This window comes from Amphiprion ocellaris, chromosome 11 (assembly GCF_022539595.1).
Source record: "Amphiprion ocellaris isolate individual 3 ecotype Okinawa chromosome 11, ASM2253959v1, whole genome shotgun sequence".
Lineage (NCBI taxonomy): Eukaryota > Metazoa > Chordata > Actinopteri > Pomacentridae > Amphiprion > Amphiprion ocellaris.
Genome location: NC_072776.1, coordinates 8,731,169 through 8,853,668, shown reverse-complemented (window position 1 = coordinate 8,853,668; position 122,500 = coordinate 8,731,169). Strand labels below are relative to the sequence as shown.

Genomic DNA, 122,500 nt, shown 5'->3' with positions numbered 1-122,500 from the left:
ACAAGGCTGACCACTACTAAATTAGGATAATGTCAATAGCAGGCAACAACTGATGAAAATTAAACTATAAGACAAACCCAACTAAAAAAAACGACAACTTAAAAATAAGCCTGTTGCACAACAGAAGGATTATTAAAATGAACACTTCATTGTCACATTAAACTGAATGACATCAGTATTGCCCACATATTTACAACAGGTTTCCAAGTGGTGTTATGGTCAGGGAAACATCTGGGGTTTTCACTATATCATCAGTCTTCTCAAGCATCCATTCAAATATTAAATATTTGCAAAACTTCTCTTATGCACAGAATCCAACAGGTCTTCAAATTGTTGTCAGATTCAAGTAGAGCTGTTGGAAAAAGTCATTTTGAATTATCGTATTTCTAGCATAGTATAGTATTCCCTATAACTTCTGATAAAAATTCACTCATCCAGTGTATGGTACGGAGCTTAATACAACATGCTGGCTGCTTGTGCTCATCTATACTACGACTCACAATGTTTTTCAGTAAGTTTCTCTAAGGAAAAAAAGGGCATTGGCAGGAGGTTTTGATGTTGCACTTCTGTGAAATCCTGAAATCATCAAACAATTAGCAGAAGGTATTAGAGCAAAAGAAAGTTTTTAAGTAAGAACAGTGACTGCCATGATTTTGTGAAAACTCCATTCATTTCATTCACCACTCAGAATTAAATCAACTAACATTAACTGACATTCGATATTTATATTTGAGCGACACTGATTTTGTCTTTGACAATGGAACTTGTGCGGTCTACAGCAGAAAAAAAAAAGTTCCTGCAGAGCACAAATAAATCAGAAAGAAACAAGCACATGCCTTATGAAATATGAGCCGACCAAGACAAAACTGCACAAAAAATGATTTTGGAAAAAAAAAAAGGATGACTTAATAAAACTAGGATTTTTAAAAAATGGACACATTGAGTTACTTACACTATAGGCCTATTAGTAGATGGGACTTGGGTAATAACAGAGCTAGATGTTGGCGATGGGAGAGCTTGCTGTATTACAACATTAGCCTCTGAGGTTGCTAGAAGTACATTGGGAACTTGGAGGGATGCAGGATGGACTATAGTGGATGTTGGCAGTGAGGCTGGCTGCAAAGATAAGTCCTGGAAACATCATACAAGACCTTAGCTGTAATAAGTGTTTAACAAAGACCAGATTACTTGATTATTGCTATTTAATTCTATCCAGAAAATTAGGAATAGGAGTATATATGCGAAATATAATAATCAAAGTAGATTAAAATGACTAAAAACTCCAAATAATTCAAAGATGACTATTCATACCAGTGGATCTTCAAATTCTAGAGCACATTACTGACCACAGAAACAGGAGAACAATCGTCTTCACAGCCTTGTAATCGTTCAGTGATTAGCAAAGGCAGCTTTTTAAAAAATGTTTACCTTGTCATCATTTGTAGTAGACTCGGGGTGAGGCAGAGGACTATCTCGATGTGCCTCTATAGTTGTGGGCTCCTCAATTTTGTTGCGTATGATTGGTGTCGCAAGAGGTGACAAATCCAGGGGTAACTATCGAACGGCAAGAAACAGATCAGCAAAGAACCGAACATAAACATGTCAGATGATCTACTGATGGGTTTAACGGTGACAACAACCTTTTTAATGTCATCTTCAGTCGCTTTTTTGAAGTCATGGTCGAACGGACTCGCAAGTTCATTGAAGAGCCCGACCTCCTCGCAGTTCTTCAAAAAGCGGGTGGGTGTGGGGGTTTGGTCTGAGACGGAGGAAAAAGTCAGTACAGTGAACATCAATCACATCTACACATCCAAACCTGAGCAACACTCACCAGCAATGATAACACTGTCATTCCTTGCTGGGCCAAACTTCAACGTCATCTCATGTTTGTGTTTGTGGACGGCCAAGTGGTCTTCATTTGTGAATCTCTATGTAAGACCAAACACATAATACATGAATGAGATATGATCTAGAGGGATGGAATCTAAAAAAAAATCATTATTTTTAAAGTATTTAATAAGGTACAGCAACTAGACTTCTACTTATTCCATTCAAATTCTATTCAAATATCTTTAGTCACTGACTCAACTCTGCTAAAGACATGTTGCCTGTTGAAATGGTACTTCCTGAACCTTATTAAAAACTTTAACAGCGCAAAGTGTTTCTTAAACTGTGTCTACCACAGACGTTTTAGTAAGAGTAGACTAAATCACAGAAACAACTATAATGACACATAACTCAGCAAAACCACAAACAATAGACTTAATAACTGTGAAGGTGAGTAAACATCAGTATAAATGAGTTTCACCAAAGACTAAACACTGAACTTCTTGAAGGTAAGATTTAACTGTTGTATGACAATTCATTTGCTAAATTTGCATTTACCTGGAAACTAAGTGTACACAAAGAAGACTAAAACTAATGACAAAATGGTCTTGTCCTCAACATTTTGGGGATCTGAATAACAGTCTCTATATTGTAAGTTAAGTCATATACAGTGAGTTTTTAGACTAATACTTTTTTGAACTGAGAGCATGTAACTTTTATGTGTTTTAGCTCATAAAAACAAACCAAAAAAATGTATTAAATATACAAGAATTGTTGTACAAAATCTACACCATTTGAGGACCACAATGTAGGGGGAACCCTACCATGAACAAAAATGTCAACATGATTAAAATATTACAACAAAAAATACAACAAGTGAATTTGTCGATCTTGGCAGAACCTCAGCATGACCAACTTGGCATAGTAAGACATTATCTTAGGGCCCTATTATTAATACATCTTGTTGTGCTGTCTTCTATACTTGTTATAAAACTAACTGTAACACCAAACCATATATTTAAATTTTTATTCAGCTCATATGGAGCATTTTTCAGGTTCTCTACAAAATCGAATGCGTGCATTGAAGTTAATAGATCACGTAGTATTTTTTTGGTCAATCAAGTTCTATCTATAGGCACAAAAATAAAACGTTTTATAACAAAATTACATATATGATAACAGAGAGGACTTACCTGTCCACATCCAGGAGCAGTACATTGGAAAGGTTTATCATCACTCATATTAAGGAATTCCTGTTACCTCACCCTGAAATAAAACAAAGTTAAATATCAGAAGTATAAATGTGCATCACTGTGTGTGTCAGGGTTGTTTATACAACTGACTGCTGGTCCATCAAGGTGCACAGTAACCGTTATGACTATAGCAAAAAATTTATTTCAGCACATGTAAGAGGCTGATAATAATGTCGAAGTAGCAGCTGGTTGGAGTAGCACAATAAAAGTGAACGTCCTGAGAAAAGACAGCCGGAAATTTAGACAAAGCCTATCGATGCAGGGCGGCTGCTGTGGTTGTTTACACCTCAGTGTCATCACACAAGACGGTCCTCGGTTCATTTATTTTGGTGGAAACACGCGACTGAGCCGGACATCCACAGCCATTCTCTGCTAGCTCTTTTAGCTCCCAGCTTCTGAGCTGTAAATACAACTACTGCTTCACGAAAAGGCTTCAAAAACAAACACCTACGACGTTACTACACAGAGTTAACGATCATCTGTTTCCAGTCGCTTCCATGGAATAGCCTGAGCCCTGCGTTAACATACAACCGTCGCCATATTAGCACCTAAATATCACTGTAAACAGAGGACATGTCAACGTTTATTTCGAGGCCGCTTCTTTGTAACGGACCACCATTACCTAATGGTCCCAGAAATTATGTCGTTTACCACAGGTTTGTAGCCATTCGCTTTCAGTTTATGCGGTCACTTACCCCTCAGCCACAACCCTTGATGTCCAAAATCCCACGGCTGAACCAAAGTATCGCGAGAAAAGCATAGGCCACTTCCGTAAACGTCACACTCAGGCAGCACCATCGGTAGAGTGAATGACGGAGCCAGCCAGATCCTTGTTTTTTAAAAATCATTTCCCCTCAAAAATTAGTTTTAGAACCTTTATGTGCGGATAGATTTATACTATACCTGTTTTAATGGATATAAAAATACACATCTTTCTACATTATATAGGTTTCTGCTCTGCTTGTTTAAAAAAAAATCACTTGTAAATACTTCCACTTACTGAAAGTCTCCTTTACTGAAATGTGTTTCAAGTGTATATTCAGGAGGTAAAAACAAGACCTTGTGTAAGTTGCAAATTATGGTCACACTGCACCTTAAATCTTTTGAATAATTTAAATATCTGTATTTCATTTGAATACTGCTTTAGCTGTCTAACATTTTAATATTAGCTTCCCTTATTAGTTATAGAACAATATAATCCATTTTGTTTTTATCTTCTGTATTTGTACCCGGAATTTCTATTTGAATATTAAAAATTTACCAGTAATACATTTGCGTTAATATTCTACCCAGTGTCTTCAACTAACTCAGCTATAAAAGGTTACTTTTACCTAGCAATCAGTCTTTCATCACCAAGTTTAGGGATGCAACACCCTACTGATATCTTTCAAGGATTTTCAGGGAAGTAAACCATCCACTCATAAAAGTTCAAGTGCCTATCAGCAGTTCTCTAAACTTAAGGTAGTATAATTGAATGTTAATTTTTTTTTCCTGCCAAGCCAAAGTCTAAAAATATGCAATTAGACAAAAAGATGATCCTCACTGCAACTACTGGACCTCATTGTTTAACAAGTGTCTAAAGTAATTATTACAAGTGAAACTTTTTGAATTAATTTGCTGCTTCAGCTTCAACCTAGCTCAGCTAACAAAGGCAGCTTGGATCACAAATATCCAGTGAGTAGATTTTTCAGCTTTTGAAAGCTTGTAGGGACTTTCGCAATGCAACAAAGTCAAAACCCATCATTTAGCTTAATTAAATCATCTATATTTATTCAGTGGCATTTACAAAAGCAAGCACTCACTTGCTGCCTAATTACAGTACTATTTAATCGCCGCTGAACCAAAAACCCATTGAGGTGGACCCTATAAAGCTTGTATGTTATGCTCTGAAAAAAAACAAGGCTGAGTCATGTCACGTCTAAGCAGCAGTTTCACAGAAAAGATGACATTCATGAAAGCCAACTGCTTCCTGTTGTGTTAGCATGACATTCCAGACATAAAAGTTGCTGCCATTGGTAAATAGTCAAATACATGTATTTTAATTACGTAATTTCTTACATTTGTACAATACATGTTTTGCTTATTTCGACAGTGTCTGAAAGACTTGAAAATGTACATGTCCATGACACCAACACGGAACAATTTTGGTAGCCACAATAAAATATGTAGTCACATCTGTAATGAAAGAGTTGTTTGACAGCAGAGTTTTACATAGCAAACAGGATAAGGAAAGCAACCATCAAACAGAACAGTCCCATGGCTTCAGACAGGGCAAATCCCAGGATGGCATATGAGAACAGCTGCTGCTTCAGAGATGGGTTCCTGCAAACAAGAAGAAGCTGTCAGTGCATCTAGAGAATGCAAAAAAAAATCTATCAATTATGTAAAATTATGTATGTTGAAAGACAAAAACAAACCTAGCATAGCCGATGATGAGACTTCCGAACACTGTGCCAATTCCAGCACCGGATCCAGCTACTCCGACTGTGGCGGCTCCAGCGCCGATGAACTTGGCGGCGGTGTCGATGTCCCTGCTGACAGCACTGGTCTGGATGCCTCTCAGTGTGACCTGGCTGAGGGGGCTCTGTGGCATAAGAGCAACACTGCTCTGTAGCAAGAAAAGACAAAGAGAGGTAAATGTCCACCTCTAAAAAAAAATGTAACATCCAAAGACGCCGTCAGCTGACATCCAAAATAGTGAGGCAAAAACCAGTATGAGTGACAGTTTGGCTTTTCATGGCAATCCCACCGTATTCAAATGATGTATCTGAAAAGCGAATAAACTGATAAGGAGTTAAAATCTTTAAAATCTAAATACTTTAGATCCAAGTCCTTATGGTTGTGGATTACCAAGCGCTAACAGAAAATGGAATGTTAGCGTCAAAACATTTGTGACAGTGTTGACTTTCAACAACTTGTAAAGATAACTGCACAAATCATTTGGTCCAAATTAGCTTAAAAGAAAAAAAATGCTGCAGTCCTTGTAGAGAGGTTGCAGGTTGTCTTCTTACCTCTGTTTTGACATCAGGCCTGGACAGCACAGAGGCAGACAGGGGTCTGTAAAGAGCCCGGGAACCAGCACGGACCTGTAGCAGCACAGACACCATAGGAGGACAAATTTAATCACGACATGCTTAAGACATAAAACACACTGTATTATTAGTAACTATTCCCAGTCTGCAGGCACACACATTAGTAGAAGGCACCTTGGTCAATCACAGTCATTCACTGTAGTGTACACTGTGGCATTAAGTAAAGACTGCAAGTACAGTTTGTGCTGTCAAAGACACCTGTGGTTAGTTTGAAGTTTGTGCTAACCTTCAGTGTCGACAAACTACTATAAAACACGCATTTCCAGGCTTACTATCATAGTCCTACTGTAGTGTAAGCTGGTTAGCCTGTTGGAGCCTCTAAAACCAATAATATGACCTTGGGAAATAAGTAGCACCCCAGGCTACATGGATTTAGAAGGTAACAATGCATAAATGTCCAAAATGATCATTTGTGTATCACTTGCACATGCCGGAGTGTGAGTTTGGTCTGCACTGGGCGCTAAATTCGGCTAACAGAGGGTGTAGATGACCTTAGCTAAAGGCCACCATTGAAAATGTCCGCTGTAAGCTAAAGCAATGCCCCAGCTGCATATATTTGACGCTACCTAGCATGCAGCTTCTCTGTAAACATAAAGGATACACAGCCTCCACATGAGATGTCTGACATTCAGTATTTTACCATTAGCTGGCTAACCTGCCGGCCTACTCCGCAGATACCCTTGTCAATCGGCTGCAGTCAAGTTCAACCAGAGGCCCACCGGAGATATTTGTGATATTTCAAGAAGCAAGAGTCAAACTCATAGGTAAGAAACACACTGAAGAATACAAACTCACCAGAGCCGGCGTGGAGACGAACTTTGCACAGGCGTACATTTTCTATTTTAGGTAGTTTTAACCGGTCGGTCAAATCTGGTTGAAGCCCGGGTCTCTCTGAGGAGGGAAGACCGGAGAGAAGTAAGGTCAAACGGGTGTAAAAATTCTCCACAGACGAAATAAAGACATTCATATGTGCATTCACATCCATTCTGCATGCTGTCCTCACTTGTGCGCTGCAATGTGAAGCTGGGAGAGAGGATGAAAAGGGATTTAGAAAGATTCGCTTCTCATTCAAACTACCATTACACACTTACCGACTGCAGAGGTCGAACCACAGTGGAAGAGTGCGCCTGCGCGGTGTGACGTATGTAGAGGCCCGGATGATGACAGTGGAAGGTCATTTCACAGAAACTTTATTTAAAACGAACACAGGAGCAATGTTCATTCACAAATTACTGGTTTGGTTCACACGTATATTTAATTAATGTAAGCACCTTCATTTTGTGAATACAGTTAAGAAAATAAATTGAATGTTAGCCAAAGATGTTTTTATTGAAAGAGAAAAATGACGGAGACACTAAGGATAAAACAGGTAGGCTCATGAGCAGTTTTACTTTGGTTATTGTTAGTTTTTAAAAAGTCCATCAAGAATATTTGCAATGTAGAGTTTGACACAGGTGAAAAAAACAGGTAGCAATACAGGACGTGGCTTAAATTATTAGTGTGGTGTTTCTTTTTCTTTTTTTCTAGTTCATAAAGATCAAAACATAGATAGATAGATAGATAGATAGATAGATAGATAGATAGATAGATAGATAGATAGATAGATAGATAGATAGATAGATAGATAGATAGATAGATAGATAGATAGATAGATAGATAGATAGATAGATATTTTATTCATCCTCTTGGGGAAATTCAAGGATGGAATAGGAATTCCGTTTGTATTGTCACTGCATAGTGTGCAAATAAAATAAGCTGCAATTCATTCACATAATCAGACATTTCTAAAAAAAAGTGCAATAAGAAAAGTGCAAATACAAAATATAATGTTCAGTAGTAGTTCTTTTAAAGATAACTTATTTGGTATATTAGGAATCATAGAAATTGTTGTGTAACTGATGTTGCACTTCTGGATATTACACATTGCTGAACATGTATGAGAAAGTAAGGCTTCAGTGGTGTAAAAAATACATACAATTAGCAATAATCTGTAGACATATGCATGTATAATGCCAGTAAAATAAATAAATAAACATAGAAGTAAGTAAATCGTACTGTGTAGTTCCTTGCCTCAACACTAAAGCCTAGTCCTAGTGCTGACTATTCCTCTGAATTTTGGTTCAGAAAAACAATATAAAATGGATAAGTGAACATGTGTGCTGAAGTGTATTTTAAGTTATTGCCACATAGATTGTCCTGCTCCTAAAAATACTCAGTAAAGCAATCAAGACATGGCTGAAAATCAACCAAAACAAACACACTTTTGCTACAAACTACACCACCCTGCAGCAGCACATTGTTAGTTTTAGTCTGTTCACAGAATTTGCTGACAATAACAAAAGTACAGAATTTTACTTTAGTTTTTATGGGCATAATCACAATATATCTGACATCCAGGACTGCTGAGGCTTGTGAGTGTTTGTCTTTGTGGAGCTGATAACCCAGACTGAGGCAGGTTTAGTTTTGGATTTATGTGGATTATCAACTGAAATAGCTCTACAGAAATGACAGTATAGTGTTTGGTTTGTGATCTTGGCCCCAAGGATGAGCAAAATGTCACTCTTAGGATTGTTTTCTCCAAAAAATAGAACATTATAGTGGAAATTCCAATGTCTGAAGACACCAAATGTGCCAGGTAAAATTTTGGGGGTAAAGCATCTAAAATGATACACAAAAAAGCAATTCTGTTTTCCTAGCGTAAACCTACATGAGGGAAAACTAGCTTTTAAGGGTTTATTTGCTTTCCTTAAAGCTGCATTCACCATAACAAGTAAATATGCCCAACCGCTGAGTTTTAGGTAATTTGTAATATTTAATATTTTGCAAGATATATGTATGACATTACTGATCTCTGTAAACTCAAGTCATTAATTCAATTAACTGCTCCAATAAAGTTAATTGATAAAGTTCAACACATTTCTGGTGGCGCTATCAACAGTTTAGGAGCATCTGTTTCTGCATGCTTTGATGGGAGTTAACGATAACTCATGTAACCTACGTAGAAGATCCATATTTGTGTGAAATCTAATTATTATATGTATCAAAATCATTTTTGCGAATGAATGATGTGGAAATACCTGCTGATCACTAATCCAATCACTCATAAATACTCCTCAGCCACAATCGTCCTCAGCTCAGGTGGAAATGAAAGTCTGTTCCAAAACCCAAAATTGTCAGCTGTGGAAGAAATAATGACATTTTCGATTTAATTAGTGTGATCCTGAACAGTTTTTGAAACTAGATTTTTAGATTCAGCACATAGCACGTACTGTACAGCATCTTCCCCAGACCCTATTTGTTGTCAGACGGACTACATCGTGTGGACCATTTGCAGGTAGAGGCAGAATTCAACCCGCATTTCAGCATTAGTTTTTCTCACATAACAAAACCTGCCTGCCGCTGTCCACTACTATCACCTGTTGTGGTGCGAATTTAACACTCTGTCCGGAGGGACTGATGGCTCGGGGCCCTATCTGCGCGTCTCACAGGCTGATGGTGGAGCTGTAGGCTACCAAGACCAGGCGGATTTGTAATCGTGATGAATGACTCCACAGCAGCTGGTCTGTGATGGAAAGGTAATGAGCACAGGGAGCCTGCCTTTGCTGCACGCTGGCTTAAAGGGAGGAAAGTCCCAGTGGCTCTTCAGGTATGATCTTTTCAGTTTTACAACGAACACGAAACCACAGATTCCTGACCTCATAAGCATCGAGTAGAACCAGTCAGTAGATCGTACATCTACCAGAAGGAGACAGTGACAGATCTGATGTATTAAGAAAGGACAGGGAAGCTCTATTCTATTCTATTCTATTCTATTCTATTCTATTCTATTCTATTCTATTCTATTCTATAATTTTACTATACTACCCGTCTATTCTATTTTATTCTATTATGTTCTATATTTTATTATACTACCCCTGTCTGTTCTAGTCTATTGTATTCTAGTCTATTTTCTATATTTTTACTATACTACCCCGTCTATTCTATTCTATTCTATTCTATTCTATTCTATAATTTTACTATACTACCTGTCTATTCTATTATGTTCTATATTTTATTATACTACCCCTGTCTGTTCTATTTTATTGTATTCTAGTCTATTTTCTATATTTTTACTATATTAACCTTGTCTATTCTATTCTATTCTATTCTATTCTATTCTATTCTATTCTATTCTATATTTTTACTATATTAACCTTGTCTATTCTAGTCTATTCTTTTCTACATTTTTACTATACTACCCCTGTCTATTCTATTCTATTCTATTCTATTCTATTCTGGTCTATATTTTTACTGTACTACCTTGTCAATTCTATTATTTTTATTTTACTTGACTTGTCTGTTCTATTTTATTCTATTCTATTGTATTCTAGTCTATATTTTACTATATTAACCCTGTCTATTCTATTCTATTCTATAGTTTACTATACTACCCCTGTCTGTTCTGCTCCACTGTATTCTGTTTTGTTCTATGCTATTGTTTTCCCTAGTGTTCCATTTGATTCTGTGTTATTCCTTTCTGCTCTACCAGAATCTGTTCCACATGCTTATTTTGAGCATGTTCGCATCACAGGATTGCAAAAATTGTCTTTTTCAATTTACTACATCTATCATAATGTGTTAAAAAAAAAAAAAAAAAGAACAAACTACAACCGAACTTTGGTATCATTACAGCAGAAAAAAATGTATAATTTGGCAAAACTGCGTCTAATGAACAGTAATTAATATTATCACAATCTACCTACTTGTTATTGCACCACTCTGTGATTGGCCTGTGCAGCCTGAGACATGAGTATCTTTGTAGTGATAACAAGGTCATTCTCATGAAGGTCCAGCAGAGGGTGCAATAGGGTCTGATGTGATCACAGCCTTTGTTGCTGGGGTCATGCTAGCTGCACAAAAGAGAAGAGAAACATACACTTTCCACAACATTCTTATAAAATTCATAGTGATTTAATCAGGACAAAATATGTGCTGTTCTTGATATCTGCCTACACAGTAAACCTGTAGATAAAGTGCTGAAATCCCATTTTAGTTATACTGTACCTGGCCTGGTCTAAACCTCTTAATCGCCCTGTTAATTATTTATGTGCAGAAAGAGCGAGCTTTCAAAGTAAAATTACCATATGTCAGATGTTTAATTTCTCACTACTGGTGTGGAATTTCTGTTAATGTAGAATGTAAAATGAAAGAGTACACCGTAGGCCCAAGTGTAAAGCATCAACAGAGCTAACCCAATGATAAAACATGAAGATTTACAATATATTAATTGCAAGACAGCGCATATCAAAGTGGCCGTTAACTACCTGAGGTCAATGTCATACTGTCTAATTAACCGGGCAGCGGCTGTGTGGTCCTACATGGCTGTGGAAGGTGGAGAGCAGCCGATCTCACCCCCCCCACCACCCTTTACCCACCTTTTACTTCCTCCCATTCAGAGACACGCACGCACTCGCTGTCTGAGTTCTTGCATAGAACACTCTGAGACATTCCATTTGCATGCCCGCCCCATCAAGCTGGATGCACTCAGACTGGTAATAAAAGGCATTGACCCCCTTAACCTTTATGAATTACAATTTGTGCCTGCAGCACGTCCTGTCAGAGGCCTCAGAAAAGCAGGCACCTCAGCCGGGGTGTGTGCGTGTTGTTTTGCAGTTGTTAAGGAGAGGGGAAAAGGTTTTTACAGCTCCTCGTCGGAGCTTCTGACAAGCAGGGAGGAGGCGGTCTGACAGCAGAAGCAGGGTAGGGAGGGACTGCAGCGCTGCTGATGGCTCCATGCTAATCTCTATCCCTGGATGCTGCACGAAACTACTGAGGCTCCTTTCTTTGTCAAGACCAGGGATACACAGCCTGTAGGGCTCCAGTTCATCTGTGTTCTGTGATTCCTTCCTCCTCCATAGTGAAGTAAACCTTTCTAAATCTGCTTGTGTGGACTGAGAGAGAAACCAGGAAATTAGGTCCAACTACAAAAAGAGAACACTTGTTGATTAAATAAGGAAAAATAACCGACACAGACTGACCTAAGTCAGTCTGTAGATAAGTGGTGAAAAAACATATATTTACAGTTTGTCTGACAATGATTTTCTGAGTTCATCATTTCTGCTTTAAGTTAATTAAATAGAACATTTTAGATAACAAATATAGATGTTTTCTGAACTGTTGGTTGGATAAAACAAGGAATCTTAAGACGTCTCTGACAAATTGTAAAGAATGTTTCTGCAGTGTTTTCAGACATTTTGTAGATGGAGAATGTTTGGCTTTTCTGCTTGAAAAGGGGCTAAAACAATCACTCTATTATTGATTGCAGATTGTCTGCGAGTTGACTAATGAATTAATAAAGTAGTTGTTGCAGCTTCAGTCAGTTTTCATTTTGCTGCTTGGATTTAAGACACCTAAGTACACAAACTATGTGCTCATAACATGCTCCTCTGATAAGCCTGCTTTACACTCTAGTTTACTTCACAGTTAGTTCAGACATATTTTTTTCAAAAAGTCTTATAAAGATTTTAATTGCAGAAGACTTGAAGACAAATATAGACAACTATATAACGATATAAATCCAGTCACATATGGTAGGTGCTACACACGCTTAGATTACAACTAATTAACATTCAGAAACGTTAATAAAATATGAAAAATCAGAAATCTAAAGTGTTCAAACGAACACGTTTCTAACTTAGGTGTCTATCCTAGACGTTTCGTGATTAGTTCCATTTAGAAACATACTAATTAGATAAAACTTGGTATACACACAGTTCTCTGTAACTCCAGTGGTTGTAGTTGTGTTTTGCTTTTCAAATGAACAAAGTAAGAGTAAGACAGAACATTTCCTTACTAAAAAAAAACTCCTATCTGTTAAAATAGTGGTAGTTCAGATACCTGGGCTTCTGACAGGAGTTAAATACCACAGGTCACAATAAACGGTAAGGTCTCTTGTCTCATCAGTGTAGTTAAATGGAAAGTCAGTGACTGTAATCCAACATATCTTTTATTAGATTTAGTGAATATCTGCCTCTCTGAATAAGCCCGCTAGCTGTCGGTTCTGTGTGTGCACTGAAAAAAGAAAAAAACACAGCAGAGAGGAACACTGAATATGACACCTACATACTACCTAAATATGCTAACTGATGAAATACTAGCAAGTTTTTGTCCAGAATCACAGACTCATTCTTTATCTAGTCTTCTTTTGAAGTACTTACAGCTTAGGTTTTCCATGTCTAATATATTGTGGAGGCTGAAACACACAAAAGTGATAAAAGCTCAGTTTCCAAACAGTAAATTAACTTGTTTTCTTTCTTTGTTGATATATAACAAGTCATAATATTAATTCAAATATTATTTATGATAATTTTGATACTATATCATCAGATTACTTCAAGATTTTTCAAGACACAGCAGTACCATGGAGGAGTCTCAGTTTAGACAACAACGACAGGATAAGAAGAAAGAAATATGTTCTGGACAGCCAGTGAAGCTCTAAAATGCGACTGTGTCATTTCTCCTGGGTGGCTCAGTTGATAATTACTGCAGCGATGATCATGCACCATGATAATACTTGCAGTTGTATTCCCAGAGCAAACTGGAGAACAGGTGGAAAATCAGGTGGAGACTGAATCCAGGTCACAGCTCTGCAAAGCCTCTGCTTGTGATTTTTTTTTTTTTTCTAAAAGAAAGATGGGTTTCTTTCACCTGTGTGGGCCATACGGAGCGTCTGAGAACGCTCTTCACTGAGAGTGTAGACAGCCTTCAAGCAGCTGCTCCAATAATCCACAGTAGGAGAGCACAGGCGGCTTCTTGATACCGCTGGAAATCATCCCACAGAAATGCACCAGGCGTTCTTTATCTCTGAAAGATTTAAAGGACATTAGCATTCACAAAATTGATTTTTCAGCGAATCCATAATAACACTGATGTCTGTGCTGCTGCTGAGCAGAGCAGTTGGAAGTGGTCTAAGAAATGCTGAAGCCTGCAGTATCATTAGTCTTTATCCTGACTTTTTAGCTAAGTCTGTAACACCTCTATATCCACTGCATGCTCTCTGCTTAGGGGTATTCAACTGAACACAGCAATTTTATTAAATAATTCCTTAGCAGAAGTACTATAATACCAATATTGGCCTGATTTTAAATAAAGTTTAAAACTGACATTGTGTTCCCACAAACACTGGCTCCGAACTGAGCTTTAATCCTCTTTCCTTTCTCTGTTTAACATCAGGAAATTCAGTCAGTGACTGTGTGAACAGGAGCGTGGCTGACAGGGGCAGCCGTGCGATGATTGGTTTACGGATCTCTGCTTTCTGTAGTGACTTCAAGGTCACTGAGATTTACAATCAAATGGCTTATGACACTTTAGTAAAAGCCACCCAAAACTGATGACAGGAAAAGAGAAGGAGCCGGCCACTTTAGAGGAATCTGCTTGACCTCGCGCTGTGGTCCATGACTACAATGTGCTGTTGTCTGTTTTTATTACCACACCCAACACAGATATGCACGTTAGTTTTAGCAGACAGAAGGTTGTTAAGGACGGCATATGGAGAATGGATTTGATAGACAGACACTATATGGTGCATACAGTATAGTGGATTAAAAGAACGGTGCATTTCAAGCTCCAGTCAAACTGCTGTTTCAGTCTACTACACAAAAGAGCAATTAAATATGATTTAAAGGCCAATCTGTAATGGCAGTGTGCTGCCCCCTATTGAAATATTATTGCCCTACTACTTACTGTTTTAGATGGTGATTTAGTGTGGAGTTCTGTCGACTTTAGTTTATTCCAGTCGTCGCTCTGAAATTTAACAGCTGACTTTTGATTTAAAGGGCATTTAACTGCTAAACGTGTTTACCTGAGTATGGAGGTGCTTTGACAAAACTCTGTTTTTTGTTAAGCAAAAACAAATCTGCATTTCAAAATAATGATGTTTTCATAATATTTAACCACAAAGCATATAAGCAGCTCTTTAACTAAAGCGAATCCGCCCAAATCACTATACAAGCAAAGAAATAAATGCAGGTTTTATTTCGATCATTAACAAAATCACCTTAACCAACAGTGGATATGAGACTTGTTACACATAAGCTGATATTCCAGGCGTGTTTACTTAGCACTCAAATGGAACGCTGTTGATTTTTATGGGACGCATATGGCTGCGTTTTATTGTGCTCAATTAAATCGCTTTAAACTAGGATTAACTTTTTGGAGTGGCAATCCATTATATAACGTCGCCTTGCTTAGAGGCGTTCAGTGCGCGGCTGCTGCAAACGTCGCCTACACACTGCTCACACACTGGGGTGTCAAAAATGAGGCTGTCACAACAATATTTAGTGAAAGAGCCCTTCCTGCTTTTAATGGCCTGACCTACATCCCAGTTCAGAGAGCTAATAAAGGCAGTCTGGTGTAGGTCCTGGAGCTGCACAATGTCACTCACAGATGCCCAACTCAGCAAGATCCGGAATGCTCAATTAGTTGCTTTTATAGGCCCCATTAATATGCATTAACTCTCTTTCCAGAGTACGAGCACAGACAAACAGTTGCTGCTGGCAACATATCAGCCAGGTAACACATTTTTTTTAAGCCCTTTCGGAAACATAATAGATTTTGGCACCATGAAAGCCCATTATAGAAAGAAATAAGGAGCAGAACCGAAAATAGAAAGTGGTGGAATGTAACTGAACACATCTACTAAAGTATTCTGAGGTGTATTTACTTGAGTGCCTCCATTTCCTACTATTTGTGTGTGTATTCCTTTGTATTTTATAGGGGAATATTGGAGAGCTGAAATAATTGTTTTTTAATCAAGAAAAACACTTTGACAATCATTTTTTTCCACTTCCAGCAGAAATACCAAAACTCAAATGTGACTCTGAGCTGCTTCTACATGCCACATTGCTAATATATATGATCTAGTAAAAGAAAAATATATAAAAACAGCACAAAAACACCACATAAAATGCTGCAAAACAGTCATAGGGAGCCAGATCTTTACATTTCCACTGAATCCCTGCTCCAGCCTCAGCTCCTCTCCTGAACCAAGACAACAGATAGCTCATCACAGAAACCTACACAATCTGGTACCACTCCTCCCACACAATAAACCGATCTGGCACACAGCAAGCTGAATCAATCATGGCACTTTATTATCCTGTCACTAGTCTGCTTCCTGCAAGTGTGTTTACCCTGTCCATGGCCCTGCGATTGTGGCTGTTCAGTGTACATTAAGACAGACATAATTGAGATTGTGGGCGGCCGAAAGTACAGGGCTCAACCTGTTGTCGTTAATCTGTCATATCGTCGAGAGTCACAGCAGTGGTGACCTATAGGAGGCTCCACCTTGGAGGCACTGCTGATGGCGCTTTGTTGTTCATGGCAGAGGGCCTCACCTATTTTAAGTTTATTGGTTTGCCACCAACGGAGAACCCAAAGAAAGCGTGATCTATAGCCCAACCTCTGGCTTCAATTTCTCTGCTCTAGTCCTAATCCATGTCAGGCGCTGCATGTTGAGCAGTGACTCTTAAAACTCATCACCTCTACATTACCTAAAGGTATTCATGATCTGAGTTATTAAGGTCCAGACCTATTTGAAGGTGTTATGATGAAAAATAAGTTGGAAACCCTCAAAGGAGGAGCAGTCACGCCCCATATAATGAAAGCTTAATACTGCTCTTTGTAATGTACTAAATGATGCAGGCAATCAATTTGAATTAATTCATACCCCTTCAGATAGCAGCAGTCTCTCTTTAAATTAGATTACTGATGGTTGTGCTGAAAATATGCCTTCACTTTGTATAAATTAAAGCTCTGGAAAAGCATTTACAAAATAACAAGATATAAATGAATGCAATCGTACTGTTGGAAAAGGTGCTTTTTACAATCACGCAGCATATTAGAAATAATAGCTAAATCGTGCCTCAGCGGTTTGTTATTAATTACCTGACAAATAGGACCTGTCTGTTTTCAAACTGAGTTATATTTGTGGCGAGAGATCACCAAAGAAAATTAAACAGAAATCAAAGTACATTTCTATCATCATAATTCTGATTGTCAGGATCACCTTTCCCGAGATTCCTCGCAGCAGCATAACAAATCCTAGTTTTTATTAAGTGGCTCAATTTGCTGCCGTTCATATTTCACATTTATGTTGCATTTGCAACAGAGTCATACATGTATCCTGTGTTCTTGTAATTTCTGGTATGCCAGGTGATTTATTAGACACGGAAACAGAGAATGCTGCCTTGAAACTGGATCTAATTGATATTTAGAGATGACTCTGCTTCTAACGAGTAATCTGTGGCGTCTTCTGTGCCAAACAGCATGTTATGTTTACACCACACTAACACGGAAACGGCAGCGGTAACAGGAAGGTTTTTATCACATCGTGCATTCCTTTTAACCAGACTTGACAAAAATTCACAAAGCAATTGGTTAAAACCTCAAAGAGGATGTAAGTATCTGGCTCTTCAGAATGTGGCTTCTTTTATAGCGGGGGCTTATATCAGCCTGGAGACCCATAAGTTATGAAATGTCAGGATCCTATGCATTCTAATTGAGTGTGGAACAGTTAATGGCTGTGGAAATTCAGCCGCTTGACGTCTTATTCCCCAGTGTGCCGTTTCGCAGCCAAGCCCATGAGCCTCAATTAAATGACAAAACGGGCCCCATTCTTGAAAATAACAACAATAAAAACACAAGCCTATAAGGCAATAATATCAGGTCTCACCTTGAATCAACAATGGTCACAGGCTGCAGACGGCTAAATGGAGACACTGCTAAGAGGCGGGACAGGGGGTCTGTGGAAGATCATTCTAGACAGGAATATATAGCACTGGAGCTCTTTATTTATCACTTAATCTGCTGATTATTTCTCAATCAATCAATGAACTGTTTGGGCCATAAATTTTGAGAACTAAACATCACCAGAAATTCCTGTATGATCAACATGACCTGCAGTGTAAAAATATTTATTAAATATCACAAAAGACAACAAAAATCTGCAATAGTTTACATTTACACCCTTTGAATACTAGATTAATCATCTCATATTTTAGCTCCATACTGTACATGTAGTACATATAAAACAGAACTAATGTGAAAACGATTTAATTAATTAAACTTCAAACTGACATGCAGCAGGTAAATCTCGGCCTGTCTCTCTGCACCCACAGGACTATTTTTTCAAGTCATTCTCAGACTCAGGCCTACTTTCACCACCAAACTAGATCATGTCCTAAAATATATCCCTCCTCAAAACTTAAAGTTACCTATGTGTTACTGAGTAAAACTTTTAAAATCCAGAATCAATACTGCCTAAGCCCCCATTTTCAGCCCGATGTCTGCAATCTATAAATACACATGGAGCATGTCCTATTAAATCCAGTGATATGGTGAGGGGCTAAATATTGACCCAGTCCTGATTGGAGCAGATTTTTTTCACACCCTTGCTTATTGTTTTTATAATTCTATGACTTTAACCCCTTTCCTGCTTCACTGATTTCATGCAACAAACAATAGCTTTTCAATAATTCAATTTATAGCTCACCATAAATGGAATTCAAAGGACAATGCTGTTGAACCTGAACACAGACGACGCTTTTGACTCCAGCAACACCCTGGTTGCCAGAGGAAAAGAGAGAATATTTATTTTACGGTTGCCTCACATTCCCATTAAAACGAGGAAGCTACATTTCCAAGCATGTGGTGTAAATGTAATATACAGAGTTGAAAGAGACAGATGGTAGAGTGAAAATCTCTTGTGGCAACACTGTGCAATGGTACCACTGCAGCCAGTGCCAATGAAGAAATCCTCCCAAAACCATCCAAGGCCAGATTAGATCTATTAATACATGTTCATGTGCATCTATCATGTTTCCTGTTCACACACGTCCGTCCCGATCCTTGTTCATCATTTATTGTTAATGCCAAAACACAGAGAAGTGATGTGTGGGAATGGATCTAAGACACAAGCACAGAAATGAATTACCATCCTATTTATTTATCCAGGCCTTTCTGTCAATCACTGCAATAATCAGAACTAACTCATTCAGATTTTGAGAAAATGAAGGATGCATTCCCTCCAATTTTCAATTTGGAAGTGGCAACTATGGCCATGATGAATGTCTGAATAGTCCATCTTCCTGCTCTCATTTCTCCTAACCTTTCCTGACAGCTTAGATATTGCCTACCTGGTAATTTGCTCTACAATAATTGTTACTGTGAGATTTCCCCCAGCTTTTAACAAGGATTCTTAACACCCTCTGTAGGTGACAAAATGCAATTACAAACACAAGTACCCCATCGTGACTGGTCATCAGCAGCTGCCACCTCCATTCCCCAGCCCCAACTGGTTCCATTAATGAAGGAAAAAAAACTAAACAAAAGTCATGCAGACAGATTCTGCAAACATTTGCTGCGAATAAAAGTTTAATTAAAAGATATGAAGCTGCTTTATTGATTAACAACATCGGTGATTAAAGCGTACGCCTGACATTTTTTTTCCCAGCCTTTGCTATTTTGTTCCCTCTCAGAGATCGTTTATTGTTGTGCGGCCCTGTTTATTGATAAGTGTGTTTGATGAATGCAGATGCGGCGTGTTTGGAAAGCGGCGCTTGCTGATGGAGCGATCATATTGTGCGAAACACCAGGCTCAGGCAAGAACAGCTGTTGCGGCTCCATCCACTGGGACGCCATGTTTCACCACCACCCCGAGTGCACATGCAGGCATGCTGCTGTAAAGCTGCAAACCAACGTATTCACAACGCCCTAACAACTCTATGAATTTTATGACACATCACCAGAGCTCTCTCATCTCTGTCCGGCACTAAAGCCTTAATTATTGGACTAATTGCTATGGCTATATTCATCTCTCTGTAATCCTTTGGTGATTACATTTTGTGTTCAATACCAGGCTTATCCTTTAATTAAAGGGATTATTAACCTTTAAAACAGAGCCACGTGGGATTAAACCCCCGAATGCTAGTGTCAAAAGCATTTTTTCCCCCTTTTTTTTTACAAAACAAGCTGACAACGGGGCGCATCATTTCCATCATAATCTAGAAATAGTGGGGTTGGTCAGATAGCTCATGGCTGCGCTACATGTTAGCCTTTTCAAGGAGCTGACTTACTGCAGCAATAAGCCATCATCCACATCTCCCTCCAATTAAAGTCCACAAAATGCTGACACATTAAGACCAGTGAGCTAACAATCAGTGCAAATAGATGGATAATGATATAGTTGTGACCAGAGAGCATCTAAACATGGTGAGAACAAGGTGAAAGTGTGAACGAGTCAATGGAAAAAAAAGAAAATCATTTTATTACAGACAGCCATATCTTTCAAGGCCTTTCACCTCCAGAGTAAGTGAGTTCAAAGTTCAAAGTCAGCCTAAGTGGGGCGTGATTGAAAATCATTGGGAATCTTGGACAAATAAGAGTGTGTTTTGGACATAGAAGGTAGTAGATCGGTCTGATGACACCTCATTGATCAACACACGGCTCTTTATGTTCACCTGTGTGAGAAACTCTAAAGAGGAACACATGCTCTGATTAGTTTATGAATACATGAATATAAAGGATGTTCTGTTGACAACATCGGTGTCATCGCTGCTGCTTTGGTCGCCCGATGCAGCATCATTTTGTCTGATCAATACCCGCGCTCATCAATAACGCAGCAGAACTATTTGGCACCAATGAGGCGAACATGAACCATGAGCAAGAGACCATGATGCTGAACCTCCCCTCAGCTGAGTCAAGTAGTTAGAATCAAGAGCTGTTTGCCCATGCCAAAGCCACGCTGCATTATCCAGAGCAAGTCTTCATTTGAATGTCCTAATTAGTTAATTAGTTGGTGGTTAAGGATGATATGAGCATCTCATCAATCTCTCTATCTCTAAAAATAAACACCGTGGGATGGCAGTGGTGAGTCATTAGACTACTGATGACTGTGGGAAGTGTCTGTGAGGAGGAGAGGTCTGCTTGTGACACTCCATATTTCCACAAACCACCCGGCGCCATAAAGAAGACTGAGGAGCTGTTGCTGTGAGCATTGTATGGATGATAAGCCAAGCATGACATAATGAGTTTACAGAAACTCTGAGGAGCTCAATTAATGTTTCTTCATGCGTAACTTTGGGGATCCATTTACTTGTTTATCATTGATGGAGGGAAATGAGAATTAGATATGAGAATGAAAGCTGTGTTTGTATTCACAAATTATTAAAATGAGTTTATTTTAAGGGAGCATTGTTTATGGCTTTAATTTCAGAGAGGTTACTGTTGAAGCGGCTGTATATTCCTTCGTGAGGACTTTTAACATTTACTTTTGGCAAAGCAACAGTAGTGTGGACAGAGACTTAGTTTGTTCTTCATTTCTACAGCAGAGTGTATGAAAGAAAGAGGGTAGAAGAGGAGGAAAGAAGTTAAAAATAGTTAGCATATGGCAGCATATGATTGAGTTTCCAGGGCTTTGAAAATTCACTCTAATTATTCAACGGTATCCCTCTGTCATCCTTCCCTATATACATTCCTTTGCGTGGAAGTACAAGTGACTCCAACTAATATACATAATTCTGCTACTTAATTGGCACGGATCGGGTGAAAGTGGGCTAGGAAAAATCCTCAGAGACTAATAGGGGCACATATCATTGGCTCCATCAGAACAGTAGTCCCATAGGTGATAGAAGTCAGCAAATATTTCATGAGCTGCACTATCAGAGTACCTCACCTCTGGAGTCTGGTGCACTATCCTGCAAGAAACACTCCGGAAACAGTCGAGCTGTCAGGTGTATTTATAGCAGGCGGGCCGATGACTGATGCTAATGCCATGGAAATTATGCAGTGCACTATTGCTGTCATAACAATATGTTAGGCTTAAACAGGAAGGTTAACTAAACTAGTCATTTAAGTTATAAGTGGGCCACTGGCATGTGTCTGCGTACAAAGATATGGATTAAGCCGAGTGCTGCAGTAACTCAGTGGTTTTCATAGGAATGGTCCTAGATTTAACCTTCAGGTGATTTTAATAGGTTACTGTTAGATGGGAAAATGTGCAATAGGTTAAAGAGAGGTTTCAATTAAATCACCACTGTAGGAGAGGCAAGAGGATGGACAAAATACTAGAATTTGCCCATAATTTAGATAGCAAGGGTGACTGTCTCAGAAATAATGATGACATTTTTTTTAAAGACCGACTTCAGCCAGGAGGAAATGAGCCCACTGACAGGAATGTATAACCGATTTAAATGGCATTTCAGGATAAAACATCAAAAACAAACACAAATCAAAGTTGCTGTGTCAGTATTGCAACACAATCTGTGTAAGTTGGTATATCCGATTCAGCTGCTACTCTAAAACAAAACTGTATGTATATATGTGACAGAAGATACATTATATTGCGGCGGCAAGCTCAAAATATTGTTCAATAACTGTCTCTACATGTAGTCAGGTTAACAGAGAAAACCAAAACATGCAAACACCTAATTGGAGTGTTGGATCTGGTGAGAGCAGCCATTCGCAGGAGTCATTAGCACTGATAATTAGCTCTGTAGGATTTCTTAATAGACAGGGAATATGAGGATATTTTGCAGGACTGGATGCACCCTAGGGTGTCAGCACTGTTCAGTCAAGATGCTTCGGTATGTAATTACAAGATGAAAACGCCACAACTGCATAAATGATATGAATTCGAGAATGATTGCAAAACAGTCCAGTAGTTCACTGCACAGTTCAGATCGTACATGATGACACGCAACAACAACTTTGACGTTTACATTATATATCTGTTGTGATGTTGACATAAGCAAAATAAGCATAGCATGATTTTAGATTTTACTAACTGTTACTGCTGTACATAACTGCAGAGAAATCCAGTCCAGTTATTAACCTCTGAGTTAATATTTTGTAACTTTTCTTTAGAGATACCAATTTGGAAATACAGCCTAAATATGGGTTGGGTTGAATGTATTCAGTATTTTACCTGTTAATAATTTATTACACCATAGCAAACTTTTCACTTGACTCTGACTGAATAAAAAGTAGTTTAATATTTAAAAGGTTGTTGTTGTTTTAAGTTTTGTGGCCAGAATATTTAGATTTTTAAAGTGAAACTTAAAGTCAAGAATTCTAATATGCATATTTTTGGCAAATGTATCCAGTAATTTTCAGCTGTAGATACTGTTTCGTACAAATAGCTAACAATGCTCGTGTGGAAAATGAGCAGCAGGCTTCTGGAGGGGAAAAAATAAAACCAACACTCAGTGCCAAGTAATTGCAGTTTCTTGCATGGCCACTTGAGGCTGGCTCCAAAAGTGAGTCAATCCCCATAGACCCATGATCAACTTTACTGAAGAAATAAACCTATTTACAGTTTAGTGCAAGACACTGTTTCGGTCTCGATAGCTACTTTCCCCATTCACAACAACTGTATGGGGGAAAAAATTTATATAACTCTCTTGTTGAAGTTGTATTTAAACTTAAATTTCTGCACAATTAAGAAATTTGCTTTGAGTGACAAGTGGTTGCAGTTACAGGAAAGTCTAGGGCCTGCTTCAGCTCCACTCACATGCTACCTCTGCTAATTTAAAAAAAAAAAAAAAAACAGGAGTTGAGTGTGGTGAGGCACTGCCAAAATGGTGACAGTCAGAGACAAAACACTAAACAAACCGATGAGTAACGTCATGGAGGGTTTTATCCATCTTTATACGCAGTCAGTGGTGGAATATGAAACAAACCAGGCCTAGTTCAGAAAAATATATTACTTTATTTATTGTGCACTCATGGCAAAAATCCTCTATGTTGACAAGTCAATTAGTCCGTAACTACCTGTATTTCACTTGTTATAAAAGCGTGCCTCATAAATTCACTGGAACCCTGTATCATTTCTGATTTATTAAAGAAGTTAATTTGTATTGGAAATAAGCAGATTTTTTGTACAAAAATTAAATTGGTTAGAATGCAATAACAGCAAAAGTATTTGCTTAGGTGGGGATTTCAGCTGCCAAATTTGTACAAGTCTTAAGTAGCAACAACATTTGAGCATTGGAATTTAACTTTACAGGCATATTTAAAAGATATTTCCAGTCAGTATCAATTGCTATGACAAGGATACACGAACGGACCAACCAACCTTCCAACAACTCTTTTTATTCCTACAGGACAAGTCCCTGTAACCTTTCTAAAATGAACGTAGACTTTCACAAAATCAAAATGACTGCTCTTTTAGTCCTCTGACTGTACTTGGTAATCTGCGCAGTGATCAGCATTTTGGTTGAAACCTGAAGAAACACCACACTAAATAGAACAACAGCCGCACAATAAAAGGTTCGCACTATATCAAAACAAATTGTGGCCACTAAAGGAATCAATTTTTGACATTTCACCTCTATCTATAAAGAGTTCACTGACCCTGGCTTTTAAATTTACAGCTCTGCACAGCCTCTATCAAAGTGTTTGTCAGCAACGCATTTTGTTGAAAGTTTTAGTGTAACACATTGCAGATCATGACATGTATGGATTTAATGGGCCCTTGAGCTCCCCTTATATATCTCATGTCGTTCCAATAGGATAAATATCTTAGCTCTCGGTGTAATAACACAGGAGGAGATTTGTGGATGAGACCCCCATTTCTAATCTTAGATCTATTAAAGTGCTTCTGAATGAATCATCAAAGCTGTTGATGTCACTGTGGGCTTGTTAGCTGGATCCTGGAGTCAATAACAATTTCTGATGGGGTTTGCAGAAGTGGTCACAAACAATATCTTTTTATGAACAACTGTAATATTTTCTAATGAAAAATATATACAAACATATGCTATTTGTATTTACATTTTGCTTCACAAAGATTAGGAAATACAAGATGATACAAGAAAGCAAAAGGTTCAGTTCAGTGTGTTGTTGTAGAGTCGAGAACTTTGCAGCTCAAGGTTTAGATGAGATGTCAGCAGTCAGGTAAGTGATAGGATGCCAGCAAAAGAGGAAAACAGCAAATATAATCCCAAATTTATCTCTTCCAGGGGCAAACACAAGCCACTGGCCGGGCATCTTTAGAGAATCAGAGAGAAGAGAACTACTCAAGCTGAGGATTCCCTCTAAAGCAGCAGAGATGACTTTTTCCATCGAGGTGACAGGCTGTTCAGTTAGCCCAGGGAGAGGGATCATGAGTACAATATTGACTTTAAATTACAGCAATAGCTGCTGCTCATGCTGTCTCAGGACCACGCTGCGGATCAAACACAAAGATCAGGCTGGGATTAGGAGAAAGCCACTGACAAGCACAGAGCCGCCTCTCTGCTGCTGCAGCACACACACTCACACAGCACCGCCCAAAGCCCACGCTAAGCTCTCCCCCGCCTCCAAACATGTAACACACAGACCTTACAGTGGGCTCATTTGGAATTTCAAAGCCAAAATTGATTACAAACGAAATTAGCTAAACACCTCTCGTGTTCAGGGCGGCTTGTGAGTAGACTGCCAGCGCAGATCTATTCCGAGGACAAGAGGATGGCAGCATTTCCTCCCTGACTCTCACGTTTGCTTACAGGATACAGCCGTGTTCTTGCAACGCCTTCTAACTGGGCTTTTATTTTCCTTTTCCTGGCAGTTAAACACAAATAACAGCATGGATGATGTGCTGGGATTCATTGTCTGTGCTCAGGGAGGAGTGCAGGATATGACTGGTGTGATAAATGATCATACCTTGTGCTTGGCGTGACAAAGGAACTGCAGCACAATCTGCATGTGCTCCGTCCTTTCGCCATCATTAGGTGTAATTGGGACTCATGGTGAGGCATGTTCTTTTTTTCTGCTGTGGAATTATTGGGAATGAAGCTGCTAGTCCCTAATAGAACAAACTACAGAAGGGAGATGCATCCAGGCCACTTTTACAGCAATAACACTGCGTCCTAATATCACACCTGCCTTAAATGGAGACTCAACAGATATGTGTATGTGTCAAGTCCCCTTAGCTCTAATGTCAAACCAAGTCTATTGTCATGTCAGACTCCCCTTTTTGATGTTGACCTTCAAGGGTGTGCACGCTGGGGCCGTTATTGGCATCTGTCTGAGGAAGCCGGAGCATATTCCTTCAGTATAAACACAGCTCTGATTCCAGTGCAGCTCATTAGCTATACGGGGAATTTACAGAATTGTGTAACAAGGTTAAAACACACTCATGAATCCCAGTATTTTTTTTCCTGCAGCACTATTATTCATCATTAGGACAAGAATATATAGAGTCTATACAGTAAGTTGGGACTAAACTGCAATAGTGATAATAAATGTGGAGGAGGAAATGTGTGTCCACATTGCCCCTGTTGCTCAGTGAAATATTCCAAAGTCCCATATGTGCTTTTGAAATGCGGCAGAGTAAGTTCTGGCAGCAGCAGAAACACAAAGTCTTTGTTTCATGACCTCAGTCTGTATATCCTTTCCCCTCCTTCGAATCAAAGCCCCCACACCATCTTTAGCATTTAGAATTAATTGCACAGTTATCCTCAAATTAATTCCTAACTGTTTTACAACACACAGAGAGAAAAGGGCAAACCAATTATTATTCTGTTTTCACCTTACAGAGGGGGATATTATGCAAATGATCTTCTCTACATGAGAAGGAAGAGGGGCTTTATTTTCCTCAGCAGATGCTGCCTAGACAGTCTAGCGTTCAGTGGGGGACAGGAAGTAGGGATGCTGTGAAGATCTGATCGCTCCACCTGGCTTCCTACTGACTCCATATCCAAGCAATAATAGAAAACACACTGATTAATTATTTATTTAAAAGAATCATTTTTTTTCTGTATCTCATGCCGGACAACTAAGGTTAAAAGGAATGTTCCAAGAGCTGTCTGGAAGTATTTTACAACTTCTGCGCTTACGAGCTAGAGGTGTTTCTTGATGGAAGACAAAGTCCCTTGGCTAGGCAGACCTGCAAAATGTTTTATTTGCTACTTTCCCATGAAGTGAATACATACTAAGACTGAGCAGCGAGCCTGTGAGCCAAAACATCAAAATGTGTCTGACAGGGAAGCGGCGAGCAATGCTGGGTTTCAGAGAGGACAGGGGGCATCTCACCTCCCCGGGCCGCTCCGCACTTCTGACCACAGCGAGTGTTTATTAATCTGAGACCTTGAGACCTCGGAGAAGTTGCTAAATAAAAACTAAAACAGAGAGCATTTCCAAGTTCTTAACAGTCAAGGGCCATAATGCTTTGTGAGCTGATTTAAAAAACCAGCTTCTTCTTCCAAGGTGGAACAAACAAAAGCTTTAATGAGCTGTAATGATGAGTTAAGGTCAAAGCGCTTATCATCTTTACAAATCAGGAGAAGATGTGCTCATGGAAATAAGCTCCCATGAGTATCCATCATCACCTCAAAAAACTGCATGCAGTGGCACAGCTCCAGGTGCTCGAGCAAATTGGGCTTTCGATGTGGAATGGATCAAACGCCGGCTCAATATTCATTACTCTCTCTGACTGTGATCTGCTGCGGTTCTGTGAGTGGAAGAGGGTAATTGTGTACCTCATTGTGCACGTGTTTGGACCAAACTTAATCATGATGTCAGGCTGTTAATAAAAGGTTATTAAAGGAACAAAGATCCAGGTTTTACATATGTTCGGCAGTGGAGGTCTCGGGAACTCCTGTCTCTGAGGTAAACATGGGCCCTCATGACAAATGATGCTCATGCTGAGATCAGATAGTTAACAAGAGATCCCCTTATTAACCAGGTCTGCATAGATAATTGGCACTTGAGCCTCACATTTTGAATCTGGCCTGAGCAGTGTCATTTATCAAGAACCCGAGCATGCTGTCAGGGCTCCATAATAAGCTGCGGTAACTGATGAATCAAGATTAAGCAGATAGATTGAGAATGAAGCAGGAGAAAATGGGCCACAGCCGTGTTGTGAGAGGCTTAGCCTGATATTCATAACATTAAAGTGCTATTATTCCTTATAGGGACGGATCCATCCAGCATTAGAACGTATGGTTGCAAAATAGCTGCAGCCTGACAGCATCATGATGAAGAGTCGCACCACCTTTGCAGTAATCTGCAACACTTTGTAAGCAATCTTCAGATATTTTCTCTAAAAAAAATCTTTTTAGATGTACGAAACTGTGTGTGAATATCTTCCATTAATCAACTGCTCTATCATCAGGAAAATAATCAGCAAACAAATTTGATTTAAATTGATTCCAGCAAAACATCTGTGGTTGTAGCTTTTGAAGGGTTTTCAAAGATTTGCTTCTTTTTTGTGTCATCTGTGATAGTAAACAGAATATTCTGAACTTTTTCTCCACAAGTATGAACAATTTAAAGATGTCACCCCTGGCTTTGGGTATTTTTTTATTACTATTTCCAGACAAATTTTTGAACAATTATTTGTCAAAAAAATTGGAATTAATTTGCAACCTCACTGTTCTTGAAAATGATCACAGACCAAAGTCAAGACAGTAATAGATCTCATTGTTGCCTTGGGTTCACTAATAACTATTGTTCTCAGATTTGGTAAATTGTTGTTATTCCACAATATAATTGGCATTAGCTAAACAATGCAGAGACTCATTATGCCTATTACAGCTGTTAGAGTCTATCAAGAAAAATAATAATAGAAGAAGACAGAACTTCTCATCAGAGCAGCATAATTAGCAGCACTTATTCCACTGTTTCCAGTTTCCACTGGTGGGTCACTGGTGTGTTTTCACAGCCTTTTTAATGCGTGTGTGTGTTCACCGTCCTTCCGTTTCTCACTGGTATATAAGTGCAGATAATTACAGATGATGGGCTGGTGATCAGCTGCAGGTATGGGAGCCACCTCGGGCCTCGCCCAGCCTTGCACCTCCAGCACTCCCCTGCTCTGTCAGGCATGTTTGGCAAGCGTCTCCTTTCCCTAAGTCTCCAGCTGTCCAGTGGGGTGCGCCAAGTCACAGCAGGAGTGCGTGCCTCTCCATCTATGGCCCATCTCTTTCTAGGAGTGTGAGATGTGTGCGTGTGTGTGTGTGTGTGTGTGTTTGGGGTCGGGGGGAGGCGGTGGTGGAGGGGGTCCTTCTCTGTACTTGCATTACTCACTAGCAGACGGAGCATGCTGCCAGCACCCAGCATGTCCACCCACGCGCCCCTGCCCTGCCGGTTAGACCTCACGGTTGGAGGAGATGATGGAGAGAATCTGGGATCCAGGAGGGGGGTGGATCCAGAGGAATCTGAGAGACAGAGAAAGGCAGACAGAAGCCCAGAAGCTTACCTCCATCCCACAGGCCGATCCTCGGACAGCCCGACCTGATATGGTAGTCTCAATCTCCTTGTTGGGTTTCTTTCTGGGGGAAGACAGGAGGGGTGTTACTGCAATGACAGCTGAATGATTTGCTTTGGTTTTGTATTATCACTTCCCCTTATTACTGTGCTATGAATTCTATCTGTCTTAGCACGGATTTTGATGTTGAAAAGGACTTAGTGTTTGGCAGCTTCACTTACTGTACAAGATTAATTAATGGAACGTATTTACAAAACCAACAAACATTTGGCCCTTAAATAGGAAATAATGATAGAGTTTCATTGCAAAAAGTTTAAAAAGCACCACTTTGCACATCATGTCTGTTGAGACTATTTGAAGCATTAGAGCAGGAGCAGAATGATTGAGTCCAAGCATACAAAGAATTGAATTTATATCTACTTTCTAATATAAGATGTTATATTAAAGGAGCTGACTGATGCTGGACTGTAGCTGAATATTTGTAACAACTGCTCAGAAACAATAAAATACAGCAATCAAATAATGTTAATCATCAGCATTGGGACAAATCCTTCAACAATAAATTCTCATCCAAATAGAAATAACTAGGGCTCATTACTAGCGGCCGGTATTACTTTCATGTGCCCACAGGGGGCTCTAGTGTACCACAGATTTTACTGCCCAAGAATCTGTTAACTGCAGCTCAGAGACCAAGGCACTGATTGTGTTGAGGGTAGACCTTTTGAACTGCTGTGCTATACGATTGATACAAACATTAACCAAGCTTATGCACAAATCAGAACATAAGCATGCTGTAATAGTGCAAATTAAATGCAAAAAGAGGGTAAAAAAAATAGTTAAAACTTAACAGAACTGTGCTCACAATGCAATGTAGCACTGCATCAAAAAGACACAAAAAACTGAGTGAACCTTATCTAGATACTTATTATATATATATTTATGTGTGTGTGTGTGTGTGTGTGTGTGTGTGTGTGTGTGTGTGTGCATGTCTGTATGAAATTCCAAGGTGGTGAACAGTACTTGATGAGCTAGCTCTGGAGACCTCTGAATTTTAATGATGTTGGAGATGATATTGTGTGTCCTTCAGCTTGTTATACTGACACCAGCACTCCATAAATCATCATACCTAGCTATCGTAAAATCAATACCAAACTGCTACCTCAGCGCTAACCCGTAATAAGTTTTTCAGCCATCTAACAGCTTAAACTTTGCTGTAATGCCGTTCGACCTATAGGTTAAGATCAGAGCATGCTTAATTTGTTTTGTAATAGAGACTTTCTAATCCTTAATGAAGCGCCTATTAGGGAGGCTTTTGTTGGCACATTGGTGATCAGTTGGTGGAACAGCCATTGCAATTAAGTTTGAATCTTTGTCCTGGAGCAAAAAAAGGAAAAAGGAAAAGAAAAAAAAAGGGAAGCTTGAACGGTCAATAAATGTTAATCCAGTCAGAACTCGTCTGTGCCTTTGAACAGGACTCACGCTGGGTTTTTTTCACATGCACTTGTTTCATCCTTCCCTAAGAGAGGCCATCCCTTAAGGATACTGCCACTGATCCTGAGACCAGACTACCACTCACTAATAAGAGCCCATGTGTAAGCAATATTGTCCACATTAAACACATTATTAGTGAGCTTTGTGTAAAACATAAGCCATAAATGCAGTCACAGAAATAAATGGAGCACCGCAGTTTTTCCATAAGAAAGGAGAAATAATGGGACAGCCATTGTGTTAATAGGAATAAAGTGAAAAATAAACATTGTATGGCTCCAGTGAAGGATTCACTGCTGCTTTAAATTTCCTCTACTTCTTCTTGCGCCTAAATTCTCCCTGCATGCTTTATCCAAATCACAAACTAGATGCAAATAACAAAAGAAAACACAAAATGACAAGCCTCATGTAACCTTGTGGGGTTGTGTTTTCTTTTTTTTCAGAATGATAGCTATAACTGGGGCCGCATTTCTGAGACACACAACATATGTAAAAGCCTTTGCACAAGAGAGAAGCCATTGCCACAATTTCTGAAGCGTAAACAGCTTATGAAAGTCAAATGGATATGTGGCATAATCTGACACGGTGAGTCGCTGCTTCAAAAACATCCCTAACAAACCACGATGCCAGACAACAGTGACAATAGTTGCATGTTTTTAAATGCTCCACAGGTGATCGAGCCATGATTTTAGCCATTTGTGAGTCAACAAAGTAAAATGAATCAGGTATTTAACACGGGGGCGCGATAATGAAAGAGGATTAGCCCAAGAACAGTGTACTTCCTGACTGGCAGCTCCCTGTTAACACTCCAGTGAATGTAGTATTAAAAAGACTAACACGGGTCACCACCCCAAAATTTCCCGTCCGAAAGATTAAGCGTTCAAGTGACCTGGCACCGCTATCAGCTCGTTATTCATGTTTTTTGGCAAGGGGAACACCCACATAGCCATGGTTTTTGGGGACGCTGATTTTGGCTGTGATTTACACGCAATAAGAGGTGGTAACCAATTGTCAGAGGTCTTGCTGGCTGACCCTGAAACATCTGTGTTTAGGGTCTGTTGCTGATTACACAGCAGACAAGGCAGCAAGGGGATGATACAACCCTGCCAGCGGACTGGCCTGAACAATATTTGACTCAAATGGCAGCACCAAATAATGTCATTTTTAATTAAATCCTCAGCAAAGTGGACACAGTGGGTCGAAAAATACTAAACAAATGCACAAAAAAGACTGTTTGCTGTCTACTTTCTCATGCTGGACCTGTGTCATGTCAAACCCCGTATTTCAAAGATGAATAATTACTGATAAATCTTTACGCCTTGAACTTCGGTGTTCTTCTGATGTTAGCACTTTTTCGGATACTGATGTAGATATAAATCACTCAGCCAGCATTGTCACAGCTAGTTTCCCGACTCAAGGGGGAAATTCACCTCAGAACAGAACTAGATGTAACATTTTGTTTTTGTTGGTTACAGGGGGATTTGTGGACAAGTATTTCCCAGAGTTTACAGTGATGGGTTTGAAGGGGAAAAAAAGGAAGGAAGACGGTATTTAATAGTTAATATTTTGTTTTTAAACACAGATTATTTTAATGGAAAGAATTTGTAAAATCCTTTCCCCAAATTTTCTGAAATTTATTAGTACAAATATATTCATTGATGATATAAAAATCATCTAGTTGAAATTTTAAGTATGTAAATATAAAGCTGTAGTTTACAAGTAAATATATATACTGCAATGCTCTCAGCTACTGTGTAATTTGGTGTGTTTGCAGACCTTTTCTTTTTTGGATTTGAACTAATGCAGTTTGTTCATTAACCCAATTTCCCTGCAATTTTCTTTTCTACATTGAGCTTTAACATCTTCTTGGTCACTAGAACTAATACAAAAAACATTATATTTCCATCATATGTTCTTAAAAAGAAGTTTCAGTTAATTATTTCTGAAAAAAAACAAAAAACAAAAAATAATTCTTCTAGTTAGTGTCATTGTGACGAAGCTTGACTTTTGATTGTTTCTTTTTTATGTCAAAAGACAAAGAAAACTCAACCAAGGTGTTCATATTCACCAACACAAAGAATAATCGAGTCTTTTCCAAAATTGTAGTTGTTTGCTTTAGTTAAATTATGATAGAATTATTTGAATTTCCACAACATGTTTTTATACTGGTGATGGCATTTGTTCACATCCACCAAAATAGCATCACTAGTGAAAGAGCAGAGGAAAGAGATTGTACATAATTTAATCCACTTTTTTTAAAAAAAAAGGAGAGTCTGTCTGGTCTTGAGATGTCAGCTTTAGTTCAATTATAAAACATATGTCCCTATGTTGCACTGATGCACCCCTCGATATTGTTTTTTAGGAAGGAATGAACACTCCAGTCGCACCATACACGTCTGTCGGTGCAATTTAAGCTTAGCAGCACGTCTAGCGTTCAGTTTGCTGCTGGAGATGGACCAACAGTCATGAACTTAGGAAAGATATTGACATGGCAACTTTGCAGAAAATATTGGGGTAAATTGAAGCAGCCTGGTATCTTGCATGTCTGTCAGAGGCCTCCCATGTGGCTCTGATGGGGCTGTTAGGGACTGGCAAGGCCAAACCAGGGCATGGAGCGAGGGGGAGGGGAGGGTTTACACTTAAGGCCGGAGCTGGGATCCGTCAATGTGGGCGGATCGGGTCATCTTCAGCGTGACCTGCCACCTCTGATCTGAAAAGCACAATCTGACCCCAGTGCTGAGCAGTCGTCGCTCACTGTCACAAGTCTGCGTCATCTGAACGGAGATCTCCTACTGTAGTCATAATCCTCCATTTTTCTCTCTGTGTGTGTAATTTGCAAATTATGATCTTGATAAGGAGTTTCATTTAAATTTTAAATAATGATGCAAACAAAGATAAAACTGGATGATTCTACGAAGATAAGTTTAACTATATAGTGCAACAAAATAGCACAACATAGCAGCGCCTTTTAATTAAACCCACACAGCAGCAGCCGACCGCTTTAGAAAACATACACGTAGTTTTTCACAATTGTATGATCTGCCAAAAAGTCCAGTCTCGCCCTTTGTTGAGGACCTACAGAGGAAGAAACACGGATAATAAAGGTCTCTTTATGATGAGGCTCCTGCACACTGAGCCACAGAAAACTTAAGAAAAAATATCTATCAAGAGGTGGGAATTACATTGCCCTGTGCTAGGGTGGGAAAAATGAAGCAGGCATTTCTGAGCTTGCTGGCAACATAACCTTCAGAAACATCCTATTTTTCATTAGAGTTGTGTCAGACAGCTATGCCTTTAATAACATTCATCCCCGTACCAAGGAGAGGATAACTCAAGCTTTAGGCACATAATGAATGGGAGAATAGGGCCTGGCGCTGCTGAGAACAGGAGGGCTTGCCAAACAGGCAGAGCTGCACTGCTGCACTCGTGGCAAGCCTTTCACAGCACGGCATCCTCCTGTATTAACGCCATGCAAATGAACAGTCAGATGCTTCCTGAGGTGGCTCTCTAATGTGGCCCTGTTAATTACTGTCATTAGAGCCAGAGCTGGGAGAAAGAACTAACAAGCCACCGTCCTCATGATCTCTGCATTTGAAAGTCATCTTCGGCGATAAAAACACGTCACAACCCCAGTTAGAAAATTGCAAATTGCTAAATTTGCTGACAGAGTGCAAAAAAATTCTGCTGACTCCGAGCCGCCTGCCGGTGATGGATGCATTCTTGACACAGTCTTGGTGTTTAGACTTAAGAAATAATGAGTATCAATGTCCCAGCCGTGGAAAATGCAAAGATGAAAGAGCGCTGTGTGGGTTTAATTAAGGGAAGCAGAGGCAGGAGCTGCTTTCAAACAGAGTGACCCAACATGATCAGGTTCTTATTGCTGTCACTTTTGTGCTGAAATATGGCCAGTACGGTACAGGCTGTGCTTTAATAGCTCCAATGTAGTGTCATAGCAAGTCAGTCCGAGACTGTTAATGCATTGTAAATGCGGCCCAGAGATATTTTTGTGCAGCTTGTCTTGGTTTCAGAAACACAGGTTAATGTGTACAACATAACATCTGAATAAGGCGCTTGGATTAAGGGCAGTTTTGTTTTAAGAACAGTTGAATTGGTTTTCACTGCATCATTACAACCATGGGGGGTATGGGCACTCATTGTTTCCACAGTCAAGTAAAGTATTTTGTTTTACAAATGCCCTCCGGCAATTCACACTCCCTACATCGGGGGGAGAAAAAAAATGTTTCTCATACTTCAGAGAGCAAACCAAAATATCCCCTATTATGTCTGTGATGCATCAAATCCCTGGTGTGGCCTTGAATTTAGTTTCTCCCCAAAAACTGGAGGGTGACACGGTCAATATATTCAACACACAAGGCCACTTCCAGGCTAATATAGAGGACTTTTCTCTCTTTTTCCTCTTCCCTTTCTTTATTTCACTGTCTCGCTCTCATTCGCTTCTCTGTTTTTCAAACGTCTGTGCTGTTGAGGACAAATCAAAGGCTCTATTTTACTAATGTAACACTGAGCAGACTGTGAGGTGGCTGTGGGGATAATGGGACTGCAGAGATGTGAAACAGACAGGCTGAAATGGATAATTAGGACAGAAAGTTTCTGCGATGCCAATGACACTCTACAGGAAATAGGATCATTAAGTTCTATATCAAATTGCTGTAGAGTGTATGTATATAAAATGGCTCGTCCCATTCATTCTTTTCATTACAACTTTTCATTTCATTACAACCAAGCTCTGTTTAACTTAAGGTGCAGCCCTTACCTCTGTTTCAGAGAAATGTCAGAATGTAGGCATTTTAACTATCTTTATAACTACCTGTGAATATATTTAGCATAATTACTGCTTTGACCTGCCGGAGAAATACACGACTACTTCTCATCCTCTTGCATGACGGCCCATTAGTAGTTACTCTGCAAACCCATCTTTGTTGTAAAAGATGTAGGTATCAGAGATGAAAGTTGCCATGTTTGAATTTTGGGACACGTGAATGAAAAGGGCATCCTCGCAGATCTGTGCTGCTCAGGAGTATTTGATACCACACCGAAGAGTTCGGTGCAGGCAAACTGGATAATAAGCTGCAATAGCTGTTAAAAGGCATTTGAGGGAGATATCATGCTACGTTGCTCTATTATGATTAGATTTCTCCTTGACAATATGAAAAGATCAAATCAATATCTACTGAGATTTTGATGATCCACAAGCCACCCCCATCCAGTTCCCCTTTCCCCCAGGCTCTATTGAGAGAACATGATCTGACATCACCACGGTAACGTCAGGCTTCTCTCGGCTACTGTGGAAATATGTAACTTCGATTAGCGAAACGCTTAACAAAATGACCTGTGTTTTGGATGTGCTCCCAAATGTTGCTGTTTGGGTACTGATGACGGGACCTATTGTGTTCCACTTTAAAGCAATTCAATTAGGAGTCATTAGTCCTCTGAGTGATTACCAGTGGCCTATCGATAGAGATGAAGGACACTCTAATTAAAGGGCATTTAAATGTTTCTCGGCTAAGAGTAATGGGGAGAAACACAGCATTTAAAACGCAGTTTGGAGGAAAATATCCTTGCACAGCAAATGACCGACATAACATGTTCACTTTGCTCTCTGCAAATTCCCTTTATAGACACATATACGGTGATGGATCCCACAGGAATACTAAAATGTGGCCATACAACAGTCACCAAGAAGCTACCAGCCCTGCTAAAAAGCAGGTAAACATTCAGATGGTATGCTTATCTGCTTCAGAAAAAAATGAAAAAAGACAGATAAATGGCAAAACTGATGTAAAATCATGGCAGGTATTTATAGTACATATGTGAAAATGAATATTCCACTAAAGGGATAGGGTGGATTATCTTTCATTTTTAATTGACTGTCAGTGTTGAGCATCTTTGAATTCATTGCATCAAAGATGGATAGGTACTTTCACTGCCTATCATGGAGTTAATTCCGTTCTTAGATGAATTGCAGTGATTATATCGGAGGAAGGTGACTTACTTTAAATCTGCTTCCTTTTTCTGTAAAATGTTTCTGCTATTTCTTATGCAATCACGCTATGTGCAGAGGAAATCATCGGAAACCAAACTGAGACGTTCGTATATCACAAGATAAATACATGAAATCTTCGAGCTCATGTTAATCTGAAGTTATTGCACTAAAATGAAATAATTTTGCATTTACACAGGTGAGAGAGTCATATTTAATTTCCACAAGTACTTCCAGAGACTCATCAGCCACGGCACAAGGACACTACACCTCCACAGTGTTGAGAGGACTGCTTTGTGTTAACATAGTGAGAGAGATATTGATTAAAGTATGATAAGAAAAAGCTCCAGTCCCAGGGCAGAGGCTCCACAGTTATGATTAAATACACTGCACAGAGGTAGGACCTATATCTCAGACACAAGCTAACCTTGTGCATCTATATACAGCAAATTAGTTTTTTCTCTAATGTAGAGTCAGAAAGGATGAAAGGGCCAAAAATTCTAATAATAACTCTTTATGTATTAAAATAAATGTAGAAAGTTACCACATTTTATTTTGCGAATAACTCTGGGTGACTCATAACAGTCATGACATGATGCAGCTTTTTATTTTTTGAACAACACAATGCAGAAATGATGAAAAACTAAATATAGATAACATATAATGCTAAAGAATTAACCTAAAATTGGGGACTGTATCCAAAATATTATTATCCTGGCTGTCATGTGTAATTTAAGTGACTTAAAATAAACTAGTACTAAATTACAGGTGGGGAATCTCTTTGTCATGACCTTTATTATCATTGCATTTTATAGACAGTGCTGCACCAAAGAGACCAAGAACTTCAGGTTAGGCAAAATTCAATCTACATAAACGTTGCTGTCTAAATCTTAAAAATTTGCATTTCCTATTATTGTGAAAAATACAAACATGGTCTATACTTTGCCATTATAAACAAAGCTTAACATTAAAATACTATTTAGTTGCCCCAAGGTTTCAGACTTACACGAATTAATTTATCTCAAACTCTTATGTCAACAAAGTTAGAAAGATTAAAGGTGTATTTCAATAGGGGGCACCACATTCATCAATGGAGCCTTTAATTTTTTAAAGTTTGCATATTATATGTGCATGTGAATAAGGTGTCAGGATTTAAAATACTAGCATCTTGTTTGTTGTTTTTGTGCTCAGATTTACTGTGTTTTATTGTATGCAACCTTAAAATAAAAATCTTGGAATAAATAAAAGCCATTACAGCAACAGGAACAGGGTTCTGTTAAGGTTAAGTTACAGTCAGCTGTTAAACGTATGTGATGATTCTCCAAAAACGGCTTCATAGTCAAAGAATAAACTCTTAAAATGTAAGATACTGGATCTTGGTAATAAAGCCCTGTTGTGACAAACAGTAAAATACCAGTATTTTAATCCAATACAATTATTTGACTTTTTCCCCCCTAATTTTAATAAACTGCATCACACATAAATACATCTGATATAAATTTGCGGTGAGTAGAGATATGTGAAGCTCACAGCAGTGTTATAATACTGAATCTCATGCAGAGTATAATGCAGAGGATTGGAATGTATAAAATTCACTCATATAACCAAGTTTTGGTAGCATTGTCAGATATGTTGCAAGGACCATTTCCAGTTGCAGATTAAAAATAGTTGAAACATTGGGTCCAAACATGGTAGGATTGGGTTGAACATGCACGTGGATGAGAGTCCACCACTGTATGACGCAAAAAGAGGAGACTAATGTATAAGTCCTGGCCTGTTATGTTGATCAGTACCTCTTATCTTTCCAGCTGTTTTACTGTAATCACAGTGAGATGTTTGTCACTGAAATAAAACTTGTTTTCTGCTGTCAGTGTGAATGTGAAAGAGAGCAGGAAGCAGTTTGCAAATTTCTGATATTGACAGGAAACCTTGTTGTATTTTCATTAGTTACACAAAAAAAAACTATAATACATACTAAAAAGTAGATGATCCAATTTTGCATGCCAGCTGCATTCTTCGGTTTTACCTACACAGCCGAAATAACTGTGAAAAATGTCCCCTTGGTCGGACTTTTATTCCTCACCTTATTCCCAATGTCATTCATTTGCCACTGAAGGTAACAAGCCTTTTCCACTCGGTGCTCTGTAACGGCAGACCTTTAATAGCCATTTCCCGGTGTGGCGAGGGGAGAGAGGGGGAACATGTTTATTTGTGTGTCTGCACATGCTTCTCCAGCGATTCTCTCTGCTCCACTCACCCAGCTGCTGGCTGGAGGAGTGATTCATGGGCCTGACAGATGCCTGGTGCAGCTGGATCTGTCCTTGATCATCCCAAAAGCCTGGACAGCACTGTCATTCACCATTGCCCAAATTATCTCTGTATTGACTGCAGAACCCTCTGTGACAGCGCCGTAATGGCTAATTACCCAGGATGCTTTGGGTACTTTTAAACCCCAGAGTGTTCTCTTGCTGTCTTGCCATGCGGCTGCTGCTGCTACCGTGTCGTGTCGTTCTGAGGGCCACTGTTTTCTCTGGCCCCACCTGAGCTCCACAGTCAGAGCATCCCGGAGCAAAACATCAAGAGGAACAAAGGCATAATGTTCTCTTTTCCCTGAATTATACAACAAAGTAACCGAGCTCTTTTTTTTTTGTAGTGTCAGTGAGAGAGACACAGAATTTCACAGAGGGAAACATGAACATAAACTACTGTTTACGGTTTGTCTGTTTCTCTATCCTTCTCTGCATGTCAGGGGAATTGCCTTGTGGAACACACACAGTTAATTATCAAAATCTGTCTAATGATGTTAGAAAAACTGGCTAGTTGAAATCTTTCTCAGTATGTAAATATGTATTTTTTTTTCTTATTATGAAAACATCTTTTGAGGATCAACAAAAATAATTGCCCAAAAGTTTCTGATGCAAAAAAAAAGCTTGCTAATCTACAATTCTAAAACCTGCAATGTTGCTTTCGTCTTTGAGGTGCATTTCAGGTAGGAAGGTGACAGAGAGAAGTGAAAGGAAATGAACAGAGAGACAGAAAGAGGGAAGGAGAAGGTGAGGGAATAGAGGGTACAAAATCCCATCCTGACTGTTAGAGAAGATGATGAGGTCCCCTGAGAATGGACAGAGTAGAGAGGGAGCAGCTTTTCCTCACAAAGATTCTAGTAATTTGCCACATCCTGTCCGCACACCAGGCATAGAAGCCACTCTGTCCTTAATTACCAGGATAACAAACCCCATCCCCTCCCTGCTCCCTCATTGTCCTGCTCTCCTCACGTTACTTTCACCCCCTCAGCCGACGCCGCCACCTCCCAGGCTTCCTTCGCTTCCCCATCAGCGTTGGAGGGAGGTGGGGGGAGAAATGAATGGCCTTAGCCGCTGTCTGCACACATTGGAAGGATGGACACCAAATAAAGTGATAAAAGCTGAGAGAATGACCCTGTCTCAGTTAGCAGCTCTGATCTTGATGGACAGGGGCATTATAATGACACCAAGGCCTCACCTGGATAAACTAGCAGCTCTGACAGCCCTGTTAGCAACACACACAGGGGAAACCCTTCAAGTAATGATACATTTACCATCAAAATATGCTGAAAAAAACCTATTCAGAATTAAACTCTTGCAATTCTTTTTGTCAAATCTTCAAATTCCATTCAGTTTCCAGGAATTGGATTCAGTGATCATTAAAATCTACACTGTAAGACGCTGCAAACGCTGTGGCTCGTAGCAACATCACTGTCAGGAAACAAGCAGAGTTTAGGGGCCGTGGCCTTTTCGTCTGGCCATCGTCTGTCATCTCCAAGATGGCGCCGCGTCTGCCTCGGCTTTATTTGCATTGGCTTTTGCATACGTTGCTGCATACATCCTGACTCCACAGAATCAAAACAAAGAGGGGGGAGAGAGCCGGGAGTGACACTACAGTCCTGCCTTTGCCACAAGCGGCAGATACATTGAGCCGAGAGGGAATGACGAGGCTGTATTAGCACCGTGTTTGTACGCCTTTTCAGCGAACAGGCAGTGGGAGGGTCTACTATTCCTGGGGGTGAAGGGGTTAGAGGGGTGTGTGTGTCTGTGTTACCAGTCACCTGCTGCTAAATCCTATTAGCAAGGCCTGGGGGTTAAACCAACCATCACCATTAAAGGCCTGTCAGGGGAAAGCCCACAAATAATAGGGCTGATCGTTACAACTCACAAATAATTAGGTGCTTTGATAGAGGATAATCAATTAGTGATAATAGGAAGAGGCTTGACATTCTGAGATGTACCAGAAAGGAAAAAAAATAGTAACAAAAACAGTAAAAAAAAAATGCTACAGAGAAATGAGAATTTAGGATTTTATTAATAGCCTAAACCTTATTTTTAAGCAATACATATATATATATATATATATATATATATATATATATATATATATATATACAAAAGAGCTACAACTAGTGTATTTTTCTTGATCACTAAAATTAAAATAAATATTATTACTTTGTCTCTATAATGCCACAAGACAATGACAGTTGGCTCCAAAGGTTAAGGAAAAGTCATGAAATTTCCTATTTAGTCCCACCAACAGTCGTAAATAACAAATAAAAAAAACAGTAATAATACTGAAGTTAGTATTACATAAGAATGAAAAAACAGCAAATCTTTCCAAATGACAGGCTGGGGAATGTTTGATGTTTATATTTTAAAAGTGACTTAACTAGTGAATAGATTATCGAAGCAGTAGCTGATTATTTTTTTAGTAATTGAATGATCAATTAATCAACTAAGTGATCATTCTGAAAATTATTTTATTTTCATTTGTTATTCTTACACTGTTGCTGGAGCTGTAATTAATACCAGTAAACGTAATGTTTTCATATGATGCCACGATGCAGAAAATAGTACCATTAGCTCTTCAGCTGATTGTGCACTAAAGGGCTAGAATTCATATCTTGAGCTCATTTGATATTCAACCTTAACCTCGGTGCCAATACTTCCCTCACTTTGTTCTGTTAAAAGCAACAATTTTGTGCATTTAATTTATTCATCACAGCTGTATTCATGCTGCATGTCTCTGAACAGACGGTTTAAGGATTTTTCTTGACTTGACTAAACCAAGGACAAAAGAGTCTTCAGTTCTGAGGCCTTATCACCTGCAGGAATGAACTACAAGTGAAAGTCTTATAGCAGATATTGTTGTTGAAGGATTAGAGCGTCAGCCTAAACATTTCCATATGATTGCCAACATGAGGAAAACGAGGTGCGAAAAAATTGGCAATGCAAGTGTTAAATGAGATGAGAAGTGACAGTTTACATCTCCAGCCACAATTAACACGTTGATGGCGTTTTTCGCCGGGCCCCTCACAGTGATAATGCCTGTTGTCAAATCTGTTTAGCACGCCAAATCTCCTGGAGCCTTCAGCTAGGCAGCAAGCTTTTGACAGATTGAAGGTTCAGAGATAGGCTATCATGACAGATGGAAGCTGGCATCGATGTTCAGCTCTCGCCAATCACAGGGGACCTGCCCCCCTTATTCTGCGGGGCGCAGCTCCGCAACCTTCCCCCCTCTGATGGGAGCAGGGGATGGCATTGTTAAGCAGTGCATCTGTGAGACTCAGTCTCCTCTGATGGAAGCATAAGGCAAAGAGCTCTCAAGCAAAAGACGGCCACTGCTGTAAGCGCATTTCAGATATGATGGGAGGCTAGCTCCAGGGAATTGTGGAGGAGGAAAAAGTTTGAAACATTTTGAGGAGCAGAGGAGGACCCAGGAGAGAAAAGAGCGACTGCAGCAAGCCTCAGCTATTCAGTAATGCCATCATTAAATTTGATTATTACCTAAATGCTGGCAAATGCTCTGTATAGTCACAGTACAGTGGAGTTTGACAGAAGCATTTACTTGATCGCTGTTTATATCTGATTAGCAGAATGACAGCTTTTTTTTCCTCATGACCAACAGAATCTCACCTGTTAAATACTCAATACTGAGAGAGAAAATCAATTTAGGTAGCCTTGGCTTGTGTATAGAGTCCTCCTTAGAACTCATACTACAGTATGATTACCCTTAATGAGATCCATCTGAAACAGTGGCACAGGAGAAACTCATTAAACTGAGCTTGTTCTAATCAGACAGGCTTATATGGATTTTGCAGACATCAGAAATTGTTCTGAAAAAGAAAAATACACCAGGGCCTCTGAAACAGAAGAAGGGATCCGATAATTAAGTATCTGCCATGCGCTGATGATATCACGAGTGTTAATGATCACTGTAATGACAGTTCACGCAGCACCCAGTTGATTTACAATACACCTACTGTGAGGCACCACTGCGACAACCACTGCAGCAAACACGCCCAAGTGAAAACAGCTTAGTATAGATTAAAAACACATAAGTTAGACCCAATAGGCACTTTTAGGGAAAGGAATTAAATGCTTACTTGCACTAAAAGATTTCCGTAGGTAGATAAGTTTGAGATGCGGCGTTGTTGGTTTACTTGCTGGCAGGCAGCCCTCTAAGTTGTTTGGTCTCTCCCTCCCTGTTTAGGCGAACACATTGTTGATTCAGACCCATCATGTTGAGGCTTGAGGTCACCCTGTCTCAGGCTTGGCTAGTTAGCAGCAGCCCACCTGATGGCCCAGAGGAAATCACAGCAGCCGCACTCACAGGAGAGGGCCTGACAGCCAGGCCCCGCACCAGAGAGAGGGGTCCAGCCAGGGGGGTGGAGAGAGGAGGGTCAGTATGGGGGGAGGGAGCAAAAAAAAAGGGGGGAGAGGGAGGAAGGGAGGGAGAGAGGGAGAAAGGAGGGGGGTCCTTCAAAAGCAGGGAGGGATGAGACTTAGCTAAAGAGGGCGCAGTGGTGAGCGGTGTTGTGATCACGGCTGTGTTAAGTGGCGAACGTGGAGGATGTTAAAAAAAAAAGGAAAGCAGGTGATGCCAACTTACTGGGAGGCAGAAGAAAAAGAAAGATGAGAAATGAGGAAGACGGTTCCTGGGTTAAGTCGTACAAAAAGAGGGAGAAGAGGAAGGTCCAGTCGGTGTAAGAGAGTGATGAGGATCCTCATTCATAAAGATGGATGGTTCAAATTTTGGGGGAGGGGGAGGAACTTCTCCTCAGTGGTGTGTGTGTGTGTGTGTGTGTGTGTATATATATATGTGGATCTATACAGGGGGCTGGTCTAGTGGTCTAGTTGTCTAGTTTTTCCAACACCTAACAGCAGTTTCTGTTCAAGCAGAAGCAAAACTGCACTGTGTAAATGAAGTGAGGCATCAGTGTAAGCTATCCTGGGGCAGTGATGCTGCTCTTGCAGAGAAAACGTTGGCTGTAAAAAAAAAAATGCTGTGATGAACAGCAGACATTTCCAGTTCACAAGACTCCCAGTCTCTCCTGAGAGTCTGCTTCATCCCTATTATAGCCAATAATAGCCCATTGTAGTCAAATGCTCTTTCTCTTCACTGTGACTGAATGAGGACACATTATTTACTGAGAGGAGACAACACTAATACACGGTTGCAGAAAACTGCTGACAGGAAGAGGGCAAAAAATCATAGGTTTTCTCTCCTAGAGGACGTTACACTTCTTTATATTTATAGTTATGTTTAATAACATCACGCAGTCTGCCAATACACCTCCAGACAACCTCCAGAGTCGCTCTCACTGCAGGCTCCGATACAAGGCGTTGGATTTGAGGAGATCAATGTTTTATTTCCGCTTTCTACACTGACACTGATGAGGTCATTCAGTGATGTAAGAAAAGAACTTCTTCAAAATAGTAAAAACCTACATGCTGTTTATGATCATCTGCTCAGATTAAAGCGAGGATGCAATATTTATGGTTTAAAATCTCCCATTTCACAATAAATATGGGGATGTATTTTTAATTTATGATTGCAGCTTGCACAGATCATAAGCACTGCACAAAATAAAGCATAAAAACAAAGTAATTAAATGAGTCCTTTAATACTCATTAAAATGTAATCTTGATGGATAAAGGCCCTCTTTTCCGAAGCATTTCAACAGTGCAAAAACTGCAAAAACGCAGATCAAAACCTCACTGTATTCATGTGCCACTGAACACAGTTCCTTTAGGTTTCCATTTTGTGCTTATGTCCAAAGGCATCCCGAGACAAATGCCTCACCACAAAGTCATACACCATTAATGCAGTCAGTGGTGCTGCAGCCTCAGAATCTTATTATCTTAGTTGGTTCAGCCTCATTAGCTGTTCTATGCATATTAATGGGTGGGAAATGGAAAACTATACCCCATTTAAGAACAAAACATGCTCAAAGTACTCGCTGCTTCTAGGTTATAGGACATAACTCACTCTGCAAATTGCTATCATCGGGCTTCTGGCAGAACCCTGCTGTTTTCTTTACCCAAAAGCCCCTGGTTCCCTCGCGGAGACAGAGTTTCATTAACCTGCACTGCATTCAGATGCCATTATGGCTCTAATTATGGCACATGCTCTTATGAGGAACTGCCTGGGTTCTCAGAGACTTTTATGTCCAGCTGTCCTGTCGCCAAGGCCGGGGTCGTCCCCACTGCTGCCCATGTTCCAGGCAGAGAAGATGTGCTAATCTCAGATGCATTGAAGCTGGCTTTGTAGACTTATGCGGGCTTATCTATCATGGTCACGACTGCATTAGACATAAGACCTTAAGTTTGCAGCCACTGAAGTAGAAAGGAGAGCAAATTAAATTCTTCTCATCTATCTCCTCAGCTGTGTCTAGATTGCATCAGTCAAAAAAAAAAGAAAAAACTTGAGGATCTCTTGAGGATAAAGCGAGCACCTCACAGTGCAAAGGTAAGTCTTTCTGTGCTGTTTGTTCTCCGCAGTGAAAAGACAATGTTGTTATGTAGTTTGCCGATCTGCATTTAATTATTAGAGCCACACGATAATGACAGGGTGTTTGCCATTCTAGACTCAGCACATCTGCCAACAGGCCAATGGAGACCTAGCTTGGGAAACAAATAAAACCTCTGTCCAGTGTCTCATTATCCATGAAAGTATCTCCTCGGCTTCCTCTGTCTAATCAAAGAGAAAGGAAACACAGGAACAAGCTGAAAAATTCCAACATGAGGGCGATTGAAACAGTTCCCTCAGCGTTGAGCATTGCTCACTCACGGCAGATAGTGAAGGTAAGAAGATCCTTTGGCAGGTGCTGTGGGCTGTCAGAGCTGTAGATGAGCTCTGCTGCTGGATAACATCTTGCCAAATGCTCGAAGCTTGTCAGTTAACAGTCTGCCAGAAAAAGGTGGACAGCTACTAACCTCTCAGAGAAAAGACAAAGACCAACACTAAGTTCCAAGCCATAAAAAGAAAGTTCAGAGTTGCCTGAGTGAAATTACCAGCATTGTCGCTATGATGAACTTAGAAATGGAATGTTTTAAGGCACTTAATGCAAAAAAGTTTCTGAGCAATGATGGTCATAAGATTCACTCAACTAATAGCAATTAAAATGTCTTAATTTCATCAAGTTCCATAGAAAAATGTGGCCATGTTTGAGTTTACATGTTCATGTACATGCATGTGAAGTTCCTCTCGTCATCTGCGAAGATATTTAAGCATAGATGTTGATCGTTAGTGGTTTTTTGTCATGACTGATATAATAATGGTAGTTTGGAGCTAAAGAAAGCCGATAGTCAATGAATCGCCCAATATTCCTCTGACTTGCTCGCAAAACAATTCTTTCTGTATACTTCTCTCTGCATTCCTTGAGCAGGGCAGCAGTTATCTTTAGTATGATGCATTAACAAAGCAATTCTATAACCATCAACATTATTGTGGTCATAATTTACAAATAGAACCATCTTATTGTCTTGTTCTGTTCTGATTAATCTGACAAAATGCTTAATTGGTCGACCACTAAGCATGTCAACTTTAGTTTCCGTTGTTTTAACTTGTTCTTTCTGTGTGTCAGACAGAAGTAGTTTGGTTCCCACAGCCAAGATAAAGTCACTTAATCAAGATCAATACCAGCTCTTTGGCTAATCAACATACTATTACAAAGCACTGTAAGTTCAACACACTGGTGCATATATGGACTTATTGTGCACAAAAAGAATCTGATCTGATGAGTAAAGTAAAGGTATCTGCTGCCTGTCTCACTCTTTCTCTACAAAATTCCTGCAGTGCCACAACACTGAGAGCTGCTGGGTGCTCATCAGTTCTTGAAAGTCTAATAATTACAAAAACATGTCTGGTAAATTGAGCTGCATTGAGTCATATTATTTGTATTAAAGACATGTCTGCAATCTGAATGTAAAGATAAGTGAAGCACTACCACCAGCAGTTAAAACAGCTGCTATCGCTGACAAATAGACAGTCAAGTCTTTAATAAAATGGAACACTACACAGCACCTCCTCATGAGTCTTTAAAGTTTTCTGATGTTGCTAAAGATCTGTTTACACCACCAATGTTTATACTATACTAATACATCAGTCTTTCTTCTGCGTTATGATAAGAGAAATGTACAAAAAGCGGCGTTTAGCAGTGTATAGCAACCTTTCAAAAAAATATATAAATGTATACAAATGAAATACCAAACAGAGTATGTTGGTTTATGATTTGCGGGCTCTGTCTTGTAAGCTAATTTTATAATTACAAGAAAAATAAATATTTTTATATATGCAAATCAATTTACTCCACAGACTTTGTATATTATAATCCAACACCTTAATGTGATTAAATCTTATATTACTATGCAATGTAGAAGTAATCAGACTAATGTAATTTATTTAAAAGTTTCTAACTGTATAATTCAAAGCTCCACTTGGATTTTGACCATAAAATTACAAGTGTGTTGATGTATAACATTATGACTTAGAAACTGATTGAAATTGATGTTTTGTTTCTCCCAAATGTTCTTTAAAATCAATTAGCTGATGTTCAAGTGAGACATTAAAGAGTTTAGTTTTGATCTATATCATGATGCAACACAGTGAATAAAGTTAAATAAATTTCATTACCATTGTAAAATGATTAAACCATGGGGGTGATCCAATAACGGAGTTTTTATGAATCCTAGCTGGCCCTGACCTTTCTTGCATGTCTTTTCCCAGCTCCCTAATCTCATATTTATTCTCTCTCTCCATTATCACTTTTGAATAAAGGCAATAATGCTCCCCATTAAAACATATTTTTTTAAATTAGTAAACCATCATTTTTTCTGTCACCTTCACCTTCTAATTAGCTAAACAACAATAAAATGAGCTTATTTAAAAATTGTTTTGATTGTGCTCTTTTCATTAAGTTGAGATAATCATGACAGATATTGTTTTGGCAATATATCACATTTTATATGGAAAGTAACAAATTGTGTAATCTGTATCTGAGAAATCGCTTTCAACTAAGTTACCCATTACATAAACACCTCTCCAGGAAGTGTGTTAATTTCAGATCACATGACCTGCTCCACATGTTGTCATTTCCTCCTGAAGAAAAGACTGGCAAGACTCCAAGGCTTTCTGAGTTATTTACTATAAAGTAGTGTTTGAGTAAAGTGTGGATTTATGGCATGTCAACAGGTTTACTACAATATCTTTAGAAATAACTTTCAATTTTACTCAATTGTATTCATAATATTTAGAAGAATCCTCAAAATGCCATGTGGTGTTTGGTTATAGGTGGCCATGTTGATTTTAGGCCTGAAAACAGCAAAAAATGTCAACTATGATACCTGTCAACTATGGTACAAAAAGTCCCGCATTTATACAGTGGCCCACTACATGATTACTTCAGTATTCAGCACTGGTGAGTCAGATCATATCTATCACCAAATTCAGTTTTCATTTTGATTTCAACTACAGATGTGAAACATTTTATGACTGTATCTTGCATGGTTGCGAAGTTATCTGTCTGCAAACATCTAGACAGACTGTCAGACAAACACCTGCCAAAGTATTCAGAACTGCCTTTGTGGAGGTTTCTGCTACAGTGGGACACAACCATATTTTGTCATGTTGACACACACACACACACACACACACACACACACAACCATACAGACAGATTCACAATTCACAAAACAATACCATCCACGCTGTTGCAGCTGGTAATAAACACACTCATATGGGCAAGAATGTACAGCTAAAGGTAGTTTCATCGGAGTTTTGGATGATGAGTGGACCTAATCAGCCTGTTTTTTTTTTTTTGCCAAGGAGACAAGCATATTTACTTTGCCAGGATTTAGCAGGGAGTGTTGCGGGTACTCCCTGCTGTGATGAACATTCGTTCAGATGCTTCACTTCAGGCACAGATGCAAAGGAATTTGCAGGACACAGTAGACAATAACGTCTGGTAGCATGTTGTGCAAAAAAACTCAGCAATATATTAAAAATAATTCCATTAATTAGGAGTTTCGTTACTGCACAGTGTGAAAATTGCATAAATTGCAAAGACAAGACATGTGCTGCCCCTTTCTGTCTCTTAGACGGTGCTAGCAGTGAGACAGTTCTCTGGAGTCACCACAGTAACATAAGGTTTCATCAATGATGCAGCAGCTGACAGTTGAAAATGAGATGAAATGAAAATCAAATTTACCAAACAATGTACAGTGACACAGTTGCAAGTGGTGCTATTTTGTTGTGTATTTGTTATTCTTGTCTTTTTTCTTTGCGGTGGTAACAACGTGTAAAAGTGCAACAACTGTCCTAGTGATGCTTTTTTTGTAGTTTTTGCACATATCGCACTGGTTACTACTATGGAAAAAACCATACAGGCTGCATTTGTATCCATTTTCTCTTGATTTTATGTAGAAAGAAACCATAGACTGAAATCATGACACACCCACAAATCTGAAAAAATTCTGATTTAACTTCCCAGCCATATCGCCCAGTTGTAGTTGGGCACAGTGCACAACAACAATGTGGATCTTTGTGTCAAATTGCAGAAAAGATGTGTATATTGATATATATTATTAAATGACAATTTTATCAAACACAAAATGTTCATCTCTGTTAAATCCAGACGAAAGATGTAATGTTAATATGTCACTTTAAGCTCATTTAACTTGACTGCTGTTATTTTGTTCTATTATAAAAAACAAGCAATACATAAAGGAATAATGGAAATGATCTTTTTCGATCCAAACTTAGAGTACTTCTTGCCACACAAAATTGTGTGCAACTAATTCACTAACATTCCATTGAGTAAAGCAGTGAATGTGACTTATTTAGCTACTTCAATCTCATGGTGTGAGTGTTAATGATACTTGAACATGAGCATGTAGAGACATCTGTAAATCACTCCAGCTTTTTATCTGTAAAGACAAATTTCATGAAGACTAAAGCAGAGTGTATAGAGCAAGCTTTCTGTTGTCTTTCTGTTCAATTGCTTTGCTAATAGAACAAACTATCTGAATTAATGTGACCTCATGATTGAAAACACAGTTGAAGTGTACACACTTAAAATGTGCAACACTAATTCCAATAAGCCCTTTTCCTATCTAAATAATTTTGCTTTAATTATAACCGCCATAACAATGAGCCACAGTGAGATAAATAAATAACTTCACTGTCCTCCCTGGAATTGTGCTGATGCGGAGGCCTGCCTAGGCATTATAAACCTAATTAGCAGAAGATTACTATGCAGTGTGCAAGGCTGTGGTCCAGAAAGACATCATTAGGTCTTCTGATGGGGATATGCCTTTAGCACATTGATTGTTTTTCGCTCCAAGAACAATGCAGATTGCAGACTTTATAATTGGGCTTTCAGCTCACTTGTGACTTCACTTCCACTATGTGTGGCTGGTGATCTCCATTCAAACAAAAGAAGCCGATAACAAAAAGACATTGCCGCTGAGCTCATGGAATGAAGAGGATGTTCATGGATTATGAGACACACCAAAGAGACTGAGATAAATAAGAATCATACTGTAGGACTACATAACTATTCTACAGAAGAAGAGGATAAAGCTTCAGATCCCATCAGATTTTCTGGAGAAAATAACAGCAGCCCTGTTTGACTTGATTTGAGGATTGATCTTAGAATACTAGTCACACTCTTATGACTGCTACGTGTCAGTAATGATCTTAATGAGAAATGCCAACAATAAATATGCATTTTATATTTAATGCTACCAATAAAACTGATCATTATTTGTCCAAATCTACATTTTGAATTGGACAATGAACTTGTCTCTCACAGTGTTTATTGCTCTGCTATGTTTTTCTCTCTCTCCTTCACCCTCACCCCAAACAGGTGAGGCAGAGGGCCACCCTCCCTGAGTCTGGTTCTGCCAGAGGCTTTTTCCTGTTAAAAGGGAGTTTTTTTCTTCCTGTTGTTGCCAATGTGCTGCTCACAGGGAATCACTGGATTTGTTGGGTTTCTGTCTTTAATATAACATTGTACGATCTTAACCTCACAATGTGAAAAGTCCTGAAATGACTTATGTTTTTGGTAGTATATAAATAAAACTGCACTGAACTGAAATGTGGATCAACGAAAACAGTACTCCTGTTTTCAGTTAAAGTATATAAGTAATATATTTGTGATCTGTTATTAACAATGTTATGTTTTCCAGCAGGTTCAGCAGGTATCACACAAGAGGCTAATCCACTGTTTTGTTTTGGTCTTTGCATAGGATTTGTTGACAGATATACAATATCAGAGGTTGGGCATCTTCAAGCAGCCTTTTCTTCAGCAGCTAGATTTTGTGTTATTCATTTTTCCTTAGGTTTTCTCACACCATCTCTCTTTCTCACACACTTCAACTTGAAATTTAAATAAGCAATAAATCACCACTAAAACGAAGTTGTGCTTTAATCCCACTATTTTTGTACACTCATGCGCTAAGCACTGGACAGTGGACATGAAGGGATAACACCCTAAATATTGCCATGAGGGATAGTGGATGTTGCTGTATCTCCTCCATAAGGAAATAGGGTGAGAGATATTATTCTATTTTTACTTCTGGGTTTTCCATTTTTTTGTGAGATGACTGAAGAAAGCATAGCTTTCTTGTGTGGTGGTATGAATACATTATTTACACTACAATAGTACCCAAATATCAACATTCATATAGCACCACTTTTCAGCTCAAAGTTACTTCTCACAAGCTATGTCCTTGTGTTGCTTTTGAGGATCCTGAGGTGTTTCCAGATCAGATAGAATATGTAGTCTCTGTAGTGTTCTCCGTCTGTCCTAGACATCAAAAGTCCCTTTCCTCCCTTTTTTCCTCTCTCCTTTTACCCACTTTCCCAACTACCAAGACCTTTTGACCAGCTAGAATATAGCCTGAGTGGCAAACGAGAAGCTATACCTTAAAGCTAAGCCTTTTTTTTTTTTTACAACGACTGTCAACTACAATGCCTGAATCACTGCCAGTACTGCACTACCTGTCAAACCCAATTTACCTTTTACTTTACATTTTTTACTCTCAGTCCAAGTAGGGACGATACACCATTTAATAGGAGAATATCAGGGCTTCAAATATGGCAGTGGTGGATTGCAGTATGAAGCAGTTCAATGGCACCAAAACAACATCATCTGTGAAAAGTTTAAATCTAATTCTGAGGTTAACAAACTGGATGTTATATAACCCCTTAAAAGCCAGAGGGATGGTTACAGAGGGACATATACCCAACAATGGCAAAATGCAGCAAAATACATGTTTGGTCAAAATTGAGTTTCAGACTGTATCTGACTTTCTGACATCTGTTTTACTGTATTAAAATATTACTCCACAAATATGCGTAAATATGACAACAGGTTTTTAAACCCAAAAAACAACTTACAGTATCTCTTTCATTGTCTGTGCTTACCACACTCTCTACCACAGAAATTCACCTAACTATACAACTATCACTCTACACTATGTAATACAACAGAGGCTTGTCAGTCAAGATAGCACTACAATATCATTCCGCTTCTCTGGATAGATCTCATCCTTATATGGTGCCCAGTGTGTTTGAGTTCAGGAGTTTCTTCACCATATAACTATGTGCAACTGAGGTAAGTAGTGCTTACTGAGAGTAGCTTGGCCCGAACCCATTCTACCTTCAATGATGATTTACCACAAGTCCTTTCCTATGACTTCCCCTAATTTGTCCTAAAGTTTTTGCTAAACAAAACCTATAAGGCCCTTTGCTTTGGCTTGAGAGCTCTTTTGTCTTGCAGTGCTCCTATGACAGGCAACGACAGCCTTCTGTCCACAACTTAAAGCAGCTGACTGTAGGTTGAAAGCATTAAAGGGTCATTTAACTTCATGGTTGCTAGCTCCATCCAGGTTGCAGCACAAAATCCTACACAGGTAGGAAATCACTGCCAGTTTGAGCTTAGCATGTTTGTGATGATGACAGCTCTACTCCTCTCTTCACCAAGGGTGATATGGCAACAGGTACAGCAACAACTTCAACCATTAACCTGTGGCCTAAGGTAAACTCCAACACATAGTACACTCAAACATATTGTTCATTATGAAAAATCCATCACAAACACCAATACAATAACCAAAGTCAAGTATTTCTTTGTCGCATACTTATATATCTAAATAGGATTGGTGAAATATTAGCAGATCCTGAGATGCAAGTAACACCACAATGCTTTTAGTGGATGGATCCATCCCTAAATGGTTTCTGGTTTAGAAATACCTGTATCATCACCAAAGGGATGATGTTGTTGGCTACTAGGTTTCAGCCCAAGCAGACCACTCCTCACAATCACATCCTTATAGGTTAGTCGTCATAACCCATATGAGTACAGAAGCCAATCAGCAGCACAATGTGGTCTCCATGTGGAGTCTGTGACACCAGACCTATAAGCTACAGTAAGATACCAACTCGGTTTTCCTCCTGCTTTCTGTAAAAGATCAACAAGGAATGAATTACTTTAATAAAACAGCTTGTGCAGCGAAGAGGAGTTTTACAGTGTTAAAGGAGAGACGGAAGTTACCTAAAGAGCTCGAGCTGTGTGGGGCACTTGGCAAAGAGGCAGGGAATATGTAGATCAGATGGAGTTATATCTAAGATATTTTAAAGAGGAAAATATTGTTTTCATGGCAAAAAAAATCTTCAAAATATGCAACTTGATGTCACTTGATGCAAAGAGGTTAGTCTTTCCGGGTTCAGTCAACAACACGAGAGGGACCTTAAGGCCATAAAAATAAAAAACTAATAACGATAAATATTCTAAAGCTCTCATCCATCTCCTGCTTGGGTTGCGTTTTGTTTGCTTACTTTGCATTCCTCTATGTGTGTTCATAAGAGAGCTTGTTTAATCAGCTTTGCTCGCCGCTTTCCTATCTGGACTCACCCATCGTATGCCTGTCTCCTGCACCTCGTTCTCTCTGGCTAGCGTTTGTAACAGAGCTCTACAGCCCCATTTGAGGTATGATAATCAGCTGATTAGCCAGCGAAGTCCTTTTCCCAGAGGCTCCTTTGTGTGCAAAATCCTCACACTCAATTGACATGTGGACATCATCAAGCTGATGAAATGCAATTGTAATGAACAAGTGAGGCAGAGCATCTGCAGTGGGACCCTGAACGAAAAGGACCCTTCCCTCCTGACATGCTAATGCTGAAAGCTGCTCTCTGCCTGTACTTCCCGTGGGTCCCTCATGGAAATGTGAAGAGATGCATATTCAAACCAGCACCTTCTGAGGGGGCTAGATGTATGAAGAGAGAGAGATGGGAGAGAAAACCCTGTGTGGACTTGGCCAAATGCTAATTCTGAGACAGATTATATTGCATCACACGCAGTAATGATCTGACAGTTCATTTGTGAGGAGAGTTCAGGATCTGAGGTTTAATGCTTGGGTGGACGCAGGTGCTGAGCCCCAGCTCCTCAGAGCTGTCAGAGGAAGGCAGGGGGCTGCTGTCAAATTATCCCAGTTAAAAAGGCTGAGGCGCCTGCAAATATGAAAGACATTTAAGAAATTAATGCATTCGTATTCAACACATATTGCAACAGTGTTTCATTAGAGGTGCTCTAGTCATATTAAAACTGACATCTGACCTTTCACATTTCTCTGAGGCACTCGAGAACATTCTTATTACATACATGCCTAAGTCAAAGAGAAGGTAATTGTGATAACTAGCAATAATTAAACAAACTGACATTTTAGTACCATCACTTTCCCCGTTATTTCTGTTCTTTTTGCATTGCACTGAGCAATGATTATAAAAGCCATATTTGTGCAAGCGAGTTTATTTTAGAGAAAAACTGAGAAAATGGACATTATGTGACTATCTCATACTGCCTAAGTATACCATCATTTCATCTCTTAGTTGTTTTGTGTTATCAAGGAGATTTATTGTATTACCATTGCTGCTTTGTTACTGCATAATCTTGCCGTGATTATGATAAGCATGCATAATGGAGACAAATTCCATACAATTTCCCTGATCAACATTTTCTGCTTTCATGCATAAAACATTCATCATGAACAGATACAGGGAGGAAAGTCATGGGGACTATCAAAGTCAGGATTTCATAAATTAAAGTAAGAGAATTTCTCAATCCCATCATCCCAGCTGTGGTGTCGCACAACAGCTTGGAAAGTTTATGTGGGTAAATCAAATGTATTACAAACAGTTTAAATCTTTCAGGATGTGATATGAGATGCAAGTACAGTTGGTAGAGGTCAAGTCAAATAAACAGAGCGATGATGCCATACATATTGTTCTATATGGATGGATGTAGGTCAGTACACCTATGGCCTCCAACTGAGCCGTTTTGTGATGACAGGACCTCTGGGCTTGGACCTCAGAGACAGAGCAAATGGGCAGTCAGCAGGCCCCCTGCTTTCTGGGCCTTTTGGGTCGCTGAGGTGTCAGAAGAAGAGAGGGTCATAGACCCTGAAATCTAGCCTCACACACTTCAACGCCATACCTAACCCGGTGTAAGCACAACTAGACCCTAGGCTCTGAGGTGGGCTCCCTCCCACCAGGTGTTCAGGATGGCATACATGTCTTCAGGGTATGGAGTGCTGCTGGCTGCCCAGGACTACACATGGTGCTGGGGGTCAAACATGGAGCCATGCTGGACCAGCTGTCGCTTTGCTGTTTGCCCCAGCTCTAAGCCCGGCCCACTGGAGGGGGCCAGATGCGCATACTCAGTCACTCTTCTACAGCTCACTGCAACATGGGTCCCACTATCTGACCTCAGCGCTTTGGTATTATTTTGCAAAGTATCACTGCGGCAAGTAAGTCGACGCATTATGATCATGGACAACTTTGGTTTTCTGCAGAACAGCACAGAGTGTGAACTCACTTTCTTCATATTCCCCAGTAATTGACACAGTCACTGTTCTGTGTTCCCAATCAGCATACAAGGGCATCCATTAATTTGAAAAGGCTAAGCTACCATGCTCACACATGTGCGTGCCTAGATCACAGACTCGGCTCTGCTTTGGAAGCAGCAGCACTCCATCTTCTGTCTAACTGCAGCTAAAAGCATGAAAGCAGCAGTGAGATTTCATTTGGCTAACTGACTGAAGGCACTGAGGGAGTAAAGCTCGCTGGAGAGATTTATACACCCAGTCTGATGCCTCCTGCTCCCTATAATAGAACAAAAGCTTGTTGTCTCTTCCAATTACAGATGTCAAAACGCTTATTTTGAGGGTTGTGATCTTTTCCCTTTTAATCTGCAAAGATAAAAGGTCTCAGCTTCATTAGCATGTGTTCGCTCCCCCCAGACCCAGATTCCCTGCAAGCAGCCAGCCCAGTCTTACAGCCTATTACCCACTCTTGGGGCCATTAAGGTCTAACATTAATGATGTGTAATTAGCATATGATGACAAATAATAACAATGCAGACCCATTCAATGTAATGGGGGGTAGGATAATAACATGGAATCCCACTGTTTCAACCCTACATAAAGCTCACAATATCTATGTTTTATTGCCCACGCTGTTGTTCATAGGTATAATGGAGTGGGATGTAGTACATGTGCATAAATTATTCAAATTAATATGTTTATCGAGAAATATCACAATTACAATTCATCAAAGTGCTTAATCTGCACAAAGCCTGGCTGTAGTTTAATTATGGCCAGTGACAAAAGGGGTAAATTTTGATCTAATTTTGAGAGCTGCAGGTTCTATGTGTTGGCGTGAAGAATTCTGTGAACTGCCACTATTATGTTGTAACTTCTAAGCCTAGAATGCACAGAGATGTTTTTATCTCCTCAATTAACTAAATGGGCCAAATGTGCGAATAATGGCTCTCTTTTCACACCTTACCTATATCCCTAATTTATAAATTATCAATTAAAGATAATGAAGGCAAGAGCTGGAGTTAAATAGAGGGGTATTAGTAGACAAGTGATCAATTATACTGTAGAACAGAGGCAAAGCAATCAGAAGTGACAGACCGTCTTCAAACGGCTCTTCTCATCCATTAAACAGGCTGCCTGTTTGTGTCAGCTGTGGGTCTGGAAGAAACCCATACAATTAAAGAGACCCCGCATGTTTACGCACACACATTCATATGCAGCTCCAACATGGAGCATCTTGTATTGTGTTCTGTGTAATGCAGCACACACTACACTTTTCCCTTTTTTTTTTTTTTTTTTTTTTTTTTTAGTTTTCACATCTGTCACAAAACAACCCATCACCAATTATACTGAAGCACAAACACGGCCGTTTTCAAATTTGTTGGTTACCTCCTGTAAAGAAGATGGTGGGGCATCTCAGAATCAAACTAATCAAAGCACCTCAAAAGTGCAAACTGAATGAATATATTGACAAACCCAAAAGTGAGGTGTTGTTGAAATAAACAAGTGTGAGATGTTGTGAGACATCCTACTGTCTTTGTGCTTTGAACGTGAGTTGTAAAATTGGGGTTTAAAAAGAAAATCTCTCAACTCTTTAAAAATTCAACACTGAAGGGGCTTTCTGTAAATGTTACCGTTGTTTTACTGGTCTCCTCTAGATAACTGAGAAATCACAATAAGGGTAAGAACAATAAGTATTCGTAATAAAATGTATTATCTATCTGAACAGTATCAAAAAATTTCCCAGATAAGGACAAAAAATAAAAAATGTAAGAGTGTGAACAGTAAAACATACATCTCAGCTGTTTCAGATGGAATTTGCTGTCTGGAAACACAGACATTCTCTTTTTTCAAGCAAGCAAAGCAGGGCTATTCGAAGCCCTGTTTACAGCACCCAGATCTCAAATTGACTTGCTAATGTTAACTTTTATTCCGTTGCCATGGGTTACCATGTCGTGTGATTTGACACCGAGCTACAGGCACTGCTGATTAGTAGCATCCAGTTCTGTCCATCTCTGTGCATCACTGAACCATCTGGTCATTTATTCACTAATAAGCCCCTAATGGCCCAAATATTCAGCAGCCTGTCATTGTGACATGGCAGAAAATGCCTACATCTTTCAACTCGCCTTGACATGTTGCTTGTTTCACATCAAAACTCGTCATTTACAGGAGAGAAACTCAGAGGGGTAAAAACTTGACCTAATCTGCAGTGTTAACACAGAGGCAAGAAGCTTTGTTATCTGCTAGACTGACTGAACGGATGTTAATGCATTCATCCTTCCCCACTTCAAGATCTTCTTTTCTGCCACAGGGAGAAGGATATGAGTGCTGTCAATAGGAGTTTGATTATGCACACATTGATTCGACGCTCAGAAAAGGGGAAGATTGTGCACAGCCCCGACCGTAAGAGGCTGTGAGAGAATGCAACATGCGGCTCGTGGTTCTGCAATGTGTTCACGTCCGGCCTGTCATTTGTCACCAAAACATTGACTTTTCGCCATAAATATTTCCAGACGAACACAGCCAGCTGGGATTGTAATTAGTGACATGCAACCATAAATTTAACCTTTCCTGGGACACTGGTGGCAACCAATTAACTAGCCATTGAATAAAAAATACCCTCAATTATGTGTCTCATTATGGCTACGTTGGCCTGCATGTACAAAGAGCAGATACGATGAGACACAAAACACATGATTGTTATTTTTTGTTGCTGGCTTTTTATATGTACGTTTAAGAGCTTGAAATGAATAGAAATAAATGTTAATTTTTATGGAGTTACAGGGTGATATATGAATATGTGATAATTTATTTTGTGTATGAGACAATCTCAGTTGTAATAAAGAAAGGATTTAATACAGAATTCCAAATGAAAGCCCAAAACTGCCCTTTTTCTCTATCATTGGTCTGATTGGAGTGTGAATGAGCTTCATGTTGACCGACTGGTTGCAGAACCTCTCTGTCAACTTAACTAGCAGCCCAGGATGGTGTGAATGTATACTTAACTCCCTGTCACTTAGCAAGGCATGCACCCTGAGTCTCCATCAAGACGAGCTAAGTAAGATGGAAGACGAGCAGGCTATGGCTGGAAAGGAGACGGGAAATGCCACCTTTGGTGAACTCGCCTGGGACCAAAATCTCTCAGACTTATTTGAATGTTGTGCGAGGGGTGAGAGGATACAGAGCGTGTGTCTTTCACACAGTTAATATAATTTCTATTGTAGAAATGTTAGGGTATGGCTGTTTGAGGGATTTACTTCATACTTGAAGCATTCACAGGAAAATCCCTATTCTGGCTCATCTTTTCCCCGTTTAAATCTCCTACCATGCATTGGCATTACAAACTACACCACAAGCAGAGGAAATCAAATCATGTATGTCTTAAACCATCAGGCTTCATACAAAAATAAAGTTGAAACCAAAGGCATTTGATACAGGAAAGTGAGGGTAAAATGTTTTATGTATGCAGTGCAGATTCAGAACAGAATATGAAGCAGAGTATATGTTTTGAGTCCACTTTTTTTTTTAGCACTTCTAATTAACCAAAGTATTCAAATACAAACAGTCTAGCCTGATGCCACTGAAGCTCTGTGGTCTAATTTATGTAAACTTGTTCCATTATATAGGCTGCTGAGAGCATCATTAAGGTTTGGCTTGGTTTTGGGACTCCTCTAAAGCAAACCTACAATAAAGTCCAGCCAGCTCATCTCATTTGCTCCGTGTGTTAGATGTGTATTCTAATGAACGGCTTACAACAATGTGACCTGCCAGTGCAAATAATTAACCTTAAGTGAAACCAATTACATACTTTTCTGCCATCGCCAAAGCCTCCAAAAGCAATCATGTATGGCCCTCTCCAGGAATGTTTTGCTGATAAAGAAACTAAATAGAGGATTCGGGGCTATTCTGTAGCAACAAATGGACACTGAGAAGTCTCTTTATGCTCAGAGAGATATCTAAAGAGGAAGGAGATAAACAACAATTATACTGCTCTCCCTGTCAGCACAGCATGCCTCGGGTCAGTCCATTAGAGATCACTGTTTGGTGCACGCTTGTGCTGGAATAAGAAGTGCACCCGTTTGCGGCCAGGCTTTTGACTGGCAGTTGGGACCTGGAGACTGTGTGTGTGTGTTGTGAGCTGCCTGCGAATGCAGACGGGGGGATATCCAGACATAAACTTCCGCTGTCAGCATGGGCAATCATGGCACTTCATTGTCCAGCAGCATCATTACAATATGGTTATCATCTGAGCTTGAGTCTGACACCTTCTCCAGGACCTCTCCAATCACCCCCATAGTAGGCTTCAGTACCAGGCAGTCAGGGCAAATCTCTGCTTTGTGCTTGTCTGCCTTAATAGACTGGATGTCACTTCTGCCTGTGGAATGTGCCCGGTCTTCAGCTGTCAGTCAGAGGCGCGGGTGTCAGGCCGGAGCGTGGCTGGAGCCGTCTGGATTAGAGGGTAGTTACCATAGCTGTCAGATTACTGACAGCCTGACACCCCCTCTCCCAACTTCCTTTTATTGTTTCTTTGTTTCTCTCAAACATCCTCCAGATGGGAGAATTACCAACCAGAAGAGAGAGAGAAAGGAGAGAAAGATGGGGAGTGTGTGTGTGTGTGTGTGTGTGTGTGTGTGTGTGTGTGTGTGTGTGTGTGTGTGTGTGTGTGTGTGTGTGTGTGTGTGTGTGTGTGTGGGGTGGGGGGTACAAAAGCCGAGGCAGGTTTTAAAAGTTCTATGCCACGTTAGTTTTGTGATGAAGTAAAGCATGCTTGCTAGATTCCCATAGAGAGAGAGGGAAAGGGAGAGCGGATGAAAGAAAGCATTACACCTATTCCCACCTCTCCTTGTTATCTTTGGTATTCATGTCAAGATAGGTGATTGTGTTGGTCATTAGTGTTCCTATACCCAACAGAGTGTCTTAGTTAGTACCTTTGAGGAAAGCTTCATCTTCACCGAATATTCACCTCTATGACTGCACCTGCCTCATTCATCTGGAGATATGTTGGAAATGTTCTTTAATTCCTCTTTCTTTTTAAGACAAATGAACTGGCTTAATGTGGAGATGTAGACAGGCATGATAAAAAATCACTTAGACACTATAACCTATAATGAATTATGGAATCATCCATGGTTTCTGGAAGTATTTTAATGATTGAAGAAACTGTGGGTAGGCTACGGGTCAGCACTTGTCTTTACATTTTTTCATCCCGCTCATTTCAGTGACCTCGTATGTGTGACACTGTCATTCTGCCGTTTCTAAATGAGTGCTGGACTAACGGCAGACTGTGCATTAGCAAGAGAGATGAAGACTACATCCTATTATCTGGTCAGCTTTCCATTTAAAAGGACAGCATGAAAAGAAGGGATTTTTTTAAACGTCAAGTAGCGTTTCATTTGATCGAAGCAAAAAAAAAAAAAACAATCTTGATTTTGAAATAATAGATTCAAACCCGCTCCAACTTCCAACAGCCACGAGCAGTGAACTTCAGAAACAATTACACGAATGTAAAATGAAAGGAAATGAGGTCTTATGTTTGTAAAATACACTGATACACCACTTCAGCCCCTGGCCGTCGAATTCTACCATAAAAATAACCGAAGGCAGATTACAGTTTGCCCTGACCTCCAATCTCCTCTAACAAGCCCGGCTACTAAAATCAGCTGCGCCGTCATGTACGGGTAAAGATAATGAGGGCGGCTGCCTGAGGAGAGACTGAATGCAAAACAATTATAGTTAGTTACAGGAGCACAGGTTAATATTCTCTCATGTCCCTCTTCTCACACATTCCCTTTTGTCTTACATCAATCTTAATGAAAGTTATGAGACCTGTCCGCAATGATAAGCAGCCACTCAGGCGTACTCGGTGTCAAGGCTCCTACATTATGCCTCCCCTTCAGCCTATGTTTTGCATAGCCTAAAGCATCTATTAAAATCCCCTTGTAAAATTCATAAAACAAAAATGTGGTGGGTCAAGTCTAGAGGGAGCCAAAGTAAGCTGCTTATTAGCAGGGAGTCGAAAACACAGATCCAATTACAGATCCTGAACAAGGAGCACTAAGAATCAGCATTGGGGAATAAGTATTTTCCTTTTCTCTCCCCTTCAATTGGCCTAGGTGCAGAGGAGAGAGAGAGAGGTATCAGGGAGCAAGATCCACGAATGGTAATTACAGTGGGAGTGTTTAGTGCATGAAGCTAGAGTTGGAGCCATTCAAGTACAAACTCATGTAAATCTTCACTTTGCTTCAGATAGTAAATTGGTTGGGTTTAAGAGGAATCCCAGAAGGAGAGGAAGAGAGGGGCTGCGCCGAGAGGAGCCATGAGCTCCAGAGATATGTAAAGAATCTCTGTCTGGAATTTAAAGGGCTACAAATTAGACCTGACATTAGCCTTTTTCTTTTACAGAGCCAGCAGAATGTGAATGAAACAGAATAAATAACTATAAGACGGCTTTTCCCCCCTTCTTATAAGATGACATTAATCCTTTCATGTGCAATGACAGCTTACAGGGTTTGACCCTCTCCCCAGACAGCCATATAAAGCCAGGAGATTTCTTAAGATCCCACCAAGAACAAGCTTCTGTTAATAAGAGGTCCTGATAGAGGTCTCCACCCCACATTTAATACTCCAGTTTACACCAACTTACCCTGCTCAACATGCTCAACAGATGGTTCTTAAACCAATCAAGAATATTGCGAATCTGAATTTCCATTTAGACTTTTATTTTTTAATTTGAATCGTTCTGTATCTGTAACAAGCGGACAGCGCTTTTACATTTTTTTCCCCTTCCTGGGTAGTGAAGGCTGAAGTGTCTCTGAAGCGTACAATAGCGTGAGCATTTGAGCCCTTTGAAAGAAAAAAGATCAAAGGCGGCAAGTCCTCCTGCTGCTGCTGGGTTTAAGCTGTAACCAGCACCGACCCTGCTCTCCACATCTCGGATAGCGCATAGTGGTGGGTGGCGAGCTGACTGATTGCCAGGAGTGTACTGTCAGCGTCGCTGCCTCCACAGAGGACCATGATGGGGGACAGTGTGTGGGCAGTCCATGTGGACCCCCACACCAATACCATCAGCTCTGCAGAGAGACGGTGGCAGCCTGCGTCTCCCATAATGACCTCAGTAGGTAATGTGCTACACTAATATTTCGACAGGGTAATTCATTTGCACAAATGGACAATCCATCACATTTTTGCAGACAATAAATTCTGCCCCAAGCCGAATGAATGCCGCATTTTGTTTTCAATACGTTCCTGAAAACTAATTGGGTATATTCAAAAGAAATCAATAGGACCACAGTGTAATATCTATAAGTGATATTTAGCAAGATGCCATGCTAAAGCATATAATAGCTCCACTTGACGCTAAAAAAGGTTTCAAGGTAAGTGCAAAGTACACTATAAATGAATATAAATGGGAAAGACTGAGCTCTATTCATTTCTAAAACTAACATGTCATTAACTGGAAACACAAGTGCAAAGTTCTAAATGCATGAATGATCTGTTTATGGTTTATTATGGCGACAAAATGCTGTGTGTGACCGCAGGAGTTGCAAGAGATGGCAGAGGTTGGGATGCCGAAAGTAAAATTATTTTAAAAAATATTAGCATGGCTCAGTGGAGAATAAGGTGACGCACAATGTGCTTTATAATGTTGCGGTTTCAGGTCAGGCTTGTGGCCCATGTTGCGTTTCATTCTTCCTGTTTTCTCTTCATCCTGTGCACCTTTTCTATCTCAGTTTTTATCCTCTATTATATACAGACATACATTAAATTGCATTACATTTGGACACACCGCAGTTATGTCAGGGGCTAAGCTGAAAGTGCAGGGGTCTCACATCCTTAAATAAATGTTAACACAGTGATACGAGTTCATAGGCACTCCTGTACAATTACCAGCCAATGTTACACCGCTGACATTATCAGGAGGAAATCTACATTACAGACAGTCCTCCTTTTGAAAACAGCAGCAAAGTGGCCACTTTATATTCCATCACCTTAGATTTTTTTCCCCAGCCGCCCCTTATTTCCCCCCCTTCCCAATCAATTTCATCTGCTGCCAATGGACTGATACAAATACAATTTCTATTTACGCAACAGGATCAGACACAAAGCAAATAAAAGCCGCAAGATATGGAGTCCAAAACAACATCTGCTAGTCAGACTATGCAGATTAATTGGAAGTCTTTGTGTTGTGATTTCAGTTGAGTGCAGTTTGACTAACATCTTAACCTACTTAGTGCAATTAGTGCTTCATTAGAGAGGCTAACTAACTATTGCTTCTCTCCATAATGATGTGCAAGAGTGTAGACATAAAAGTACATAATCAATGGTTTCCAATTACTCCACAAGTGCAACCACTATTTCAAATAAACTGGATAATAATATAGAGCCATTACAAAGTCTAAGGTAGCAGAACCATTTAATTGCAGTGCAGTTCTTCTCAGCTCCAAGATTTTTTCACACTAATGAAGTGTCATACAAAAAAGGCTGTATTGATTTTTTCACCACACAGCCTCCACCACAAATATGTAATTATCCTTTTTATATCTGGCAGGGGATTAAAGTAATCTATAGTATCTAGCCTTTGCGCTTCCCTGACAGGGGTGTGTGTGTGGGCTTTTACCCTTTTCAAAATATGCAGCTTTTTGATGAATGAACTTTAGACAAAATGATGTTCTGTTCTATATTGTTTTGTCTAAAAACCTGTATTCTGAAGACATCATGCAGCATGTACAGCTGCCTGAGCTTTCAGTACACAATCATGGCATTTCAAGCCCTGTCATCTATGAGCCAGGCTGTTAGAGCTAACCATCAGCTAACACACACACATACAAACACAGACAGATAGGCTCCACAATCAAACACAAGCACACAAAAAACAGAAACAGCTGCACACTTTTTGCACACACACAGCTTCTTTGGAGATCCGCGTGAAGCAGTGAGCTCAATAGTATTCATCACAGCTGGTTAATAAGGTTAATTTAATCCAATAATGTGTCCATGAAAATCCCTATTTCCTCCGGAGCCGCACACAAAAGCTCCCTGCTGTTCACTGTCAAACACACAACGCATCCACACTCATCCTCAGGCTTCACATAATAACAGCCCCGTCCATTTAAACTTTAGGCCAGCTACTCCTCTCCTCTCTCTCCCCTCTCTCCCTCTCTGTCTGTCTTTGCGTCTCCAGACCTGAGATGGACGAGCAACCTTAAGACTACCCCACGCTGGGCTGCCCTTCACGATAATAAAAAGCCATTACCTTGACCGCTGACACGAGGCCAAGTGTGAGGGTCAGAGTGATATTTATTGATGAAACTCTGAGCTCCCAATCTGCTGCACTCAGTGCGCATCATACAGCTGTCAGCACAGACAGGGATCAGGCAGCATGATGGCCCTCGACATGGCCCATCTATAATTTATGAACTACACAGAAAACAACCAGGAGACAACAGAGAAGCCCCGGCTGCCCAGGGATTACCCTCCAGCCCAGCTAAAGAGATCTGAACGAGAACCACCTAAGGGCCACTGTGGGCCACGCTGATATGGGGCAGCAGGTAAGCACAATAGCTGGTGTTCCATATTCAGAGGGCCCTCACCGGGATCCATCTCTCTGGAGGACAGTGTTGTGAATAATATAATAGACAGTGTTTACAGTGGGGATGTAAAGTGAGTGCGCTGGTGCATCACACACCCCAGCACACTTCAGCTGAGCCCTGTAAATGAGCTAACAGAGGGGCAGAAGATGCAAAGTTTCACACTTTATTCTACAAGAAGCTTTGGGATAGCCCAGTGGCAAAGACAGTCAGAGATGGCCATCATAGGGCGAAAACATTAGGCATTTTTGTTAGTGTTATTATTGTGTGTTGCTGTTATTATTACTAAAATAAGTAGTACTTTTTTTTTCATTAAATCCTGACATCAAATGGTCAAAATGTAATTACATTTGATGTATGAAATGTCTGAAAATGGTGAGTCAAATTTACCTAAAGCCTGAAGTTTTCAAATTGCTTGTTTTTTCAGATCAATAGTCCAAAATCAAAGAAGAGGGAAAAGCAACAACAACAAAAAACATCTGAGACACTGAAACCTGAAAATTAAATTTACACCGTTAATTAATTATCAAAATAATTGTCAATTAATTTTCTGTTGACTGACTAATCAATTAATCAGTTAATTGTTTCTGGTCAGTCACATATTCATTCAGTGTACCATCACTAGTTTTAATCAATTAACTCAAAGTGGGAAATTAAACTACTGCCACATCAATGTAAATAATAAGATCCAGCTAACTTTACTATTTCTGCTTCAGTTAGATAAAAATGATGTGTTGTTGCCTATTACTTGTAGAATTAACTACACTTGGGTTACAGTAAACAGTGAAGACTTTTTTTTTTCTTTTTCAGAATCTCATTTTTTCCCTCCACTGGTTTATTTTGGTATTGTTATAGTTTTTTCCTTCTTATTTTAAATCCCACTTGACAGTTCTTTGTTGAAAACTTTAATTGCAAATACACTTCTTGCCCATTTTTAACACTAGGGTATTCTGTCTCCATTCTTGAATTCCCACCCAGATCAAATGCAATCCTTCATCGGCCAATTTCACTGACACTTTCTTTTTATCCTCTGAATTCATCTTTACACACCACAGACAGACATATATTGTTTCTGATCAATAAATAACCATATAATTGAATACTGCTGCATCTCAAATGAAGCCCTCATTTACCAAGCTTCAGTAAACAGGCTGGATTCTTTGCCTATCTAACGCTGACATTTCAGAATTCAAACACATTCAGGGCAGTGTCAGTGCACAGAGCTTCTGTATCCCACTTAGGCGCTCTTTTCAATATGGAACTATCTCCACCCAATAAATTATTCTGGGCATCTCCAAAGTCATTACACATTTATTTTGATCTCGCATCATAATTCACAGCTTGGCGCACAATGCATTTTCTCAAAATGCATGGTAATTCCTTGGTGCAGAGCAAAGTTATGATTCATTTATACTGGAGTGACAGCATAATGCAGAGACGTCAAAATCCATTAAACTGTTCAATGTCTTGGGGTTTATTTTTAGATTCAATTGAGATTTAACTGATGGTGAAAAATATACAGTCAGGTGTGTTTACCTCACCTTTAGAGAGAATGTGTTATGGTTCCAATTAATTTGTTATTCCTGTCACTAAAGGCATTGTCTATGTCAAAACTGTCACAGCGCTTTGGGCTTTGTTTTCTGGAGAATGGCATTTAATTTCGCTGCATACTTTCATAACTATGCTCATTTAAGAGGTGTGCATTTTATTTAGAGACACTTAAACTTAATACATGCTGATTTGATTGCTCATCACAATGGCAGATTGCAAAATTGCTAGCAGCTACCTTGACCACTGAGCTAGTTAAATGATCATCCGCAGTTTAAAAGACATTCAATTATTTTATGCGTGTCTCCCGAGATGAGTGTTGAGAGGGGGATTCTGCAGTCTGAGTGGATGCTAAATTGCATGACTGTGGACATAATGCTACCATTTAACACTGTTACCTTTGTTAATACTTCGCAATGTAAAGCGGTGTAAAGGCCTATACCGTGCTTTTGTAGCGTACGCTTATACTTTTAGGCGCAAATTAGGAAACACCACGACTATAGAAATTCTTGCGCAGTAAAATGCTGCTAAATATCAACTAAAACTTCATATTAAGTATTAGCACAATTGTTTTAATATAGGAAGTATTTCACTCAATTAACTCAACAGCTCAACATATTATTTTGAGTGAATTAAACCAGTATATTAATAAGAAATATTTAGTTTAAAGCGATTAAATGTAATTTTGTTGCCTACCTTCCTGTATGAATTACATTCAGCAGTGATTGTATAACCCACACTGCTATGGTTCTTTGTATGAAAGCCCTGAAGCGCACTATGGCTAACTGCTCTCTGTCTGAGATAGGGAAAGGCAGGCAGGAGGGATTTTTTTTTCCTTTCTTCTACAAGGATTTTTTTGTGTGCAGTTATGGTCCATCATTATTAAATGTCTCTTGTTGGATGGGAGAGGCGCTTTATCAAAAACAGCCATTCATCAGGCGCTGTGCAAGACAGCTCACATCTGACCTCTGCGGCAATAATGCCGCATCAAGTAGGCCAACTACCTAGTTTAGCGGCAGAGCAGGGAGCAGGGGCCGGCTCCAAGATTAAGTGCGCTGTTTCAGGTTTTCATTCCCAGGGGCTCTGCTGGCTGATGTTGTATTGATTGCAAAAGTTTACCAGTAAGTATCACAAACAACAATAGCCAGGTCAACGATCGGTGATGCCTGAACTGCTATTCCCCGGCGGAGGGCTACACGTTCAGGGCTAAAGCACTGCCATCATCATGGCTGTGTGCAGGGTGCAGAGAGGGCTCTCCTGAGTTGGGGGAAGAGAAGTGCACTAGCTGTTCCTACTGACATTTAGGAAAGCGATATGTCAGTGTGAAATGAGCGAGCGTGAGATAATTATAAGCCTTTGCATTATAAAAGGCTGCATCGACAAACTGTCGGATTGGCCTTCCAAGAGAGGCACCTGGCCCTTTTAGGTACTCCCACATAGGTTACTCCATATCCCGTTTAATGGTTTGGTAATTCATTTTAACATCCACTGTAAAGACTCTTACCTTTTTGCACACATATGTGACAGATCCAAGCAAATGATTCACAGTATAGCCTGTTTCCAAACAACTCACTTCCCATATTTATGGCAGCATGTCCAAGAGAAGAACTGTTAGCGCTGAACAATATTTTCTAGAAGGAAACTGCAGTGCTACACTCTAACATAAGTGAAAGGGCTGAGCAGTAAAGAAGACGATTCACCCTGAGGCCATCTCCAGCAGGCTGAATGATGGTGCATCCTTGGCCCTGCATGGGGGACAGCACACAGCCCTCCATCACAGTGCCACCGGACCATTACCCAGGGACTGTAACGGCCAGCCGCACCAGCCAGGCCTCCTCCACTGCCCCATGAAGCTAATCATGTGATTTGATGCAATGACAGAGTAATGACACAGATTGGTGGTGTGTTCAGCTTCCCCCTGCTGGAGGCAACAGAGGAGATGGTAAACACACGAGACTGCCTGAGCCAGAACCAGAGATACCACATTAGAGAGCAAGTTACAGAAGATATCCACGTACTCTCACAAGTGAAATCAAGATTAATGGCACTGCTGAGGGATTCTTTTATGTCCTTGAGTAACTATATTTCACTTAATGAGGGACATTAGCCGTAATAAAACTACTCAGAAGTACAAGCCGTTAATTAATGCCTCCACATTACCACTGAATGAAAATAACTCAGTTGTAGTACCCATTGGACCAAATATTAAAGGTGCAATCTGTGGGCTCATAATTTCCACTGCTCTGTGCCAATTCATCATTTCGGCCTTTAAGACATATCCCCATGCTAAATTTCTAAACCAGTATTGTAAAACTTTCATTTCTGTAATGCACATCATTCCTTATTAGGCTGTCTTTAGCAAGGTTTTAAATTGCTCTCTTTGTTTATCTCTTATTATTATGCATACTAGCCATGAATATAATCACTCCAAGACTGCTTTGAAGAAACCAAGGACTGTGTAAATTAAATACCACTTCCATATGATTCTAGTCTAACGTTAGGGTACATCAACACTATAAGTTTCATTTTAACACCTTGACACCTATTGTCGCGAATTCGCAACATACCGCTTTCATTCAGACTGCAGCCGAGATAGCGTATCCATTCCCCCAATGCCGGTTTGTGCATATTCAATACATACCTTGGAACCTTTTGCAAGCACTAGTTTCTCATAGGACCAGTCAGAGTGAGACCTAATTATTATATACCTGTTATTATTAATATATATCTGTTTTATGTGTAATATATAAACAACCTCCACTTATTTTAGCATCAGATGGAAAGCAAAAACACACAAAAAATGTTTTTCATTCAATTGTAAATAAATTCAGGCATCAAGGGGTTAAAACACATAACTCCTGTTACATTTACACTTGGAGTCGACACCACCCCTAAAACAGAACATTATGGAAATGCATCTGAACTGGTTTTAGTTGGTTTTAAGCTGGATGGGCAGAAATAGGGAGTTTTGGAACTACTGATACACGCACCCATGTTCACTTCCTGGTTGGGTTTTAGCTGTTGTTACACGTCCTTCCTCAATGGCCTTGCTGCCATTTTATGACCTGTTTCCGGACGACAACAAGAAGTTTGACTACCAGTAGTGAATTCAACATGGATAATGACTTACAGGCATAGCCGACCTTGTTGTCTGTGCTAGCGGTTGTTGTGTAGTTAAGAAAATCCTGCTTTCCACCTTTGTTCTTCTTCATCTATGGTATTTTCACAACTAAGCAACCAACCCCCTGCTTCATGTTTACACCCACATGTTCAGTGTACGCGAATGAGATATGTGCGTTAATACGCAAGGATATGTGCGTTGGTTGTAGCCTTAGTGGAGCTCTTTCTGCATCAGGCATTCAAAAAATTACTTCCAGATCTTCACTTACCTCAACACCACAGAAATACATCTCACTAACCTCCCTCTAAGAGCAACTTTATCTGTGCTATAATCCTGGCTGTAATGTGCCCTCGTTAGGAAAGCACTGCTGGCCCACACCAGTAGTAACACGGGGAAGGCCTCAGGCACCACTGGAATTAATTACAGACAAAAGCGATGGTGTTTGCAATTGTCATGCCAAATTTATCACTAGCCACTTAATGTGCCTCATCTGAACTGATCCACACTAGCTGAATTGCCCCAGGGCATCTATTCTTCGTCTTGCAGGGGTGAGGTGGTAGTACTAGGAGACCGTGTTGGTGTGTGTCTGTGTGTGTGTTTGCAGGGCAGTCTGCATCTGCTGGGGGGCTGCCTAAATCCTGGGCTGGAGGCGGTGTGTGCTAACAATGCCCCCAGCAAATACAACATGTAGAAGTGTATAACAAATGTCAGCACCCCTCCCCGCCCCCTCGCTCTCTACCCACCCAGCAACGTCTCCGGAGAGAGGTTCAAAGCCAATCTTGACATCTTTAATTCTGTCATTTTTGTGATGATAATCCTTGATGTGCTCGGATGTGGTGTCAGTAGTCATTTGCTCCACACCAAAGTACATCTCTACACTGGCTTGTGGTGCACAAAAATCCTTACTGTAGATCAATGAAACATCAAAGAAATCTTACTACACTTTGTCGATAAGGATATAAGGAAAGAAAATTCACAGAAATAAGGCTGCACCTGAAAAATGTTTTCACTAGCATTTTAATTGAGCATTTAGTCTGTAAAATGTCAGTAATTAGTAAATAGCATCCACTGTAACTTTGCTTGAGGTGTTTAAATTGCTTGTGTTGGACCAACAGTCCAGAAGGCAAAAATGGCATTTTTACTCCATAAATACTTTATTGCAAATTAATTTTCTCTAAACAAGTTCTTGAAAAAACATTTTAGTTAGGGGTTGACCAATGTTTTTCATGTTTTTTTGTTTTTTTTCTGGGCCGGGACAACACCAATAAAACAAAACAGATATCTGGAACCGATATGCGTGTATTTTAAAAATGAAAATCTTCATATCAAAATTTAGAAAAGACAAACTCCAACACAAAACTTAATTGGAATTCCTTCATGTATATTTTAGATACGTTTGATTAAAAGAGATTTTTCAGTATTTATCCTTCTGTGTTGAATGGCTGTTATTTGTGACTTGTAACCAATCAGATAGCGCTGTTTGCAGGATGTTGCTTGTAACCTAAGAATCGTGACAATAAATAAAGCGAGGAAGTTCTATCAGAGCCAAAGAAGCCCATTTTTTTATTATTTAATTTATCAAGTGGGGAAAAAACACATACACAATACAGATAATTGGAATAATGCTGAATATCAGATCTTGTATCAGCTATTCCGATGACTGTTGGACGTTTTAGGTTCATATGAGCCTTTTTTAAAATAATGTCAGCCATTTAGGCTTATTATCAAAGTGACTTGCAACACTTTTGCCACTCTATGAAATGGTGCTCATTGGAGTTTATAACATTTTCTATTAAATATCGCAGTGCAATACAGTTAGCATTATTTCGCTGCGATCTTTAATCCTGTCATTTATATGGTTGTTTATATCAAAAGGACAAAGGCTGTCCCAAATGCACACTTACACATAAGCCACTATTATCTTTCTGCTTGTGCAGCTGAAAACCTAACACCTTAGTTCAATAATAATGCAGAGGGGACAGCTCATTGGTAGCCCAGTGGTACAACAGAATAATAGCTCCAAAGGAGACCTGCCTCTCTAAAACAAATATGCAGGTGCTTCAGTTCAACTTAGGAAAAATGCAGCAAAATATTGTATCCACAAGTGCATAATGCCTCATCAACACCGATCGGTTATCAATTAAAGCAAAGCCATCTCATTATATTAATGAATGGCCTCAGCTCGTAATAGCCTGTCTTATTGATGTTTGAACAAGGTAAGCACAAACCCCCTTACACAGCACCGAGATCCACAGCATCAGCAGCTGAGAACAGATTTGCAAGGATGAAGAAAACAAAAAAAAGGGAAAAGCAAAGAGAAATTGAAGGACACAACAGGGTACTCTCAGGGGGACTGCATTTATTTCAGCAATTGTCATGCAAGCCTTGTTGTAAGTAATAATGTGGCCTTTAATGACGGAATGATGGACCTGCCAAACACTGCCTCTGCCATATACTGTCTGCATGTCCCCACCGTCCGCTTCTCACATACCCATCTGGGACATATTAGCATATCCTCGTCAATTCACAGCCCACTTTAACATAATCCATATTTGTTGGGTAAAGTCCAACAGCAAGGCTCCCATACAGCGGTCATAGGATGCTATGACACACTTCAGGAGCTCGGCCCACATAAAGCATGCTTGGGCAGCTAAGCAATTCAGAAATGCAAAATAGCAGGGCATACCATCCCCTACCTTGTACCTAGAGGGACAAATCCCTTTTGGCCAGACATCTCCAGACTGTTACCTTGGTATTCCTCCACAACAGTACTTGTGATTTTTATTCTAAGTGTTCAGGAAAGAGGAGAAAAAGAACAAAAAGCAGCCTTCTGTCATGGCTGGCAGTGAGTGTGTAGAATACATTGGGTTGCTGAGGCATGTCAAAGTATGTATGCTTCACCTATCAGAGAATAATGCCATATTTTGATACACATTTGCTTGGTAAATATTCTTACTCTTAGTCTTTAAGAAATGGGCAGACTACAGAAACACAAAGCTTCATATGATACTAAATTAATGTTCCATAAAACTAAAAAAGCGTTTTTTCTATATTGGCACTGGCCTGCTGTGTCCCTATAATAAGGCCATTTATTATAATGTATAAAATATACACGTACACATGTTTTTCCATAACATAAATTATAACATAAATAGTGTGAGATAAATGCTGTAACAGTAAATTAGGTCACAGTAATATCCTTTACTCTGGAAAGCACAGGGATAACAATTTACTTTGTGAGTGATCCCTGAAGAGCATTACAATCATTATTTCAGAGGAGAAATTCATCTAGATAGTCCTGACATTTATTGATACTGTAATGCGACTGCAGATTTTATCGAGTACAGTCAGAAAACAGTTTAGGCAAAAATAAACCTCAATTTGAATCGATGTGTGAATCCAATCAGACGGTGCTGAAATAAAATGCAGCTAATAACGAAGTGAATGATATAAATTCTCCATATTTGTTTGTTTCCGAGATGCAGTTCTTTGAAGTTCTCTGCAGTACAGACATTCAGCAGAATTCCTTCACCCACTTCAAAGCAATACCTGTCATGAACCATCATCACAGAAGCCTTCTGAGATATAATCTCAGAGAACTTTTAACCCAGGAATTTCAAACCTTCCTGTCAAAGAGAAAGCAGAGATCTTGGGATCATGACACTCAGTCAGCAGCAGTCACACAGCTCTGGGCCGGGTGCTTCTCAAGTGCTGGACTCTCTGGCAGCCAGCAGGGTCAGAGACTGAATTTCACAAGCCTTAGTTAAATATCAGTCCAGTGGAATCCACTTAATGCAGCATACATGAAACTATGTACAAATGCATCAAGGCTCGCTGTGTGCTATTCTTCATCAGATACAAAAAAATATCTACCATCACTGCTGGGAGGTAAACAGAGTGGAGCAAATTGTAAACATCAAGAAGGCTATAAATATTTCAGCCGTGTCAGTTGTCAGACCCACCTAGTGTTCAGGCCAGAGACATCTAGTTATAGCTGAATTCTAACTGAGTTTGACTTATGATAATGAGATTCATTCACAGCACGATCTACTGTATGTATACAGGACACTCCCTTCATTTCACTAAGTTGAGGAAGTTTCTCATTTATTTCCCTCCTGCCCTCTCCAGCTGAGCATTTAAAGAAGGGTATCTGCTACGCATGGCTTCAATATCATACAAAAAATTACACTAAAAGCAAACACGCTTCTCTTGAATCGCAGACCAATTTGATTTGTGCTTCACAGAGGTCAGCAAGGGATCCGGAGGTTCATGCACCCCCTCTGACAAAACCCCCAATGAGGGTGCAAGTGGGACGCTTCTCTAAGGGATGTCATGCTGCATGTCATCAGCCTGGTTAAATTGCACTGCCAGTGGGTAAGCAGCAGGGGTCACATGAGGCTCAGTGTGGACTGCAACATGAAACGCATGGCAGACCACAGTCTGAAGGCTGGCCAGTAATGACTCCAAAACATCCCGATAAAGATTGAGGGGCAGCTGGACAACCCGTCTCAGACACACACATGCACACACAATGAGGAAAAGGCCATGTAAAGCTCTGCAGTAAAACCTTAAAAAGGGCTATAAGGTTTTGCTTGTTTGCACTACAGGAATCAATATATCAATACTGTGTCAATAGGATCCATCTATAATAGGGCAGTTGTTTGGGGGGAGGTCTTCAAGTGTAGATGATGCTCATTTTAGGAATGATTAAACAATCCAGTGTGTAAGTTAAAGGAAAATGTTTGTTTTCAGGAGCGAGTCCAAGCATTTGCCCTTGTAAACACAAAGCCCACATGTGACTGGGAGAGGCCTCAGTTGGGCAGACAGCAGAGGGAGTTAACAAAGCTAATTAGGAGAGGCTGACATGTTAAAGTGAGCTGCGGCTCGGGAGTCAGCTCTATCACATATGTTTCCTTTGTGGCGGGTGAAGTGGCTCCTTTGTTTGTGAATTGATGGCGTTTCGCTCTGCCGTCCCTTTGGGTAGAGGCACTGACCTGCGGAGGCCCCGACAGTGAGAAGAGGCTCTTTCTCTGTCTCCCCAATGCCTGCTGCTCCAGCTGTCCCACTCCCTCCCAAATCTAAACCTTCCCAGAACTGTGGATGCACAGTGAGATGGGCAACACCTGTAAAAGACCGAGTACCCCCTCCGCCCAGGCACCTCAAAGCAGCCTGCCCACCTGCTACTGAGCTCTCTGGGCCCTGCAGCTTAAACGCTCATTTTGTGCCTCTCAGCACGGGACTTATTGATATAAATAGCTGTGCACAAAGTGCACACTCTGTTTTCTCTTGGTCTGATGCAGTAGGTGTGTATGTGATTATACTCAATGGCAGCCTCTTTCAGGTGGGGATGAAATATGAGCAGTTTGGACACTGGGTAAATGACAATCTCTGCTGGATTCACTGAAAATGATTATAGCACAATTGACATATATCGAAATGGACAACATGATTCTGCCACCCGTCTTAAACAAGGATTCAATATCTAATATGTAGACACAATATACTGTGTATTAAACATTACAGATACTACGATAGATTTAATGATGACCTTACCATTTGTCTTTATAAAGCCTGTCCTTTCGCACTGGCGAATCGTAAGGTTTGTCCTTGAACAAGATACATTACAGTTAGAAGGAAAAAGACGCTATTAAGTCCATACAGAGCAGGCCTTCCACTTATAATTAGATCCTGATTGTAGTTTAACATGCACATGTGTATTTATTATTAACCCCTTAAGGTTTACTTGTATTTGGATGAGATAGAAATAAAAAAAAGCAGAATAAATCTCACAGTACAGCATCTCTGAGGCTGGGTATTAAAGCGTTAACTTGCCCGGTGGGGCCACGAAGAAAGTTTGAAAAAAGTCAATCTCTTTCATTCACCTAAGCCTGCATGGCAACAGATTAATCCTCAGCCATTAAGATGACAAGACAATTTGTGGAGTAGTTGAGTGTAAATAAATACGTTGAGGAGGAGATAATACATTAGGCTGCTGACCGGGCTATTCCATTACGGCAGCGCATTTGTTTCCATACAGGGAGGAAGCCATTCAGCGGATGGCGTCTTTCCTTCATGAGGTGAAAGTGGAATCTTGCCTCCGAGAGGAAAATAAGGACATCAGGACTCCCCAGCATTAACTTTCATCACAAAAGTCATCTCACCCACCAGAAACAGAGGCTCTCTCAGGCTCGCTCATAAAAAGGAAAAGATATAATACACAGCCTTCAGTTTAAGAGGTAACAATAGTTTTGTCTCCATTAGGTGCCATGAAACAATACCAAAGAGAAGGGCATCACTATTTCAGAAACATGACTGTAAAACGCCGGCCCCCCAATGATTCTCAAGCTCCGCAAAGCAATACTAAAAACTTTTTAAAGATGTTTTATATGCATCTTTAAATTTACAAGCTTCTTTACCATTCTGCCTGGTAGTTCTGCCTGAAGACGAGAGGCAGTACGAGCCAAATGGCTGCATTGATTTTGCAGTAATTGATCTGATGGTTCCTTGTGATAATTGACAATTATCCCTGATTACCAGACAGGGGCTTAAAATCAGTCTAAGAAAATGACCGGCATTATGGGATGTTGTACAATGGCTGAACAAAGATAAATCAATACACCTCAGAAACTGCTTAGAAAACAAGACAAAAGGGTGTCACACAGGAACACATGCTGCTCCGTCTCTAACAATCGCTGACATACAATATACTCCTACATATATGGTGCTAATGCCACAAGGGGCTGAAATGAACACCGTAGTCATTTAGGAGCGTGTAATAAGCTCTTAATAAGATCGGCCTATAATTGTTTCCACACGTGCTGCAAACCTGCACACGTCTGCATGTTTGCGTGCCCATATTAAGCGTGTGTTGGTGTGTAGCTACATGTCTATATTTCTCCGTTACTATGTGTCTGACCTCAGCTGATTGGTCCTCTTGATTCAAGCAGACAGATGCAACTCATTGTAGCTTAATAAATATAGGGGCCCAGGGGATCTGCGCTAAACAGTTCTATTAAGTTGGAAACATGTCAGCCAATATAAAAGCAGCCTGACCCCGGGAAAGGTCAACTGTGACACGCATGTTTACTCAGGAAAACAACCCGAGGCTGGAAGGTCTTGTTTTATCGGATGTCTTCAAAAGAGAGAGAGTGTGTGTGTGTGTGTGTGTCTGGCTGCCCAATTGTGGGTTTTACGTGATTTTTTTGGATCTTTGAACCCACAGAGGAAAAGGCTGTGTTGTCACTGAGCTTCCCTCTACACAAGTAAAACAGCTTGTACACTGGGGTACTGTGTATATTTCTCAAGCAGATAGATAGATAGATAGATAGATAGATAGATAGATAGATAGATAGATAGATAGATAGATAGATAGATAGATAGATAGATAGATAGATAGATAGATAGATAGATAGATAGATAGATAGATAGATAGATAGATAGATAGATAGATAGATAGATAGATAGATAGATAGATAGATAGCAGAGGTAAGAGGGCCCTACTTTCTGCCTTCAATAATCTGCCTCCACAATGTTTAATCAGCGCATCAAAACATTGAGGGAGAGGAATTTCCGTGCTTGGTGAGCATATTAGGGATGCAGTCGCAGCGTTAACTAGCATTGATGAACTGTTTGCTTATGCAGTAATAATTAACTTCCATTACATTACTTTGTGTGATTACTTTCTTAATTGCCTGAATTATGCATCAATTTAATATCTAATAACCAGTCCTAGACATTAGACACTCTTCAGACACATTGCATATAGTTCCCCAGCTTTAATTAAACACACCAGAATAAATGAAACGATGTAGGATGGATGTCTTGCAGTGATTTCCTGGGTGCTTAAAGATGCTATTTATTATAAAAGCATATAAAAATTCACTTTCTCCTCAGGAAAGCAAACCACAAGATGCCAATTATAGAATGCAAGTTGCTTTGCCATGGCTTTTTCAGAATCTCGACTAATAAATTTGTTGAGTGGGACTCATTGTGTATTATGCAAATATAATACGGTGCCATTTTTTAAGTTTCAAATTTGCAGAGCAAAACATGTCCCCAAAGATGATTTTAATTATATAGCAGAATGGGCTCTTGTTTTGCATTGTTATTGTCCTCCAGTAAGGAACATATCTCGCACATAGTCTCTGCATGAAATATGGCCATGTGCTTACTTGTTGAACCTACAAATGAATGACCTAATCTGAAATATAAAAACACTATAAAGGTATTACAGCCATAGAGCAATTGCAGGAATGTTATTTTCTACATGTCACAGGTCAGTGCATCAATGTGAAGAAAAGCCTTCTGCCCAAATGAAATGACTTTGCTCATCTCTTTCAATGCAATGCAAAAATAAACATTTTAGAATTAGGCCCATCTTTCTCAATTGTAACCTTCATGGTACCTGATTTAAATTTGATTTACAGGTGGTAAAGCAACTGTATGTCATATAAACAGAATATAATTAAAAAGCCAGCCCATGGAAGCACCGGGTCATTCAATGAATTGATATTAACTTTTAGTCCTCTTGTATCATCATTTTACCCTCACTCAAAAAGTGACATACCCACTTAAAGAGAAAAATGAACCCTATTTTCCTCATCAACAGTAGTTTGGCAAATACACATGTAACAGAAGAGCAACAACCTTACACACTCCTTTATAAGAGCAAAAGAAACCCCTTTAAAATTATGCGATTAAAAATTATATTTTACATGAATTATAAGTGAATTCAAATGATAGCTAATCAACACAAAAGTCACTAGATAGAGGGAAAAATCACCTATGGTTGAAATAAAAATCTATTTAGCTGATCTAGACTCATGCAAATCCATGTGACTGGTGTTAGGTCTGGCAGCATCGTTAGTCTGCCTTTTAAATGATTTCCAGAGCTGGTGAGCTGCTGGCAATGCAAGGTTAGACAGAAAATGATGGCAGCACGCGGATGCTTCACAGACCTCATGATAGTTTCCGTCTGTCATTATTTACGTCTGACTAGTCGCGTCATGTCAGCTACCTAGAGAGACACTTTTAATGTGAACCCCCCTCCGTTCTCCTATTGCTCTTCACAAGCAGTGTAGTATACCATTATTTCTTTGCTTCAGTACCTTTAGGTGAAGCTCGCCCTCCCATCAGCCAGAATCAAAGACAGATCCCCTGCTTGATATTGTACATGCCTGTGTTTCTACAGAGTGGGCACAGAAGCTACATACCACAATGAGGGAGGCAGTTCTGTATCTCATTTGACTAATTAAATAAAATGGGGAGGGAAAAAAATATCGGGTGATGTGGTGTTCGGGGATTTAAAATCTGGATCTGAAAAGATTTTTGGAAGGCACAGCTGCAGCAGGAGCTCAATAACGAATATCTCAAATGTTTCATAGCTACTGTTATTCTGTGTACTTCTGCATAATCTGCAGCTATTAGTGAACGCAATATGTTTTCCTGAGCAGGAGAGTGTACTAAAGGATGCTCTGAGTTATTAAGACCGATCAACGAATGCAACACTGAAAGCAAAGCCAAAAGTACTACCTTATGAGTTCTCCCTCACAACATACAAATTTATTTCACAACAGTTACCCTCAAGCTCGATAAGACGGCCATTTATCACAGCACTACCCATGAATCAAGTCACGTTGTAAAATCGATCATTGATTCACCTTATTCCCTTGTTTTTCCATCTGAGCCACATAATGATCATTAAACTGACCACAGCATGTCCAAAAAATGGATTTATAATACACGGAGCACAGCCTGAAACATCACAAGAGTGGTATCCCGAGGAAAAGTTGACACAGATATAGCATACAAAAAAAGGACATTCATTTACAGTATCTTACCGCTGTAACGCTTCCTTCTACAACTTTAAGTGTGGGACGCTTTTGACGGAGAAGTACAAGCCACAGGCCCAACACCTCTTGGTTAGAGTCCATCTCTATGCTTTGTGCACGTGATCCCAGCCTAGATGAGCATGCTTTAATGGGGCTGCTTAGCCCCATCATGACCCAATGAGTGCCGGCTGTGGAGTGGATGTGCTGGGTGTAGGCGTGTGTGTGTGTGTGTGTGTGTGTGTGTGTGTGTGTGTGTGTGTGTGTGTGTGTGTGTGTGTGTGTGTGTGTGTGTGTGTGTGTGTTCCCAGCAGGGAGACATTGCCTTATGAAGGTCACAACTGCAGCAGTCTGGGGCTCTCTAAGTGAACCCTGGAGAGGATAACAAGCCACATCTAACACTCGTTCTTTGTGCTCTCACAGCCGCTGATTCACCTGAGAATAGTACAAGCTAGTTAGCACCAAGCAAAGTAAAATTCTATCACTGGATGATACAGGAAAACAGTTGTGTGCAAAAACGGCACTTTCGATTACTGCGCGGAATTATTATCTCAGCCTAAAACATATCAGTCTCCACCTAAAATGAGAAATGTGGTGTTTTGCAAAGCAATTCTCTTAAAGTCTGTATACAAAAATGGAAAAATGACGAATACCATTTGCCTCAAGAGAATTTCCGTTCACCCCACAGTGTGTGACAATATTGCCCTGTGTTATGGCCACCTAATGGACAATGTAGCATTAATTCCGCTTCAGATGAACAGGCAGGACAGCAGAATCAAAAATGAGGAAGGGGCCCTAGGTGTATGAATTATGCATATTACATTACCATAATACTACAATACACTGCGCGACAAAACAATGCAGTGAAATTGGGCTTCGACTGAGATATGGAACAATTTCCTACATGGTTCTTGCCTACCTTAGAAGTGAAATTGTATTAAGCTTCCTCAATAACAGCAGAGCCCATATGAGATTTGTATGTTCACATCTAGTCCAGTGAACAAAACACTATGTAAACAAGTCAGGAATAATTGAAAAGAAAGCCTCCTGACTGCTTTCCCAAGGACCTATCATTCAGGTAGATGGGAATTTGGTTAAATGGCAGGAGAGAAATTACTTTTTTCATTGATTTTCCTTTAGACATCAAAGGCAGATAAATGAAATGGAGCAATTTACTTTATCAAGCTCTGAAATGGTATTCAAGCAAAACATGTCAGAAACTATTATTTGCAATCATGTAGCTCTTATTAATCCTGAGGAAAAATGGATAAATGGAAACGCACAAAGGGATTTACCGAGCTACAACACATTTTCAGTTTGTATTAGGCCATAAACAGCGGAGAGAAACACATGCAGCCGCACAGAGTAAATGAAGTGAAAAATTAGAGTGTAACTTTTAAACAAAGTTCTTACACAAACATCACTTGAGAATTGTTTTCTGAGATCATTATAGGTGATAAAAAATGATTTGTATCCAATTTTTATTTAAGAAAGCTGCACATTAAAATCATTCCTCTATTCTACCGGTGTGAGACTGAGTTTGTAGATTTGGGTTTTTTGCAGCCACAGTAACTATTTTTTAATGCCAGTGTGCTCCCATTAAAGCCCACAAAACAAAAAAAATGTTTTGCTTTTTATGTGCAATAATATAAGGCTAAGACTAGATGTCTGATTTGTAGATGACTCTTGTAAAGGAGACAGCCTTTAGCTGCAGCACACACTTGCACAGTGTGCTGTGTAAAACAGTATGTGGTATTGGTAACTGCTTCTGTTCAAGTCTTGTAATCATTACCTGGCATCTTATTGCCTCTGTGGCTTTTAAAGCTCTTGTCTCAACCCCAGAAAACAGGGAGTTATAGCTGATCTTTTATTAAAACTTTAGGAGAGCGTCCCTCTCTGGAGGGGGCGGAGGAGGAGTGGGACAAATTAGTGTTGACAGTAGACACTTAAAGCAGGAAAATCACAGGCCCACTGGGAGGCAGGAGCCACATGGGGCTCCCCGCCTGTGTAAAGAACACTCCAGATTTCACTTGAGATGCAGTCGCCTTTTAACAGGGCAGGGGGAATGTCAACAGACCCTCTTGAATGAACCAATAAAGCCACTAAAGGGAGAGGATTAACCAGCTGATATCAGGGACAGCGGTTTGTTTTTGAATGCAGCTCCCCCTCCCTGGAACACGGCCTGAAAACACACTGGGCGGAACGTTTCCTTTGCTAAGCATGCTGCTCCACTGCCAAAATTGTGTAGTTATTCGTGCTAATACGTGATCGCAGTCACACCAGATTTAACCATGTAATTCTACCGACATTACTACCGCTTGATTACGCGGAGCACAAAAACACGAGCCTGTATTAATTTGTAACTCAGTTGTTTTCCTCTGACCTCAACTTTTGTTGTAAAATGAGGACCAGTTTCCAGATCTACTCTTTTGTATCGTAGTTGCTCTATTGTTGCTTTTACTGCCCATTTATCAGAGTGCTGCTGCTGGTAAGTGAGGCTACACAACATGAAACAGTAATTACAAGACATCAGGGGCTTTCAATCTCCTCTTAATTTCCTAACAGCTGTGATGAAAAGCCCTTAGTCCAATTAATGTGTCAAAATATGACCCAACAATGTCATGACCTTCTCACAACCCCATAAACATCAAATAAAAGACATGGCTTCAAATAGATGTATCCACACCACAATGACAGAGCTTCATTTTTGTAAAACGCCCAAAAATCGCCGCTCAGGTGTTTAACTTGTGTGTTTAACTGCAGCTCAGTGAGGCAGGTTTAAAAAAAAAGAGCTGCGTTAGTGACATTTGAGCTGGGCATAAATATATTTTGGAGAGGTGTGAGAGTCTGATGCAACATGAGAGGTCTGTGATAAATATAAATCTGCTCTTTCTGGAAATCATTTAAACAATGATTAAGTGCCATACTAATGTTTGCAGTTAAAATGTTTAATTTCAATCAAATAAAAAAAGAATATTATTGATTATTGTGTCTCTATTCGAGCTATTAACCTGAGATAAATGATTTGTCTTTATTTTTTGTGACAGTATGAGTAGAAATGAATTTACTGGTTAATATCCAAGCTTCATAACTGTGTCATGTGCTAAGAATTTTTGCATGTCAAAAATAGAGAGCTAGCGCTTCCTCTTTCTAAATCTGCTCACAACTTTAGCTGATTTTATTTCGCAGTACTTTACTGCTTATGTCGTAACCCTGGCTCCTTGCACTTCAGTATGTAATTAGTTGAGATGCTTACTGCCATGATATGCAATTTGCGTTTTACAGTATGCCACACGCTGTGCAGCCTTTTTTCAGCATTGGTAGATTATGTATGCAATGTGCACACGTATATTATCTTGAATAAACAATTTGATTATGCCAACAACATATCATTACAGATAGAAGGAAAAACATGCCTCCTAATGTATCACAGGACCAGCAGGTTTCTGAGCAAGGACTGCAGATACAGTATAAGCTGTACAAGTGTTACTAACGTTGACCATAATGCACTTATCTGTATGCCAAAGTAAAACCTTCAATTCAAAGTTATGGAAAAATAGGTATATATGAGATAGCTGAAAAAGGGGCTACAATACAATTAGTATTTCTGAACATACTGGAAACTTTGTCTCCTATGTCAGGCAAAGCAATGTAAGATGAATTTAGGCATTTGCAATGTGCAACTGATTTATTATGGAGAAGGTGAGGGTAAAACATTGAGGGATTTCCCTTTAATCAGATCTCTTAGGAGTCCATGTAGTGGACCAATACCCCAATGAGATCCCTTTAAAAAGCCAGGAATATTAGATTGGCTGCACGCTGCCTCAGTTTTAGCCTCAATCAGAGGGAATTGGGGAGGATTTTGTTAAATCTAAGAGCCTTTTACATCTCTGAAAAGTTCATTTCTCTTCATCTATTAACTCTGAATAAAAACCCACCATCATTTATGCATTTGTCCATTTAGAAATCCTCAAGCTCGTGAGCTGTAGATCTGAGCCCAAATTTTGAGCTTACGGATGACCAATCACAGAGGTGCGTGCCTCAGAGCTGAACCACAAATGGATCCTTCACAGCATTGTAAATCAGGACCTCAAAGAGTATTATTTAGCCTGAAGCAAAGAGTGCTTGTTTATCAGATGGTGCCTGAGTCCGGGATAAAAACCTCCCCATAAATCTGGGTACCTTTTATGTGCTCATGGAGACTGGCTGGCTCGCTCTGAGTTTAAGGCTCTCAAGAATGCAAAGGTAAGCATGGCATTCATGTCAAAGAGCAAACATTGTGTTAGGAGTTCCTGAAAACTAGCTCTAATGGATGTGCTTTATGAGATGTTCAAACATATTCTAATTGGTCTTAATGTACTTTTAATGACACGTGTCCCGGCGTACCTTTGCGTTAACATAGCCATTTCAGTCAAGTGCAGGCAAACAAATCACAAATCAGTGACAAATCATCACACTTGAAGGGCGACTTCAAGGTGAATCACACAAGAAGTGTCAGTAGGTGCCACACTGCATCCCACAGTGTGCTAGATGTAACTTATCCTGACTGCAGCGCTCCAGCAGGTAATTTTCTGAACATTTTATTTTGTTGTCTGATATATTGCTGCTCAGATATGGCATTGCTAAACCCCAGAAGATAAATCAAACATGCAGTGGCTGCCTCTGATAACTCAATAAGCACCTGGACTCCTCCTAACATGTCACACCTGCACTCTTACATATACCACTCTCATTCTCGGGGCCTCACTGGGGGGCTCAATACACCTGCCTAGTGCATTTCAGCAGCCTAGCAGCTGGGAGAGAAACATCATGCATGCTTAATTAGGAGGATCGGGAACCATGGGACGAGGTTGGTAATTTTTAATGCGTAGTATATACTCTGTACTGTATGAAAATCCATTCATCCACACAGCATCAGGAAGTGGTAAAGAAATAAGATTTCATTTGTATAACTGCTAAAAAATTATGAAAGGTCACTCCTAACACAAAAGAAGGAAAAAATCTAAATAGATATATGTCAAACATCTCAAACAACATTCAGCCTCTTGTAAAATGGAAATTATTCCTCCAGTATTTTAAACAAAGAACATGAAAAATGAAAGCATATTCATTTCTTTGTGTATTCTACTTTCTTCACACTGCAGCGTATTAAAGAGACTTAATTTAATGAGCATATTTGAGCATATTTAACAAGAGAATACCAAAGGGAGACTTTGTTGATCGATATTATTGCATACTTTCCATCCAATCAATTTAGTGTCTGCTTAGGAGCCATTACCAAGTGTAATAAATAGGGGTTTGTTTACGAAATAATAATAGTGTACTGATTCTCAAAACCTGGAGGCATTTATTAAATTGCACGGAGAAATGTTCAATGTCATGTATGGATAACACACAAAAGGCCCGTTCAATGGATAGATTATTCACTCTTGGACTGTCAACAAGTACATAAGCCAAACATTGACTTTCAAACCCTCCAGATGAAAAAGATTAAGTATCTGAACTGTTAATCGTCAAATAAGGTCTTTGTAAGGAGATTATACTAATGAAAATTTTTACAGTTCACAGCCATATTTCAGTTGCTTCTAAACCGAGCACAGTTGATAAGTGAATAAATAAATGTGCAAGTTGTTGTGTAGACGTTCTGTCTGCAAAATTTGCTGCTGTTGACAGGAAAAAAGCATTATGAATTCAAAGAGATAAATGTTTCCTTGAGCTGGGATTTGATGCCTTGTAGAAAACAACTTGCTATAGTTGTGTTATGGCCACATGCACAGAGGTAGTAGTATCTGAGAAGCCATTTCAGACAGGAGGTTAAATTTCCAATGAATTTTTAGTGTTTTACAAGGGCAATCTTCTCGTGTGAGAGTATTGCTTATAAGGTGTGACTCTTATCAACACAGCACAAGGTATGTGTTTATCACAGACTTAAGTCATATGCCCGAATCTGATGTGAGGTCCAGCGTTGCTACAGAGGCTATAAAGCCTATAAGGGAGTGAGAAGGGGAGAGGCGGTATGATAACTCAGAACGTCCTGCTGTAATTATGGTATTCATGAAAAGATGAAATTGAGTGCAGACTAAATCTGTAGCTGCAGGCAAAATCAACAGCTTGGCATTACTCCGTGACCCCTGCCTATCTTGAGGATACGGCCAACATACCAAAACTTTGCTGCTTTTTTTCATCAGTCAAGAGTGAGGGAATGAAGTGCATCGATTGCTTGTGATTATTAACTAGACTGAGATAAGCCCTCTCCTTATTATGCAGATTACTGAGGCTCCCCGCTCCAGCATATTGTACAGATGCAAGGGAGCAGCTGCTCTTACAGATGGTGGGTACACGGATCTATCATTATGCCTCCATTGTCTCCACTTCAATTGTTTGGGGGACAACAGAACTGCATCAAAGAGGAATCCGACTGCAATGAATTAAGAAAGAGAAACGAAAACCATCAACTAAATTTATACACCGGAGGCCGTGGAATGGAGAGGAGCGTAAAGCTGGAGCTATTTCATATATACAGCCATGGAGTCACCCAGTCATGTATACTGTAGCCAAATCTGTTGGATGCAGCACTGTGCACCAAACATATGTTGTTGTTTTTTTTTTTTTTTTTTTATGAACAAACAGATATTAATTCAGGATGCAGATATTCAGATATGAACAACAGCTTTTTAGGTAAAAATGTACAACTAAGCAAATAAATTAACAAATAGATAAACACACAAAAATATGGAGTTAAAACTTAACTTAAATTTTGATTGCATGCATTCACCTCCTCACAACAGTTTTTACTTTTGAAAACTGCACATACAACAACTGACCGTGGCTCCAGAATATTCAGTTTTAATTATATATGAAATCATCCCACAAAGGCAACCACAGAGAGGAAAGAATATGCAGACAACATCAATTTTGCCCTTAAAGGGAACCTCTGGTTGTCCATTTGACTCGCCACACCTCCCGCTGTGCACTGCTCGGATCAGGACACTGGTAGCTCCTCTGATCAAACATGACATTACACTAGAGGGAATTACATGCTCAGATTATAACAGAGAAGGTCACACTGAGTCATGACGGCAGTCTCACACTATTTCACAGATAGCGAAGGGTAATATTACTTTAAGAATTAATGCAGTGACATTAAGCCGAGCACAATACAAGTCTCCAACTCTTGTTAAGGATGGAAGCTGGGAATTAAAGGTTGGATGGAAATATGACCGCGATATATAGAAAGTATTTACACATTTTCGAGCAAAATTTTTCTTACTTATGTGAATGCAACAGTGGGTGACAAAGACAAGGATAAAATACATGCTGTAGGGCAACAGAAGCTCATACTGGAGTGAAACATTGGGGCTATATTAATGAGAAGCTAACAAACTGAGAAATACAATAGCTAAAGTAACCACCAAAAAATTTACTGATATATTATAGTGATAAATGTTGCATTAGGTAGTATGCGCACTCTATTTCCCAGATTATAACATTCAAAATATGTTAGATGTATTCAGAATGTTCACAGATTTACCAGTACTATTGAGCTGGATTGTTGAGGAGGCTGACAGAGGAATACGGCCCGTAAAAATGTCCAGCCCTCCTTATCTTATCATTTTCCTTCATACCAGTGTCAGTATGGCAAATTAAGCTCAACCCAGCAGACTTACAAGGAAACTCAATAATGTCCGTGAGATAACTGGATTTCATTTTTATTTTATGTCACCGTACAGCAATATTAAGGATGGATCTTGGACCTTTTTTGTCTTTGGGTGCATTTATTCTGTATAACAGCAGCCATTGATTACAAAGAAAGCGCTTCAACCACAAACACAAGATGCCCACTTGCATCCATACAGTAATGTGCAGTAATTCCCATAAGGTGGAGAGAACTAACATTATTTGTTCCAAATAGAAAATCAATTCCTTAGCAGAATACCTTCTGTTTTCAATATCCCAAAGAAGCTGCTGTCTTCAGATGATCTCAGTATGAATTAATAAATCCCTGTTTACCAGCTTCTTCACTGCCTATTTATTCAGTATTAAAGCAGATTTCATGGCATAAATACAACTTGCAAGCAATTCAGTGCCTTCAAATATGATTTGTAAGTGGGTAAAAACGCACAAAGGGCACAGGAAAATAAGTAGCTGTATCCCATCCAGTCAGAGGGCCATATTTCAGGATTAATTCCTTAACTTGCATGTGCCGCATTCAAATAAATAACAGTTTTCCTTTCTTGAGTCATGTGTCATGGGTGGATAGATTGAGCTCCTGTCAGAGCACAAAGCTCCCCTCACAAGTCCACATTGCCTCGTCTGTTGTTAGGACTTCGTCCACATGGGGCCAAATTTGATTGGAAAGCCCAAAGGGAGGAGTTCCACCAGTCACAGGGGCATTGTTAGCGCCTCCAAAATGGCCAAAGAAGAATGACTGATTATGCAACCACAGCCAGGGTTACTAATAGGAATTCTATTTGAATTTCTAACATAACAGATGTTTGCTGGGCACCTCCATGGAGTGCGCATACACAGTTATGCTAATTCGCCAGTGTTTCCCTTCAAGTTAGCTCAGAGTCATTAGAGCACACAGCTAGCTTGGATCCCTCTGTCAAACTAATAATTGGCCATTATTGATATTAATTAACATTTTTGCTCTCTATGTCCTTTTTGACCCACTATCTGTGAGTAAATCCAGTTACTGAGTCCTATTAGGGCAATAAAATCCACGGGACTCTATAGTAGTTGCAAGTCATTTATCAGAAAGAGAACATAAAGCCAATTAGGAATGGGTGCAGACAGTTGTCTTCATTCTCTACTGACTACTTCTTGATCTCCATTATAAATTGCTAATAGAGCAGCTACTGGTTAACAAAAAGGGGGGGAGGAGTGGCGGGTTACCATTGCTCACTCCCACCCGTGATGACAGGTGAATAGCACCAACAACAGTATTTTTTGTAGATGAGTCTATGCCATCATCAGCTGCTGTTTTTTTTCCCCTCAGTCTGTTTGTTAAGGACATCATGCTGCACTTTCAATGATGTAAATGAGCCTAAAACTAGAATATAGCAGAAAAAGCATTAAATTGTGCATAGTTCATCCTCCAAAAGTCATAGCTTTTGATCTCTCTACTATTACGATGCGATGAGCATGAGAAACCCTGCACACCATAGGTTTATGGGCTCAGATCAAGAAATCCTAATAGGTGTATATTGACTGGTTTATTTTCCACAAAACTCCAAAGGGACTGCTGGTTGCAAGAAAATATATCAAAAAGCCTATCAACAATGGTTGGGTCTTCTGTGTAAAATCAATAGAGAGCCATAGATGGCTTGAGTTTTCACAGTTCTCTCTCGTCATTTAAAAAGACTGTGCACTATATGATGCCTGGAAGGACCCACGAGATTTTTGTAACATAGCAACCACGCCATATCTTTGAAAAGACACAGATTAGTAATAACCTAATCTGTTATGCCACTGGTGAAACGCAGGAGGCTGTTGTTTTGAACTTGGTAACAGGTTACTGCTGCGCTAACTTGACACTTTGGGAGTGAGTGGTTTAGTTTTCGAGAACAAAAGGACTCGTGAAGGATCATGAGTTGTTGTTGAAGCGGGTACGTGAACATAACCTACAACTTATGTTCCTGCTCCCTGGATCCAGATGCTACCGTGGCAGACCAGGTTTATGACAAGAGGTATTGCGGTCCCTTAAATGAGCAGTATTTAATAGCCTGGATTCAAGTGTAAAGGCTCTCTCCCCTGTGCATTACTCCGAGAACCTAATTACAAGTTTCATCATCAATCATGAGCATTATTTATTCAGTGAAATGAATTTCTAATTAATAACTGATGAGCATTATGGCCTCTAAGACTGTAAAGCAATTAATTATGGTTGGCAACAGGGAATATCCCTGTAAAGGACTATCTGGTGCACAGTCACAGCACAGCGGTGCCAACAGGCTAATGTCCACAAAGAACATGCTCTGGATTGTTTTTACACCTATCCTTTACTGAGATAATTACTTCCAAGAATGTTGTCTGGGGGCTGTCATACTGTTAGAGATGTAATAAATACCAAAAGCTGCATTCAATTTTGTTCAACACTGTTTTGAACCTTGTGCTTCCAACCTCAATCCTGACAGATGTTTTGGTTTCATATTTGGGCTGCAACAGGGCCCACTGTGCATTTTGCGGCAAGATATGGTATAATTTATTTAAAGCAACATCAGTTAAACAGATTAAGGGCTCTATCATCAATGGTAGTGTTTTGTATTTCCTTTCTTTTGGTTTTATTTGTTTTTTTTAATTAAAAAAAAGCTACAGTCCCAGTTTAATTATACATTTAATGTCTATTAGTATTGCAGTAAAAATGGCATTACTACATATTGTTGTCAATCACAAAGAGCTATTGCACAGATGTTTATGTATTAACTAACTTGATTTGTTATTTTAAAAGGCTTTTCCAATAAACTTTCCTTTTTTCATCAAGCAGCATGCATTTTGATATTCTTTCTTAATTCTGCTATTTGCTCCAGTTAAGTATGTGTTCACCAGATCTAATCTAAATGTGAATGACAACCAGTTGATGAACAAAGTAAAAAAACATTTGAGGATATACATAGGATTTAATTGCTATTGATTTATTGTTATTACTAGTTTAAAACCAGAACAGATTGGCACTGTAACTTAGTTTAGGCCAAAATCGAAGGTTAATGTTTATGTTCTGTTAATCAAAATTGAATTTCCCATATAACCTGCGGCAGTTGCTTAGTATGTGCCTAAAAATAACAATGCAAGTTTCAGGCATTTAGGTGACTCTACAAAGTTACTCTAGAACTAAATATTTCCACCCTGACAAAATGTAAAATATTCTTTAAAGTTTTTACCATTGTTTTAAAGCAAGGTCATTACAAGAGAAGAACAGAACGGTAACAGCAAGACTCACAGCTGCTGGTGAAAAGAGAGACATAATTACATAAAAGCTTGTCTGCAGAAATACTATGGGTCGTGAGAAGAGATTCAGAAGTCAGCACTGATTCTGCCGGCCTGACCTCCTTCAGGGGGGTTTTACAGGAAGGGTCACCTGATGGCAAATGACCACTCACAGTTTAGAATAAATATATATACTGTCGTAAAATAATTCAGTTATGGAAGCAAGTGCCTGTTCTTTGTCTGCAGAGTATTACATACACATAAAATCAACCCTGCAGACTGTCATTTGCACATTATTGATGACTCTTCTGCTGATACTGTTAATGAGTATTATTACATTTCTCACTGCTATAAATCCCATAAACAAAACATTTGGCATTTTCTCCATCACTGCAATTTCGTCTAATTTATACAAAGCGTTACATCGTCACATCTCTGTAATTGTGCTGTCTTGAACTAATTCTTTTCAAGGCTCATTTCAGTTACAGTATCCTTGCAATAACCGTGGGTCAAACACAGATTGGTTAAAATGAAAGTAGATTATTGTACATCTTCCTCCAGACATTACAACAAAATAGACACATAATGGAAGAGACACAAAGAAAGTCAAAATGATGATAAAGAACTATGAGAGGCTGTAATTCTGTCAATTTAGAAAATGGAAATCAGCGAAGCAGCTCTTTAATTTATCTGTTGTTTCAATTCAGCACAAATTTTTGCACATTTGTGGCTTTTTTTTTGCATATATTCATCTTACACACAAGTCTATCTGCACAAAAGAGAGATGGATTGAGTCATGCATGGCTGTTTGAGCCATCCAGAGTAAATGTAATAAATGTACATGACTATAATGCTGAATTGCAGCAGTGTCTTAATGTGTCCTGCTTCTGTATGTGTTTAAAGACAACCTGATTTTTGTATGTCTCTTAACTGACTTTAAGGTTACTTGTTCTAAGTGCATCGTGCATCCCTGTCTGTTCTGTGGCTTGTGTCAAGATTTATACAGATACCTATTTAAGTTGTTTGTCTAAATACAATTCAATGTGTGCATTAAAGATTTTGGGCGTACCTCTGCGTGTATATTGGTTTATTCAAAACCTGTTATTTCTTTTCTCCTTCTGTTTTGAATGGAACATCGGCACACAAAAACTGAATTTGCAACACGTCCTTTGGGATTTGTTTTCATTGTGCCATTCATTTTCTTTGCATATGCTTTTTTTTTCCAGGGTCACAGGATGTAGGAATCAATGCCTGAGCGTACTGATCAGACCCTTTGTACCAAGTATAACACTAGAAGGCATAAACTACATACTAATGTTGAAATTGCAGTATTTATGCAGTTTGTATAGAAGTAAATGATGCATTGTACTGTTTTGAACAAAGTGACTTTGGAGGACTGCACCCGATTTTGAATTTAAGACAACCATATGAATTCAATAAAATGGAATTTAATCAAGAAAATTTTCATAAATTTTATAGAAATGTGTCACTTATTTTGTAAGATTTATTTTAGTAAGTATTACATTGTAGAATAATAATGTCGACTGGCACAACAAATAGCGTTAATACATAATGGTGGGATTTTTAAACATATCAAATATTATATAGTAACTGTGCATTTCACCATAGTACTCAACGTTTCATATTTTTTCATATGGTATCAGTACTGTATTAAAGAAAATGTCAGTCTGTGCATCATAAGCCAGGGACTCGGGGGACAGGGGAACATATGCAGAATATTCTTAACATCAGGACTGCCACACTTTTTTGTGATGATCAGTGCAAACACAAGATTCCTATTTTGTCACTATTAAACCACCATCTACCAGTATTTCTGTCATCATGCTGCACAATTTCCAGACAATGCAAATTAAGCAAAATGTAACATCTAACAATGCCTCTCAGACATCATTGTTCGATTATTGAGAGTCAGTTCTTATCCAAACACATGTCCGAATGGAACCCACTAGAAGATATATTAAAATTTGAGGCTGTTCTTAGTCAAAAATGATCTCCCAAGATGAGAAATTAGTAAAGCATCACCTACTGGCTTAGTTTTATTGCAAGTGTCTATCTCTACCTGAAATTAAAACTGGAATTTTCAAATCTGTCTCTGTATTATTGGATACTTTTGTGTTTGAACTTGTATTTCAGTCCATGAATATATTTTAAATGTTAAGAAGTGAAAGAATTGTCTTTCTCTTATGTTTTCATATTAGCTTGCTTCAAATTGCCACCCAGGGGAAGAACAAAGTATCTGAATTGAATTAAACTGGGAAATGAATGGAGCACACAAGAATGAGTGCACAAGCGACTGAAAATAAACAAAACAACATTTACTTTATTGGATCCTCATTCCGTTGTTATTTCCTAAATTAAAAAACACAGATAAAACTAGAAGCAGCATGCATGGTTAGATTTAATCTGCTGTACACTGCTAGAATGGTGTCCAGAATGACAAAATCAGCAACACAAAAATCAGGCAAGGTTTTTGCAAATGATTCATATTGAGGGGATTTTCCATAAGTAGATGCATTTCTCTAACACTGGGGTCTAGGCCAAATGTGTAGGCTACTCTGACTTATCTAAATCCATCAGACGCTTCTGTAAGAGAGGCAGTTTTAAGAGCTGTCAAATTAATGTCAGCTCAACATTAAAAACTGAAAAATGTGGTCAGGGTGTTGCTTCAGGTACTGGTGGGCAGATAAAATACAATCCAATATGTCCCAGAGCAATAAAAATACCATATGAGTTGAGCATACAATACGCTTAAAAAAGTGAAGGGATATTTGTCTAAAAACACTGTTGGGGTGTCATGCAAGGTCAAATCAGTAGTAAGGGTTTTATTTGGTTATTCTAACCAAGTTGCGGGTTCATTGTGGAACCTTCTAGATCCTTCCCTTGTGGTCATAGGTTCAAACAAAGTGGGCAGGACTTTATGTTAGTTAGCATGAATACTTTACCTATACTTTTAAGACGTTGTGGTAATTTAAGCTCTTTTCACCATAGCAATAAAATCTAGGATTATGGTGGTAGTGGCTAAGTAGTTACTAGCTGCCTGCTAGCTCACTTTATCAGTCGGTATAAGGTTAGCAGATAAATCACAATGTCCATAGCCTTTTTAACTTTGCGATTAATGTGTGTCTTGACTTGGCTGTTCACCTGACTTTAGCTGCCCCACTGCACACTGTTATATTATTTTTTTAGCTAACATTAGCTAGCAAGCTATGTTAGCCAGCTAGCTAATATTATTAATGATAGCTAGTTAGCTATTATTACACAGCAATTTGCAGTCATCTCTCATGGTACAATATTAAACACTTGGTTCTATTCAGTTTCTTCCTTCTGTAAAAATACCATTTAAGTGGCGCAAAAAGCAACAGCAAGCAAAATTGAGGTAAAACAATACTCTAGCATGTGAATCTGAGCTGTAAATAGTCAAACTATACTGTAGCTAGGGTTCCTACCTTTCACAAATGAAAATAAAGGACGCCCAACACGGCTCCTCAGGGCCACACTTCATTAAAGTTGGAAAGATATTCACAGATTCGGACTTCCAGCATCAATAACTCATCAGATATACGTTGTCAAAACATAAACGGTGCCTCTTTCTGATCGTTGGAAGGTAGACAATGTGCTACAAGCCCAGTTTTATCTAAAGTAGCTGTCTCTCAAGTTACAGGAGTAACATTGGTGTCAACAGGAGCCAGTTGAAGGCTGCAGTGATTTTGGTGACACTACAGAGTATAAGAGTGAAGTTATTGATTATTGTGCACTAATTAATTGTCAAATAAAGGACGATTCCGTATTTTAAGGGACAGGTGGCAACCCTAACTGTATCCCATATCCATTAATGGTACTAAGTCAGTAAGACATCATAAATTGGTAAGCCTACTGCTAGTCTGTAAAAAAAAAAAAAAAAAAGTGCTACAAAAATGTTGTCACCATAAAAACTCTGCAAAGTTGTGTGAAATTCTTACTGACTTGATTTCATTCTATGTCTGTGACTGAGCTTGCAGCTGACACTGATGGACAGTTTAGTTCGAGGAGAAGTTCACTGAATGGCAGCTTGAAAAGACGAGAGTCACTGTCCACCTGCTGCTTTCAGAGTTCAAAAATGAAATCTATTCATCATATCTGGGAAACTGTTCATTATATTTAATTAATGTGACCTTAAATAAAGAATGTGACAACTGAACGGAAATAATGATCTTGTCTGATTGAGTCTGTTCTTATTACTAGTCTACTGTTGTTTTGTTGTTTTTTAGCTCTATTTACATATTCATATGGTAAAAAACATTTTTTAGACATTTTTTTTATAGGGGCTCATCATCAGGTGGTTTCATTGATTGCAAATTACACTTTGTATTTCCTGTAGAGCCCAGTCAGTAAAATAAATTTTTATTAAATTACTGTTATTATTATTGTTGAATATTAAAGTAGGTAGGCAATGAGACGGAAAATAAACCAGTAAATGGGTTATATTTAATTCAGCAAAAGAGTTCATTTTGACCACTTGGATTGGTCAAAGCAACCCCAATCTTTTATTTTAACTTAAATAGAATTTTAAAGCTCTAGAAAGTAATGATAGAGGTCTCCATGTAAACGATTCTCTTGATCAAAAGAAAACCCAGTGACTTTATTATAATGAAAGAGAGACTGAATTTTGTCAGGCATTGCTACTGTCATTCACACAAGCATTACATGTTCACTTTTTACTGGGCTACATGCTTCAATTGATGTCCCAAACATATTGGAAACTAACTCACAGGTAGCATTATTCCACAGTACTGACTTTGGCGCCAGCTTAGAGAAATGTGTGTTTACTTACATCTGCCTTTTTCCTAGACTGAAGTGCAGGCCTCAGATGTGGAGTTGATACCCTGACACTGTGTTGTTGCGGCCCGCTGCTCCTAAAGTTCAAAAGAGACACAAGTTAGGAACAAATTCCTCCACAGTAAGAACAACATAAGTTAAATGAGATTAAAATTCACCGACCTTTAAAGTTATTTCCAGGTGAAAAGCATTGTGGCAATTCTGCACCGAGGGTTAGCTCAGTTAGCTAGTAACGTTAGCAATAACTAGCTAACGGCTAATCTTAAAGTTGCTCTCTCGCCATTGATTTAATCTATTAGTAGGATCTCTGGATATCAAAGTTACATATTTATAGACTTTTTTTTCTTTTTTTTTTAAAAAAAATCCCTGTCCTGTCCGTGTGTGTGTGTGTGTGTGTGTGTGGGAGCTGAAATTTCAGGTGGTGACATTGTGCCAGTGTATGATCATCATTAGGCTGATCTGGTGACCCTTCCGTCAGCACAGGTAGCTACTGTACAAGTTATTGTGGTTGTAACTAAAACTATTTCCTCCACATTGACTCAGTCTATTCTTAACTGAAGTGTAAAATAGTCAATTTAACGATCTACAGATGACTATGTTAAAAACGCTGTGTGGAGAGGGAAAGGCCCGACACACCTGATGATAGGAAGTGTTCAGATGCAGGTAGAGATCTTGACGTTTTAGCTTAAAAAAGGAAAAAGTAGCGCCCATATTCAGTCTTGAAGTCTCAATTTTTAACAGCGATCACAATTTTGAATCTGTAAACATGATCGACTGTGGTATTGACATTTAAAATGCGATCTGTTTGTGAAGAACAAAAAAACGCATGTCGATAAAACACTCAGTTTCAACGTGGGTAAATCAGTGTTGAACGATCTTTTCCATGGTTAGCATACACCGTAGCCAGCACGTGAGGCGTTTAGGGAACATCAGTAAAATGTAGTATTTACTGATAAGCAGATGTTCAGCAAGTGTTTAGCCTGTACCCAGTTTATGACTGATATCAGGCGAGGATGGTGACAAAATAAATACATTTTCAGATTAAAATATTTTGCAAATATCAATTCTTGTATCACTGAAAATCAGTGCAACATAACTAGGTTATGCAAAAACAGCTATTCCCCCACATGCATGGTGGATAAATAGCTGTGGCAACGCTGAACCAAAACAAGGGAATGGGGCAACTGAATTATTTGCTGATGCTATCAGTGGAAAGTCTGGAGCCATGCTTACAGTTCTGCTCGAACACTGTGAAACTACACCAAGGTACACAATGGAGTAATTTAGCCATATGTATTTGAATCAGTAACAAATTCTGAAGAAGAAGAATGACACCAAAAGCAGCAACCCAGAAGTTGGCAGGATTGGTTCTTAAATCTCTGTTTATGAGACTGTCATTGTTCAACTGGGAAATGTTCAGCTATGACAACTTTATTTTGCTCATAATGTGTCATTTAGCATATACAAAACATCATATAGACATGGAAACATGGTAAAAAAAAAACTTGGTTCTCACCAGAGAGGGGTGTCAAAATGCACTTGATTTCCTCTAGTTAAATCTATACACTATGGTTGAATCTCACCTTCTCTTCACCTGCACTACCGGCATAGTTGTCATTTTTAAAATGCAGTCATGGACAAATCCTAACTTGTCCAGTGCCATTAAGATAATAACACACTGCTTAGGCTAACAGTATTTTCCATCGGAATAGAAAGCTGTGCCCTGAGTCAGTGTTGAGTACACCTGGCTGAAATCCAGTGTTTTTATCCCCTGAAAGTACACACTGCAAAATTGTGTCCATGCAGATGCTGACAAACAGATAATACATGCAGTAAAAGTTGTTATTCATTGGTCAGTGAAAGTGCAAAATATTCATTTATGTGCCAAGCATTTTATCTTATTTGTCTATCTGAGTATTTTGTATGTATCCAACTTCCCTACTTTGTTGTAAAAAACATATAGAGGCTTTTTATGCTTTGTTACCTAATCCTAATTGCATGCATAATCCTGTGTTACCATAAACAACAAATTCGGCAATAGTTTTTGAATCAAGATAGAAGCTACATTTCTTCTGAGAACAGTGTGTTGTGCATCATGTGAAATAATTGTGTTACCCTTTTCTCTTAATAGATTTCACATGATTGGTCCTTTAATTAACTAGTTGAAGTAGCCAGAAGTCTGCGGGTCAGTTCATTATACATTATTCCACTCTTACAGCACTGGCACCTCACCACTGAAAATAGACACACTATGTCATCCTTCAATATGAGTGAGACACATAACAGAGACAGGACTGTGCACATCCTATAACTGTCCTTCTCTGCAGGTCTACAAACACACACACACACATGCACAAATGCACACACACACTGAAAGCTCTCATCTTTCCATCTGGTAAAGTGGGCTGTTGTGATTGATTTGTGGATTTGCTCCCTCTTTTTTTCTCTCCATTTAAGTGAAATAATGTATGGAAGCAATCTGGCGACAGACATTTTGGAAAATCTATTTGAAATCATTTCAGTTGAAGCCATGGCAGTTTGTCTTCTTAGCGGAGAGGAGCAAAGTATAATTGTCTGCAGTCTAGTAAAACACAGTATAACTGCCATCACACTTGACTGAGCTTATAGCCAGCTAGTCCCATGGCCTCTAGAAGATAGAGCAGTTAATGTTCCCTTTTATTTTAGAGGATATGTCACTTGTATCGCAGATTTATACCATGATACAGCAATTTTGTCCAAACAGATGGATAATGGTGTCACCAGCAAAAAGCCCTGTTTTTATTGAGTTTAGAGCATATTGTTTAGATAGGGGACTGTGTTGAACAGCGCCGCCAGTCCTTTCTCTCTTTATCTCTCTAATCTTGCCAGTATTAGATTTGATCATTTTTGTTTGAAGGAGGAAAATGTGGCTGTAATGGTTTCCTAATAGCAAACACAGGGGATACAAATCCAGGGACCCTGTTCTGTAGTGCTTCCATAAGCACCACTGATTTATAGAGGTCTTTATGACAGAAAGGAAAATGATCTGCTGCAGGTATAAATCAGGTGAGGAGTAGGAAATTGAACTTAGATATCATCTTGTCAGATGCTTAATGCTCTTCCTCCTGTCACATTCAATAGGACCAATTTGGAGAATCCTGCAGAGGTAAAAAGAAGACAATTAACAATGACAGTGTGGTAATAGATGAAGCTATAAAATGAACCTGCTGCCTGCAGGATGCTTTGTATGATTTCCACATGAGGTAGTGGAAGGGGTCTGTTGTCTTAGCCTTCCATTTATTCTCTATTCTTTTTTGGTGGCATCCTTTAAAAAAAAAAAAGAATATGTAATATTAGAGTATTTAAGGATAATGTTTGTGGTCTGGTTGTGCTCTGTATTTGAGTTATTATCCTGCATATGACAGGACTTGTAAATTTAGGTTAACCTTGTTTTTATGTTATTGATTACTAGGGTATGTTACCTCCTCACATTAAATTAAATTAATCAATATATCAGTTGCCAAGTAGAAAAAATACGTGTGTACAGAAACATTAAAACCACAAACAACTAAAAAAAAAAAACATACCAGTAAAGTGCTGGAATCTAGCTGCTCCATTTTAAGTTGTTAGAACAATGAGGAAATGTGTGTTTGCATGCTGTCTCTCCTAAAGCGTGTCCTCCTCCACTATGGTATATATTTGAGATTGTTTGCAGTAATAACTGTCCAACTGTATCAGCGCTCAAACAGATGCCATCGCTCAGTGGCATAATGAGTTCAAGATAGGACAGAGAATGACAATGCTCTCTGATCCCTGAATGTCACTCTGGTATAAACCACAACACAGCGGTTTATTGCCGGCATCATGCATTCAGCAGCACGCAATGATTTGACAGATAGAATGTGGAGGGGAAAAAAAAACACAGAAACCCATCCATCTGGGTGTGTAGGTTTCAAATGACTTGAATTTGAAAAAAAAAAAAAAAGCTAATTTCTTGAAAGCTGATGACCTTTTGTGGAAAGCTTTGTCAAGTGGCAATTCAAGCTCAAGCACCTAAAGAGCTTTACAGTAATAACCAGAGATCCACTGCTCGGGAAGCATCACCCCTCGCAGCTCATCAAGCCAAGCGCTTGTATAATCTAATTTGATTTTAATGCTTCTCTGAAGGAGATTGTGCTCTTATTACTGTGTAATGATGCTGTTGTCAAGAGCCAGCGGTGATGTCTAATATCGCAACCATGTTAACTACTTCTGTGACACTCTTCACAGCATTTTCCACATTGTCTCCAGTGCACAATGGCTATGTGCTGTATATTTATGACTTTGTTGTTCTTCCTGTTGCATTCTGCTTCGTGACTGACAGAAACAGAGTAAATCTTTAAAACTCCCTTCCTTATTACCTTTGTCTGATATGGTACTTTTTTCGTATTCAGTACAGTAGATAGAGCATAACGATGAAGGTCTAAGCTGAGATGAGGAGAATTTTGAAGTGCTCACACTCGGGGGCAGCAAATGGAAAAGTGACAAGCCTGGTGCACTTGTCTATTTTACTTATTCTGCGCCTCTGTTTCATATTCTGCCTCGCACCGCGGGGTTATTTTCCTCCAGGGTTCAGGAGGGCACGCTCTTTCATTTCTTCAGAAAATTGTTTCGCAGGATTTCAATCTTTGGCTGCTAGATATGACAAAACACAATATCAAGAACACTTATGTTTCTTATCTGCCATTTTTTCTGGGTATAAATAAAAGATCAGTATAAATTTAAGTCAAGTGGCCTCGAATGCACATGTGAGAGATGAGTATGAAAAGAACTATGAACCTTGGGACAGCCCCACTGTACATTTTCATCGCTTGCTCAAAATTACCTTGGCACTGGGGCTTTGTGTGTCATTTGTCATCCTTGAAAATCAATTAGTGTTTCCACGATAGCAATCCAGATGTAATCCTACGAACGTTTTGGCGATTTGACACAAAAAAGCTGAGAGTGTGTCTTTAAATTTGACATTATGTAAACACTATTTCTTTGAATTGTTCATGTAATAGGCTGAGATGGTGGTCAATTAAGTGCCGACTCTGATAACTACAGTAAAAAATCAGATAGCTCAAGGGCCATCCCAAATATTGATTGTGCCTAAATAGCCCTTCTATTTGCCACCCGATAAATATCATCACACATACAAATGCTAGCACCAGTGTAACTGTAATACCTTTAAAGGCAGAGCTGTTTAACTGTAGTCGAGAACCCAATTTCACTATTCTGTTATCATTCATCTGTCTGCGAAGGTCTTCATGTATTAAAAAAGACAAGCCAAACACAAAGCTGAATGCTGCTACATTGGTTTGAAAACCTTGCACACAGATAATAATTTTACTGACTGTGAAGTATAAACTGTCAAGAAATGATTCAGTGCTGTACAATCCAAAATATTACTCAAACACACATTTTCAGACCACATAGCACAGAGATCTTTTGTGATATATTACTTATGATGATGCACATATGTGCAGGCTATGTATACTGAACAACCTCCCCAGTGGTGTGAAAACATCCAAACGTTGTCCTATTGATGTCCCATTTTTTTCCCCGTTCGGCTCTTGTCAGAGGTCAACCTCAAACAGCATGCGGTGGAATCAGGCGTTACTGTTGGTGTCACATTGATGCATTACAAGGCCCAGGAGGTCACGTCTCTGTAAACATACATTATCAAAACCCATAGAAGATGTGGGATGTTGACCTCACCAATAGTTGACGGTGTATCTTCAGGGGAAAAGGGTCATGTGATGGCAGAGAGCAACTTTGTAGCCACAATGACTTTCTTGTTGCAAATGAAGGGGGTCAAGCAATCAAGACTGGTCAGGCTCTGTGTCAGCACCATTATCTTACACTGTCTGAAATGATCAATGAGCTAAAATAAAATGATCACAAGCTAAAATTGGCCTGCTAATGAAAATGGACTGTTTAAATATGGGCCTTGGTGAGAAGCTGGACAGAGAAGAAAATGGGAACCGGTTAAAAATACAACAAATACAAGAAGACACAATACAGGTAACAGAAATAAATGGGGGCTGTTAGTGTGGCTGCTCATGTTATTTTGAAGTTAATGTGAAATCGCTCTAAAAATACAGCAGTAATCAACTTTAGTATATATAGAAACATGTATCCAGATGAAGATATCGGCACACATGCACACAGATGCGCTCTCATAAGTTTATTTAGTAATATTTTTACAGCAAAGGAATTCATACATTCAGTCAACAAATACTGTCATTTAAGACTGAAAACACTTGAAAGACTTTATTGTCTATATGTAAAAATGTTTTTAGCAACAACCCTCTGAAGCAGAGGCTTAAAATATAAAAGGCACTTATGGCAGGTGCACAGTACTCACATAAATTTGCTTTCCTCTCTTTCAGCAATAAATACATACTGTATGTGCATTCCTATTACGGTACCATATTTGCGTAAACATGTTAGCACCTCCGTGCTGCAAAGTACCCCAGTTAACACTGTCACGAAAGGTTCAGCATTATAGAAAAATATTTATAAATAATTTCCCATAAATAAAACTTTCCCCACAATATAGTTTTTGTTTACCATTAACCTAGATAGAATAATGGCAGAAATTCAGTCAAAAACAAATAAAATATGGAAAGGAAAGAAAACATAGAAACAGTTTTTTCCTATACAACATCAAAAACAAAATGAATTCAATCTAATCTGTTATGAACATATAATCACACTGAATAAAGGTGTTTGGCAGGTGCTATCAAACGTTAGCGCTAAGCAGTTTCATTTTCAGTTCATTACTATTGCTAGAACTATAAAAGCAAATAAAGGACATTCTGTAAGCTGAGAAGCACATTAACAGCTGGGTTGTTATTGTGCTATTCCAACTTACGGCATTTACTTATAAGCTAACTGCTATTACATGCTTTTCAAAGAATAAAGTTCCAGTCTGATTTGCATTGAAATCACCACTCTTTTGTTTTATTCCACTTCCATGGCAGATGAATCATGCTCTTCGTCAGATTTCTCAGAGGGCAGGTCTTGTGACTCTGGGGTGTTTTGGCTGTCTGACGCAGAACTCAGCTCTGTGGTTGTTGGTGTGTCTGGCTCTGGGGTATCTGTTCCAGCAGGGACATCAGCAAGCTTGGTTTTCTCTGATAATTAGAGATAGTTTTTCAGTTTAGGTTTGAATGCACTTCAAACAAGCCTTAAAAAATACAGGAGGGAGAGAAAAATGTCTATTGCATATAAGCGCAACAGAATTTTATTTTAGATATAAATCTGCTTTAACATTTTAGATTCATATGCGTTGTGTGGACAAAAGCTGCTTTAGTCATCATTACCTAAAACATTCTGCACGTCATCCATGTCGGCAACAGACGATGGTAACGGGGCCTCAGATGACATCTTCAGTTCACCGGTCACCTCGGGGAGTCTCGGTGCCTGAGGCCTAGTCTTTCTTGCAGGGTTCAAGAAATAACAATATGCACACCGGAAGGCTGTAACAACACAAATAAAATATAGTTTATGTAACCCCACTAATGCATTCCGAAACAGACATAGATTAATATATATGAATATGAACCGATGACAAAAAATGCCTGAGATGCATAAACATTTCAGATTGATGTGTAGCACCACTTTGCATATTCAATCTTGTTCTGTTTTTGCTTATAGGAGTTGGTCGTGGCAGAGGCATTTAAGAGCCATATGATATACTATGCTGCCAAATGCTAGAGGGCAAATGAAGGCACAGTGTTTGATGGAGACTGACAAAGAGTGCTGCGACTCTCAAAGTCTCACCAATGTATTCGAATTCTTCTTTTAATGCCATGCCGTTATGGGACAGGCACTGCTGACATACGAGAGCATATCTATGAGAAAGGAAAGACAATTCAGTGAAGACAGCGAACAAAACGTGAACAGGCATTACATGACATACAACAAAAATATATTGATAAAAACATGGAATTAATTCAGTGTTACTTTTGGAAGGTTATCTGCACTGTAACACTAATCTCACAAGCAACGTATCTGGCAGATTTCTAATATATAAAATCTATCATATCAAGTGTTTCATTATTTTTTTGTAATATGCAAAAGAAACTACATAAAACATAGACTGTGCATATATTAGAGAACAGAGATTGTTATGTACCTGTTCTGAGGACCATCTCCAACAAGATACTCAATGACTCTGTCCATAGCACCCCGTTCCTTTGGGAGGACAGGTCTGGCCAGGGGTGGGCCTGGGGGGTGCATCCCTGCACAACATCAATGCCTGTTAGACACAGTCTGCAGTCTAGAATGCAGACTTCAATAAACAGAAGGCTGCTTACAGTAACAGCTCTGTGAAACTGTTTTTTGCATAAACCATGATGAATTTTACAAAAACCTGCCCCTTTTTTCTTAATGACTTAACGTCAGCTCTCACTTGCAAAGCACGTTCCGAATCCCTGCTGTGTGGGTGAGTAGTAATTAATATAATCTAACATCAAGAGCAATCATAGGAAGATGACTGGTCATTTCTGTGAGACTTGGCAGAGTCTCAGTATCCTGCTGGTTATTAATTTACCAACATATGGAAACTCTGTGGTGACTCTTTGTATCAAATTGCTTTTCACTTTCAATTTCCAACAGAAGCAGGTGATAACATCAAGTCATGTAAACCATTTGTGAGGTGTTCCCAATGCCAAAGGCAATTTCAGTAAGCATTAAAAGACATTTAGTGAGATTCCACCACCGTTGCCCAGAGAACAAACGCAGGTCTGGCTAATTAATCATAGTTAATGTAATTTTGCATCGTGCATACCTCACAGTTGGCATTCCACATGGCAATTACAGCGTGCAGCTTCCTCTACTCTGCAAGCACATTTCCTTTACTATTTCAGCCTATTTGCATTTTTTCTATTGAGTGGTCATAGTCCAGAAGTAATTAATACTGAATATTCAATACCTCTACACTCCACAGATGTCTTCCATATACACATTTTTATCTCGTTGCCTATCTGTTTTAAATCTTTATAAGCTGCTAAAGACATATATGAATATAATTTCTTACTGTATGTAAAAGTTGCGGCCAATTTCCAGTGTCAGTTCACAAATGTACACCTCTTCAAGAAATGCTGGACCTTTTAACAAGATGGTTTAATCACACATTCCTACAATTACCCATTACAGCTACGGCATAACATACCACAGCCCTGCTGACAACACACACCACAGAGCTTTGAGCAACAAGGGACACAGAGCCAGGGAAGAGTAAATCACACCTTAATCGACCACATTATGATCCGGTCCCCCTGTGTGCAGGTAACTCACCGACTCCTGGAACAGGTGTTCCAGGGGTCACAGGCTTCCTCATCAAGCTCTGCTGAGCAGCCATAGCTGACAGGCTCCTCTCTGGGGGTCCACCTGGAGCAGAGTGGGAAGATCGTCCAGGATAGGTGGGCCCAGAGGCAAGAGGAGGGCGGGCAGCAGCAGCGTTTGCAGGATTCACCATCACTGGGGGGGTCTTTGGGATGACATTACGCTGGCGAAGCTCTAACACAGAAAACATTGCCGGTTGCTTAACAATAGAAAGGAATGCCAGAGCAGAAGTAGGGCAAATGGTGCAGTCTTCTGAAGAAGCTTCAAAACTCAAGGCTACCTTGTCCTGGTTTTGGAGTCATCTGAGGTCCGGCTGGAGTGGATTCAAGTTCCTTCATGCAGAGAACAATGATTTAATATAAAGTGCATAAAACCAACACAGTCAGTTTGGTTTACATAAATTAAAAAACAAACTCACATGTTTTCTCTTGGAATCAGGATCAAATCTCTCCAATATCATTTTAGCATTTTTATATGTCTCAGTTTCCATGACTTCTTCAAGCTGAAAAAAAGAATAAAAGGGTATTACAAGGACAAATGTCATTACATTACATGGAGAAAGCATTCCTGTATTAGGAGCAATATTCCTGAGTAATTATTTGATGATCATCTAGTGTAATTACTGAGCATTTCTAAATATGAATATCTTCAAATCATCTACAATAACATTACAAGTAAAAGTGACTGAGAAAGGGCAGCACAAAGTTTCTTCACTGAATTGTACATCTTCATTTAAAACAAACACAGAACATTTCTAAATGTTTACATATAATATGAAGAATAATTACATTCACTACTTCGATAATGGAGAGTGTGAAAATCCATCAGCCCTAATTATTGAAAGTTATTAGACTTGACAGAGGATGACAAGCAATTTCTCAGATTTATTTCTTTCCTGTACTAAATGCTATTAATTAAAATGACATTAGCAGAGTGGTTTACTGGATTAAGTCATTGCACCAATCAAATGCTGTACACACAAATCCTAGATTAGCAAGTATCTTGCTGCAAACTGCTGAGAAGATACAGAAAAGCACAACTACACAGCTTTCTACATAACTATAGAGTGAAATATGACTTTTTACTTCAACGGAGGACCAATAAATATCAAAATTACAATGTGTTCTATAGACAAAGAGTTACATAACATGTTTTTCTCAATTTTCTGACATTGGTGCAGGGCAAAGATGCACAACAATTTCTTTTTTAAATGTCCACAGGATTTTTGAAATGTCCATATAACTACTTGAAACAATAAAATGTACAGAGCTCCACAAAGCCCTGATCTAAATGTCACTCAGTCAGTCTGGAACAGCATGAAATGAAAGAAGCAACTGAGACAGCCTAAATCATTTTCAGACTGTGGCAAAGTTCCCTAAGATGCTTAGAATTCATGTTAATTACCTAAAGAAACTGTTCCCCAGAGTATCTAGGACAATTTGTGTTGCACCAAAACTTATTTTTTCTTTTTACTGTTATTTTGTTCCATAGTGGTGTATATAAATCCATGAGAATGAAATGTATGAAACTGGATAAATATGAAAAGGTCACTTACTATTTTCCTTTTCTGTGCTCTGAGATCCTCTAATTTCTCATCTGAAAAAAGTATTTACATTTAAAATGTGAACATACAGAAAAGAAACATTATGAGGCAGCTGTGTATCAACAGGTAAAATGATCTTACTATTTTTTTCTGTTCTTCGTGAAAAAAGAATTATAAGCAGTTTTCGAAGCAACCACACTCTGAAAAAATAAAATAGAAAAACATGTTTTTCGGTTACATCAGACTAAGTTTAGTAAAAATACAATGAACTATCTTATATACTTACAAAAGTGGAAATATTAGGAAGGGAAGAGACAATATGAGCCGTCCCATTAACTGTTCAGGCAGGTACCAGAAATACACAACTATGGAAGTGATCAAGTAGAGAAGAGACGAGTACAGAAGCAGTCGTCCAACCCATATCTTCAACTGCCTTTGATACTTCTCACTATAGTCTTCAAGAATCTGTATATCCTGTGAGGAAAAATGAACTATGTGAGAACACAAATTTGATCCTATTAATATGACAGTGACTGGAAACACAAACAAACTCATTCAAACTGCAATCAGCACAAGTTTCAGAAGGTTAACCACAACTGTTTGCATATATTTGAACTTTGGTCTCATATAGTAAATACATGTGACCTGTAGTTCTGCATTTATGAAATTATCAGTACATTATTCATATTGTGATAATATTATATCATCCAAACATTCTGTACTTTTTGAAAAGAAATTAATTATTAATAAAAAAGGACATTTTCAACAATCTAGCTATTCAAGGATTTTTCACAGGCCAACGAGCGAGACAAAGAAATTATTAACCAAGGTCCATCTTCCACTGATAAGAAATATGCTGTATTTCTATCTTTATTAACATCTTTTTTAGCGACATGGTGCACAGCATTTTTCCAGCTGGACTGGGCCATCCTGCTGTGTTATTTTCCCCCTAAATATTAATAATAATAATTATTATTATTATAATATTAATATTTAGGGGAATTAATAATAGAATGAACTTAAAACATGGCAAAAGCCCCAGAAGAAAATAACCATTTGATGTGGCTCTAGGATACTGTACAACAGAGAACACTAAGAACGTTGAACTTAGCATTTCATCCTGTGAATGTTGTGGTCCTGCCACTGCCTTAGTGTCATGTCTCTCAGTACTGTACATGGGTGTCACCTTTCTACACAGATGTAAATGGATGCAAATTCTATCAGGGTTAGGAGTCCAACCTTTGACAAACAAGCCATGTGTCTTTAGCAAGACTGGCACCGCACCACACCACACATCACCACAGAGAAGTACAATCCAACCTGCCCATTAACTAGGGGGAGCATGCCACGTGAATGTTTTGCTCTAATCATGATTAGATACCCTCCCCACTCAAAGACAAACCTACCCATGTCATTCATTATTATTTCTACAGTGAACAAACAGGTAATTCATCTTAAGATTTAAATGGTAATGTTACACCACTGCTTTGGAGAGCTGACAAGCCCATCCAAAAATAGCTGCTGCACAAAATGGGACTCACTCTTGGTTACCATGGTTCAACTGTAACATGTGTGTGTGTCACTCTGAGCCCTGGATGAACTGATCTCAAAGTAGGAACATCATGTATGTTTGTCTTTGCATGTGTGCTACACAATGCTACAAAATATTATTTTATCACAGTTGACAGGATTTTTGCAGACAAAACAAACAAACAAAACACTCATCTCTTCAAAACTGAAATGCCCCCTGACATCTTCCTGACATGAAGAAGTCATGTGGTCTCTGCTCCAAGGACGGCTGCTGGAAATAGCCTAACACTAGCTTAGCTGCAGAAGAGCAGTAAAGCCCCATCACTGAGCAAATGAGGAGTCAATTTAACATCCATTGACACGTTCGCTTATGGTGAAAAGATGCATGCTTATACAGCATTCTGTCTGCATCAAATATCAGGCTTAACGTGTCACATACATGGCATCCACTAACTATGCAGGTGTTTTTTAAAGCAAAGATGCATACATTTACAAAAAATATATCTGACCTCCAAAAGAAGTGGTTTAGGTAATAAAATAAAACTTTTGGCTTGTTTACAGCCAGCACAACTTTATAATTCTTTACTTTTTAGCAAAATGGAAACAAAAGTTGTAATGAATTTACCTTTATGCACTGCATAGGCAAATCCCCAATTTACCAATAACCTTCTCTTGATCTGTCCCACTTCGTGTGGTGCCAAAGTGAGAATAACTGTGAGAATAAATTTGAGCTGAGTGAGTAGTCTGATCAGAAGAAGAGGGTGATTCTGGACTGTGTGGGCTTCATGAAGAGCACTGGGTATCATTTTATGCCTACGGTCAGTTTCACTGATAAAGCCTCATGTGTCCGCAAGTTTGAATGCACCTAAATTAAACCTTATGCTAAAATATCTCTATCTGATTGACTTAGAATGCATGACTAATCTATTTTTTTAAATAAAGTCTATATGCACCACTTCTTTGAGCAAAGTTTGCGACACAGTTTCTTGTTCAAGTTGGTATCCCTGACACAATAAAATTGTCACACTTTATGGTTTCTCATATTGTGCTTGAGTCCCACAGTGCAGATTAAACAGTAAATGCTCCAAAGCATTTAAAGCATGGATTTGCTGGGCTTTGGTCATTCTATAGTATGTTATTTCACACTACATGCACACAGAAACACTTCTGTGAATTTCTGGCAATGTAAGCATCTGACAAGTCTAGGCTGAATGTTTCTTTTTTTTGTTTGAGTAAAGCATACCTTGTCAATTCCTTCCAAAATCTCCACAGTGGATGGTTTAGCCTGTAAGACAAAGATTTTGAGTCACAGAAACTAAATCATGACACTTTGCAAACAACAGTTCTCTTCTCTGCAAGCAACTTCCTGAAAGGATCTAGAAACTTCCTTTTTCTTCTTCCTACTTTTACACATTTGTCTGCGGTGTGTGTTTATTTGTATGATAATATGTGTTGCCGGCAGGAGTATAAACATCTGAAATGCCTAAAACATATGGTGACTGTCTGTGCCTAAAGTTTGGTGTATTACAAAAGATAACTGTGAAACGAACGACGGAAAGACAAAGTAAGCAAAGTTTTGAATACTAACCCTCCATCGTGAGAACACAGCCCCCATGTTGATGAAGAGGGACAGCAGGATATTCTCTTACTGGGACCTTTCTCTGGTTTTCTCTCACAGATTATCTCTCCACCTGTTGACAGCAGTGATGGGCTGTGAATACATACTCGACTGCCAGTATATTACATGCAGGTGCAGCTGGTGCATGAATGTTCTAATGCTCAGCTTTTGATAAAAAAAAAAAAAAAAAAAGAGCGACAACATCACAGCCACTTTGGAAGGTGCTGTTTATGGTGCGGTTGAGTTTTATTGCACTGATATGCTTTTATCAAGCCTTATTTATATAGTTAACGCTAAACGGGGTCAATAAAGTAGCTGAAATATATTTTAATATAATGTAGAGCAATGACGCAACATCTCAATTAACTGTCTTCCGTGTAGTTACATTCAAACACAGGCACACATTAGGTAGGAGTCCCATGAAAACACTTCAACAGCAGTCTTCATATGCCATCTGTGATATACATTCAAACAGTGTTTTGAAAAGTTTCGCAGTGACCAGGCTGAAGTAGGTCGCCCTTTGCTAACTCACATTAGCAAACCTAAACAACTTCACTGTGTTTTCGGCGCCATTAGCAAAAATCACTGATGAACTAACGGTACCTGGAGCCGCACCGTGAATGTCTGTCATGTCGCTGTTTTCAGCTACACTTTCCTAAATAACTTCCTAGCCTCTAGCACATCCACGTCATTAGCATTGTCGTAATACTAGCTAACTTTATGTAGCCGCTAGCTAGCGAGGCTAACACCGCTGCAGCCCGTGGTTCATCCTGATAACAGACAGCAGCTAACGTGGCTAAAGTTTACTCGGACTTTGTAGAAAACAAGCGAAGCAGAATAATGCGCCTGGAAAAGTGAATGAATAACAGCTCCGTGGCCGTAAATAGAAGGGTGGTTATATTTACCTTGGCAGTGGAGCTGTCCGGGTTGAACAGCCTGTGGCAGGGAGGCAGTCCAGCTGTCTTTAGCGGAGGGTGTGTGTGCCAGCGTGGGGGAGTGTCCACTGAGAGAACAGCGTGGAACCTGAGCGCTCCTGGGCCTCCACGGGAGTCTGGTCTGTCTGGCGGGGCCCACTCATATACAGTCAGTGGGTGCAGTGATTAAACTAGTTCTAAGGGTCCAAATGCACACATGGCACAGGAAATTAAATCCTGCACAATCACCCATCACTGAATGTCTTCTGAAAGCAAGATGGACTAACAAACTTAACATGCAAGCTGTGTAAATGGCATGCAATAATGGAAATCCGTGTGTTTTTTAATATCAGTTGGCTCTACTAGTAGTATTGGCTGGCCAGTAATTGGAAAGATGTTAGTTCAATACAAAATGCTTTCTCCATCCACATGTTACAGGACCATTGTGCAAGATATTAAACCCAAAATTGTTGTATTTGTATGCCAGAAATGTTTGTCACTTTGGACAAAAGTGTCTGAAAAATGAATGTAATGTAGTCGTAGCTATCTTCAAGAAAAAGTAAAAAGCATACATCATGCAATGCATTATGCTGCAAATACAAAGTAAGCATTAGGTTCATTAGGTTTACATAGAAAGTCCCACCTCTAATCAAACAAAGACCAAAAAAAATCAATACTTAAAATTTACCGTGCAGATGTTTTAATTTTCAGATGGAACACATAAAATTAGAAATTAAACTCTTAAAGATTTGTGAGTATGTGAACACTGCACTGGCCTGAGGCTGCCCATAAAAGCTAGAGCAGATCACAAAACGCTCATTATTTGCTGAAAACATAGATGTAAAAATGGACTAAACAATGGAAACAGGAACATGTTCCCATAGCTTCAAGAAGATTGAAATAATTTAATTTAACTGCCCAAGTCAACTACAATACATTTACTGTTTATTTTTTTTATTTATTTTTTTTTGGGGGGGGGGGGGATGCTTAGACATCAATTTGTAATGAATTCACTGCAGGTAATAAAACTATTCAAAGAGCAATGATCATCTGCAGGTAAGAATATTTCTGATTTTCATTATTTCACTTTTGGCTTCTTTGTACAGCTCCTGTTGAAGATCTTAAAAATGTAAAGTTTAAAACTGGTGGTGGACCACCATAAATGTTTTCAGGAGCTGCAGATGCTGCAGATTTTTTTTGAAAATATAGCAGACGTTGCTCACCTTTTCACCAACTGCACCAATTTAGTATCTTTAGCCACAATGAAAGGACTGTATTCCCAACTTTATTTTAATTTTTACCTTGAATTTTAGATTATAGCCATTTCATTTAACTCCCTTGAATTGCTGAAAATCATACCGTATATAGACAACAACTTTTTTTAGGTCATCAGATCACCTAAAGATGGTCTTGGGTAGAATCTATACACTCCAGCTCAGCCAAGATACTCCATCTCCTCCAAAAATTCTCACTGGAGATACAAATTCAACTGCATTGAACATGTTTCAGATTCAAGCAGAAGTCAGAGTTTTCACTGCATGCTACACTTTAGACTAGAGTTACCTGACAACCAGCTTTGGCCATTTATTTTTGAGGCTTTAGGATTTCTGGGGGGAGTGTAGCATGCTCTGCCTGCAATAAATGAATGGGTATTGTGGCATAAAGCTTGGAAAAAACTGTATTAGGTTGGCTATACTATTAGTGTTTAATCATAAAAAGACATCTTTGAAATCTGAATGTTGCATATTTGTGCCTTTGGGTGACTGGCTCTGTCATAAGAAGCTAGTTGTGTTGTTTTCAGGTCTTTTGCAAAAGAGAATTTGAACTCAGTGAGGTCACCTGATTAAATACAGTTTATATGTAAATTGTGGTTGTAACAGGGACACCTTATAATTGCACTGAGTCTGCTTTGATTCCAGACTGAAACTTTTGCTGCATGTCATCCCCCTCACCTCCGTGTTTCATGGCTGTCAGTGACAGTCATTTGTCAATAAAGGTTGAAAAACCTAAAAAGAAAATGACAGCAGTCAATGCCTGCGTGTCATGACTTTTATTAAAAACTGGCAAGTTAACTAAATGCTTAAATTCTGTAGTGTATGTAAACAAGGCCATGCTCTTGTTTATTGGCCAAGACAGAACAAATATGATTGCTCACAGCCGACAGAGCCCTGCACGTAATCCCTTTATCAGACAGTAGGCGCATGAGTGTATACAGAACTGGCAGGTCACATTTTGTTGGGACCCAGTGCATCACATCAAACTTTAATTAGAGCGCAGTTAATGGAAAACGTGAGCCATTTAGATTTAATTTCAGTCATTTTGGATCTCATTTACATGCAGCACCATTATTATGTGTCCCGAACAGTCTTTGAAAGGACAGTTTGACAGGCTGATTTAAAAACGGTTTTGTAGTTATCAACTATCTTGTGTTCATCAAAGCACATATACTTTTTTTTAAATCACAGATATCAGAATGGTGTAAAGGACAGGACATCAAGTGAATACCACAACTCTGCCAACTAATGAGGCTTCTGCAGAGAAAAGACTAAAGGCTCCACAACACAAAGCTGAGAGCCTTCGAGCACCATTTGGCCATTGTTTGGTGCTTGTGGTCAACCAGTGGCCAGTGTTTTTGTGGCATGCCTGTTTGAATTGTTTGGTGCTTGCGAAGACTTGCAAAGGTGCAGCTGGTGAGAGTAAGACCTCTGACTGGCTAATCAGGCAAGCATATACATAATTTTTCTCATTTAATATGAGCTGTGATGATTTCTGCCTTCAATTTTTCTTTTAGTTTTCCACAATCAAAAACAAACAAGCAAACAAAAAGATATGGGTTGCCAGCAGTAGTGCAAACTAAATCAATGCAACATTTCACAGCAACAGTGCAACTATTCAGTGGCATGGCTAGGTAAGTATGGTTTTAAAGACAAGCTTACATAGTGTCAGTGTGTGTGTCAGCACTGATTTGCTGCACTGGAACATCAATCTGTTATTAGGGAATAACACTCTGGCATGTTTTTATTTCTTGAAACTAATTACAATCATTTTGGGCATTGTTAAGCCCAGGATGCAGCAATGGTGGCTCTGCAAGAAGTGGTAATTGTTAAGTGACAGAAATTTCAGGCCTGTATCCAAAGTTTATATCCAATGAGTCAGACTGCAAAGGATGAAACACACATGAATTATTGGACCAGTCACCATAAGGAGGCATGCGGAGTATATGTTGTTTGATGTTATGCTGTTCTGATGTTGCATATCATACGAGACTCTGAAGTTTATGTTGAGTAGCTACTTACACGGTTTCTATTGAAGCCATGAATAGATTTTGAGTTGGTAAGTTTCATACTTTCATCTTTTTTTCTGAGCATTGCATTATTGATGATAAACATTTAGTGATTTCAGCAGATTTTTATAATCGTTTTTGATCCTAGCTTCAAAAATCTCGGCTTGTTTAAGGCCAGCAGTTGACTAAATACCACGTGTCAGCATTTTACTCTGTTTACTACTTATTAAAATGAATACTTTTATTACTTTTTTGTCTAATGTATTTTCTTGTGCTTTCTGATTTTGTGAATTCTTACTTGCAGGTCACAACTTCTATTATTTTTCATGTGGTCACTGTCAAAATACACAAGGTACAAAGACATGTTTACATGTTTGCAAGAGAGGTATAATGCCATCTATCCATCCTACTGTTTATCGGTGTCCTGCAACTTATCTAGTAGTTATACAAAGTAATGTTCATGATGATAGCAGTTTAAGAAACTTAACGAAGACATGTAAGAATCTGTACTGGATTTAGCAGATGCATGAGGTGCTGCAACATATCTGCGTATGTATGATAATGACTTAGCTGCTCCTAATTATATTTTTACCAGTAGGTGTCGCTAGGGAACACTGTGTTAAATGAGGCTTTGAGTAATGAGTCCTATGGCAACACAACTGGGTGCAAAGCCTCACTGCTCCAGGAAGCCTTGTTTTGCTATCACACAGTGCTGTTGGATGGTAAGTTGAGCACTTGTCTATTTGGTGGTTACATTGAGGTTTGGCTCTGGATATGTTCTGCCATATTTGAACAGAATTATATGAACTGTAAATGTATTGGCTAAATTGTCCGTTCATATGTCTGTCTGTCGTGATCTTCCCCGCTGGTAGTTTGGTCCAGTCCCAGTTAGATACAAATTTAGCCACAAAATTAAAACCACATGCTAAATATTGTATGGATTCCTGTCATGGTGCAATAACAGCTCTCACCCATTGCGCCATGGAGGCTGGAACTCTGAGGATGTCCTGTGGTCTCTGGCACTGGGAGGCTGGCAGCAAGTCCTTTGTGTCTCATGGATACTCAATTGGATTGTGATCCAAAGAGGATGGAGGCCGACTCCAACCATTGCTGCAACACATTTGCCTCTTGTTTGTGTTCCTTTCTGAGCAGTTTCAGTGGAGTTGCAAGGGGCATTTTCTGCTAGGGGAGGCTGGTGACGTTTCACGAATGCTGTTGCCATCGGGAGGTGATCTTGGTCTGGAATACTGTTTAGTGTGTCAAAGAAGGTAACATCCACATGAATGCCAGACCTTAAGGTTCCCAGTATAGAACAGTGCACTGCAACAAGATGATCAATGTTGTTCACTTCACCTGTCAGTGCTGTGACTGCTCAAAGCAAAAGGAGGGCTGTGGATTTTTGGGGAGTTCATTAAACACCTAGCACCACCTACCTATTAATACAAGTTATCGTTTCTTGCCACCCACGAACAAATAAAGATGAAGTGTTGGGGATTCCCACTCCTCTGTTCATTACCTCACAAGAGCTGGTCTAAGTCTTGCCTTGCCTTCTTCATTTATTCTTAAGTATAACCAACATCTTGTCAACAAGGCTTTTTGGAAGTACAAGCTATGAAACCAATTGTTGCACAGTGTTCAGTTGGGACACCCACTGTTAAAAACAATTAAAAGTAGAGAAATAATAGTTCAAACATTACTGAAAATGTTGCAGCACTCTGTGCTTCTGCGAAATCCAGTATGGATCTCTTGATGTTTTTTTTTCCATAAACTTTAGTTATTATTACTCCGATTACTGCTAGATTAGTTGCATGATTCACAGGTAGACAAAAAGAAGTAAAGTTACATGCCATGACTTTTCAGGTTTGTGGGAAACACTGGGGAGAAAATGAGTTCCTTTGGGCAACAGGGTCCCCAAGAGCTCATAGTGTGTGACTAAAAATTAAGAGAGTATGTAGAGAGAAAGGGAAGGTTCTCTTGAGTTTTATTTACAAGTAAAGTTTCTTCACTGTCTTGGTACTCTTTTGACATTATCTCTCTTGCCTTAGACAGACTTTTATAGGGACAGTGGGGGTCGGCATACAAATGTAATAGTAAGATGTTTGTTTCAGCTGAGTAGTATTGCCCTTCAACAGCAGCATGAGCAATGGTATTGCTTTCTGCTTTGGTCCACTGTGCTTACCAACCACAGGTTTCTACCTTAAAAACAAAACAAAACATTTGACTGAGAGAGATTTTCCTTTGTAATGTGCCATATTAGAAATAAAAAAAAGTTATGTGAACTAAATTTCTCAGAATCAGTTAACAAGCGAAAGTGAAGTGAAAAAATAGAGCTGTAAAGTCTTCAGACATTTGCAGTGCAGTGCAGTAAGTAGATCTTAGCTGCTTTAAAGAACCAAGAGTTTCAGTTTCTTGTAGTGTTGTGGAAACATCCAACATAACTAGCAATGTACCAGGACCACTTGACTAATGTCTTGTATGGTTGCCACTGAGCAGATTAGCTTTTCCACCAATGCTCGATCATACTGAGATGTAGGGAATTTGGAGACCAAAACATCTCCTTGAAACCTTTGCCAGGTCTCTCAAACAAATCCTGAACAAGTGCATAATCTTGCTGAAAGAGGCTGCTGCCATCAGGGAACATGGTTGTAATGAATTGCTAACTTGGGTCCAGATACTGCATTTGGTGTACTATGGAAGTGGGAAATCAGATCACAAAACTGCAAAATTTTCCCAAACTTGTTATGTTCAATGCATAAATTGGGAGAAACAAGCTTGGTTTGCTGCTTTTCAACAGACAACAATCACATACATAGTTCACTTAACTAAAGAAACTGAAAAGTGATAAAGTCACTAAAGGTACACTGTCTAATATTTTACCAACAGTCATACATAACTTACAGCCCATTGGCCAAGCCAGGCATGTAAATGGAGGCCCACTGTCCATTCTGTGATGTGCAATGAAAATAAAGGGATTCACACTGAGATTTTTTTGTTTGTTTGTTTGTATAGTAAATGTTCAAGTGCAGTTATCCAAAATTTAAAAGAAAGATGAGTTATGGACCTTTAATGTTCATTCATTTAATCTGACAAATATTATTGGTGTTTATTAAATGGCCCTGCCCTCCTGTTATTTTGCAAAAGTGGCCCCAGGGTAAAGCAAGTTGAAAATGTAGAGTTAAAACTCATTAACAAGAGAGGCTCCTATAGTTTAGGCTGGGGGATGATGGGGGGACAGTGAGAAATCCCAGTTACCCATGAATGCAGCACAGGTCGAAATATCTCACTCCTCCACATTTACCATAGTAACCATAACTGTAACTAGATAATAAATGTTACTCACTTCAGCTATTAGTGGTTTTAATGTTTTGGCTGATCGGTGTATGTGTTAGTTAATTTGTATTATATTAATGTGCGAGTATAACATTTCCTGGATGAAATGTTATCCCCGCCCCCTCTTTCACGCTGACTGGTGATTGGCTGGTCAAAGTTCAGTGAAGGTGAAATCTGCGCAAGTCACAAGGAGGCGGGTTTTTTCAACCCGGAAGTGAATAGTTTGGCGCAAATTTTGGCACGACGGTGGCGTTTGCCGGCAGATTGTAATTTGTCAGTAGGTGCAGCCACCTGTTAAATGTCCATTTGGATAACTTCACATTTGTGTGTAAAGTGTAGGCCATGTCAGCTTAATGGTAAGTAAGTTTTGTTGAAAAACATTGTCGTAAGCTTGATAATAAAGGGGAAACTTTAGCATTTGTTTGATACGTCAGTCTGTTTATTATGCTTTTCCACGCACTGCTCCTTTTTCATTTGTGTTTGTAGTCTTATATTGTTGTTCTGGTGTGGTGGCTGAAAAATATGGTCACAGCAAGTCCCTCAAACGCGAGTGCATTATTGCTGTTGTAACTTTGTTGGAGGCCTGGCTGCCATTTTGGTTATGGTGGTTGTAGTATAATGGATGTTTATTAAAATCAAAACTGCAACATTAGGTAGCCTACAGTAATTCTAAAGGTGATGTAGGATGTTTCTGGCTGGTCAGTGCTGGGTCCTAATTTAGGTATTGTCCAATGTAAAAATTGAATTTTTTTCAAGCAGATTAAATTGTGATTTTTTTGGGGAAAAAATGCTGATATTTTCCATATTTTGTTATCCAGTCAGATCATTCTTTGCTCTGTCATTCTTTAGACTATTTTTAGCTGGTCATTGTTGGAAGCGTTGTTTTGCACTACATTGTCTTTAAGATACCCTCAAAAGGTGTTTTATTGGATTCAACTGCAAAGAAATGCAAGGCCAGGTCATTTTGTTTCTTGTTTAGAAACTCTTGTGTTATTTTGAAAGTGTGTTTTGGATTGTTATCATGCTGGAATGTTCTTCTTCTGCCAAGTTCTGGAGACCGATAATGTTGTGTATCCACAGGCATTTGTGGCGCATTTGCAAATGTCACCTCCCCAACACCTTTTGCACATATGCAGCTCCATGTCATCACACTCAAACCTTCATGTTTTACTGTCAGGACTATGCATTCACCTTGGAAGTCCTGGCCAAGTCATGCCAAACATGATGGACCCTATTTCAGCCAAACAAATGTCTTCTTTGTGTGTATTTTAGCAAAGTTTGATCTTGTACTTAAGTGCTAAAGAACAAGCAAGGTTTTCTTTCTTGAATGTCTATAGAGGTTCACGTTATGCAATGTCATTTTCGCTGTCTGAACTGTCACAGAAACTCAGTTTTCCACTGATAACCACTATGCCAAGTCTGAAGCACCTGCTGTTTTTCAGAGCTAGACTGTGAAAGTCACTCAATGTCTGTCGTGTCATTTTAGGAGGACGGCCACTGAAACTCTGATTATTGGAACTATGGCTCATCCTATATCTCCGGATTACTGCTGTAACTGTATTTTGATTGATTTTAAGTTGTTCACCAATGTTCGTAAACATTTTGTATCTTTAAAGTCTTACAATCAGATTTTTAAATTCCTCTGACATTTTTTTCCATGTGAAGCTGGGATGCAGACGTGCAGATAGATAAAGCCCACAGGTTCAAAAGTAGGAATGTTCTAGTGCAATTAGGCTAATTGGAGATCAAACTTGTATTCACTGTTGTGTCAGTGATCGCAGGTTTCCTAACGTGGATATAGGACTTGCAAGTGTTTTTATGTTGTTGCGTTGAATTCCTACTTTGGGAATGTATTACCATTATAGTCTTTCTAAAGTGTCTGGTTTTGATTGTTCATAAGACAAACTATTATACTTTTCAACTTAGAAAGAATATAATTATTAAGAAGTGACACAATTTCAAATCATTTGACAATTAACTGACTTCACATGGGGTGTACTTAATTTTGTTGTATACTGTAAATGATGGAATTAAAGGATGCTGTAGGCTAGATAGTGTAAATCCAGTGTTGTGCCATTGCTAACTCAATACTGAGAGTCCTTTTTTAAAAACAATCTTTTGTTCACTTTCAGGAATACATGCGTTCAGCTCCTTGAACTGAAAGATTCCTCCATTTTTTGGCTGTGGAGGCTGGATTATTTCATCTTCAGCTGATCCTTTGCTGGGGCTCTCTAAGCAGCAGACATCAAGGAAAAGCAACGAGATGATATGGATGTTAATTCACCGAGACTCTCAAATGGCAGCACGTGAGTACTTAAAAAGGAGCAATAGCCTCGCTGTCCAGGCACTGTGTCCTTCAAACTCTGCAGTGCAAATTGAATCATAACTGGTCAAAAAAGTGTCACTTTTTGAAGCCTCATTTGCTTTTCAATGCATGTGATGATCCAAATAGGGTATTCACTGAAACTCTTGGTAACTGTAGTTGCAGGACATTTTGGTAGCCAAGATTGTTGCAATGCCCCAATCTCAGGACCTGCAGTGTATCTGAATTAGGGACTAAAAAATTTGTAAAAAATAGTCAGTCTTTAAGAATATTTCTATAGTATTCATATCAGTTTTCCTTTAAAGGTAAATTCATGTATAAATCATAAATGTGTGAGTAGGACTGAAGTTCTTTCCTCAATAACTGAGATGTTTAATTGTCATACAGTTGTTTCATTTACAAAGCTCTTTGCCCTTTTAAATCACAATATCAGTTGACTTTATCACAATTCATCTACCACAGTATAAGACTATGTTAACATGATGTCAGATTTTATCTGTATTGTCGACCACTGGCTTCAGTGCAGAGCAGTGTACTCCGGGTTTTCTAGTAGTTTGCTTCTTTTGTCTACATTTGTCAGTATAGGTGAAATACGAAGGATGTAATCAGATTTGTTGTCTGGCCATTACACACGTACGTGGTAACTGGTAAACTAAAGTTTTCATCTGGGTATGTGAGACATTAAATAGGGTCTCACTGTGTTCATGATCCCTCCTGAACCTTGTTATTACTGAAAAATCTACTGGATAATGCTTCTCTAACAATATCATATTGGTTATTATATTTATCTCTGTTGCCCGTTTTCTTTTACAAATTGAAAAGACATCAAATCAGTGACATATTCTTTTTGATTGAAACTAAATAATTTTATATGTAAATATTCATACGTTTTATTTTTTACCTTTACTTGACAGCATGAACTGTTTGAAAAACAGTTTGTGAAATGCTAGGCAAGATGTTGTGATTTTTAAATTGCTGGGACGTTCTCGTTAGTCTACAACAATGCTAGCAGCTAAGTTTGTATTTTATCACAATAGTGCTTTGAAATGTGTACATCGGCTATGTGACATGCTGGCAATGATGATGTCAATATGCTAATATTTTTCAGGTTATGGTTATACGGTATTTTCTCTAGTCTCTCACCGTCTGGCATTACTGAATAACATACCAGCAATTAAATGTATGCTAAATGCAGCTGTGGCTGACGAGTATTTAGTCTTAAATTAAAGTGGCGGACATATTGCAATTTTGACCAGATTACGACAAATGGGTACAATTGAAAGATCATGAAAGTTATTAGGATTCATTTTTAGGACAGAATATCAGTATCTGTCCAAATTTCATGGCAGTGCTTCATTACATACATTGTAGACTACAAATTTAGCCTCATGCTGGCATGAGGTGAAGTCATGAGATTGTCATTAGCATGTACCATATAAAAACTCTGATTGTCTGTTGTAAAGGCTGTGCCTATCTACCTAGCACTTAATGAAATACCTTGGTGTGGACCTTAATAGCCGACCGACCGGTAAGTCAACAGATTGACACTGTGATCTATAAAGTGATGCTAATGTGGCTAAAAGTCACCACCTGTTGTTTTGTCAAAATATGGCACTGCTTCCATGGCATACTCTCATTTCCATAAAGATCTGATAGACTATTTTTCATCATATCTTGTAGAAAATAATATTATTTTGATCATACAGAGCACATGAATGGACAACGTGTTTGTTTATATATAATGCATTAGAACCATTCTGGGTGAAGTATATCCTAAGGTATGCTTTCTCTGGTCTGCATCCACCCTTAATGGCTCTACTTTGTAGTTTTATATGAATGTCATGATGAAGTACATGTTTGTTCTTTGAATGTGAACCTTTAGATTGTTTTATGTTTAAACCAACTGATAATACTGCCTTTAGGGAAAGACATTTTCGCCATTGTTTTTGCTAACTGACTGAAATTTAAAGTGACTAGCTGGTGTATAATTGACAATCTGCCACAGTCAGTCAGTTTAGGTTTTTAATATGCAAATCTAAAGGTCAAAGCCCTTTTGCTCCCACTCTAAAACACTTTTATAAGTCCTTATTATTACCACATTTATCTGTCTGTCTTTCTGCTTTGTATTTCTACCCTCGTGGAAGTATTCAGGGACAGGCCAGGCAGCCATCAGTTCCAAAGATGAGTGACTGTTCTTCATACATGCTTGTAGATGTCATTTTTTTAGCACTTTTTCTGACTAACAATAGGTCCCAGCAGTGACTGCATAGAACTATTCTCATAGGGTTAAAATGTAGATGCTTACTTTTACTGTAAATATGCTTCTAGGTTAAGACTCTGATGTAAATGTACTTAAAGATATTTTTTAGTTTAATTTTTGTTCCCAAAGAAAAAGTTAAAGTTTTTTTTCCATAGACTTTAGATATTTCAGTGTGTCTACTTATGTGTCTTGTCAGTCAAAAATATGAAATAAGAAATCTTGTGGGAGAGAGACTCATTTAGGAATTACAACAGAGAATGGTATGCAACATATAGTGACTGAAAGAGCTACAGTACTGATAATGAATTGCACCAGGAAATGCTTTTCCAAATGGACACTGAAAAAAGTGACATAATTGGAATAATTGCACTGTGAAAATGAAAAATGTACCCAGAATCAATGTATTTTGATGTTTACAAAGGTGA

General features: G+C 39.2%; 3 protein-coding genes and 1 long non-coding RNA gene across 6 annotated transcripts in view; all 4 read right to left on the bottom strand.

Annotated features, from left to right (window-relative positions):
- The window catches only part of atf2 (activating transcription factor 2), a 19,024-nt gene extending 15,178 nt beyond the window's left edge, over positions 1–3,846 (bottom strand). Inside the window, exons 1-6 of one of the 2 annotated variants that reach the window (XM_023284296.3) lie at positions 3,776–3,846; positions 3,021–3,093; positions 1,832–1,928; positions 1,641–1,759; positions 1,429–1,554; positions 953–1,131 (exon numbers count right to left, since the gene is read on the bottom strand). In XM_023284296.3, coding sequence (XP_023140064.2) covers positions 953–1,131; positions 1,429–1,554; positions 1,641–1,759; positions 1,832–1,928; positions 3,021–3,068 — 569 coding nt within the window. In that variant the 5' untranslated portion in view covers positions 3,069–3,093; positions 3,776–3,846. Of the gene's footprint in view, positions 1–952; positions 1,132–1,428; positions 1,555–1,640; positions 1,760–1,831; positions 1,929–3,020; positions 3,094–3,702; positions 3,725–3,775 lie in introns of those variants that run through there. The other variant, XM_023284297.3, reaches the window with a different exon arrangement.
- A 977-nt stretch (positions 3,847–4,823) lies between these two features.
- On the bottom strand, positions 4,824–7,313 carry atp5mc3a (ATP synthase membrane subunit c locus 3a). Of its 2 annotated transcripts, none has more exons than XM_023284292.3 (5): positions 7,264–7,313; positions 6,968–7,063; positions 6,092–6,166; positions 5,498–5,688; positions 4,824–5,402 (listed from the first exon to the last, which is right to left on the bottom strand). In XM_023284292.3, exons 2-5 carry the CDS (start codon positions 7,004–7,006, stop codon positions 5,288–5,290), a joined length of 420 nt encoding a protein of 139 aa, XP_023140060.1. In that variant the 5' UTR covers positions 7,007–7,063; positions 7,264–7,313; the 3' UTR covers positions 4,824–5,287. The 2 variants fall into 2 exon arrangements, with proteins under 2 accessions (XP_023140060.1, XP_023140061.1); XM_023284293.3 differs by having other exon boundaries at positions 7,176–7,299.
- Positions 7,314–10,620: 3,307 nt separating this feature from the next.
- On the bottom strand, positions 10,621–95,999 carry LOC129350045 (uncharacterized). Its single transcript, XR_008603255.1, has 3 exons — positions 95,916–95,999; positions 29,385–29,457; positions 10,621–11,061 (listed from the first exon to the last, which is right to left on the bottom strand). It is a non-coding gene; the product is annotated as an uncharacterized LOC129350045 (long non-coding RNA).
- A 6,093-nt stretch (positions 96,000–102,092) lies between these two features.
- lnpa (limb and neural patterns a) lies at positions 102,093–111,025 on the bottom strand. The gene is made up of 13 exons (XM_023284302.3): positions 110,871–111,025; positions 109,936–110,038; positions 109,591–109,632; positions 107,104–107,291; positions 106,959–107,017; positions 106,830–106,870; positions 105,693–105,776; positions 105,555–105,606; positions 105,227–105,448; positions 104,064–104,169; positions 103,709–103,779; positions 103,249–103,404; positions 102,093–103,059 (listed from the first exon to the last, which is right to left on the bottom strand). The coding sequence occupies exons 2-13, from the start codon at positions 109,960–109,962 to the stop codon at positions 102,887–102,889; spliced, it is 1,221 nt and encodes a 406-aa protein (XP_023140070.2). The 5' UTR covers positions 109,963–110,038; positions 110,871–111,025; the 3' UTR covers positions 102,093–102,886.
- Positions 111,026–122,500: the final 11,475 nt, after the last annotated feature.

Coding starts and splice junctions, on each gene's coding strand:
- atp5mc3a (XM_023284292.3), bottom strand. CDS start 7,006: ATGTACGCCTGTGCAAAGTTCGTCTCCACGCCGGCTCTG. Junction 6,167..6,967: donor TCGTCTCCACGCCGGCTCTG/GTGAGTTTGTAT, acceptor GTGCTGCTACAG/GTCCGTGCTGGTTCCCGGGC. Junction 5,689..6,091: donor GGCCTGATGTCAAAACAGAG/GTAAGAAGACAA, acceptor TTCTTGCTACAG/AGCAGTGTTGCTCTTATGCC.
- lnpa (XM_023284302.3), bottom strand. CDS start 109,962: ATGGGGGCTGTGTTCTCACGATGGAGG. Junction 107,018..107,103: donor TTCCTAATATTTCCACTTTT/GTAAGTATATAA, acceptor TTATTTTTTCAG/AGTGTGGTTGCTTCGAAAAC. Junction 105,449..105,554: donor GACTCCAAAACCAGGACAAG/GTAGCCTTGAGT, acceptor TTTCTGTGTTAG/AGCTTCGCCAGCGTAATGTC.